We start from the raw sequence: 144,179 nt of genomic DNA on the forward strand, positions 1-144,179 counted from the left end.
TACGATTAATGTGGTTTGGAATTGGTAAAATGTGCCTGGAAAAAAAATATGATCAGATAATCAACGTGCCTAATAATTCTGCACGCACTGTATATTGAAATTCTATTCGTTAAGAAATGTCTTTATGCTAATGAAGTGAGTATATTTTTGTGACAAGAAAGTATTAACAAAGGTGCTGATGAGTGATTCCTGAGAGACAAACTTTTGTCTCATCTCCGTTTCTCCTGTTTATTCAGGACTTTTAATCTGTTGACCTGTTTGGTTCCCCAAACACTGACAATCAGCAGATAAACAGAGGAGTGTTTATCACTGAAACTTCAGCATGAGAAGAAATCATTTTAGGAAAGATTGGGTCATGTCAGACTCTGGAGAAACTCTGTGACAAAGGTTTTGAGATCTTTTATTTTTAATATTTCAGTGTTTTCATTGTTCTTTTGTGTTTTATCTAAGGCTTTAAAGCGTTACATCTTTCTAACGTTTCAATTCAAGTTAATTTTACCTAAAGAAATCCTGATGTTGTTCTTTGACTTGTTTCAACACTCCTTGATCAGGAGCTCCACCCTCTTACAACACTAACCAGGAAGAGGCGGACTTGTTATTTCTCTTTTCTGCCATGCTGACTTTGTCTCGACAAAAGCAATAAAGAATCAGCGATCAGTGGAGTACGAAGAGAAAAACTTCACAGAGGAATTTGAGAAGTTTCTTTCTGAACAAATTTGTTTTCTGATCTTTGTGATTCTCATGGTGATTCATTTTTTAAACCGTCATTCAGAAAGTGAAAGTTCAGATTGCTGGAGCTCAAACAGTGAAAATGGAGTCACTAAATGTCTCTGCAGAAGAACTTTCTTGTCCTGTGTGTTGTGAAATCTTCAAGGCTCCTGTTATTTTATCCTGTAGTCACAGTTTCTGTAAAGAGTGTCTTCAACAGTTCTGGAGAACAAAGGAATCTCAGGAGTGTCCTGTCTGCAGGAAAAGATCCTCAAGAGATCCTCCTACAGTTAATCTTGTGTTAAAAAACTTGTGTGAGTCGTTCCTGAAGGAGAGAAATGAGAGGCGTTCATCAGGGTCTGAGGAGATCTGCAGTTTACACAGTGAGAAACTCAAACTCTTCTGTCTGGAGGACAAACAGCCTGTGTGTTTAGTGTGCAGAGATTCAAAATTCAGACCCATCGGTGAAGTGGTTTCATCATATAAGGTAAGACAAATGTTTCTTGATTCACATGTAAAGAACCATACCGAGTCATAAACACAGATCGTTCCGGTTACTAACGTAACCTCAGTTCCCTGAGATCAGATTCAGTAACTGACGCTTATGAGGAAAACTCACTTTTTCCCTGAATACTGAAGCCTGCTCTGCACCTGCACAGACAAATTACTTTTCAGTCCGCCAAAACGGACAGGACCGACTGGCTATTTAAGTCACACTGAAAGCCATTTTCATCCAAATTTTTCTACTGATGAGCAGCAGCATCGACTTGTGTACAGTTGCACGACAAACTAGACAATACTCATTCCCGTTATCTCAGAGAACCAGAACCGTTAGTAACTGGAACATTCCCTTTCGATACTGTTCACTCGCCTTGCATAAGTAGCTGATACTTATGGGGAACGCAATCCGATAGTGCTGTGCTACTAGCGCAGAACGGAAGAGAGCTTTATGATCTGTTCTCTAAAGGCCGTGGAAAAGCACCTTAGGCACATAGCCTTGTCTTAATCTAAGGAGGACTTTACTGTCATTAGGCCCAAACTCGAGGCAGAATGCATCCACTGAAAGAGCCTGCAGATCACCAACTCGCTTGACCGATGCCAGAGCCGGCTGAAGGGCATCTTTAGCGAGAGAGGCCGAAGGTCGGCCGTTGTGAGGAGCAAAAGATCTTTGTGCGATCAGGCCTTCGATTAGGCCAAAAGCAGCCAAACATTGAGGGAATTCAGGATGCGAACTCCTATTTGTCTCAGGGGGAGAGGGCCGCATCCACGAATATCATAAAAGTGCGCGAAGCAAGAAACAGTCAGAATGGTAGGACTGTAGGATGGTAAGCCACCGCTTCGAACGTGAATCTCAAGAACTGTGATGAGGGGCTATTTATGACTTATACCGTCTTTTTACGTCGCGCTACGGGGGAGAACACTTTGTAAGCATAAAACCATGTCTGCATTTGTGATCGTACTCTATACTGCTCATAACTCGCGTTTGAATAGTCAGTAGCAAATTATTAAAATATGAAAACATACTTACAGGCTGTGTCTGTGAGTCAGAAGCGCCAGACTGTACTAGCAAAGATGGAATTGCCCCACTTTCTAGAATCAGCCTTTCTGCACAGTCGGCCTTGTACTCTCGCAGGTTCTGGAAACAGTCCTCCGAAAAATGCGCAGCACACAGTCGAATATTTTGGTTGTACTTTTCTGGAGCAGTGTTGTAAGTAAAGCTTAACCACTGTTTTCTAATTTTGTTCTCTTTTGGAAAGCCAAACAAAGTAGTTTCACAGCGTCTCCACGACATGCCGGCGCCGGCGGCAACAATAATACAGCGAGAATAAAAGTTACACCTTCTTTCTTTGCGTATACATCTGGGCGGTGTTATGAAACTCTGCGCACACACACTGACGTAGATTTGTGGCGGCGTGTTTGAATGAAGCATTATAGGAAGGTGTGGCTGAGCCTTAACTTTTACAAAGAATATCTCTTTGGGTTTGAGACTTTGAGCTTTGTAACACTGCAGATCTTAAACAGCTGCTTGAGGCTCCTATCTTCTTCTCTTTGGAGACAGCGAGGAGATGATCTTCACACTTGAAGGATTAATATAGTTTTCAGCCCGACTTAAATATGCAGTCGGCCCCGTCAGTTTTGTCTGTAACCAATCAGGCTTCAGTATTCAGTGTTGATCTGATTGAACAGGGCTGCAGTGATCAGGACTGGTTGTGTTTAGTCCAGCTGAACTACATTATAAATGCAATTTCATAGATCTGAGGAATTAGTAACTACGGGGGAAAATACATTTTCACGCCGGCCCAGTTGATATTGGATAACTGTTGTTTCAATAAATAACATTGTCATTTACAAACTGTACTTTGTGTTTACTCAGGTTGCCTTTGTTTTATAGTAGGTTTTAATTTCTGAATCAATTTAATATGAGATGGGGGCAAATACTTTTTCACTGCATTATATGATCATATCACTGTATTGTCTTCTCTTCACTGTAATCTGGAGTTTTAATGTATTTTTGTTAAATTCTAGGAGGAGCTCAATACAGCACTGAAGACCTTACAGGAGAAACTTCAACACAATGAAGAAATGAAAGCAGAGTTTGAGAAAACAGTTCAACACATCAAGGTGAGGAAACAGAAACGAGAGTCATTTTCATTACAGCTGTTGGATCACTATATACAGTTATGATCTGATATAATGGATAACAGTTTATTATTTCTGTAAATGACTAGCAGCAATCTGCTTCTGGGTCCGTTTTATGTCGGGTATCCGAGTTTATCTTGGATATTAATGATGTGTGTCGATTGAGATGATTGAAGTGAATGTGCTTTGATTTCAGTCTCAAGCTGAGCACACAGAGCGTCAGATTAAACAGCAGTTTGAGAAGCTTCATCAGTTTCTCAGAGATGAAGAAGAAGCTACAGTCACTGCACTGAGGGAGGAAGAGGAGCAGAAGAAGCAGAGGATGAAGGAGAAGCTGGAGGAGATGAACACACACATCTCAGCTCTTTCACACACAATCAAAGACATGGAGGAGATGATGAAAGCCAATGACGTCTGCTTTCTGAAGGTCTGATTTCAGATCATTGGTTGATTGATTGATGATTGATTGAGTTCTTGATGATAAATGGTGTGTTTGTTCTGCAGGAGTTTCCAGGCTCAATGGAAAGGTGAGTGATCTGCTCCTGTCTCTGGTCTCTCTGGTTCTGATCCAAAGCCACTGCAGTTCTGACTCCTGAATGTTCTTCCAGAGTCCAGAGCTCACAGCCGGATCCACAGATGGCTTCTGGAGCTTTGATTCATGTGCCACGATACTTGGGCAACCTCCCAGCTAGCAGGGAACGTTCTCAGAACTTTCGCTAACATTCCCTACAAGTTTGGTTAATGTTCTAAAGAAAACATTTGAATGTAATGTTTACCGAACATTTTAAGGATGTTTTCTCATTTAAAAAAATGTTCCTATAACGTTATATGAAAACTAAGATATAACATTTTAACTGCAACATTCAAAAGATGTTTTGGGAATGTTTCTGAAATAACAAGTTGTACTATGATCTCAAAATATCATTGTCCCTATGTTTCATTATAACGAAAGAAGAACGTTCTCTCTGTCACGTTAGGAAAACGTTTTGAGGATATCATTGAGAGATGAGATGTTGAATGTTCTTTAGAAAACGTTATTTTAATGTGACGAGTTAACAAAATTATAACATTTTACTTGCAACATTTTGAGCATATTTTGGGAATGTTGTTAAAGTTAAAGTTTGTACAATGATCTCAATATAACATTGTCCCAATGTTTCATAAAAACAAAAGAGGAACATTCTCTCTGTCACATTAGGAAAATGTTTTGAGGATATCATTGAGAGATGAGATGTTTATTGTTCTTCATAAAACGTTCTTCTAATGTGACGAGTTAACACAATTAGAACATTTTACTTGCAACATTTTGAGCATATTTTGGGAATGTTGCTAAAGTTAAAGTTTGTACAATGATCTCAATATAACATTGTCCCAATGTTTCATGATAACAAAAGAAGAACATTCTACTTGCAACATTTTGAGCATATTTTGGGAATGTTATTAAAGTTAAAGTTTGTACAATGATCTCAATATAACATTGTCCCAATGTTTCATAAAACCAAAAGAAGAACAATTCTCTCTGTCACATTAGGAAAATGTTTTGAGGATATCATTGAGAGATGAGATGTTGAATGTTCTTTATAAAACGTTCTTCTAATGTGACGAGTTAACACAATTAGAACATTTTACTTGCAACATTTTGAGCATATTTTGGGAATGTTGTTAAAGTTAAAGTTTGTACAATGATCTCAAAATAACATTGTCTTAATGTTTTGTCATAACAAAAGAAGAACGTTCTCTCTGTCACATTAGGAAAATGTTTTGAGGATATCATTGAGAGATGAGAGGTTGAATGTTCTTTATAAAACGTTCTTCTAATGTGACGAGTTAACACTATTAGAACATTTTACTTGCAACATTTTGAGCATATTTTGGGAATGTTGTTAAAGTTAAAGTTTGTACAATAATCTCAAAATAACGTTGTCTTAATGTTTTGTCATAACAAAAGAAGAACGTTCTCTCTGTCACATTAGGAAAATGTTTTGAGGATATCATTGAGAGATGAGAGGTTTATTGTTCTTTATAAAACGTTCTTCTAATGTGACGAGTTAACACTATTAGAACATTTTACTTGCAACATTTTGAGCATATTTTGGGAATGTTGTTAAAGTTAAAGTTTGTACAATGATCTCAAAATAACATTGTCTTAATGTTTTGTCATAACAAAAGAAGAACGTTCTCTCTGTCACATTAGGAAAATGTTTTGAGGATATCATTGAGAGATGAGATGTTGAATGTTCTTTATAAAACGTTCTTCTAATGTGACGAGTTAACACAATTAGAACATTTTACTTGCAACATTTTGAGCATATTTTGGGAATGTTGTTAAAGTTAAAGTTTGTACAATGATCTCAAAATAACGTTGTCTTAATGTTTTGTCATAACAAAAGAAGAACGTTCTCTCTGTCACATTTATGTTTTGAGGATATCATTGAGAGATGAGAGGTTTATTGTTCTTTATAAAACGTTCTTCTAATGTGACGAGTTAACACAATTAGAACATTTTACTTGCAACATTTTGAGCATATTTTGGGAATGTTGTTAAAGTTAAAGTTTGGACAATGATCTTTAAATAATATTGTCCCAATGTTTCATGATAACAAAAGAAGAGCATTCTACTTGCAACATTTTGAGGATATTTTGGGAATGTTATTAAAGTTAAAGTTTGTACAATGATCTCAATATAACATTGTCCCAATGTTTCATAAAACCAAAAGAAGAACATTCTCTCTGTCACATTAGGAAAATGTTTTGAGGATATCATTGAGAGATGAGAGGTTGAATGTTCTTTATAAAACGTTCTTCTAATGTGACGAGTTAACACAATTAGAACATTTTACTTGCAACATTTTGAGCATATTTTGGGAATGTTGTTAATGTTAAAGTTTGTACAATGATCTCAATATAACATTGTCCCAATGTTTCATGATAACAAAAGAAGAACATTCTACTTGCAACATTTTGAGCATATTTTGGGAATGTTATTAAAGTTAAAGTTTGTACAATGATCTCAATATAACATTGTCCCAATGTTTCATAAAACCAAAAGAAGAACAATTCTCTCTGTCACATTAGGAAAATGTTTTGAGGATATCATTGAGAGATGAGAGGTTGAATGTTCTTTATAAAACGTTATTTTAATGTGACGAGTTAACACTATTAGAACATTTTACTTGCAACATTTTGAGCATATTTTGGGAATGTTGTTAAAGTTAAAGTTTGTACAATGATCTCAAAATAACGTTGTCTTAATGTTTTGTCATAACAAAAGAAGAACGTTCTCTCTGTCACATTAGGAAAATGTTTTGAGGATATCATTGAGAGATGAGATGTTGAATGTTCTTTATAAAACGTTCTTCTAATGTGACGAGTTAACACTATTAGAACATTTTACTTGCAACATTTTGAGCATATTTTGGGAATGTTGTTAAAGTTAAAGTTTGTACAATAATCTCAAAATAACGTTGTCTTAATGTTTTGTCATAACAAAAGAAGAACGTTCTCTCTGTCACATTTATGTTTTGAGGATATCATTGAGAGATGAGAGGTTGAATGTTCTTTATAAAACGTTCTTGTAATGTGACGAGTTAACACACTTAGAACATTTTAATTGCAACATTTTAAGGATGTTTTGAGGATGTTGTTGAGATAACAGATTATATAATGTTCTCAGTAAAACATTGGCACAATGTTCCATAATAACAGAGGAGGAACATTATCAAATCAACGTTCGTAAAATGTTTTGAGGATATCACTGAGACCTGAGATGATGAGTGTTTTTAAAAAAAATTCTTGTAATGTGACGTGTTAACAACACTAGAACATTTTAAATGTAACATTTAGCAATCAAACTACACAATTATTGTTAAATTGAGCTTGCTGGTCAGACAGCAGGCCAACAGGGTTCACGATGGAACATATGGTGCATTTAAGTCCTCCTGGGAAGTTTGTATTCATGAGGTTTTACAATTTTGTTTAATGTTTTAAATTAATGAAGCCACTGTCAACTTTATCATCACATATTATACTGTTACATATTAGGGCCATTCTACAGAATTGGTGCAAACTGCTGTCCCTCATCCAAAAAACACATTTGAAAAGCATTTAATTATTAAAATCTTAGATGTTTACTAAGATCCTTCAATTATCTATTGAAACCCACAATAATATTTAAGATATCAGTAAGCTTTATATATATAAAATCATAATTTATGGGCTACTTTCAATTAGGATGTGGCTGTCCCAAACCCTAACCCCTAAATTTCAACTTGTGAAAATGATATTGAATAATTTTTTGCAAATTTTTCCATTCTTGTTTTAAAAAAAATATTTTTGTTTTTTTAAAAAAAATGAAGTTAAAAAAAATATTTATTTTATATTTTATTTTTAAATCATGAAACTTTATCTAAAAAAACATGTCCCGCATTTTCATGTCACTACCAAAACAGTGAATGTTGTAGTCCATTGGCTGAGTCTGATTTTAACCACACCCCTACATTTTTGATCAGGAAATATTCCTGTGTCCCTCTCTCTCATGTGCTATATGGTGAGTAGATTGATCCCATCATTTTGAGGTAAATGTGTTCTAAAGTCTAAAAATCTGTGTGTAACTTTAAGGAATGTCACTACCAAACTCATTTTTTCTGCTATTGAGTATTTTTTTTGGGATGTTATTCCATAAAATTTAGTTGTTATATGTGTTCAACTGTTCTGACCAGTGATGGCTAACCATGTGCTGATTAGCATCTTCGAGCTAGGCTCAAAAGTTATCTAAAATTGTCACTACCAAAACAGTCACAACCGAAACATTTTCTTGAAGTTTCGGTTGTGACATTGTTTTGGTAGTGACAAAAGGGAACACATAATCCTTTATTTGGAGGAATAAACTACATTTTAGTACAGTTATGCAAATAATTACTACTGTAGTATGTTTTAGTAGTGTTTTAGTATGCAATATTCTGTTAAAATTCTGTAATGTGATGAGGTTACAATTACTTAAGGTTGCAGTCCATGATACTAGCTTAGGTGTAAGGTTGTTGTCAGTAATGTTAATTTCTATGATTAACTTGGCAAGGAGAATGACATAAAACACCAACATGCCTAAAAAAAATAGAAAAACTACAACAGAGAGACAGAGAGAATACAAACAAAGGTTGAGGGAAGACCCAGTGAAGTACGAGGAATACTTAAGGAAAGAAAATGAAAGAAATAAGAAACGAAGGGAAGAAGGAAAGTTGAAGAGTATCAGTGAATTATCTGACAGGGAGCAAAGACATGTCAGAAAAGCATGGAGGAAAAGACAGAAAAGACACAGGATGATGGTGAAAAGACAAAAAGAGATGGAGACATTTTGCAGGGCTTCCACACCACCTAGCACTTCCAGTGAGGGTGATCAGACACCAGTACACACACACACACACACACACACACACACACACACACACACACACAGTTCAGTGGTTCTGGAGATTTATCTGAATGAGGAAAATTATTCTGAAATTAATGTATTATGTAAACACACACACACACACACACACACACACACACACACACACACACAGAGTTCAGTGGTTCTGGAGATTTATCTGAATGACTCATAAACAAAATGTTGAAAATGTGAAAATAAAACAAAGTGGTTCTGAGTCTACATTGTAAGTTGTTGTTTTTTTAGGAAGAAAAATCTATGAGCATACCTCTTCTCACTTGCACCTCAAGACCAAAGTATAGAATAGCTCGAGGTGTTCTTATAAGATATTTACTGTCAGATGTGTGTCTGCTATATGTACTGACTGCATATGTGCATCATAGTTATTTATTTATATTAACATAAAATGTGGACAGTCTGATTCAGCCATGGCAAACTAATTATTGTGGTCACTACCAAAACATTACTGTCACTACCAAAAATGTGCAGTCACTACCGTAACATGGGATGTTTTGTCAAAAATAAAGTATATTGAATTATCAACTAAGATGTTATGATAGTGTTTGGTTCAATGCATATTAATACTAATGAATCCTTAACTTTGAAATCAGTACGATAAACTTTATGCCTTCTACAAAGAAAGATTGGGTTCAAAATACAACAAATCTCATAAATCACACTTAAAATATTATTAAAATTATAATCTTTATTGATTTAACCAGTAAAAATATTTTTTAAAAATAGAAAAAATATATATTTATAAGGTAGATGTAAACAAAATCTTAATAGGTCATTATAAGCCTTCTTAATAAATTATTTAATATTGTGTTTCGGTAGTGACAAATTTGGGGAGAAGGAAAATATTCCAGCATTTTCTGAAAATACAATATGAGAATTAACTGCACAATTACTAGAAAAGCATACCTTGGATATTATACAATTTGCATACATGCAAAATTTGTGGGAAAAAACAAAAAAATTTCAAGATGTTTCCAACTCTGACTTTGCACCAATTCTGTAGAATGGCCCATTAATGCTATCATATTTTGTGCAGGCATTAGCTTACTTCATTGTCACTGCTGAATACCTAAGTATAGTGGTATCCCACAATGTTTCCCACTGACACACCCCTAACTCTTCAAGATCAGGGTTAAAGAAAATCCTGAGCTTCCTACTCATATTCTCATCATTGTTGTGGCGTTCAACTTGTAAATACGATCTTTATGACATGACTTGAATGCACCAATAGCTCTAGCTTAATTAGGGACAATCCATACAAACACTCTTTGCTAAAATACATTACAGACTGTCACAGTAAGAAGTTATTCGTCCTGTATCAACGCTAAAGGCCTAACCACTGCAGTCAACACCTTGGAGTATCCATGCTGTTAAATAAAAGTCTGTAGACAAGGGTTAGGGTTAGGGTTAACCTTAACCCTTAATTTCTAACCCAGACCCGGTTTCACAGAGTTTAGATTAAGCCAGGATTAGGCCTTAGTGCATTTAATTAGCTTTTAAAAATGTGCCTTAGAAAAAAGAAAAAGAAACATTACTGGTGTGCATCTTGAGACAAAACAATGGCACTGACATATTTTAAGATATGTCAGTGCAAGTTGCTTTCAGGTAAAACAGCTCAAACGTGCATTTTAGTCTGGGACTACAGGCTTAAACCTTGCCTGTGAAACCCGGGGTATATGTTGCAACTTGTATAGAATTATGCCAATGTTACCAAAGTGTTGTGTTGGACAGAGGATTTACCCTAAACCAACAGGTTGTGTAACTGTGCCACACAGGGTGAAAAGCAAGTTGACATTATTAGGCATAAGAGTGTTTCTAAAGGAAAGGTCAATATTTTGTTAAAGTGCAAAAGGATCATTATGGGTCACATGAATGTAACTCTAATGTTACCATGATACCAATCCATTAGTTTTTCATGTAGGTAGGTATACAGAATTGTATATGAATAGCCTACATATGCAATGTTTGCTCTGTTTAATATATAATATGTTTGCTCTTTTAAACTGCTGTTTGGCAGAGCAGTGGTAAATATATGTTGTTATACATGGTATATATTATTTGTGTAATTTATTATTATTATTTATATGTTATTGTAAGTTTTTTTTTTTTTATCATGCACTGCAATGAAGACACCATTTAACCAATTGATTAAATATAACAGCCAGCTTACAAATACAACTAAATAAATAGCCGTGCACATTTTTTTCATATTCTTTCTTTTAAAACATGTCATCTTTTCCTGTAATTGCAATGTTACCACATTATTGGCTGTCTCTTCGAGTTGTTTTGAGCATGATTGGCTATTCAGACTGTCATCCAGGAATCTGGCCAATTGCAGCTATGCGCGCCTTTTACTGGTCAAGTTTGAAGTTTGAATATTCGTCTGTTAGAGTGAGTGTGTGTGTGTATGTGCGCGCTGCTGCTGCTCGGGAGGATCTTCAGTACTAGCCTCCTTCGGTTCTGTGGCTTTTACATTGTTTAAAACATGGATTATTTTGCATCGTACTGTTACATTTTTATTTTGAGCGAGTTGCGGGATGTAAATGGACAACGAATTTTAACAACGTAGCCTACGTGTAACGGACATATTGCAATCTGCGGAAGGTAAATAACTTTATTTTATATAAAAATACATTCTGCTACATCAAAATATAGTGTGTTAAATTGAGAAGCTAATTTTAAATGCGACTAGAGCAATATCGATATTATGTCAATGTTTCAGGCTGCATGTGTAACGTTAGGCTAAATATTGTCAGCTAAGTTAGTTTTTGATAAAAATAAATATAAATAAACCTCAGCATAGTCTGAGCTTTACAATGAGTGAACTGAGGACATTGTGTCTTTATACAGAGAGGAACTCGAACCACACTATGAAAACTAGGCTTTTGAATGATCGCGGGATATCGGCCTAAAGTTACCGTCAAAATGATGAGTCATCATCATAATATGTTTTTGAGCTGGTGAGTAAAAATTTGCAAGCTTTTTATGTCTCTTTTAGTAAGTAAATACAAATAGCTAATAATAATGCTGTATGTGTGTGTTTCCCATTATCCAGGAATTTTGGGAATAAATTATCCAGCCACATGATCTTCAGTTGCGGTGAGTATTGTCATAGTAAAATACACGTGAAATAGAGGCAGAACATGTAAACTCTGCTCAAAGGCACACTGGTCCAAACCCTCCAGTCAAAATTGTACCTGTCTTCTTGATATGAGTTTACGGGCCTAGCTGACCCAAACATAAATGTCCTTTCAAAATGAAATTATTTTCAAACCTGTATGACTTCTGTGAAACACAAGAATGTTGGGAATAAAACAACATTGGAACCCATTTTATGGAAACAAATGTTCCCAATGTTTCATGATAACAAAAGAAGAACATTCTACTTGCAACATTTTGAGCATATTTTGGGAATGTTATTAAAGTTAAAGTTGTACAATGATCTCAATATAACATTGTCCCAATGTTTCATGATAACAAAAGAAGAACATTCTCTCTGTCACGTTAGGGAAATGTTTTGAGGATATCATTGAGAGATGAGATGTTGAATGTTCTTCATAAAACGTTCTTCTAATGTGACAAGTTAACACAATTAGAACATTTTACTTGCAACATTTTGAAAAAATAAAATAAAATAAACCTCAGCATAGGAGCTTTACAATGAGGGAACTGAGAACATTGTGTCTTTATACATAACATAAATGTCCTTTCAAAATGAAATTATTTTCAAACCTGTATGACTTACTTCTATGAAACACAAGAATGTTGGGAATTAAACAACATTGGAACCCATTTTATGAAAAAAACAAAACAAAACAGTGAAGTCATTTCTCAAGATATCTTAATTAAGGTTATACAAAATAAATTCATACAGTTTTGGAACAACATGGAGTACCGGTAAATAACGAGAGAGAGTCTATTTTTTGGATGAGCTGTTCTTTTTAGGACATGTTCCCAGGGTCCTTTGCTAAATTAACCATGGTTTTTATTATAGTAAAGTGTAGAAACAATATTTTTATGGTGGATTGATTACAATAATTTATTACCATTTAGTTAGTGTAGCAAAACCATGGTTAATGTTAGTAAGGGTTCTCCAGATTTATATAGCCTAACACTTAAGGAAAACATAAAAAATGGTCCTATGTCACCCAGATCAATAGTCTGTTAACACACATTAACACACTTTTTACATTTTCTTAAGATCAAGCATTGGACCAATGTTTACGGAGCAGAACAGGCACCAACAGAGAAACAAGTCCATCACTAGTAAGTATCCACTGCATTTTATAAAACCGTAGTCAATTTTAAACGCACAATGCACTCCAAAATAAAAATGATCTATTTTTTTCTCCTTCGTGCCAGATTTATATCTGTCCCAGATTTATATCTGACTTTCTTTCCACAGAGATTTTTAGAAAAATTATCATTAAAGAGAATCATATAAAGAGAAATGTGGGAGGAGCTTGAATTTATTGCCTAGCCCTGTTTGTTTGAACCGCGAGAGCCGTCAAAGCTTATGCTACTCCTATGTCATGCACCGACAAGAGCCTTTTATAGTCAACACGTCGGACGCAAGCAACTTGCAGTTTTGCCCCCACCAACAACGCATAGTATTGCATACAACGGTGCGTCGCGTATCAAAAACTGGGACGACACATTTTTCTACTCATAGACGCATATGGCGGCCGAAGTGTAGTGATGCGTAGCCTTGCAGGCGCATATGCGTATCGATGCGTTGACTAACTCTTTGGGCGTAATTTGACTTGCATATGGCTGTCTGCTGGAAGCTAGTTATTTAAGTCGATAAAATTATAAATATGGTAGGGCTGGGGGAATTAACACGTTAATCTTCGCGATTAATTTGAGATGCTTAACGAGTTTATAAAAAAAATGCAATTAACGCAGCACTTTTTTTGCCTCATTTTAATGACTTCCTGTTGCGGAAAAGGCTGCAAAATATACCGTCCCGCCCCTCCGTGTTTGGCGATCAGGTTTTATGGTGCGTTCAAGTCATCTCGTATAGATCGTATTTACGAGTTGAACGCACTTGAACGCCACCACAATGTCGTAAATACCAGTGGGGAGCTCGGGATTTTCTCTAAGCTGCGATCTTTACGAGTTGGGGGCGTGTCAGTGATTAACATGGCGGAATACACAATACGTAAAGGTATTTAGCTGTGATATTGTCAGGCTTTTCTATTAACAGCTAATCGCCAACACAGAATATGATAGTATTATAATATAACAATGCAACATGTAACGATGTGTTGGCAGTGGCTTCATAAATTAATTAAAAACATAAAAATACAAAGTACACCTGATGCACATTTCTTTGTTCTTCATTTTCTAGAACAAGAGTTTAAGAACCTTACTGTATTTTTGTGTAATTAATTAAGAGAAAGTACTCCGCCATTTTGCTCCGACGAAAGTGACTTGAACGCACATGCCGTTATAAGCACGACTTCCCACCTCGTACGTACGAACTTCCCAGGAGGACTTGAACGCACCATTATTCTCGCGCAGCTTTCATGACCGGGTCTTTTCCGCTCCGCGCTCTCCATTCCGTGTGTGTGTGTCGGCGCACTGACACACACACACAACACTGAGCAAACATTGAGCTCTTTGCTCAATGTTCTGCTCCGTGTTTGCGCTGCGCGTTCTGCTCTGTCGTTAACGGCCCAAACGCTCCAATCATGTACCGATCACGCACTGGAAAAGCAAAGTCAAATAAAGTGAAATTTCTCAGTAGTAGACTTCTGTGAAATAGCCCTACTGAGCTGGTATAGTCATGCTGACAACAATGGTAAAATTACCTGCTCTGATCACATGCTCTTGTAATAATAGCTTTGTAGGACTATGTTTTATTTTGATAATTAGAAAAAAATATATAATAATAAATTGTTAAATTTATTATGTTGATTGATTATTGAAAATAATAATACATTGATATATTGATGTTTAATATTATTTTAATACAAGGCTATTTTCTGTTCCTTTTTTTCCTTTTTGTTGTTTAATTAGGTTATTCTAAGTTTAAATATTGATGATTACAAGCTTGGGGGAAATGGAATTAATTGCATGTAATTACAGCAAATTGTGTAAATAATCAGTTACTTTTTTTAATCGATTCCCAGCCCTAAAATATAAAATATGGATATGTTTCTTACACAAACGCATCACTTCGCTTCACCTTTCGCCTTTATTAACCTGCCAGAGCCGTGTGGAGTACTTTTATCATGGATGGATGCATTTTTATGGACTTGTCAAAAAAATCCCACAGGGAGCTACAGAATAAGAAATCTTTGAAGTCCACTTTTTTACTGTCTGTTTCCATCAGTAAAATTACAGTTGTTTTTTTCTCTCAGAATTGTGAGGCAAGAACACACAATTGCAAGAAAATATCAGAATTGTGAGCTGTCTTTTTTACTCCCCTCAGAATTCACCCTTCGAGGGAGTTTGATTGACAGGTATTTTTTACATTTTTATTTTACCAAAAATATTTTTTTCTAAAAAAATTACACAAATTAAACGTTGAGACTTTGTTTCAACTTTCATATCAAAAGTCACCTGCTCTGTCTTGTCTCTGCGTTTAAACGTTTCAGCGTTTTTTTTTTTCATTGCGTGACAACATGATGTGTGGCGTGAGAGCGCCATGGCTTGTTGGACATAGCAACAGTAACTAAAGGGGGCGGGTCTTTGCAAATTGCATTAACCATGGCTGCCTGTTAATTATCACTGGACTACTTCGCTCTCGCATCTCCCAAAAGTAATTTTTTGTTTTGTTTTCTTGATTCCATTTGAATGGTTTAATTAAATTGCTATAACCAATTATTTAAAATGTAATGATTTAAGCAAAACGTTCTTCAAAGGTTAAACCAAACTTTTATTTGACGGATTGCCGTGTAGACCTTTGAGTTTCTCTGTGTTTTATGATATGATGATAGTTTTTCTCAAATGAAGCTAAAATGCTGCTGAAGTGACTCTCAGAGCGGCTGTATTGATGAAGTGCATTAATGTTCTCATATAGAAACGACAGCAAAAAAAAATAAGCCAGAATTGCTTTTTTTTCTCAGGTTTTACTAATTTATCCTGTGATTCTGACTTTCAAACGGCCAATTGCGAGTTTATATCTCGCACTTCTGAGAAAAAAAAGTTTGAATTGTGATTCGCAATTACCTTTTTTAAAAATTGTATTCCATGGCGGAAACAAGCTTTCATATGCACAGACAGTAGCTCACATTTAACATGCAGATTGTGCGCACACAGAAACCTACTGGAGCACAAAAAGTTAGTGTCAACACTGTCCTGTGATTTCTCAATAAGAAACAGAAGTTATAGCATATTTTTCTTTCTGCTTTTGAAGTAACTAAAACTTACAGCTTAGCTAATAGCAAAGAGACGATTCACAGGTATGATTAAATCACACTAGAAATTGTTCTATCTCAAATGCAGTACTACTTTATCTGTATCTGATTTAAAACAAGCAGAAATCTGTAAGAAATGTAACAATCCATAGACAATATAACTGATGAAAATGAGCTGTTACATCAGAGCAAAAGCATCGTGGGCAGTGCTGTGACATGCTGCAGCTGTGCTCAAGGCTACCTGAGTTCGAGGTTCACACTTCTCAAGCCAAGTTTGTAGTTTGTTAAAATAATTTAGCCTCTAGTTGTGTTATTGAAGGGATACTCCACTTTTTTTGGAAATAGGCTCATTTTACAACTCCCCCAGAGTTAAACAGTTGAGTTTTACCGTTTTCGAATCCATTCAGCCGAGTTTCTGATATTTGGAAGAATATCAGTATTGAGACAGTTTCTGGTCTCATTGACTTCCATAGTAGGAAAAAATATATACTATGGAAGTCAATGAGACCAGAAACTGTCTGGTTACTGACATTCTTCTAAATATCAGAAACTCGGCTGAATGGATTAAAAAACGGTAAAACTCAACTGTTTAACTCTGGGGGAGTTATAAAATGAGCCTATTTCCAAAAAAAGTGGAGTATCCCTTTAACATGTATATAATGGATTAAGTATATGTTTTAAATTACAGAAACAAAATAGATACTCATAAGGTATCATATTTATACTTTTAAATAAACTAATCTAATTTTCTGATTAATAATTAGGCTGGCTAATTTTGAAAGTTTTCAAAGTCAATATTGCTTGTGATCTTAATATGTAATATGTATTTGTATTATTTTTGTTTACACTGTTGCATGATCTTCTTTTATAGGCTATGAGGAAAAACTCTACCATGCACACAGAGAATGGAGCTCAATTCTGCTAACTGGGATAGCAGCTGAAAAAGAAGAAGAGAAGAACAGTAGAACACCTATTAATGCAGATGACTTTATTCTTTTTCTGCAAGAACCAAGACAACCAAAGACTGATGATGAGCGCTCTGAGCAAACAGCAGTCAAGACGTGTGATTGCACATTGGACTTTACTGAGTTCTTCATTTAATGTTGGGCATCTACTGTACGCAGAACTTCTAATCATTTATGTGAATGCCATTCATAAACCTGTTGGATTTTTGTTTTATTTTAGAGATTAATAAAATTTTATGTTTTAACAATGTTATAGCTAAGCATTTTTTATGTTTAAGAGAACATTTTGGGAACAAAAATAAAACTTCCCACTAAAAAATTTATAAGAATGTTAAGTAGTATTTTTAAGAGTATTTTTAGAGAATGTTATCCTAACTTTTAGAAGAACGTTCTAAGAATAAAAATAAAACTTCCTGCTAAAAACTTTATAAGAATAAAGGGATAATGTTCTAAAAATGTTATGATTAAACATTTATAGAAGGTCATCATCACAAAACATTTTTAGAGTGTTCTTAGAGAATGTTATCCTACCTTTTAGGAGAAATAATGTTCTAACAATATTATTATTAAACATTTTTATAATGTTGTAAAAAAAAATGTTATATGAACTTTTAAAAGAACATTCTGGGAACAAAAATAAAAACACCCCCTGAACACTTTCTAAGAACGTTAGAGAATAATGTTGTAAGAATGGTACACCTAAACATTTTAATAATGTTTTTAAATAATGTTATCCGAACATTTAAAAGAACATTCTGGGAACAAAAATAAAACTATCCGCTTACAACATTATAAGAACGTTAGAGAATAATGTTATAAGAATGTTATTACTAAACATTTTAATAATGTTTTTAGAAAATGTTCTCTAAACATTTAAAAAAACATTCTGGGAACACAAATAAAACTACCCGCTGAAAACGTTCTATGAACATTAGAGAATAATGTTATAAGAACGTTATTACTAAACATTTTAATAATGTTTTTAAAAAAATGTTATCCGAACATTTATAAGAACATTCTGGGAACAAAAATAAAACTACACGCTAAAAACATTATAAGAACGTCAGAGAATAATGTTATAAAAATGTTACTACTAAACATTTTAATAATGTTTTTAGAAAATGTTCTCTAAACATTTAAAAAAACATTCTGGGAACACAAATAAAACTACCCGCTGAAAACGTTCTGAGAAAATTAGAGAATAATGTTAAAAGAATGTTACTACTAAACATTTTAATAATGTTTTTAAAGAATGTTCTCCAAACTTTTAAAAGAACATTCTGAGAACAAAACTAAAACTAGCCGCTGAAAACATTTATAGAACAATACATGCTAATGTTCTTAGAACATTTTTAGAACAAAAAATTTCTAGCTGGGCTGCCGTTCAGAGTCTGGAAGAAGATGCAGGACATCGTCCAAAACAGTGAGTCTGACAGCAGGAGATCTGAGCTGGACATGATGGATGGGTGGAGAGTTAGAGGTTCTTCATGACAGAGATAGATAGATAGATAGATAGATAGATAGATAGATAGATAGATAGCATTGTGCTACTAATTCTAACCATCTAACAAACACCAAACTGTTCTAATACAATTACCATGTTGCTTGCATGTTTTAGCAAGATGCTAACATAATGCTAGCATTATTAACATGTTGTTAGCATTGTGCTAACATGATTAGCATGCTTCTGTGTTTTAGTTAGCATTTTTCATGTTTTAAAACTTAACTAATTGCTATTAGCATGTAGCTATTCACTGCTAGCATTTGTAGCAAGTTCTGTTTGCTAGCATTAGTCAAAGGAGCCAACCACCATGTCTCTATGATGTTCTGGTGCAGAGATATAGGTCTTGCTGAACAGTTGCTAGGGTACTCTGTTTAGTTGCTAGGGAGTGGCTTGGCAGCTCCAAATGATGTTACTTCAAAGGCTGCTTACCAGTATGAATGATATAAACCAACCGCAACTCCTCTATGACATTCAAATTACAAAATATCCCTCTTTGGATTTGGGTTGCTAGGGTGCTCGACAATGGTTGCTAGGGCATGGCTAGGAAGTGTTGAAGGTGATTCGTGTTTTGTAAGTCAAACACAACAGACAGTCATAATAAACTAATTTAAAACAAAACACAGACTGTAAGAGCCAACAAAATGAAGATGATCAGATGCTGAAGATCAGACACACACTTACAGTTCTTCATCTACAGCATAAATCTCAACAGATCTCAGTGATTTATTGTTATTTAACTTTCCCAAAGTATCAGTTTCTCTTGATGGACACAAATGTCTGAATCTCATATTTAATGTTTGTAGTTGATGCCGTTAAACGCTGATGATAAAAACGAGTGTGAAACTAATAACAGCACTGACAGTGATCAGAGGAAAATGTGTTTGATCAACAGGACGAGTGTCATAATTCATAATAATCTGTGTTGGGTTCACTCTTGATCATTATATGAAGATCAGAATAAAAGCATCTGTTGATTGTGTCTCATCAGCTCCTGTGATTCTGGATCCAAACACTGCAGATCCACGTCTCGTCCTGTCTGATGATCTGACCAGTGTGAGATGGAGCTGGAATTTGAGATTTGACGATTATTTCTGTGTTCTGGGTTCAGAGGGTTTAAACTCAGGAACACACTGCTGGGATGTGGAGGTTAAAGAGAGTTCAGACTGGACTCTTGGAGTAACTACAGCATCAAACCAGAGGAAGGGAGATGATTTCTTCGACACTGATGTCTGGAGTGTGGAGTATGATCAGGACGAAGATGATGATGAAGAGGACGGACTGTATTTTAGTTCTGGTTTTCGTGTTGAACAGAAGCTTGATCGTGTGAGAGTGAATCTGGACTATGACGGAGGAACTGTGTCGTTCTCTGATCCTGTAACTAACACACATCTACACACATTCACAACCACCTTCACTCACACACTCTTTCCATTCTTCCGGTGTTCTTCTGGCTCTCTGAGGATCTTACCGGTCAATAGTCAGTAAACGTCACTCCTGTAGATCTGGATCTTCCTGCTTTCATCATGTTTCCAATATTTAATCCACATCACATGAGTAAGAGTGCTGTTGATCTGAATATCAGTACGGTGGCTGTGATTGGGCCGTGATGATCACATGACTGATATCCAGCACTACAGCAACACTCAGACCAATAAACAAGAAGTTTTCATTTATATTCCACTTCACACAATTAGACCGATTAGAGACCGTTTTAGCATTCATGTTTTCAGGATAATTGACATTTACCCGATTATTTCAGTCAATGTGTGTTTATTAATTTCTAACTTTTTTGCATTATAATTATATATAGTTATTATATATCATATTTTTTTCTTGTATTACATCAAATCACTGAAGCAGTAAATTCTGCACATTCTCAGTGTTTGTTCAACATGAGTCTAAATGAATAATTATTTCAGTTATAGAGGAGAAATGATCATTTGTTAAATGGAATAAATGATGTAAAAGGTTCTTGCTGATAATCTTGTGTTTTAAATAAATAAATAATATGTGATTATGTGTTTTAATGCTCAGAGTGAAAGATTAAATGTTTGGGATGATAATTAGGGTTTAAGTCGTGGAAACAATACTTTACAGACGTAACATGTTTATTTGACCTTTCTTTCTGCCTTTATTGGAAACTCCTTCAGTCTTCCTTCGTTTGACAGACGCACATCTGTAGTTTTGACGAGCGGCAGAGATTTTCAAGACGTTGTTTTCCTCATGCATTTGAAACAACGTTATTATATATTATTAAATTGTATACAATTATTTTTATGATTTTTTTGTACTTCATTATAAAGACTATTTAGATCAATACTTGATCCAGCAATATTCAGAAACGGGTGCAGCTATTAGGCTATTTTTATGTTGAACTTAAATTAAATTAATATTATGAACCTTTTTAACGGTGCTTTAACAGAATCAACAAATACAGCTTCTGTCATGTGACACCATATTTATTTGCTTTAAAACCCTCTTTCTCAACAAAAAGTGTTTCCAAACTAGTTTTTCGCAACATTTGAAGTTAAATGGAAAAAGATTTGATGAACGATAATCAAAAAATTATCGATTTATCATTTCCATGTCGGTAAACATTTTGATGCACTAAACCTTTTTTTTTGCAAACAATCTTTTCTGGAAACATAAATCTAATATTCGATGTAAATCCACTTTGACACTTTAGTTGACTTACCAGATACAATAATTATTCCATCTATGTATTTTTTCTAACATATTGTCTTAAATTAGCTATATGGCAGTTTGTTTTGTGAAGTATTTCTGTATTCCAGTATTATAATTTCTAAAAAATATTACATGATTTATTTATTACAGTGTTTACTTGGTCATGGGCCATTGAAACCACAGTTGATATTGTTGTGTAATCACATCAAATTAAATGAGAGCACACAGAGTAGCGAACAGGTCTCTTTACTTTTCATTCTCCATAAGCACAACAACCTCTTCCTCTTCACCTTCCTACTTTCATATCTAGAACAATATCCCCATCTAGTGGACATTTATCAATTAGCAACGTAATAAGAGAACACAACATCTCCCCCTGACTTAATTTGTTTCCATCTGCAGTTACAATGAACATTGCTAAACAATATATTCAGTTGTTTTGTTTTCTTACCGGATTTCTTTACTTATATTAGAGAACACAGAACAATGTCTAACAATGTCTCTTGACAAAACACATATAGCATGAATAGTTACATGAACATCCTTTCAGTTCAAAACCACAACTTTCCTGAACTAAACTTCTGGGTTTTCCTTTTCCTTCTTTTCCCATTACTTTCTTCTTTGCCTACTATGGCAGTTTAAGTTACATAGTCCTTCAGCCATACTGGCTTCCTTCTACAACGTCCCTCCAATTGGTTGTTACCACTTCCAGGTGATGCAGTAGGAGTTGACTGTTCAGAGTGTTCAGGAACCTGAGTAAATTCTGTGTGCAATGGTGCCAAATGAGATACATCCCAAGTTCGTCCATCACTCAGTTCAAAACTATGTGTCCCCTTCTTTCTAACAATCTGCATAGGGTTGCTGAATTTTGATTTCCCTTTTCTCACATGCACAGGTTTTCTCACCCGTACAAAGTCGCCTTCCTTGAGCCCCGGAGTCTTTGCTTTGCGCTTTGTATCCAGGTATGCTTTCATTTTCCTCTGGTTTCGCATCACGTTTGTTTTCAGCTTTTTTATAGCAGGATTCACATTGCACTTTGGAAAAATTGTCAATTTTGTTCTCATTTTCCTTACAAACATCAGCTCAAAAGGAGAAATTCCTGTTGTGGCGTGAGGTGTGGCTCGGTAAGTTTGCAGAAAATCTGCAATGAACGATGTCCAAGGGGCTCTCTCCCTTTCTGCAGTCAGAATAGCCTCCTTCAGTACCTTATTCCAGCGCTCCACAGCTCCATTTCCTTCCGGGTGATATATAGAAGTACGGATGTGCTTTACATCTCTTTCTTGTAGAAATAGTTTGAACTCCGTTGACAGGAACTGAGGCCCATTGACAGTAACAATCTCCAGAGGATTCCCTTTTTGGCTGAACACTGACCTCAGAAAACAATAATGGTAGATGCAGTCACATGAGGTGCAAAAGCTTCCTCTGGCCATTTTGAATGGTAGTCAATCAGTGTGATAGCGTATCTACAACTAACAGGACCAATGTCGAAAGGACCCACCACGTCAATGCCCAGTTTCTGCCACAGACCTACTGGATAGTCAACTGGGGTAAGTGGTGCATGTGTGGTTCTAGCAGTTTTATCATTGAGTTGGCAGGTGACGCAGGTTGCAATTGTGGACTGTACCTGCGAATCAATCTTAGGCCACCAGTATAGCTCCCTAAGCCGTTGCTTGGTTCTCACAATGCCTTGATGGCCATCATGAGCGAGGGTGACCAGACGTGAACGTAAACTAAGTGGCACAATCAGTCTGTGTGGTCCTCTTAGCACATACGAGTGCAAAATAGACAGTTCATCTCGTATTGGAAAGTACCTGGACATGTCAGGATGTAGGGCTTTAGATGTAGCGGGCCAGCCATACTCAATGTATTGATGAAGTTTGGCAAGCTCAGGACATGAGGAGCTTTCAGCAGCAAACTCGGCCACAGGAACAGCTGACAGGAGTGTAGTGATAGCAGCAACAGTTTCGGGTTCAGAATCAAAGTCAGAATTAATTTAATTTGGCAATGGAAGACGCGAAAGGCAATCCGCTACCTGGTTGTCAACCCCCCATCTGTACTGCATAGTATAGTTAAAGCAGAGCAGTCTGGCAGACCATCGTGCTGCTCTCAGTACAGCTCGTCCCATACCTTTAGTAGTCAAAAGGGTGGTTAGGGCTTGGCGATCTGATCTTAATTTGAAGTGTTTGCCCCACAGGTATGTTCTCCAACGCTCAATGACCCAGACACAAGCAAGGGCTTCTTTTTCAACAACAGAATATTTCCTTTCTGCCGATGTCAAGGTTCTGGATGCGAAAGCCACGGTCCTTTCTGACTTATCTGGATGAAGCCGAGTCAGGATGCCACCTATGCCGTAGTCTGAGGCCTCTGTTGTAACAATTGTGGGCAAAGCAGGATCAAATAAAGCCAATGCAGAGCTCTGTGTAATCAGATCTTTTACTTCCTGGAAACTTTTGTGTGCTTCATTAGTTTAGAAAATTTGAATTTCCTCTAACGACATCTCTCATAGGCTCCACAACAGCTGCGTAGTTAGGAATGAATTTAGCATACCAAGCGGTGAGGCCTAGAAATGATCTTAGTGTGGGCGCATCCGAAGGTGGTGGAGCATTACGTATTGCTTCCAAGTGGCTGTGATCTGGCATCAGTCCCTCTTTGGAGATGGTATGTCCCAGAAATGTGAGCTTCTCCTGGTGACATGTACATTTCTTCTCAGTTAGATGCAGACCTGCTTCTTGTAGTTTGTGCAGCACTATTTTTAGGTGAGCATCATGGCTAGTAACAGAGTCACCAAACACAATTATGTTATCCGGATAACACTGGACGCCTGTAACACCCCTGAGAATAGTAGACATCAGTTTTTGAAACGCTGCTGGGGCTGATGCTAATCCGTAGCAATCTCGCCTAAAACGAAACAAACCATCATGTGTTATAAAAGCAGTGAGGTCCCTAATGTCCTCATGTAGTGGTACCTGATAGTAAGCATTTGCCAGGTCGATTGTAGAAAACATCACAGCACCTCTCAACTGTGAAAAGAGTTCTTCAGTGTGTGGAATGGGGTAGCTGTCCACAACGATTGCTTTGTTGGGTTCCCTAAGATCCACACACATTCTGATGTCTCCATATTTCTTTTGAATAACTACGATGGGCGAAACCCAAGGCGAAGCATCCACTCTTTCAATAATATCCGCTGCTAGTAGGCGGTTCAGCTCTGCAGACACAGCATCCCTTACAGAAAAAGGTAGTCTGCGTAGCTTCTGTTGCACAGGAATGACATTTTCATGCATTTTCACTTTGTGTACATAGTTCTTTGCACAGCCAAAGGATGGCGTATCAGTAGACTTGTAGTCAAGACCGCCTAAACCGAGACCAAGACACTACCAAGACCAGAGGGTATCGAGACCAAGACAAGACCAAGACCAAGACAGAATAAGTCAAGACCAAGACCAAGTCGAGACCAAGACCGAGACCAAGTCGAGACCGGAGGAATAACAAAACAGACTAGTGTTGAAGCTAAGCTATAACTTGTATGAATTCAAGAACAGCAGCATACTAGGGTTCAGCCGCAGTTGGCAGAACAATACAGAAACAGACCATGTCGTGTGTGACTGTGAGCTCACTGTAAATGTTTTTGCAGACTGGGTGAGATCAACTATGTGAGCAATTATTGCATGACGGCTGTTACTGCACTATTAGAGGATTGAGACTCCCTTAACTTATTGTGTACTGTTGAAGACTGACGTGACACTGACTGGTTCATCTGACAAAACATCAAACACCTCCAACACCATCTTGCTCCTCCAACAAGTGTCTAAAGAATGAGAAATATTTAACCAATTGAAATTATACTTAATGTGTAGATGAAATCGTAACAGCAAATTAAAGATGCACAATTATAAACTTGGATTAGGCCTAATGTTTAGTTAACACAACATAGATATGCAGATGATATTTTAAAGATCATTTATTTAGTCTAACACCATCTTAAATACAATATACTGTAATCAAACAACACACACACACACACACACACACACATACACACAGAGATATCAAAGACACAAATTCATCTAAGCAAATGCTATCTCTATCTGTCTAAATGTCTATCTCTGCCGATTTCGGAGTCTCAGGGTGTATTCACACCTGCCTTGTTTGGTTCGATTGAATCGAACTCTAGTTCGTTTTCCCCCTTGGTGCGGATCTTTTGGGCAGGTGTGAATACAGCAATCGAACTCGGGTGCGGACCAAACAATCGAACCGAGACCCAGCTGAAGAGGTGGTCTCGGTACGATTCCAAACGAACTCTGGTACGGTTCGTTTACGGTGTGAACATGAACCGACCCAACTACAGAAAACTGCGTCTTTTTATTTGACTGCTCTTATGAGGATACTTAACAAAACGGACATTTTGGCATAATGGTGTCTAAAGCGAGCGAGCGAGCAAGAGCGCGCGCACGGCAGAGAGAGAGGGAGCGAGAGACCTTGCGTGTGTGTGTGCGCCAGTGTGCCTCACGAAGCGCATGTAAGGACTCAAGCAATCAATTGTCGGTGCGGGCGGGCTTTTATCTATACCATAAAGTTTCTTTATATTGCGTGTGTAGAGAATAACACCAAATCAGTAAAATAACAAATATTACATTACGAAATATCTCCATGCTGAGCCTGTTTGTGCACTTCCTGCTTTTCCCTGCTTGAGGATTACTGTCCAATGAATGGACGACCTTAGCACACGTGTGGTTTTGTTTACACATTTTGGTTCACTTGCAAAAAGAGCAGTGTGAAAGCGAACCGTACCAAACAAAAAAAATCAACATTCTATTTGGTCCGGACCAAAGCAAGTGAACTATCGGACTTTCCTGGTGTGAATACACCCTCAGACTCCAAACGAATCCATTCTGCAACTTTTAAATACATAATTAAATTTTTAAAAACGAAATTATAGGCTTAAGTGCAGGATCCGAAAGTTTGTCGTTTTGTCGCTATGGTTACACACACAACACACACACACACACAGACCGTTTGGCGGTGCGCTCAAAGTCATCTGTCAGTTGTGCAGTTACCCAAAATCTCCTGAATGAAGCTAAAACCCATCATGTCACTGATATGTGTTTTTTAAACCAAGTGATCAAAGTGCTTGTTGCCGCTGCGATCAGTGGCGCGGATACAGTGTTTTCTCGTGTGGCTCGCGCACACACCGCACTGTCATCAATCGGGCGCGCGCTTCAATCCGTTCCGTTGCGGATAATAATGTTGCATTATCGAACGCTGTGTCGTCGTGGATATTGTAGTATTGTATTTCTAAATCCCCCGACCACTATGTCGGTCTGAGACATCGAGACCTAGACAAGACCGAGAGATCCGAGACCAAGACAAGACCAAGACCAAAGACCGTCGAGGCCGTGACAAGACCGAGACCACGTAAAAGTGGTCTCGAGACCGGTCTCGAGACCAAGACCGGTCTCGAGACATACATCACTACGTATCAGTATTGAACACTAGTTGCACTGACTGTTTGGGGGTGAGTACTCTATTTCCTGGAATATATTATTAAGTCCATGCCCATAAGTGCGTTTCCACTTTTCACAATATAGAATGTGGCAGGTACTGAATGTTCACCATGTCGCGCAGACGTCTTAATACATCCCAGCACTGGAAGGTCATCTTTTGAATATGTGACAAGACGCACATCTGACTGTTCCAAGGGTAGTTCAGAGAAGTATTGCTTATATATATGCTCTGGAAGCAAAGATAATGATGATCCAGTATCAACAATTAGTTCTTGCGCCGTAGTACCAGAAAATGTGCCCATTTCAATGTCACACACAATTTTGTTTGCAGCAGCAAATGTGTTAGTCATGTACAAAACAGTCAGTTCAGGGACTTCGATTTCTCTGATGTCCTGTCTTCATCCAGAGCGGCACACTTTTACAAAATGTCCCATTTTACCACACAACTTACATGTCTTATTTAAAGCAGGGCACTGCTTGGAATTTGGCAAATGGCAGCTGGAATCACAGCGATAAAATTTCTGTGCAGAATGGCTCTGGGTTTTACCTTGTGTGGTTCTACGCATGGTCGTTTATTTATTTTTTGACATATAGCCGTTGAACTGGTAAGTCGGCAGGTTTTGCAAATTCACTCGCATTAGCCATGGCATTTTCCACTTGAACGGCCACTTGTACTGCTCTGTCTAACGTCAAATCCGCTTCAAGTAGTAAGCGTTCACGAATTCGACTGCTGTGCACTTTCTCCACAATTTGTTCTCTTAGCATTTCATCTTCTTTGTCACCAAATGCACATAATGACACCATATCACGAAGCGCGGCTACTTACTGAAGTATATTTTCGTCATGCCTTTGCTCCCTTTGACGAACTTTATGTCGCTCAGCAATGACATTAACTTTCGGTACAAAATGCGTTCTGAGAGCCGTAAGAGCAGATGCATAGGTCGTACTGGTATTAGGAAGAGTGTAGAAAATTCTCTGTGCTTCTGTGCCCAGGCAGTGAAGCAGTGTAGCACGCTTACGAGTATCAGGCCAGTCATCTCCCTCAGCATGAATCGCCAACAAGTAGTTCTCAAACATTTGTGTCCACATCCCAAACGGAACTGCAGGCTCACCAGGACATTTTAAGTATGTAGGAGGACGATGAACTGCCATCCTTGTCGCCAATTTGTTGTGTAATCACATCAAAATAAATGAGAGTACCCCAAGTAGCGAACAGGGGCCCGTTCTTCGTACGTTGCTTAAAACATCCAAGATCAAATTACACATCCAAGATGATATCATCGTGCTAAACATGATCTGGCTAATTAGGTTCTTCGAACACACTTGCCGGATATGATTAGTATCGCTGGATTGAGTTATCTGAGATAACTGCGCGTTCATGCGCTGGTTAAAAGGGTATATGTATTGATAGTAGAAACATTGATCAGCAACGCTGCTATTGGCTGCTCAGCGTGGCCAAAGAGCGTGCTCAGTTTTTCTCCTCAGCAGAGCAAGAACTAATAGTCGAAGTTTATTCTGAATTTTAATGTTTAATCAAAACGCCAGGGAACACCTCAAAGTCTGCAAAAGCCAGGAGAGAGGACTGGCAAAAAGTAGCAGACAATTTAAATCCATTAGAAGTGGCCATGTTAGATGTTTTTATCACTTATTAGCCTATATTTTTGTATTTTAATAATTGCATAATTACTTTGTTCATTCATTGTAATGTCAGTCACCACACTAGAACATGGGAACAAATAAAATTGAAGTACACAAATATTCTACATAATGGTAATTTTTAGTTATATTATAGTCTCTTTTATAAAAGGCACTGTTAAATAAATGGTTGTCTGTTGTTGGAAAGTTTTCTTTCATCGACGCAAAACCAGGAGACAGTTGGGATCACGTTCAAACAAAGTTATTCTTTATTGAGGACTTCGTGTTGACGTGGCTGCAGGAATCCAACATTATCTAAAGTATGTAACTGTACATGGTGTCTTATATGCATTTTAGGAGGAGGGACTTTTGAAGATGGAGACAAATTCAAACAAAGCATGTAACAGGTTTAGGAAACACCCTAGTCTGAGAGCACTACCAGTCCAATTGAATCAGCATAGCCAGGAACTCCGGTTCCAAGGGCCATCCCAGAGCCATTAAAGAAAAAAGGTGAAAGTCTCCCCTACAGCTAATCCAATCAACCTAACGATTCAACGTCTAGGCTGAAAGGTGAGAATCTCAGTGATCTGATTCATTTAAAATACAATAGAGAAAACAGGACTGGCAGGAAAGGAGACTCTTGCTGGAGACTCAATAATCATCTGAAATCAGTCTACTAAACTTTATCAGTTTGTATTGGAATCTAAATTAAAACCTTAAATGCTAAAATCAGTATTCTTCACCATGATGTTATGTAAGGAAGCATATCTGAAATAGATTCTTAAATTTGTAACCCTTCACTGTTTATAAAAGCAACCAAGAAAAAGGCTGAGAAAAAAGAAAGAAAAGATCTGAACTTAATGCCTTAATTAAAAAAATTAGGAAAAATCCCACCTTTAAGGACACCAATTGTCTTTGTGAATGAATTATATATCGTAAATAAATAAATGTTCTTCCTTAAAAAACAGGGTGCATAAGTCTGGACACCCCTATGTTAAATCCCCATACAGGCAGGCCAACCAGAATGAGACTTTTACCGCCGCCGTTCCCGCGGGATGTGTATTTGCTGCCTTTTACCGCTGAGTGGCGCTGTAATCACAGACTTTGAAAAGTGTCAGTTTATTCTCTTTATGACGTAATCTGCCGCGGCAGTAATCTGAGCTGAGGTCAACTTTTACTGTCTTTGGTTAGCGTGCAGAAAAAGTAAACTATGGATGGTGTTACACGCCGACACGGCTCCAGGACATATTGTGCTGTTTGCGGTTGCAACAACTCGTGGCGATTGCTGGATGTTTGGTCGGAAGGAGAATGTTTCGACCATCAACCATCTACAAGGCGCCAATGTGGATGTGCTCCCCCGTATGCGTTGTATGAGAAACCAAAATGTTGAATCTCGGAAGTGGCTAGCGGCTTTGAAGTTGAAGAATCCGCCCAAAAGACTGTTTTTTTGTTCTTATCACTTCATTGATAAAAAGCCCACAGAGGAAAACCCTTTCCCGGAACTTTTGGTTGGGATACGAGCGACCTCCCCAGCAAAAGAGACGTCAACTCGACAGAAACACAAGTGACACGCAATCGGATGGTAAGTGTATCTTGATATTTTTCTGGTTAGCTAAAGTTTGCAGCAACAGTTCGTTGATATATGTGTCTCTGTCCTGTGTTAGTAGGGTGGTAACACTTTAGAATACTGTATCTTACTTACTGCATAACTAATTAGGAATTATTGAGGAACTAATAGATAATTATTTATTAACACTTAAGTCACTACTGTTAACTACTAAGGAAGATGTGTTAACTAATTAGTATGTAATAGAATTGTATGATTGTGTTAAGTTTCAGTTAGTTAATCAATAACTAATGAAGTATGTCATAACTCTTGAAGAACTATTATTAATTATCTATTAATTAATGTGCAAGAAAAATAACTAAGAAGTAACTACTAATGAACAGTCATACACAGTGGTTACTACAATAAACCGTTTTATTTTAGCAGTGGAGTGGTGGATGAAGTACACAAATCAAGTACTTGAGTAAAAGTACAGATAACCCAATACAATATTACTCCAGTAAAATGATAAACTATTGGCCTATTCATTTTCAAAATTACTTTAGTAAAAGTACAAAGGTAATTACTTGAAAAGTAAAAAGCACTGATCAATGTTTTTTATTTTATTTTCTAGCCAGTTTTAGTCATTCTTCAGCACTAATAAGAAAGATAAGTGCAGACATTTACTAGGCTATATATTGATCTGCAAATAAGCACATTTTTTATTTAATTAGCAAAATGTATCATAATGTATGATAACTTATCTATTTTACACAGGTTTAGATAATACCGTTAATAATGTGTTTTTTTACAGTAAGTTTGATTTGAGTCAGAAGTATTTGGTAATTCTGTATTAATTACTAATGAGTTCCCTATATTCTCACTTTAGAATACTGTTCCAGGTTCCAAGTAATTCCTGAAGAATTATCTAATAATTATTTGTTAATTACCAATTAATTTCCTTATATGTTCACTTTAGAATACTGTTTCAGGTTATAAGTAGCCTAATTCCTGGATAATTATTTGATAATTATTTATTAATTACTAATGAGTTCCCTATATTCTCACTTTAGAATACTGTTCCAGGTTTTAAGTAATTCCTGCAGAATTAATTGATAATTATTTATGAATTACTAATAAGTTCCCTATATTTTCAGTTTCCCTCAGTCATTGCCTCAAACATGAATTTACTCAATGGCATTATATGCTGAGGAAAACAGACACACACAGTACTGTATATAAAATATAAAAACAGGTTAGTTTTGTATGACTGTTCATTAGTAGTTACTTCTTAGTTATTTTTCTTGAACCTTAATTAGTAGATAATTAGTAGTAGTTCTTCAAGAGTTATGACAGAATTCATTATTTATTGATTAACTAACTGTTACTTAACACAATCATAAAAATATATTACATACTGATTAGTTAACACATCTTCCTTAGTAGTTAACAGTAGTGAAGAAGTAGTTAATGAATAATTACCTATTAGTTCTTCAATAATTACTTATTAGTTATGCAGTAAGTAAGATACAGTATTCTAAAGTGTTACCAGTAGGGTATATACATTTATAGTTGATGCTGTTTGTCTTTTAGAAGTGTGCATCGAGCCGAAGTTTAAAGATGCTGCAACACAATGGGAGGACCTAACAAAAACTGACCACAGCTACGCGGCAAAGTTGGACCACGTGAACAAATCGACGCAGACTGGGGGTCAGACTGTGGCTGATGATATGCTCCTGGATGATGATACCTCGCTGCTGTACACAGGACTGCGTCTGGTATATTTTTTTACTTTGGTGAAAACGATGTTGCCATTTAGTAAACCATCATGTAGTATTCCTGTTGTTGACCAAATACTGATGACCCTCATGAAACTGAAACTGAACCTTGTGTTAGGGGATGTGGCAAAGCGCTTTAAAGTGTCTAAAGGTGAAGTAAGTAAGGTGATTGCTCACTGGATTGATACATTGGGTGAGCAGCTTGAACCCATGGTTGCCTGGCTGCCAAGAAGTGTTATTCGTGCTAACATGCCACCATCCTTTAAAAAGAACCACCCCCAGACCACTTGCATCATCGATTGTGCTGAAACGGCTATTCAGAGAGCTACAAACCTTAACTGTAGGAGTGCCACTTTCAGTCATTACAAGGGAACCAGTACTGCCAAATATCTTGTTGCTGTGTCACCTCATGGGCTGATAATGTTTATATCAGAGGCCTATGCTGGTAAAAGCAGTGATAAGTTCATCACTATAAACAGTGGGTTTCTGGAGGCCCTAAGGCCTGGTGATGAGGTAATGGCTGACAGGGGTTTCACGATTCGAGATGTACTACATGAAAGGAAGGTGAAATTCCTGCCTTTACCTACAAGCGTGGTCAATAGAGCTGGTAAGTCCCGCCCCTTCCGCTAACCCCACTGGACCTCTAGGTTGAAAAATCGTCAATGCAAGTGAATGGGAGAACATATGTTGTCTGTTAATTTTTTATATAATTTTTCGTGTAAAGAATGCTACAATTTAGCGGGTAGAAGTTTGATACGGTTAGACTTTGTGTGAGAGCACTTTGTGGACTACAACTCTTCGCTGCTTTCGACGCGTTTGAAACGTCACCACCACTCGCACACGGACACTAGCTCACGGATCCCGCTAAACATGGCTGTGTCTTTGGTGCACTTCACTGCCTTCTTTCAGGGAGAGGACAAAATCGGTGAGGTTGGCGAAAACCACGGGTAAGTCAACTTTATGGGGTGACGTCACATAGGCGACATGTAGTCTTTCTCGTTATGTCTTTTACACAACTGCTAGCTGAAGAATCATACCATATACTGTCAAACTCGTAACATGAAAAGTTATATAAAAATTCACAGACAACATATGTTCACATTCATGGCACAATTCAAACGGGACCAGAAAATAATTATTTTCTCCCATTCACTTGCATTGACGATTTTTCAACCTAGAGGTCCACTTGGGGTTTTACGGATGGGCGGGACTTACCAGCTCTATTGACCAATGAGGAGGTAACGCGCACTAGACGAGTGGCCAATGTCCGTATACATGTAGAGAGGGCAATCCAAAGACTTAAAGTCTTCAAAATTCTGTCCAAAACTGTCCCCATCTCCATGACCCGAGGTTGGACAAGATTCTTATCATATGTGCTGCTTTAGCAAACATGAGGTCCAGACTCATCCGACTGCCACATGAGGTGTAAGTCCCTATGAAAAGTAAAACCTGGGTTACCTGCAGTTGTTTTTTTTATTTTTTTTTAAATTGTACATGTTCCTTTTTTTTTATTTTATATATATATATATATATATATATATATATATATATATATATATATATATATATATATATATATATATATATATATAAATAAAAATGTATTGTTATTGTTCCCTTTCTGGTGTTGTGATTATTGATAAGACAAAACAGAGTTTTAACTAAGAAAAACTTGTGTGAGTGCTATTCTTTTTCTTGTATTGTAAATATTGACACATGACAATAAACAATTAGATTTTTGAGAAGAAATGAATTAATTGTTATTGATCCTATTCCATAACAAAGGGACAATTTCATTAACTCCTAATGGCTGATTTTTTTTTTTTTGAATTAAATAAAAACAAAGTAAATACAGGAAAAAATCTCAAAATATTACAAAAAGAAAAAGACTGGAATAAAATAAAATATGAAATAAAATTAATAAATAAAGATAAATGATAAGTGACTGATATAAAAATAAATAAATAAAAAAATAAAAAAAAAATAAATCAGTTTGATAAAAATAAATAAAAGCTAGAAAGGATTTGTCACAAATTTGTGACAACAGGGGACAAGGGGTTAAAAAAGGAATGACTAATCACCCCAGTACACATAAGCAGGTCATGCTGATTTTACAACATTCATGTATCTGAAGCACAACTCCAGCCTTCCATCATCGAAGTCATCGACAACTTTTGGCAACATGTGGGTGAAATAGAAGGAGTGTAGCCTTGAGATACGTCCCTCAACAAAGGTTTGGTCGTAGGGCACGTTGAGCTGTAGACATTCAGTGTTACTCCAAATCACCAACAAGGCTTGCCGTAGCCCTGTGCAGTGCATGCCCAGTTGCACCTGCATGCAGTGTTTGGAATAACGCCGTTTAAAAGAACGGCGTTAGGTAACGACGTTATTTTTTCAGTTACGGGGTAATCTAACTAATTACTTTTCCCGTCGTTACAACGCCGTTAACATTACTGGACGTTAAATGCGGTGCGTTACTATGCATTGATTGAATAAACAGTGTAATCCGACCGCAGTTGCACCCCTGGCTCGCAGCCTCGCACAGCTAGTAAGGAGGTGGGTTAATAACGAGATAAGCGATTATGATTGGCTAAGGCAGAGTCATGTGTTTCATGGTAGCCAGTGTTCAGAGCCAGTGTTTTTACACACATGCCAGCACACGCGCCACACACACACACACACACCAGCTAAACAGAGATTCGATCGGTGCATACATTTACACGGAGAATACACGGTATAAAAATAAATAAAAACTCACGTGCAAATTAATTAATTTAATGCGGAACTACTGTTAGATACGCGAAAGAGAGAGAGAGAGAGAGAGAGAGAGAGAGGCGCGATCGAAAAGTCGCAAAGTGTTTACTTGTGTGTGTGTGTGTGTGTGTGTGAGGCGCGGACGCGATCGAACAGTGGAAACATAAAAACATTCCGTAATTTTGTTTATACAGGACTTTGAAACTGCAAAGTGTGTAACGCTTGGACCGGATAAATTAACTCGAGAGAAATCGAGGGAAGAAAGCTGAGCTTGAAGGCGGAAAAGGCTGTATCACGCACATTTAATGATAAGTGCACAGGCAATGCAATCCTCTCATACACGAGAGCTACTCTTTCTTAGCGTCACAAAACTTAGTCAACAAATAAAATATACAGGAAAAGGGTAGAGCACGTCTAGCATAGTACACGTCATGAGTGACGTAACCATCTCTTAAAGGGCACACTGCACTATAATGTGATAAACATGAATACACAGTAACGATCGTTACAAGTGTTTTCAAATTCTTTGACATATAGCAACTTTTTTTTTAACAGTAACGCAAATAGTTACTTTCCCTGGTAACGAGTTACTTTTATTATAGAGTAATTCAGTTACTAACTCAGTTACTTTTTGGAACAAGTAGTGAGTAACTATAACTAATTACTTTTTTAAAGTAACGTTCCCAACACTGCCTGCATGTAATATCCCTTTGGCCCATTGAAGGACAGATGGAAGTCCCCTGTGGGCATGCGTTTGATCTCACAGCAAGTGCTCCAGTAAGGGACTGGTTTTTGACTAAGACAGGGCACTTGATCTCCAGTAGTGTGTCTCTGTTCATGACACCATCCGGACTCGCAGCAAGCCATGGCTCACTTGGGCAAACCACCAAACCTTTCACATCGACGTCATGACCTTGGTCTTGCAGGTATTGCCTGGCGTGCTCTTCACCCTCTGCTCCTTGCCGGGTTGCCGCTTTACCATGAAAGGTAGGATGGAGGTGTTCAGACAAGAATTTGTCTGGTGCTGTGGTAGCCCGAACTGGCACATTCTTGGCTGTGCTTGCTGTTATCCGTACCCGTCGCATGTCATGCCACAGTTGTTCCCTGCTCTGTTCTTTTGTGTGCTGCTCAATGTACATAAATTGGGTTGTGGTCATGTCAATGTATGTGGTGCAGAATGCCCTACATTTCTCACATTCAAGTTGTGTGTTGTGATCACCATGATGTAGGGGCAGTGGAGCTTTTGATGTCTCGGCAGACTGAGCAGGGAGGCTGGTGTTAAAAGTGAGCTGCATTAGTCCACTGCCAGGTGCAGTAAAAAGTGCCGCTATTGGTGTGGAGAGACAGTAATTTTGCCATTCTTCCAGTGTCTTATGGACTTTTACCTTGCGACTAGGTGTAGAGACTATGCTGGAGGAGGATGCCTGTGATGCTGGTTGGTATAGATTATTTCTGCTGTGTCTTCGGAAAGACACATCTCTGATTTTTTGCTGCCCAGTATTGCTTTTTATAAGCCCTGTCTTCCCTTGCCTCACAGCATTTTCTACCTGCAGACAGATAGAAACAAAATCACACACTTTTTAAATAATGGTTTGAGCATCACAGCACAATTGACTTCTTTTAGAGACAACATTTTGTAAATCAAAATAACAAGGGTATGATGAAGGTAGAGCGTTTTTGTTACTTTTCAAAACAATTAATGAGCTGGGCCTGCAGCCATCAACATCAATGTTTAATAAAGGTGTGGATGGGCGAAGAGCTGCTTATGGCAAGGATATGGTTAAAAGGAAAGCCCCCTTAGACAATAAACAAAACAACCAATAAAACAGAGAGAGATCACACTATTTATACTGGGGAACATGCATCAGTAAAAAAAAGTCTAGTGATGCCTGTGCTTGTTTACATACTAAATATTAACAACAAACCACAGCCTCATGCCAAACGTCAGATCAAGTGAATGAGAGTATATGGTTACACGTTTGCACAATAAACTGCATCCAAGTTTGTTTTTTGTCGCTAAATGAACCAGGGTTTTCATCATCCTGCGATTGATCACTTGTACAGCAATCTGGTTTATCAGCCATCCTCCTTGATACCATTAACATTGCTATCAATAAACTCTTTTGTCACCTAGCACCGAATTAATTAAAGCACTGTCAAACACCCCCGCATTCTGCGCTCACTGTAAACACATTGCTGTTGTCTTAAAAGTAACTCTAAAAGTAAAAGTAACTTGCAATGTATGCAAAATGTCTCTCTTCCTATCAGCGCCGATCAACAAGCATTTAAAATGCTAGGCAGGCAGGCTAGAGGGGATTACTTTTTATTTTTATTTTTATTACTCTTCGTGTTCTGTTATAGATTAACACACGGATACATACAAACATCTTAATACAAGCATAAGATGGGCTAACGTACCTTCCAAAGCACGGCGCCTGCATGGCTACAGGAACGTCCAGGTCCGGCGATACAGGTACAGCCTGCAGTCTCCACATCTCCCGTCTTGGTAACCAAAACCCAGGCGTTATGCGCTGAATTGTTAACGGACTGGCTTGGTTGAACATCGGCCTTTAGGTAAATTAAACTGCCCATATCGTGTAAAATTACACAGCCCACTTTGTCGGAATGGAGGTACTGAAACGCCTCTGAGCTTTTCAGGTTATTAATTGCATTCCCATCCACCGCCATGGAATCAATAAAAAAAGAAAAGATCTTGGATGTTGTGATGCTGGGCCATGTCGACATGTTGTCCGCCCATGATGTTACTGTCACGGTTCATGAATCGGCTGTCTCATTACTGATGTGTGTGTGTTGTGTGTGTGGGTGTGGTTACTCATTGTGGTGATTATTGTTGCCAGCTGTATTCAATCCCCGTTCCCTTTATATGTGCAGTAATTCCCATCTCATGTTGTCAGATCGTTTGTGGCTTCCCTGGTGTCGTGTCCTGTTCCCGTGTGTGGCTCTCATCTCCTCGTGTGGATTCCTGTCTTCGTGGATTTGCTTCGTTGTGTGTTCACGCGTCTGGATTGTTTATTGTTCCTGGTTCCTGAGCACGCCGTTCACCGCACACCATCACCGGGTTGCCCATTGAAGTCCCTGCGTCATTCCCACATCTGAGTGTTGTTCCCGACCTGTGTTTTCTGACCTTTGAATAAACATTCTTTTACTTGCGATTGTATCCGTCTCTGTACTGTTACAGAACGATCTGACCAAACAATGGATACAGCAAGTTCGGGCAGATTGAATGAGTTCATCACGCATAGCGTCACAAGAATGGATCAACAAGGAGAAGAGATCGCGAACACAGGTCGCGCGGTTCAGACACTCGTGACGCAGGTGTCCGAGCTCACCCAACAGCTACAACTTCTCCGTGTTCCCACTGCGCCGCCCACACCGCCCGTTCAACCCCCCCCGCCTCTACAAGAGAATCAGCCGGAGCCTCGTCTGCCCACGCCAGAGAAATACTCAGGTGAGCCCGAGTATTGTAGGGCTTTTCTCACTGCTTGTTCTTTGCACTTTGCATTGCAGCCACGGACCTTTTGCACCGAACAGTCTAAAGTGGCGTTCGTGTTGACACTACTGTCGGGGAAGGCGGCTCTCTGGGGAACGGCGGTGTGGGAAAACCAAAACATCTGCTGCGCCTCGTTCCAGGCACTCTCCTTGGAGATGAGAAGAGTATTCGATCGAGCGGTGGCGGGTAAGGAGGCAGCCAGATTACTCGCTGATCTACGCCAAGGAAATGGCTCGGTGTCGGACTATTCCATCCAGTTCCGCACCCTGGCTGCAGAGTGCCAATGGAACGAGGAGGCGCAGTGGGACATGTTCCTGCATGGGTTGGCTGACCGCGTTCAGAGAGAGATTTACATCCTGGACCTTCCCAAGACCCTGGATGGCCTGGTGGATCTTGCGCTGAGGGTCGATGCTCGTCTTGATCGTGTGACTTCTCGTGCACAGCAGAGTCGACTCCAGCACCATCCTGAGGATCTACGGGCCAGCGGCGGGAACGCGGTCAGCCCAGTTCCAGATCATGAACCCATGCAGGTAGGGAGAGCTCGGCTTTCCCGGGAGGAGAGGGAGAGGCGGAGATCCCAGGGACTCTGCCTTTACTGTGGCAAGGCTGGCCACTTCCTTTTTTGCTGCCCGGTAAAAGAGCAAGCCCGATAGTAAGTATGAGGCTACTATCGGGTGGGATCTCCGCCGAGAAGACCTCATCACCATCATCGACCCTTCTCCCGGTAAGACTGAAATGGGCAACTTCCACGCATCGCACTCAAGCACTGCTGGATTCGGGAGCAGAGGGTAATTTTATGGACTTCGGACTTGCACTCAAACTCCAGATCCCTATCACTCCCCTTTCCCACAAGATCTCCATCAACGCACTCAATGGACAAGAACTTCCTGAAATCTCCCACACTACTGATCTACTTAAACTTATTACTTCTGGCAATCACACCGAGAACATTTCCTTTTTACTCATGGATTCACCACTAGCACCAGTGGTTTTAGGGCACCCGTGGCTCACTCAACACAACCCCCATATCGACTGGCACAATAATTCTGTTTCCTCTTGGAGTAACCATTGTCATGAGTCATGTTTGGTGTCTGCCTGTTCGTCTGTGTCTGGTTCTGTGTTTCAGAGTGAGGCAGCGGATTTGTCTAACGTGCCCGCGGAGTACCTCGACCTGAAGGAGGTGTTCAGTAAGTCTCGTGCTGCTTCTCTTCCTCCGCATCGTTCCTATGACTGTGCGATAGATCTACTGCCAGGTAAATCTCCGCCTAAAGGCAAACTCTACTCTCTTTCTGTTCCCGAGAGGGAGGCCATGGAGAAATATATTTCTGATTCTTTAGCCTCTGGGTTCATCCAGCCTTTCTCTTCTCCTGCGGGGGCGGGGTTCTTTTTCGTTGGGAAGAAGGATGGCTCTCTGCGACCTTGTATTGATTACCGAGAGCTGAACAACATCACGGTAAAGAATTCTTATCCTTTGCCGTTGATGTCTTCGGCTTTCGAGAGGTTGCAGGGAGCATCCATTTTCACGAAACTGGACTTGCGTAATGCATATCATTTGGTTCGTATCAGGAAGGGGGATGAATGGAAAACTGCTTTTAACACCCCCAGGGGGCACTTTGAATACTTGGTTATGCCCTTCGGGCTTTCCAACTCCCCAGCGGTTTTCCAAGCACTCGTCAATGATGTGTTGAGAGACATGGTCGATCAGTTCATATATGTTTACCTGGATGACATATTGATTTTTTCTTCGTCTCTCCAGGAACACGTTCAACACGTCAGACGAGTGCTCCAGAGACTGTTAGAGAATGGGCTTTTTGTCAAGGCGGAGAAATGCGCGTTTCATGCACAGTCTGTTCCTTTTCTAGGGTACATCATCTCTTCTGAGGGAGTGCGCATGGATCCTGACAAGATTAAGACTGTGGTAGATTGGCCAAGTCCAGATTCCCGTAAGGCCCTACAGCGGTTTCTGGGGTTCGCCAATTTTTATCGGCGTTTCATTCGCAATTACAGCCATCTAGTCGCACCTCTGACTGCCTTGACCTCCCCCCGAACGACGTTCAGGTGGTCGAACACTGCCGAGGCAGTGTTCGTCAAACTCAAAGGTCGTTTTGTTTCGGCCCCCATTCTCGTCACCCCTGATCCCACACGTCAGTTCGTGGTGGAGGTCGACGCGTCAGAGGTGGGAGTAGGAGCAGTGCTTTCTCAACACGCTTCCTCAGACGACAAGATGCATCCCTGCGCGTTTTATTCTCATTGACTATCGCCTGCCGAACGCAATTATGACATTGGTAACAGAGAGTTGTTGGCAGTCAAGTTAGCGTTGGAGGAGTGGCGTCATTGGTTAGAGGGGTCAGGGGTCCCCTTTATCGTTTGGACCGATCACAAGAACCTTGAATATATTAGATCTGCTAAAAGACTCAACTCCAGGCAGGCTCGGTGGGCACTTTTTTTCGGACGTTTTGACTTTGTTCTCTCGTACCGCCCGGGTTCCAAGAACATCAAACCCGACTCTTTATCTCGTATTTTTGATCCTTCCGAACGCCCGGTGACTCCCGAGTGCATTTTACCTGAGAAAGTAGTTATCTCCACACTCGTATGGGAGGTCGAGTCGAAGGTCAAGACGGCCTTAGAAGGGGTCACGCCTCCGCCCGGCTGCCCACCGAATCGTTTGTTTGTTCCGGAGGGGTTACGGTCCGACGTTATTCGATGGGGTCATTGCTCCAACGTGGCTTGTCATCCAGGAGTGACTCGCACCAGTTTTTTAGTTAAGCAACGATTCTGGTGGCCATTAATGGCTCGCGACGTTCACGATTTTGTTTTGGCTTGTTCTGTCTGTGCCACTGGTAAGACATCCAACCGACCTCCGGATGGGTTACTTCGACCGCTGTCTGTCCCTTCGAGACCCTGGTCCCACATCGCACTAGATTTTGTTACCGCCCTCCCGCCCTCCAAGGGCATGACAGTTGTTTTAACCGTAGTGGACCGGTTCTCGAAGGCGGCACATTTCATCCCCTTGCCCAAATTACCTTCAGCCAAGGAGACAGCGGTCACGGTCATTGATCATGTCTTTCGGTTACATGGCCTCCCGACGGACGTGGTCTCTGACAGGGGTTCCCAATTTGTGTCCAAATTCTGGAAGGAGTTCTGTAAATTATTGGGGGCTACGGTCAGTTTGTCTTCAGGTTATCATCCCCAGACCAATGGCCAGTCTGAGCGGGCCAACCAGGATCTGGAGAGAACGTTGCGATGTTTGGTAGCCAAGAATCCTTCGTCCTGGAGCCAACAACTTTCTATGGTGGAGTACGCCCATAACTCGTTACCAGTGTCATCTACGGGCCTCTCTCCGTTTAAGTGTAGTTTAGGTTACCAGCCACCAATTTTTCCGAGTCTGGAATCCGAAGTCGCGGTCCCCTCTGCTCACGCCTTCGTCCAGAGGTGTCGCCGCACTTGGACTAGAGCCCGTGAGACTCTTCTCCAAGCGGGGGGGCGCATGAAGGCCAAGGCCGATCGCCACCGGTCAAAGCCTCCCGTATACGTCGTGGGTCAAAAAGTGTGGCTTTCTACCAGAAATATTCCTCTCCGCTCCGTTTCTAACAAGTTAGCTCCCAAATTTATCGGCCCGTTTCCTGTCACCAAGATTATTAGTCCGGTGACAGTCCGACTCAAACTTCCTCCAGCGTACAGGAGAATTCACCCCGCCTTTCATGTGTCTAGAATTAAGCCCGTGTTTTATTCTCACATTAATCCGCCAGTCCCAGTTCCCCCCCCGCCGCGACTCGTAGATGGGGAGCTTACTTATTCGGTACGTCGTATTCTGGACTCGAGACGGAGGGGACGCGGATTTCAGTACTTGGTGGACTGGGAGGGTTACGGTCCGGAGGAGAGAAGTTGGGTACCTGCTAGAGACATCCTGGATCACTCCCTTATCGATGATTACAATCGACAGGTAGGGTTATCCGGGAACGCCAGGAGGCGTTCCTAAGGGAGGGGGTACTGTCACGGTTCATGAATCGGCTGTCTCATTACTGATGTGTGTGTGTGTGGGTGTGGTTACTCATTGTGGTGATTATTGTTGCCAGCTGTATTCAATCCCCGTTCCCTTTATATGTGCAGTAATTCCCATCTCATGTTGTCAGATTGTTTGTGGCTTCCCTGGTGTCGTGTCCTGTTCCCGTGTGTGGCTCTCATCTCCTCGTGTGGATTCCTGTCTTCGTGGATTTGCTTCGTTGTGTGTTCACGCGTCTGGATTGTTTATTGTTCCTGGTTCCTGAGCACGCCGTTCACCGCACACCATCACCGGGTTGCCCATTGAAGTCCCTGCGTCATTCCCACATCTGAGTGTTGTTCCCGACCTGTGTTTTCTGACCTTTGAATAAACATTCTTTTACTTGCGATTGTATCCGTCTCTGTACTGTTACAGTTACCTTACTTGGATGCGGAATGGTCAAAACACCATTTTTAACAAGATTTTCGGTCGAATGTTGCCATTCCAAAGCCATTTTTACACCACTACTCAGCCTGCGCCGGAAGTTCTTGGCAGAAACAGGAAGTAAACCGGAAGTGCCCGGGAAACTTGTCTATAGAAGAACACTCATTAGTATGTTTAAATGATGAAAAATCAACAAGAATGGATATAGTTAAAGGCGGCTTGTCATGTTTAGATCTCACAGTAACACCAGCTGCATTAGCAGGTAAGTGCATTTGGAGCGTACAAGAGGATAATTTGGGCAGTGATCACTGGCCTGTAGTCTGTGAGATTCAGAGTGCATACAAAAGCAAAGTGTCAGCCAGTGTGCAAGGTGGGGATTTAAACAGGCAAGGTGGGGGGAGTTTTGTGAGTTGTGTGAAGAAAATTTCAAAAATATGAAGCTGGAAGGGAATATTGAGGAGAGATATAAAAAAGTAGTAAATGGAATTATTTTAGCAGCGAACCTATCTATACCATTAATAAGAGGAAATGGGAAAAGAAAGAAAAATGTTCCATGGTGGTCTGAAAAGAATAAGGCATCCCGGGTTTTAAAAAGGTTAATAACTCAAGATACAGTAATAGATTATCAGAAAAAAAGGGCAGCTGCAAGAAGGGTAATTAAAAGTGCAAAGAGAAAAGCATGGCAGGAGTTCTGTAACACAATTGGGAGAGAGACTGGAATGCATGTGGTATGGAGAATGATAAGGAAAATGAATGGTATTAATACTCATAAACAAATTCCTCTCCTCAGAGGGAGGCATGGCAGGTTTGAGCAGCGAGACGTGGAACGTGGGAGAAATACGTAGATGCTTGGGTAGAGCAAGACTGAAGGACACAGGAGTTATCTGACGTAAGATCTTGTAAGGACCCATGAATCTCGGACTGAGTTTTTTGCTAGGGAGGTTGAGACGGAGATTGCGAGTGGATAACCATACCCATTGACCTGTCTGATATTCTGGGTTGGGACGGCGATGATGGTCAGCCAGACTTTTGCCACGATTGACAGCTTGTTGGAGGTGCGTGTGTGCTAGATTCCAGGTCTCCTCGCTTCGATTAAGCCAATCACTCACGGCGGGGACATTGGTGGGCTCACCGGACCAAGGAAACAGGGGTGGCTGAAAACCGAGGACACACTGAAATGGAGTCAAGTCCGTGGATTGCATCTGGATGGAATTTTGTGCATATTCAGCCCACATAAGGTACCGGCTCCAGTCCTTCTGATGGAGTTGACAATAGGATCGGAGGAAGCGAGAGATCTCTTGGTTGAGACGTTCGACCTGTCCGTTGGCCTGAGGATGGTAGCCAGAGGTGAGACTCATGTTGACTTGGAGCATTTGGAAAAAGGCAGACCAGACACGGGACGTGAACTGAGGACCTCTGTCCGAGACAATGTCTTCGGGCAAACCATAAAATCGAAAGACCAGATTACAAAGATGTTCAGCGGTCTGCAGGGCCGTGGGAAGTTTACTGAGAGGTATGAGGTGGCAGGCCTTGGAGAAGCGGTCGATGACAGTGAGGATAGTGGTGTGTCTGTCTGATGATGGTAGATACGTAATAAAATCGATGGCGATATGAGACCATGGTCGCTGTGGTAAGGGCAGTGGCTGAAGTAAACCAGCGGGCATGAGACGGGAAGATTTCTGAATATTGCAGGTTTGGCACAGCTGAACGAACCGGTTGGCATCCCGGGACAGAGTGGACCACCAGAAGTGATTCTGAAGAAGATGGATAGTAGCAGTAATACCTGGATGCCCGGAGCTGGGCAGGGCATGAACGTGTTCTAGCACCTTTTCACAGAGGGGCTCAGGTACATAGAGTTTTCCAGGAGGACATTCAGGAGGGATCTTGGTGTCATCATTGGCCAGCTTGAGTTCAGTCTCGATATCCCACTGTACGGGCCCGATGACTAAATCTGGACTGAGGATGGTTTCTGGATCTTTGATGGTTGTCTCTGAAGCAAACTGACGAGACAAGGAATCCGCCTTGGTATTCTTGGAGCCCGGGCGAAAGGTAACTGTGAACTGGAAGCGTGAGAAGAACAAGGACCACCTGGCTTGACGGGGGTTCAGTCTCTTTGCCGTGCGAAGGTACTCCAAGTTCTTGTGATCAGTAAGGACGATGAAGGGATGTGTGGAACCTTCTAGCCAATGCCTCCATTCCTCAAAAGCTGCCTTCATGGCCAGTAACTCACGATCGCCCACATCATAATTACTCTCCGCAGAACCGAGCTTCCTGGAATAATACACACAGGGGTACAACTTGGGAGGAGATCCCTGACGTTGAGACAGTACTGCACCCAGTCCGGTACTAGAATCATCCACTTCGACGACAAAAGGTAGCTCTGGATCAGGATGTCGCAGGATGTGAGCTGAAGTAAAATCCTGCTTGAGACGGCTGAAGGTCTTAGTGGGCTCTTCACTCCAAGGTAGATGAAACGTGCCCTTGCGAACCAGTGCCGTCAGGGGTGCCGCTACCGTACTGAATCCTCTGATGAAGCGGCGATTAAAAATCGCAAACCCAAGGAAGCGCTGCAGCTCTTTAAGCGTAGAAGGTCTGGGCCATTCCACCACTGCCTTTACCTTGCCATCATCCATGGCCACGCCTCCTGGACTAATGATGTAGCCCAAGAACGAGGTAGAGGTCTGGTGAAAGTCACACTTCTCAATCTTTGCGTATAGCTGGTGTTGGATGAGCCTCTGAAGCACCGCTCGGACGTGCTGGACATGGTCTTCTAGGGTATTAGAGTAAATCAGGATGTCGTCTATGTAGACAATGACGTGGCGATGGAGCATGTCCCGGAACACATCATTAATGAATGATTGAAACACAGCTGGACTGTTGGAAAGGCCGAAAGGCATGACCAGATATTCGTAGTGCCCAGTACACGTAGAAAAGGCAGTCTTCCACTCATCCCCTTCGCGGATACGGACAAGGTTGTAGGCACTACGCAGATCCAGCTTGGTGTAATATCTTGCTTTCCGGAGCAGTTCCAGGGCAGCTGGTACCAGGGGTAGTGGATAGCGAAACTTGACGGTACAATCGTTGAGCGCTCTGTAGTCAATACATGGACGGAGTCCTCCATCCTTCTTCTGGATGAAAAAGAACCTGGCAGATGCAGGAGATGTGGAGGGACGGATGAAACCCTTGGCGAGCTCTTCCTCGATGTATTTCTGCATGGCTTCGGTCTCGGGCTGAGACAGAGGAAAGACACGCCCCTTAGGCGGTGTAGCGTCAGGTAAGAAGTAGATGGCGCAGTCGTAAGAGCGATGAGGTGGTAATTTTGTGGCTTTTGCTTTGCTGAAGGCTTCCGCCAAGTCGTGGTACACGGAGGGTAGGCATTTCAACACAGTGTCATCAGGGTGTTCTTGAATGCTTCGTAGAGTAAGCGGTTGGACAGTAGACAGGCAATCGGAAAAACAGCTCTCTCCCCAGCTGACGATCTGGCCGGAGGTCCATTGCAAAAGTGGGTCATGCTTGCGGAGCCAGGGCAACCCCAGAATGACAGGAGTGTGAGGATCTTGAAGAATGTAGAACTGAATTAATTCTCTGTGCAGCAGACCGGTCCGCATGTTTAACTCTTGAGAGAGATGAGTGACGAGAGAGATGAGTGACAACAACCTCGACAGAAAGGGGAGAAGTGCATGGAATTAGAGAAATCATGTGAAGTTCAGCAAATTCTTGTGACATAAAATTCCCAGCAGCGCCTGAGTCCAACAGAGCTGATGTGAAAACGGATTTGCCATTGACAGTAAATTCAATGGGAACAGTTACACATGATTTAGACAATCAAGAGTTAAACTCACCGCAGCATTATCTTTGTTAGTTGGCTATCTGTGATATGATAAGAGTTAACTTGCATTGGTTCACTTGAATCAATAGGCATGGGACTGTAACGTGACACAGGAACACTGTGAGAGGGGGTGGAGCGAATACCAGCGCGGCGTGAGCGCATCAGGTTATCAATTTGAATGGCGAGTTGAGCAAACTGGTTGAAATTCCTTCCCTCATCGCGGCATGCCAGCTCTGCCTGAAACTCGTGATTAAGTCCGCGCCGGAAAACCACCTTAAGAGAACTATCAGTCCAGTTAGTCTGCGCGGCAAGAGTACGAAATTGTAGTGCATACTCAGCAGCTGTGGTCCGTCCTTGCGTGAGTTCCAGAAGAAGATCCTCCGCTCCCTTTCCTCCTTTGGAGTGTTCGAAGACGGCCCGGAATTCCTGAAGAAATTCATTGTATGAGCGAAATGCAGAGCCATCCGTTCTCCATACGGCCGTTATCCAGTCCAGTGCGCGGCCAGTAAGCAGGGAGGAGACGAAGGAGATCTTGCTGGCGTCCGAAGCATGCGGTGAAGGCTGTTGGCTCAGAAACAGAGAACATTGAAGGATGAATCCCTTATATTTACCTGGATCCCCGTCAAACTTCTCCGGTAATGCAAGTCGAAGGTTTGCGGTGGTCTGAAGCACAGACATGAGCGCGGAAGACGGAGAAGCCGCTTCAGACGAGGAATCCGAGGATGGGGTACGTAGAGTTTGCATAGCTTTTACCAGTTCCTCCGTTACAGAAGTTAATCGGGAAAGCTGATGGTGATGCGTGGCCAGTTGCGAGGCTTGAGCGTTGATCGCTGCGGATAATGCCGTCATAGTTGCTGGATCCTCGTGTGGCGAAGTATTCTGTAACGAATCAGTAGGCAGAGGCAGATCCATATGCAACAACGTTTAATAACAGAGGCAGGGAAAACAGTAAACTTAGGAATTCTTGAGTGGTGCACTGAGCGAAGAGTAAGACCAAGGCTGGAAGTAGAGGGCAGGTGGCGAGAAAACAGTATCCAGGGACAGGCAAGAGGTCGGGGCAGGCGGCTGGTAACCAGTAGGGACAGGCAAGAGGTCGAGGCAGGCGGCTGAGAAACAAGGTCAGAGTCAGGCAATGGGTCGAGAGGCAGGCTGCAGACAATCAGAGAGGGAAAACGTTAGCGAGGGTCAGTAACACAGGAAGGTTAGGAACTCAGAAACGGCTCGGACATGCACACGTAGAGAGGCAATACTTCGCAAAGGAGCACTCTGTTAATGAGGCAGATAAAGGCTGAGCAATGAGAACTGATACAGAACAGGTGAAAGGCAAGAATGTACAAATGATGCACACTAATTAGAAGTATGTACTGCACTAGAACTCGGGAGAGGAAGCTCATGACTGAGAGATGGGGAAACCCGGGAGACTGGACTCCGTAACACCCGGAATCACCCAAACATGCTAAAAAGGTTTAATTATATTCATGAATCTTGAGCCATATTTCCCTGATACTTTATGCTAGAAACAAACTGAGCACACCTTTCAAAAGAGTGGAAGATAAGCTTTCATCTGATGCCTTGTTTGTACATGTAATTAGAATGTAACAGTTAACAATGCCTCTTAATTCATAGGTAGGCAAAAAAAAGGAAAAAAATATTGAACATTCCATTTGTAATCGGTAGCATTCTTTTCCCTTTGTTGTTGTTAAAATAAACAAATTACCATGTGAAGTTAACTTTTACAAGAGGAAATCATATTTGATCATTTTCACTAACCAGACAGTCCTCATGGCCCAGAACACATTTAGAGGGAATTCAATTTCAAGCCTATAATAGCCTGTCAATTCAAACAAGATCCAAGAAAGAAGTTTACCATTAACTGATGTTAACTGTATACTGCTCTGTTTCTGTATGTACAGTATATCGTTTGCCTATTTATACAATATCTATTATTTGTATCGCAATGTGTTTCTAATATTCTTTCACAAGTGGGATAGCTTTATTTATTCTATCGAAATAAAAAAAAGGATTTGAGGATTTTGGGTTAGGCTGGTTACTGTTAAATCCAGGTGTTTGGAGTGTGAGACAAAAGTTCCTGACAACTGAATGTTGAAAGACTAAAACACACAGGAGTCATGTGTGGAGTAAGTTTAAAAGTATTTACTGATTAAAACTGTTACATTAAGTAGCAATTTGTACCAAAAAAAAAAAACCATTAATGAAACAGACAAACAGATTACAATTCAGGGTGATAACTAATTTCTGTAATAATGTTTATACAATTTGTTTAGCTGTTTTCAGAGTCACTGCTGCTGTCGCTGCTCTCTAGTTTTTCAGCATGCTGTATCCTTCTACATTTGGTTGCCAACCCCTGGCAACGGCATCCTATGTAGCATGGAGCAGTTCTTCTGACAACCTTTAACCAGAGATGGGAACAAATACATCAAAAAGTATATATATATTATATAAGCATATATTTGTATTATATTACACAAAAACTAGTAAACGCTGCTGTGAGGGTGTTTCTAATAGCGCGGCTGTGACAAACTTGACAACTTTCTCTCTTCCGACTGCCATTAACAATTTTTTTACTCTTTTTTAAAGTTGTGAAAACGCTGTTGTGGTGTTTAGCCCATGAAAATTAGTCCATGATTTACTCAACCTGACGTCATCCTAGGTGTATATGACTTTCTTCTTTCAGAAGAATACAATCAGAGTTATATTAAGAAGTGTCCTGGCTCTTCCAAGCTTTATAATGACAGTCAATGGGTATATTTTTCATCAAAGTGCCTCTATCCATCATAAAAGTGCATCTATCCATGATAAAAATGCATCTATCCATCATAAGTGCGTCTATCCATCATAAAAGTGCATCTATCCATGATAAAAGTGCATCTATCCATGATAAAAGTGCATCTATCCATCATAAAAGTGCATCTATCCATCATAAAAGTGCATTTATCCATGATAAAAGTGCATTTATCATCATAAAAGTGCATCAATCCATGATAAAAGTGCATTTATCCATCATAAAAGTGCATCTATCCATGATAAAAGTGCATCTATCCATCATAAAAGTGCATCTATCATCATAAAAGTGCATTTATCCATGATAAAAGTGCATCTATCCATCATAAAAGTGCATTTATCCATGATAAAAGTGAATTTTTCCATGATAAAAGTGCATCTATCCATGATAAACGTGCATCTATCTATCATAAAAGTGCATCTATCCATCATAAAAGTGCATCTATCCATGATAAAAGTGCATCTATCCATGATAGAAGTGCATCTATCCATCATAAAAGTGCATTTATCCATGATAAAAGTGCATCTATCCATCATAAAAGTGCATCTATCCATCATAAAAGTGCATCTATCCATGATAAAAGTGCATCTATCCATGATAAAAGTGCATTTATCCATGATAAAAGTGCATCTATCCATCATAAAAGTGCATCTATCCATCATAAAAGGGCATTTATCCATGATAAAAGTGCATCTATCTATCATAAAAGTGCATTTATCCATGATAAAAGTGCATTCATCCATGATAAAAGTGCATCTATCCATGATAAAAGTGCATCTATCTATCATAAAAGTGCATTTATCCATGATAAAAGTGCATTCATCCATGATAAAAGTGCATCTATCCATCATAAAAGTGCATTTATCCATGATAAAAGTACATTTATCCATGATAAAAGTGCATCTATCATGATAAAAGTGCATCTATCCATCATAAAAGTCCATCTATCCATCATAAAAGTGCATCTATCATCATAAAAGTGCATTTATCCATGATAAAAGTGCATCTATCTATCATAAAAGTGCATCTATCATGATAAAAGTGCATCTATCTATCATAAAAGTGCATCTATCCATCATAAAAGTGCATTTATCCATGATAAAAGTGCATCTATCCATCATAAAAGTCCATCTATCCATCATAAAAGTGCATCTATCCATGATAAAAGTGCATCTATCCATCATAAAAGTGCATCTATCCATCATAAAAGTGCATTTATCCATGATAAAAGTGCATCTATCCATCATAAAAGTGCATCTAACCATGATAAAAGTGCATCTTTCCATCATAAAAGTGCATCTATCCATCATAAAAGTGCATTTATCCATGATAAAAGTGCATCTATCCATCATAAAAGTGCATCTGACCATGATAAAAGTGCATCTAACCATGATAAAAGTGCATCTATCCATCATAAAAGTGCATCTATCCATCATAAAAGTGAATCTGTCCATCATAAAAGTGCATCTGTCATCATAAAAGTGCATCTGTCCATCATAAAAGTGCATCTGTCCATCACTTCTTAATATAACTCTGATTGTATTCTTCTGAAAGAAGAAAGTCATATACACCTAGGATGACGTCAGGTTGAGTAAATCATGGACTAATTTTCATGGGCTAAACGCCACAACAGCGTTTTCACAACTTTAAAAAAGAGTAAAAAAATAGTTAATGGCAGTCGGAAGAGAGAAAGTTGTCAAGTTTTTCACAGCCGCGCTATTAGAAACACCCTCGCAGCAGCGTTAAATAGTTTTTGTGTAATATAATACAAATATAGTGTTATATATGCGTAATTATTATGACAGTATGTGGCAACATGTACGTTAAAAGCTAAAAATCTTCTGCACTAAACAATGATATTGCAATATTCTAGACTCTTACATGTATCTAACGCCACACTTACACTACAGAAGACTGTAAAAAAATATATTTTTGTATTTTCAAATTACAAATTACTTGTATTTTAATTAAATACTTTTTTCACAGCAGTATTTTGTATTTTATTTAAATACATTTGATGAGTAAGTATTTGTTATTTGTAATTAAATACTTTTTGATGTATTTGTTCCCATCTCTGGTTAAAGGTTGTCAGAAGAACTGCTCCATGCTACACAGGATGCCGTTGCCAGGGGTTGGCAACCAAATGTAGAAGGATACAGCATGCTGAAAAACTAGAGAGCAGCGACAGCAGCAGTGACTCTGAAAACAGCTAAACAAATTGTATAAACATTATTACAGAAATTAGTTATCACCCTGAATTGTAATCTGTTTGTCTGTTTCATTAATCGTTTTTTTTTATTTTTATTTTTTTATACAAATTGCTACTTAATGTAACAGTTTTAATCAGTAAATACTTTTAAACTTACTCCACACATGACTCCTGTGTGTTTTAGTCTTTCAACATTCAGTTGTCAGGACCTTTTGTCTCACACTCCAAACTCCAAACACCTGGATTGAACAGTAACCAGCCTAACCCAAAATCCTCAAATCCTTTTTTTTATTTCGATAGAATAAATAAAGCTATCCCACTTGTGAAAGAATATTAGAAACAGATTGCGATACAAATAATAGATATTGTATAAATAGGCAAACGATATACTGTACATAAAGAAACAGAGCAGTATACAGTTAACATCAGTTAATGGTAAACTTCTTTCTTGGATCTTGTTTGAATTGACATAGTAATCGATTGTCGAGTTCACGCGCTTGATCATAGGTAACTAAACCTATGCGCGTGAACTCGACAATCGATTACTGTGGACTTCGACCGAAAACAGGATGTAAATACAGGTATAAGCGCTGGCTGAATAAACATAATTTTTATTCATATCTTTCACATCTACTGCAGTCAGATTCACACGCTCTGAAGGAATCACTCACATTGGCTGTGCACTTGTAATGACACATCAAGGATGTTAAGACGCTAAAAGCAGGTTTAAAACTTGCCTTATTGAAGTCAACAGGGTGCAAATTTTAAAAAGCGGATAACATGATGTAGGCAACACCGATTTTTGTCGTTGTTCTCTGTACTGACAGCGCTCCAAATTTACCAAAAAATTAGCTCAATGTTAAAATTGACCGGATTTCTCCTTTAAGAGGCATTGTTAACTGTTACATTCTAATTACATGTACAATCAAGGCATCATATGAAAGCATATGTTCCACTCTTTTGAAAGGTGTGCTCAGTTTGTTTCTAGCATAAAGTATCAGGGAGATATGGCTCAGGATTCATATAATTAAACCGTTTTAGCATGTTTGGGTGATTCCGGTAGTTAAAGCAGAATTTGAGGTAGCATTGTTTTGAACCTAATTACAAGTTTCCAGCAGCTAGTTAACCGGGTTGTCCACCCCCAGGTTGTGATCCTCAGACATCATAGATTTCATTTTTATATGGCAGCCTTTTACAGCAGCCCATGTCTGCTAAACCCCCTTTGCCCCCTGGGTAATTTGTCTATGGTAGGCTACAGATAATGCAGTTATCAAATGATTATGTCAGGTTAATTTACTATCAGAATACATCACTTTATTTTCAATACTAGTTAAATTGAGTAGTGGACGTTCACTCAATATGATCTTAAAGGTGCATTGCGCAAGTCTCTGAGTTTTTGCAGAACTATGCCCCCTCTGGAGACAAGCGAAACTGCAACCAGAGGTGTGCACACTCATTCCGTCCCGAATCCCACTTATTTATTTTACTATACAGGATTATAGAGGCAATCGCAGTGATCAGAGAATCATCGGGCAATTGTTTAAGCATGTATGGGTTAGAAAAACGGGTATTTTTAACATGAAATGTTGCGCATTGCACCTTTAAAGCAACATTGTTTAATTAATTAATTAATAGATACTCAGCGTCAATAGGGTATTTCAGTGAGGACCACTACATTTCTGTTTTCAAATTTTCTTATGAGGGCAATAGGCTAACGTGTGATATCTAAAACAGTGATTACATATACTGGTTAATGTGTACTACCTAAATATTCTACATGTATTAGTTCATTAATTAGTTCATTAACATTTATAGAATTTAGTCATTTATTTGTAATAAACACTTTAACTGTGCGTTCACACCACACCAACGCGAATAGCACGTCAAATTCGCGTCTACCGCGTCTAGTTGGACGCTTGAACTTTTTTGAATCCATTCCAGTTTGAGGACCTGTTGTCCCGCATCGGAGCGAGGATGACCCTCCAGGACACCAACTACAGGCGCTATCCCAGCTGCGGAGCGCCTGTCTATCTATCTTCGGTTAGTAAATGTATATGAAATTTTAAATACAGTATATTAAATATATGCTAATATACGTTATGCTATCAATGTTTTTCAAACTGTGGTACGGATACCACTGTTGGTGCTCTTTCTAGTGATATTCGGTTAATTGCTATAACCTAAAAATTTAAATATGCGGCAGTGGCTCAGTGGCTCATGTAGGTTGTCTACAAACTGGAAGGTTGGTGGTTCAATCCCCGGTTCCACCTGACCAAGTGTTGAGGTGTCCATGAGCAAGACACCTAACCCCAGCTGCTCCTGACAAGCTGGATGGTGTCTTGCATGGCTGACGCCGTCGGTGTATGAATGAGTGAGTGAATGGGTAAAGTGCTATGGTGGCCATAGGTCTGTGAAAGCGCTATATAAATGCAGACCATTTAAATATTCTCTTGGCAGACGTGATACTATCATGTCTCTCTGTAAGTAATACATAGTACTCTTTCTAGTGATACTCAGTTAACTGCTATTACCTAAAAAATAAAATATTCTCTTGACAGACGTGATACTGTCATGTCTCTATCTGTAAGCAATATGTAGTGCTTTTTTATTGGTTATTGGCACACTAGTGATTTTAATACACCATATACCCTTTTGTTTTTGGAGATTCAAAACTTTGTAAAATTGCTAGCAAACAAACAAATATGGTGCATTTAAGTAAAACAGACTGGTTATTGTATATAGTTGAATATGTAACTACAAGTGTACTTGTAATAATATTTATAACAATGTTTTCTAGGTTTCTTGCCACTGGGGACTCATTTAGGACCATAGCATCCAGCTACAGGGTTGGTGTCTCCACAGTGTGCCAGATTGTCCTCCAAGTAGTGACTGCCATCTGGGACTGCCTTGTGGAGGACTACATGGCTGTGCCCACCACCGATGACTGGAGGTCCATTGCAGAGGGATTCCAGGAGCGGTGGAACTTTCCTCTGTGCTGTGGAGGGGTGGGTGGGAAGCATGTGGTGATCAAAGCACTCCCCAACTCTGGATCCCAGTTCCAGAATTACAAGGGAACCTTCTCCATCGTTCTCCTTGCAGTTGTGGAAGCGAAGTATCGCTTCTGGGTGATCAATGTTGGGGGATACGGCAGGACCAGCGACAGTGGGATTCTGGCGAACTCCGCCTTCGGACAGTGTGAAGTGTGGGCTGGCACACTTCATCTGCCTCCTGACCACCATCTACCTGGTGCAAAAGACAGAGGACCCCAGCCCCATGTCTTCGTAGCTGATGAGGTTACCGCTGCGGAGGAACCTCATGCGGCCCTTCCCTGGACGCCCCCTTCCTCCAGAGAGGTGTGTCTTAAATTACCGCCTCTCCAGAGCCAGGCTGGTGGTGGAGAACGCCTTTGGCATCCTCTCCTCACAGTGGAGGATGTACCGCCGCCTCATCGAGGTCCACCCTGAAGTTGCGGAGAAGTGTGTGAAGGTGACGTGTGTCACCTTTACAGAAGAAAGAGGTGTCAGCTGCCATCTGGGATGCCCTGCTACCTGAGTACCTGCCTGCACCATGCATGGAGGACTGGCGTGCCATTGCAGAAGTGTTCAGCCATCGCTGGAACTTCCCCAACTGTCTTGGTTTGGTGGATGGGAAGCACGTCGTCATCCAGGCCCCAGACAACTCCGGCTCCCTATACTTTAAAGGGATAGTTCACTTTGAAATTAAATTTTGGTATGTTTTAGCTTACCTGAAGGGCATCCAAGATGTAGGTGTCTTTTTTTCCGCAGTAGTTTCAATTTTGATATTTTTAGGTCAAACCGTTCTTGTCTGTCAGTCATATAATGCAGGTCTATGGTCACTGTCTCAAAGAGCATGCACAAGTCCAAATTAAAACAATTCCCCATCGTCCAAATGAAACAATTCCCCATCGTAAGTACACTTTGATGGCCTAAGACACGAAACGAGCGGTTTGTGTGAGAAAACGAACCGTATTTATATAGTTTTTGCCTCTTGAACAAAACCGCGTCCAACTGATCTGACGGCGCGGGCGGGTATAGATATATACACTGATGTCGCCTTGGCTAATGAACTGCAATAGCGAAGGCGACATCTAGTGCTAGTGTTTCTATACCCGCACGCGGGCGGATATAGATATAGAAACACTAGATGTCGCCTTCGCTATTGCAGTTCATTAGCCAAGGCGACATCAGTGTATATATCTATACCCGCCCGCGCCGTCAGATCAGTTGGACGCGGCTTTCAAAGTGAACTATCCCTTTAACTACAAGGGCGCATATTCCATCGTGCTGGTGGCAGTGGTCGATGCCGACTACCTCTTCAGGGTAGTTGACGTTGGTGGATATGGCAGGACGAATGACGGTGGATCCCTCTACAACTCTGCCTTTGGTGAGGGCCTCCGAGATGGCACCCTGGACCTCCCTGAATCTGCGGTCATCCCTGGGTCTGAGCATCGTGGTGCAATGCCATTAGTGTTTGTAGGAGATGAGGCATTTCCCCTCCGCCGGAACCTCATGCGCCCTTTCCCTGGCCCCCATGTCCCTGGAGAGCAGAGGGTGTACAACTACCGCCTCAGTCGTGCCAGGCTTGTAGTTGAGTGTGCTTTTGGCATTCTGTCTTCACAGTGGAGAATGTACAGAAGAGTGATGGCTGTCAGCCCCACTACTGCTGAGACGTGTGTCAGAGCCACTTGCGTTCTCCACAACTACCTGCGTGTCATGACCCTGAGGAGAAGGCACAGGGGAGGTAGTTACCGTAGGCCTGGTGATGGTAGTTGTCTCCGGGGAGTTTCCAGGATGTCTGCTAACAACGCCACACAGGAGGCCTTGAGAGTGAGAGGCAACTTCGCCTCTTATTTCAGCGAAGAGGGCGCTGTTCCTTGGCAGGTCCAGCCATAAAATGACCCAGCAGCTGTATAACACAGTGGCTCTTTTAAGAACCACCCACATTGTCCTTTAAACCAAAGTAGCACAAGCATTATACATACATTGCTCTTTAAAAGCAAAGGCCCATAAGTATAACACATGGAAATGTAAAGCATATATGTGATGCACCTGACTTCCCCCTTCACACAGCATTTTCACCCCACTGTTATCAAAAACACAGAGCCCTTTCAGCCTGAACAACCACACTAAATAAACTTCACAGGGATATTACACTACTAGACACCTCCCCTGACCCTTTGTGACAACTCACCTGTTCTAACTCAACCTTGTCATTAAACTCTTCATTCTGTGTATATATAATACATATATCGTCAGTTATCTTTTTTCATAAAAAAACATTATTTGTTGTTTGTTTAGTTAATAAGCATTAGTTATTAATGGTTATTTATTATTAGATAAATAACCATTTATGTACTAATAAATGGTAGATTCAGTTAATAAATCTAGGTAACTAAAGATTTAGTTTAGTTATTAACTAAAAATCAGAATCAGATTTTAGTTTAGTTATTTATTAACTAAATAAAATAAAGTTAATTTTATGGTTTAGTTATTAGTTGTACCTCTGAAGTTGTCACAGTCATCGTCTGCACCACTTTGTCTTCGTCTGCACTACACTTCCCAGAATCCCTCGTGTCTTCACACCTGAACTCACTCCCTCAATTACCCACCTGTTCATCGTCTTCATCATCCGTGTTACCTGTGTTCACCTCATCATTGTTGATTTGTGTCTGTATTTAGTTTCCCTCTGTTCAGTTAGTCCTTGTCTGTTCTAATGTCTAGTCTTAGTTATGTCCGAGTCATGTTGTATTTGGTGTGAGTATATCCTACCTGCCTGTTTGTTACATGTTATATTTGTAAGTAGTGATGGGCAGATCGAGGCTTCGTGAAACAATGAAACAGTTAAAGCAAATGTGCCATATTGTGTCGAGGCTTCGAAACAATCTGACACCCGTCTCAACGGTGACACCTAGTGGTCACTTGCAGGTGTTGATCTGAAACAACCTTGACAATGAGCCATTAAAAATGTTTTTTTTTTTTTTATTATTGTATTTTTTTAATATGTGAAGCTTGTAACCTGTAGGCTCCTCACTGTGCATGTTATTTTGGTCATGAAAAATAAATATTAATAAAAGAAATCAAGCCACAATGTCTCACTTTTTTTTATAGATTTTTATTCAAAAATATGAATTTCTCTGCTGTGGAAGGACTTAGCCTACTACTTTTTTTTTACAGATAATTTCTCCAGCCTTTGAAAAAATCCTCTCACAAGGGACACTTGTTGCTGGCATGCAAAGATATTTTTTTAGCAAGGACATACAAGGACATACAAATGAGGAAAGATTACTGCTCTCTCTTTCCAGTAAGTTAGGGGATTATGAGTTCTGGGCAAAAACGCATTGTTGAGGTATTTTTTCACTTCCACTATGGCATCAGCTGTAGCATTGTGTATCATCTGGTTTCACGATTACGATTATCAAAAAGTTCCAATAAACTTTCATGTGTTGATGTTGATGATGATGATGATGGGCCTGATGTTGACATTTGTGGCTCGGAATGAAAATGAAAACAGCAGTTAGTAACAAATCCTAAAATGACTGCATATATGAAGTATAAATTACATGAATCATAGTATATTATATTCACAATGAAGCTGTTTTTAACATGATTGGCAGTTGTGATTGGGACGTTAGGTTGTAGGGCTTAGGTTGACACAGGCCTATGGACTTTCTAAAAAGTGTCCCAACAGTTTGTAATTATATTTCAATTATAATTATATTTCAAACAATGCATACCTTGCTTAGATGGCCCAGTGTCAGTAGCAGGCCTAGGTGCAGGGGGAATGCCATCCTCTGCACCCTGCAAAATGGCAGGATGAGTGCTCCTCAAATGACGCATCATGGATGATGTATTGTTGCAATAGGCTATAGCTGCCGATCACAATACACACATCTCACTTTATTTGGGGTTTCTAAACGGAAATGCTCCCACACCACAGATGTACGGCACAGAGTTTCCGCTAGAAAAAAATGGTGCCGGTCATTTTGATGATATGCCGGTCATATATCGCCTCTTAATTAGTCAAGTTGAGGAAAACTGGAGGAAGGCTATGTAACTTAAAAAATGACATAATCAGGCCGAATGCAACATGTTTATTAGCCTAACTTTCAAATAAAAAAACGGGAAAAAAACATGAACGTCCGATTGGCGTCAATCAACGCCAATTGTTTTTACTATGGTTTCACATTCATAGTTTAACAAACCATTCCCCCTTCCCCACATAGAATATCTGAAGCCTATTGTTTTTACTCAAGCGAACTTCCCAGTGTCTCTCCACAACCTGCAATGCGCATAAGCCGCGTAACCTTGTTCTCCGCAAGGCGACTTTGCTGCTTCGTCTTGATCCGATTCTGCAGCGAGAACCCCCTCTCTGCAGGAACACTCGAGACCCATTTTCTACTATGGTTTTGTACGTTTCTTCATTCGGATCTATTTGCGATCCATTTCATTCTAAACAAACAACGCAGTTTATATGGTTCGTCCTTGTTTCATTATTCATTAAGATAATAATTAACTAGATGTACTGCATGGCGGTACAAAATATGACCGCCGCTCAGGCCTGCACTGGCTTTCCACAAAAATAAATGACGTGGAGCAATTTGGCTGTATTGCGTGTTTATACCTAAAAAAGTAGAAGTATGTATGCGTGCGTACATGTGTGTGCGCGTGTGTGTTTGTGTGTGTGTGTCTGTGCATGTCTGTCTGTGTGTGTGTGTGTATGTGTGTGTATTTGTGTATGTGTGTGTCTGTGTGTTTGTGTGTGTCTGTGCGTGTATGTATGCGTGCGTACATGTGTGTGCGCGTGTGTGTTTGTGTGTGTGTGTCTGTGCATGTGGATTTGTATGTGTGTGTATGGGTGTGTGTCTGTGCGTGTGGATGTCAGTGTGTGTGCATGCTTGCGTTTATTTGTATTCCTGCATGTGTGTGTGTGACAGTTAGGGTTGCCAACTTCAGAAAAGGAAAATGCCTGCAGTCTGGAAAATGTCCACTGGCCTGCAGTCAGCGCAAACCAGCTCTCAGTCTGTGTCCCAGCCTAGCAGTCTGCAGTCAGCACAAGCCCATTACCAGTCTGTGGACCAGCCCACTGGCCTGCAGTCAGCGCAAACCAGCTCTCAGTCTGTGGATAAATCTGGCATGTAACAACCCGCCCAAGCCAGCTCACAGTCTGTGGACCAGCCCACTGGCCTGCAGTTAGCGCAAACTAGCTCTCAGTCTGTGTCCCAGATCAGCGGCCTGCAGTCAGCACAATTCCGTTACCAGTCTATGTCCCAGCCCAGTAGTCTGCAGTCAGCACAAGTCTGTTACCAGTCTGTGTCCCAGTCCAGCATTCTGCAGTCAGCACAATCCCGTTACCAGTCTGTGGACTAGCCCAGCATTCTGCAGTCAGCACAATCCCGTTACCAGTCTGTGTCCCGGCCCATCAGTCTGCAGTCAGCACAAGTCCGTTACCAGTCTGTGGACCAGATCAGTGGCCTGCAGTCAGCACAAGCCTGTTACCAGTCTGTGGACCAGCCCAGTGGCCTGCAGTCAGCATAAACCAGCTTTTAGTCTGTATCCCAGCCCAGCAGTTTGTAGTCAGCACAATCCCGTTACCAGTCTATGGACCAGCCCAGTGGCCTGCAGTCAGCACAAGCCCGTGACCAGTCTGTGTCCTGGCAGTCTCGTTTCCCGGTCATTCCTAAGGTTTGAAACCTAAGGTTTCACTCTGTATGTGGTGCTTTAATCCCCCATGCCCTTATAAGGATCCAGGATCTTACTAAAACGTGGTGAAAAGTTATGGTAGGACAACAGTAAAATGCACTGACTATAAATGTAATTCGAATGTAACATATTGTGTTTGTACTTAAAAAATATATATCCTTTACAAAAAAATAAATTAAAAATAAATTAAAAAAAATTTAAAAAAATTAAAATAAAGTTGCCCTCCGAAGAGGGGGGGTGGAGGTGGGGAAAAAAAAAAGAAAAAAAAAGAAAAAAAAGAAAAGGAAAATGCAGGACAATCGTGGTTATTTATAGGAAAATGAGGGACACTCAAAATATTTGTACTGTATCACACAGTGTACGTCATTTCAGTGTCTACAGTTAAGTTTGTGTTTAAAAGGTTATCAGACATAAACACATTTGTATTACTTAACCTATTTATGTATTTAATTCTAAAAATAATTTTAATGTCATACATGAAAAAAGTCACATTACAAACAAACCATAGTTCAAAATAACAGCATTTATCTAAAATAGAAAGCTTTTTTAACATTATACACTAGGCTTACAGTTCAAAAGTTTGGGGTTAGTAAGATTATTTTTTGGGAAAAAAAATAAAGAAAGTAATTGCCTACTTTTATTCAGCAAGGATGCATTACATTAATCAAAAGTGACAGTTAAGATAATGTTACAAAAGCTTTCTATGTACTTTCTAAAAGCTTTAAAACATTAATAATAATCAGAAATGTTTTTTGAGCATATTATTCCCTCAGGTAGATTACATGTTTTCTTGCGTGGCTGGATGTTACCTCATGAACAATAATCACGTTGTTTGCATTCGCCAAAATTGATTAGCCGAAATCAAAACGTGGACAGTGAAAGGAAATTACCATTAGCGCGAGACGAGTCCGGCTTGAAGCGGAAGCGACCAGACGGCAGAGGATGTTCGCAAATCAAACAATGATTTGTCTCAAAACAGTGATTAAAAAAAGCTGTGATTGGATGATGACAGGTGTCGGTGATCATTCTCAAGTGTCGTGGTCAGCACTGCTGCTGTTGCTGTTGTATCAGTCAGTGGTTTATCAGCTTGTCAAAAAACGGGACACGGGAGGTCACGCACGGGACAAATAAATTAGGCCCAAAATACGGGACGTCCCGCCTAATTCGGGACAGTTGGCAACCTTAGTGACAGTATCATCCTAAACCAGCAACCCTTCGCTCAACACCACCATCTACAGGCCGATGAGTGTACAGTCACTAAATATGCACATAAATTAATTTATTTTATACCCCCCCATGGATGAAATTCTACGAAACTCAGCATACCCCCAGAGGATGTCAAGTTAATCATACACATGAAATATGGTGCAGTTCTGAACATCTCAACTGAAGATAGGGGCGATTAAAGCAGAATAATATTGCATTTTCATTTTTTATGGGAGGGGCGCAAATCACAAATGAGTGATTATGGGCTAGGTTGATGTGGGCCCTTAAGACCAACATACCATCAAAATTTCTTCATCCTCGGTGCCACGGTTCAGGTAGTTATTTAGGAAAAACTGCATTTTTTGGGTTTGGGGGGGCCCAGCGCGGGGGGGAAGTGGCCTCCGGGGACCAAACGAAATTTTTCCGTAAAAGTCTAGTGGGGCTACATGCCCACCAAATTTCATGTTCCCCGGTGTTTCGGTGTCCCTGGTATCGTTGACGAAAAAATTCAGTAGATGATGAAAAAAAAAAAAAAAAAAACTTTGACAATCGATTATGGGCTAGGCTGATGTGGGCCCTTAAGACCAACATACCATAAAAATTTCTTCATCCTCGGTGCCACGGTTCAGGTAGTTATTTAGGAAAAACTGCATTTTTTGGGTTTGGGGGGGCCCAGCGCGGGGGGGGGGGGGGGGAGTGGCCCCCGGGGACCAAACGAAATTTTTCCGTAAAAGTCTAGTGGGGCTACATGCCCACCAAATTTCATGTTCCCCGGTGTTTCGGTGTCCCTGGTATCGTTGACGAAAAATTCAGTAGATGACGAAAAAAAAAAAAAAAAAAACTTTGACAATCCCTATATGACCGCTTTCGCTAGCTACGCTAGCGGCGGTCATGATAAATGCGCGCATAATTATCAGTGAACTTGATAAATGTTGCAGATATGTTTTGCTATGCATGCACAAACAAATGCCTTTCAACTTATGTGTGCAAAATTCTGAATAAAAAGAATGTGCAGCAATTTGTACAAATAGAGAGTCTAGGTCTACTATACGTGTTGTAGCCATTAAATAAGCTCATTTAGTTTAATATTTGTTAAAATATTATAATGTTATTTTTTAATTGATGTTGAATATGAAAAGTGAACCGCACGAGTAGGATAGGATGCGCAATATCGAGAGACATGGAGCGGGTCAGACATGATTTTGACCACTTAATTAAGTTTGGTTTTGTAGAAAGACTTTTTTGAAGTGAACTTCGTTTTGTATAAATTGTATCTTAATTTTAATATTTTTTATCAACCAATTGCCTGTATTTAATAAATAAGCAGCAAATATAGCAGACGATAGGCCTAATCATGCAGGCGCCCGCGCGGTCACTTGCATTGCTCGTGAACGGGAGCGCATCTCATCCTAATTTAACGAAACTCAGCGTAGGCCTCACAGACATGAAATATATCTTAACCCTCTGGGGTCTGGGGTGTTTTTGGGGTCCTTGAGATGTTCTGACATGCCCTGACATTTGTGCTTTTTTCAGTTGCTTATAAACATATCAATGGCAAAAAAAAATTACACTCTATTTAGCACAAACAGGACTACCATAATATGTGAGCCACATGTATGTACATGTTTTTATTTTTGAGAGAATAATGTTTATGCATGGTTATTGAAAAAACTAAAAATGAAAGTTTCTGAAATAAGGCCAATACTAAATATGTGTCAATAAGACTTTTGACTAATGGATGTCGCCGCGAGTTTTTTCTTCAAAATGATGTGAAAATAATCCTGCCTAATCATTCACATAAAACGATTCATTGATTTAAGTTTTGTGAAACACTTTTAGTTTGGAAGAAATATGTGGAAGGGGCGTAAAAGATATGTAGTAGTTCACACCTGATGAGACAATGCCCCTGCATACTTAATGAGCCATTCATTCAGGTGTGTCACCTATAGCTAACTTAAATATACAGATGTGGCCTTTAAAAATGCGCGTCTCAGAGAGAAGAATGCCACGAGCACTTCCGAAATTCTGCAGGATCCTACAGAAGGGGGATTAGGTGTTGGACGCAGGAATTACTAAAAACTGTAGATGGCAGTCATGTTTCATGTAGGCCATACTAGGCGCGTTTCCATTACAGATTTGTGCAAAACTTTTGAGATTTTTTTTTTTTTAATAGGCCTATCGATAAAAAACTATTGCGAAATGAAGGCGTTTCCATTAACCACTGTTATGCGACTACAGCGTCATTTTTTCCTTTCGCGATAAGTCATTCCAAAAATCATGGCAACGGACGTTGGTAAGTTTATATAGCCTTTATCACAAGCCGCGTTTCCATTAGGCCTACCCTTCAAATTGCGCAAATTGAAATTGCGAATTGAAAATAAGCTTAATGGAAACACGTCAATTTCGCAAAAACTCCCATTTATCACAAAAAAGTGTTTACGATCGCATGAGGTGGTTTTTCAGGCAATTCGAAAAAGGAATATTTCGCAAAACTGCAATGGAAACAGTTTTTGCGCATTTACAGTCACCTTACTTAGAAGACGCGGCGTGTTTGAAGTCCATGTATAGCTACACAAATAATAATAATTTTATATTATTTTATTATAACATTTAATAGGCTATATTTAGAAGACGCTTTTGTGCAAAAAAGGAACAAAGCTGAGCGTGGAGCACGCACTGCATGGCACGGAGGCGCGGGCGCGAACACTTGCATTTTCCTATCAACAGTGGAAACAACTTAAAATACTCTATCATTTCTGGTCATACAGAAAATAATAATACATTATTCTCAACTACTTTTATTTGTGTAAACTCACAATAACAAGAAAACGCTGTGCTTTTGTAAAATAAAAGAAACAATCAGACGCACTTTCATGATCTCACTGGAGCGCGAGAACTGAAACAAAATATAGCCTATGTAGGCTAAAGCTTGAAATGTCCACTTTAAAATGAACAAATTCGAATCGAAAGCTAATACCTTCTGATTATGTAATGCGTATGAAAGGTGTATTTCTCTCTAAAAGCGCATCTACTTAACAGCGGAGATGGAGATGTGATTTTAGCCGACACTTAGAAAACAATAGTTTATTAATAATATTAATGGCTCTTCTCATTCAGCACTGCGGGAAAGACATCAATTCCAGTTTCTAATTTGGCCTTAGAAAACCAGTAAAATCGACATGTTTTCCATATTAATTTGTGAATATTTTAAATGTTTAATAAAGGGGCAAAAAGTCATAAACAAAAATCTGAAAATTCGTCGATATTTACTTTTTTGCGCAGCAGCTGGTGTAGCCAGTTCAAATTAAAATTTTGGTGTTCAACTTTGCGTTTTAAAAAGACAACAACCGTTCATTTTTCGTTTTTCAATTAGGGGTTAAAAAAGGAAAAACAAATGGACACAAAAGTAGCATGGATCGTTTGGACAGAATACGAGACAGAATTCTTTATTAAATTAATAAAAGAAACAATAATTAGCCTATAGGAATACTGGATTCTAAATCTCAAAGAAATGCCACAATCAAATCCTCGGAGCAGAAATGACTCCTAATATGTGTCGTTCGGGGGTCTTTCCCTGCGATTAATGCTTGGATAACACGCCACGTCTCCTTCCATTAATAATAATAATAATGTCTAATGCGGTGGCTGTGATATTATAACCAACGTCCGTTGCCGTGATTTTTGGAATGACTTATCGCGAGAGAAAAAAGGACGTTTTAGTCGCATAACATCGGTTAATGGAAACGCCGTCATTTCACAATAGTTTTTTTTATCGATATTTAGTTAATAGCGCAAAACATTTGCGCAAATCTGTAATGGAAACGCTGCTATAGCCACGTACCGCACTAGACATTATTATTATTAATGGAATGAAACGTATGCTTGTTATCCAAGCATTAATGGCAAGGAAAGACCCTTACTTACAGCACATATGATGTGTTTCTGGGTGTTTCTCACTCATTTCTGCTCAAACTGAGTCTTATAACACAATAATTCGCGAAGACCTTTGAAGAGACCGAGAGCATTTGCGCAATATCATTAACTAGTTTATCTAATTTTACATTTAGTTCCTTTTTGCATCTGAACGTTTTTAATAGCTTTAACATGGTTGTAATGCGCTTTTCTGCATTACTGTACAGTACTTTTTATATTATCATGTTTCCCTTTACATGGTATGAAACTAAGCATAAGTGCAAGCAAACAGCAGAGTTTCCAATGATCAATAAAACAGCATGTGTTGGAAATAAATTTAATTCATCCATAATAATAATGTCAGTCGGTTATATCAACATATGTCAAATTAAGTTACGCGATATCAACTTTTTATAAGTTATAAACATTAATTTGAAATAACTTAAAGCGTATGTATAGTAGATTTGCTTAAATAGCATTTAAACAAAGGAACTGCAAGGGATTAAAACCCCACCCACACGCTGGTGAAAACTGGAAAAACCGGTTTTCTTTTGATTCCCTGAGAGGAGATCGATTAGCATTGGGGGTTGGCAAAGAATTGGCAGACTGGGGGGTGGGTGGTTTGTAATTTCTTGACTCTGTGGCAGCTAAAACAAGCAGCTAAAACAAAGACTGTGAAAATAATTACATTTTGAATTAACTTCCTTCATGTCATTTTATTTATACATTGTAAAATATATATTTTTGAATTTGTAAGTAAAGTTAGCATTAAATATGTTTTACAAACAATTGGTTTACAAACTCTTGGAGGTTTGGTTACCATCATTCAGAAGAGTGGTGCTTGTTTAGACTTGTGTTTTACGTGATTAAATCAGGAAGATTATATTGGTTTCTTTTCAGTGTAGGACAGTTTGTTAACAAAATGCAAAAATATATATTTATAAACATCGCTAAAACAAAGAGTGAATAAGAATAAAAAAGTAATAAAGTTAAAGCTGCTGATAATTTTGTTTAAATTTACTAGCATTTTCTGAGTGAAAATTGTTTCCTAGCTTTTATTTAAGTAAATCCTACTTCAATTTTTAACATAAAAAATTTAACTCCTACATAAAAAAAATTTGGATCTCATTGAAATGTAAAAAAAAATATTATGCTGTACCAGGACAGTGCTGCTTTAATTAATAAAGTAAACCTATATGAGTTTAGTGAATCAGGTCAAAAGATTGTGAAAAATCACGATTATGTTAAAACACAACTAACACCCATCAGATTTAAGTTTTTAGATTTCGGGTTTTTTTTTCGGTTTTAATTGGTTGTGAATGGTGGTTAAGTGAACTATACTGTAGGCCTACTTGAGTAGACAGATTTCTAAAAGACATTTAAATTGCTAGTTTTATCTTATTTGTCATTGCTCTTTATTTACTTAATGTTGTTATGTTATGGATGAGTTAAATTTATTTACAGCACATGCTGTTTTATTGATCATTGGAAACTCTGCTGTTTGCTTGCACTTATGCTTAGTACCATGGGCATCAGTTTGGTTTGAAATGTGCTGGGGACAGAGACGCATTCGAAAGTGCATTTTCAGAAGTTCTGGGTACAATGACGCATTCATTTTTTTTTCTCTCTTTCGCGCAGGTTATGTTTTGAAAGACGATGTCCTGTAGCTCAGGCACGGCCCCACTTTTCAACAGGCCCACCCAAAACTTAAAAAAAAAAAAAAAAAAACTTTACTATATTCTAATTTTGTCAATAATTATATAAAAAAAGCCAATAAGCTCATAATTTGTGCTAAAATAGTGTTTAGTTTTAAAAACCATTTTAAAAAGCTGGTTATATTTTGATGTTTCTGCGCAAGTTCAGCAGACAGTGAGGTTCGGGTTTGTTCCAATCAGAGCTCGTGAGTGGAGAGCGCATTTCTGAATATTCCGCTCCACTCGTTCATTCCGCAGGGTCGCTCGCTCAACACAGATGTCCTGTTGCCTGGTTCGAAAATATGTGTCATTTGTGGACAAATCGCCGCTTTATATTAATTTAATTACTTATATAGCCTACAGGATAATGAGCGTTTACGTAGCCGCACTCAAGCGCACGACCGTACACATAAAGCTTGCCACTAAGAACCGGTAAAAGTAATGATTATGAATGTGTCTAAATATGTCTAAATAGGCTGTGAATGTGCATTATACGCTGAGTTTCGGTTAATTTATGAGACGAACTCCAGTTCACTCGCCGGTGCCTCCATGTCGTGATTCTGCTATATTTACTTCTTATTTATTAAATCCAGGCAATTGGTTCATGAAACATTGATTAAAATTAAGATATAATTAATACAAAACGAAATTCAATTTAAAGAAAGGTAGCTGTTCTGTTTGAGGTCTCTGTGAAAGTTTTAAAGCAGTCTTTTAGTGCCGCTTTCAGAGCTCTCACGTCCGTAACCGAGATCTGACACGTTGTTTTTTCCCTCATAAATGCAGACACGAAAAATAAAATAAAATGAATATTATAATGTTTTTTTGTTGGGTCAGACAATGATTACCAAATTTCTCTCTCATATTGCTCCTCATAACCACTGAAAACGGTAAAAAAAAATCGAACCAAAAGTCAAATTAATATGGACGGAAGTTAAAAGTGGTGGGTACAAAATGACTCATGACGAAATATGGTGCGTACGCGTACCCACCGTCCCCACCGAAATCGATGCCTATGCTAGTACAATATCTTTGCTTCTGACAAGTTTCTGTAATAAATCTGTAAATCAATCACAAAACGTGTTGACGTGTTGGCGAATAAAATTTTAAATTGTCAATTTAAAAAAAGCAGAAACGTGTAGCCTATAAAAACCGCTTCAGTTACAGTTAACAATATCTGAACTGTGCTCTTTTGCATACTTATAATTTTCTCATGCACTTTGTCTTGTATTTTTGCAATAGATTAATTGATCTGGCCATATGTGACCAGACTAACATAATTTCTCTGTCATTTCTCTGTCTTTTTATCTCTTTAAAATATTGCTACTTTTAGAAAAAAATGACATAATTATGAATCAAATTATTATGAACAAACAATGAAACTGTGTCAAAATTCGACAACACGATAATTCAAAATTCAAGGCCATATAACGCACATCTCAGGTTAAATTAATTATATAAAAAACAGGGAACATTTTGTAAAAGCAAAACCGAACAAAATGCGTAATTAAAATAATTGTATTATGTTTTACCAAATTTTTAATACCACTTCCCCATAATGTTGTAATTAATTTTTAAAACAACATCTGTCAAACTGTCAATAAGATACCTCTTATCTGGTCATTTTTTAATTTATTTTAGAAGTCATACTGTAACTGTTGATCACCCTTTATATGGATTTTGTGAATATGAATATTTAAAAGATTTACAAACTAATTCTGAGACTAACGTGGAAAAATCTTTATGCTTAATGCATTAAGGCAGTTCAATTAAAATATTTATTATGACCGCCGCTAGCGTAGCTAGCGAAAGCGGTCATATAGGGATTGTCAAAGTTTTTTTTTTTTTTTTTTCGTCATCTACTGAATTTTTCGTCAACGATACCAGGGACACCGAAACACCGGGGAACATGAAATTTGGTGGGCATGTAGCCCCACTAGACTTTTACGGAAAAATTTCGTTTGGTCCCCGGAGGCCACTTCCCCCCCGCGCTGGGCCCCCCCAAACCCAAAAAATGCAGTTTTTCCTAAATAACTACCTGAACCGTGGCACCGAGGATGAAGAAATTTTGATGGTATGTTGGTCTTAAAGGAGAAGTTCACTTTTAAAATGAAAATTCTGTCATCATATACTCACCCTCATGTTGTTTCAAACCTGTATGAATTTCTTTCTTCTGCTGAACAGAAAGGAAGATATTTAGAAGATTCTCAGTAACCAGACAGTTTTTGGGTCCCAATGACTTCCATAGTATTTTTTTTCCTACTATGGAAGTCATTGGGACCCAAAAACTGTCTGGTTACTGATAATCTTCTAAATATCTTCTTTTCTGTTCATCAGAAGAAAGAAATTCATATAGGTTTGAAACAACATGAGGGTGAGTAAATGATGACAGAATTTTCATTTTAAAAGTGAACTTCTCCTTTAAGGGCCCACATCAACCTAGCCCATAATCACTCATTTGTGATTTGCACCCCTCCCATAAAAAATGAAAATGCAATATTATTCTGCTTTAATCGCCCCTATCTTCAGTTGAAATGTTCAGAACTGCACCATATTTCATGTGTATGATTAACTTGACATCCTCTGGGGGTATGCTAAGTTTCGTAGAATTTCATCCATGGGGGGTATAAAATAAATTCATTTATGTGCACATTTAGTGACTGTACACTCATCGGCCTGTAGATGGTGGTGTTGAGCGAAGGGTTGCTGGTTTAGGATGATACTGTCACTAAGGTTGCCAACTGTCCCGAATTAGGCGGGACGTCCCGTATTTTGGGCCTAATTTATTTGTCCCGTGCGTGACCTCCCGTGTCCCGTTTTTTGACAAGCTGATAAACCACTGACTGATACAACAGCAACAGCAGCAGTGCTGACCACGACACTTGAGAATGATCACCGACACCTGTCATCATCCAATCACAGCTTTTTTTAATCACTGTTTTGAGACAAATCATTGTTTGATTTGCGAACATCCTCTGCCGTCTGGTCGCTTCCGCTTCAAGCCGGACTCGTCTCGCGCTAATGGTAATTTCCTTTCACTGTCCACGTTTTGATTTCGGCTAATCAATTTTGGCGAATGCAAACAACGTGATTATTGTTCATGAGGTAACATCCAGCCACGCAAGAAAACATGTAATCTACATGAGGGAATAATATGCTCAAAAAACATTTCTGATTATTATTAATGTTTTAAAGCTTTTAGAAAGTACATATAAAGCTTTTGTAACATTATCTTAACTGTCACTTTTGATTAATGTAATGCATCCTTGCTGAATAAAACTAGGCAATTACTTTATTTTTTTCCCCAAAAAATAATCTTACTAACCCCAAACTTTTGAACTGTAAGCCTAGTGTATAATGTTAAAAAAGCTTTCTATTTTAGATAAATGCTGTTATTTTGAACTATGGTTTGTTTGTAATGTGACTTTTTTCATGTATGACATTAAAATTATTTTTAGAATTAAATACATAAATAGGTTAAGCAATACAAATGTGTTTATGTCTGATAACATTTTAAACACAAACTTAACTGCAGACACTGAAATGATGTACACTGTGTGATACAGTACAAATATTTTGAGTGTCCCTCATTTTCCTATAAATAACCACGATTGTCCCGCATTTTCCTTTTCTGAAGTTGGCAACCCTAACTGTCACACACACACATGCAGGAATACAAACAAACGCAAAGCATGCACACACGCACAGACACACACACACACAGACACACACATACACAAACACACACACATACACACACACACACACACACACACACACACACACACACACACAGACAGACATGCACATACTACTACTTTTTTTAGGTATATACATAAACACGCAATACAGCCAAATTGCTCCACGTCATTTATTTTTGTGGAAAGCCAGTGCAGGCCTGAGCGGCGGTCATATTTTGTACCGCCATGCGGTACATCTAGTTAAAAATGTAATGGCAATCAGATGCGCCCAAAATATAAATGGAACGCGTTGTGCTGCAACATTACCTCACAATAAATATCTGCACAAGAACAATCACACAAGAAATATCTGCACAAGAACAATCACACAAGAAATATCTGCACGAATTAAGAATCTGGGTAAGTCGCATTATTTAAGCCTTTCATTATGTTAGGATGATTTTGTGTATATATATATATAAAAAATACTGCTGGGTTTTTACAGGCAGAGTCACGTGTATTATGCTCACACTAAATTCTCTGTTGCACTTATATAAATGCGCATTGCACGCACAATCATCTTAATAGTTGTACAAAAAAGTTATGCGCTGGCAAGAACGTCACTTTGCTGTTTTAATAAAAGCAATGTTAAATATTCTACATGCACTCATCTCCTGGAAACCACAGCAATGACAAAGCATATATAAAAATTCGTAAACGTTGTCCATTACCCCTTTGAGTGTTTTAAGAGAAGTGTGTTGTTTTTTATGCGACACCTGGTGGATATTCTGTGAAGCGAAACACATTGAGGGAATTTGTAAGTAGCGCCCCCCGAAAGCACTTGCAGAATTCTGCGAGACTCAGCGAGACGAATTGCCGAATGCCGCGGGAGAAAACGCGCGTTTTTAAAGGCCACATCTGTACAAGCTTCATAAAAATGATCATTCTAGAAAAAAATTTCAGATGGCATTTAGAGGCTTTTGCATCTGAACTCTTCATATACACACACACACACACACACACATATACATATATATATATATATATATATATATATATATATGTGACCGGGGATTTAGATTTACCACCAGGAACACATAAGGGGGGTTCTATTTACTTTAAGTTTATTCATGTGATGTGAAAATAAAGAAAAATGACTTATTTTCCAATGTTGTGTATCAATTTAATTGACAAGGAATAATTTGGTTTAAATGATCACAAAGAAACATAAAATAAAATAAACAAAATTCAATAACAGGTTCTCAGAGCTGGTGATAAAATTTAAACCACCTCACTGCTCTTCATTACTCAGGGTGCAATATTCTCTGTGATACACGGTATGCTTGAGTATCACAGTCCACTGGTGTATAACGAATACAATACTCTCTCTCTTAACCACGGCAATATACAACCATTTTACAATGCTAAAATAAAATCTAAAATAAGAGGGAAATGCAACAATTCTAAACCTTTACAATACGGCAGTGGGAATACTGTTCAAAGAAAACAAAACAACATAAGTACATTTTTATATTACCCACTTATTTATCACTTGAGAGAAATTAGAGAAAATAACACTCACATAATAATGTGAGCTTTTACACACCAACACTTTCACTTCACGAAGGGCTGAAATCTCCAACACTATGGTGCACACTGAAAATAATCACATTAAATTATAATTACATGAAAAACACCTGAAACAAATGGAAAAGATGAAGTATATCACATTTGGCATAACGCCAAATAACATGGCCTAGACCGCATGGAGTGACGTCATATCATCGTGGACATTTTACACAACGTAACTTCCCAAACATGACAGTTCTCCGAATCAACACAAAATATACATCCACAGATGGTATTAAACAACAATATATTTGCAAAACATTGTATTTACCCATGGATGACTCAAATTGTCGACAACATCTTGAGAATGTGCGTCTCTCTTGCACTGCCCGCTGTACATCTCACCAACAAAATATACTACGGATGCCGTGAGGCAAGAGCGCAAACGCGTTTTCGTGCGCAACACACAAAGCGCCACCCGCTGATGACTCCAAAGAAATACAGGTAGTCTGTTTTTATATTTAAACATGGAAAATAATAATTAAATAAAAGACTTTAACATAAGGTAGAAAAACAAACTTTAAAGGCATTTACCACCCGGTTACATCCTCCCCTGCTACAAGTCAGCGTCCTCGATGACTCCCTTAATCACCCATTTCGGCATTCATAGCACCCTGTAATGCCTTTTCAAACAATGCAGTACCAATACTGGCCAATACTTGAGACACCATATCCGTGCTGACGTTCACTGCATGACAAGCGGACCTGGGTGCATGAAAAGGATTAGTATGAATACCCGCAGTTGCTCGCTTGCTTCTGCGCACAGCTGGAACTGGCAATTCTCTCTGAACTGGGTTACGCACTTCATCAGTCTCTTGCTCCTTCGATTGGACACGCTCAACTGGAGTTTCTGCATTCAGGACCACACCGTCAAACTCTGCAGGGTCTCCATCCGTATCCGCTGATACTTGTACCTGGCCACCTCGAGAGCTGTCACCTCTCAACCCTGAAGTACCCAGTGCCTCTGAGCACATTGAAGGGTGTGCAGCCACTCTCACAAAGGGTTGCTCCTCTACTACCACAAAATCTGGCTCAGAAGTCTCGTTCACATCCAACACGACAGGCAGTGCATCGGGCTCAGACTTCTTACTTCTAGGCCTAGGAGTGGGTACGGCACCTGGACGCAACTCCGACCTGTGAACCCTTTTTGAGGGCCCTCCTTCCAAAGGCTCAACAGTGCAAGTTGTGCCAACTATTTCCACTACTCGGTAAATGACCGGGCTCCAGGCGTCTTGAATCTTGTTCCTGCCTGGAAGCCGCTGGCGCAGATAAACCAAATCACCCACACTGACCTGGGGACAAAATGTCTTTTCATTCAGCCGAGTCACTCTCTCTAGGGCTTTCTCCTCCGAGTACTCCTTTGCTTTCTCATGAGCATATCTCAGCCTCTCTCGATGGACAGACAACCAGTCCTGTTTCCTCTCTGAGACCTCCTCGCTACCCAACAATGCATCAATGGGCAGATGTGGTTGTACCCCAAAAAGTAAATAATACGGGGAAAACCCTGTAGTAGCATGCGGAGTAACATTATAAGCATGGACTAACTCTGGCAAGTACTCAGGCCAACGCCGTTTACGTTCTGGTGGTAATGTACGTAGCAGATTGTGAAGTGTTCGGTTGTACCGTTCACACTGGGCATTTCCCTGCGGCCTATAAGGAGTGGTTCGGGTCTTCTTTACACCATAGAGTCTGCACAGCTCAGCAATTACCTCGCTCTCGAAATTACGACCTTGGTCGGAGTGCAACCTCTCAGGAACTCCGTACTTCATAAACCACTCTTTCAACAAGGTTTTTGCTGTGGTATCCGCCTTTTGGTCTCTAGTGGGAAACGCCTGTGTGAACTTTGTGAAAACGTCGGTAACGACCAAAACATTTTCACGCCCATCAGAGGCAGGCTCTAGGACTGTAAAGTCCACCGCAATCACTTCCAGGGGTCTGGAAGCCAAGAATGCTCTCATAGGGGCACGGACTTTGGGCTGAGGCATCTTGGTAAGGATACAACGCTGGCACTTCTTTACCCATTCCTCCACATCCTCATACATACCCGACCAAAAACATCTCTGCTTCAACAACCCCAAGGTCCGCTCAATACCCTGGTGCCCCATATCGTTGTGCACGGTCTGCAGCACCCTGTTCCTCAAACAACCCGGCAACAACAGTTGCCAGAAGCACTCCTCAGAAGGGCCGTCTACCACTCGATACAGCAACCCATTTCGTTCTCTTATGAGGCTCCACTGCTTCAGAAGGCATTTCACAGACCTGGACAGAGACTTTCTTTCCAGATGAACTGGTCTCTTTTTCCTGTCCCAAAACTCTCTAAATTCCCCCAGAACAGGGTCGCTTTTCTGAAACTCAATCAGCTGTTCCCTAGTGTAACCGGGAAGCGTATGAGTGTTACCTTGAAGACTAGTGACCGCTTCTCCAGCCTCCAACACACGGATTTGCCTTAACCTACAGCACTCAAGTCCCTTCAGAGCGAGTTCAGGTTCCAAGGCTGTACCTCGACTAAAAACACTGCAAATCGCTACACACTCATCCCAATCAACGTCAGGATCAGTTTCAGGCTCCCCTGCAAACTCCTGCCTAGACAAAGCATCAGCTGCTGCGTTACTCTTTCCTGGCCTGTATTTCACCTCAAAGTTGAAGACAGACAGCTGAGCTACCCATCTCTGCTCGATCGCTCCTAACTTCGCAGTTTGCAAGTGACAAAGCGGATTGTTATCTGTAATCACCTCAAACCAAGACCCAAGTAAATAGCCACGAAACTTCTCGACTACAGCCCACTTAAGGGCCAGTAGCTCGAGCTTCATGCTACTGTAATTGCGATCGTTTCTCTCTGCGTTACGCAACCTCCTGCTTGCGTATGCAATGACCCGCTTCTTGTCATCCTGCATCTGGTAAAGAATGGCCCCTAAGCCATTCTGGCTCGCATCAGTCTCGAGTATGAAAGGGCAAGTGAAGTCTGCAAAACCAAGCACAGGTGCCGTTGTTAACTTCCACTTCAACTGACTGAATGCATGATCACACTCATTAGACCAACCAGACCTAAAGTGACGACCACTCTTTGCACACCTGCCTTCACGCAAACATACATTTACCAGATCATGTAAGGGTCCAGCTATCTTCGAGAAGCCCTCAATAAACTTCCTATAATAGCTGCAGAACCCTAAAAATGACCTCAGCTCCTTGACCGTTTCTGGGGTCTTCCAATTACTGACTGCAACAACCTTGTCTGGGTCAGGAGAAATCCCTTGTGCCGAGACCTGGTGGCCAAGAAATCGCACAGAGTCTTGGAGAAAACGGCACTTCCCCAACTTGACTTTTAAACCGGTGTCTGACAACCGTTTCAGCACCATCTCTAGTCTTTCCAGGTGTTCCTCAAAGGTCTGTGAAAACAGCAAAATGTCATCCAGGTATACAATCAACACCTGAAAGATTAGATCGCTCATAACAGACTGCATGAGCCGCTGAAAGGTAGATGGTCCATTGCAGACCCCAAACGGCATTCTCCGGTACTCAAATAAACCAAAAGGTGTGGTGAACGCCGTCTTGGCCCTATCCCGGTCACTCACCGCAATCTGATGATACCCAGAAGCCAAGTCTACTGTTGAAAAGAACTTCGCTCCCCTGAGGGCATCGAAGCTCTCATCAATTCTGGGTAGTGGAAATGCGTCACGCCTCGTCTTGGCGTTGAGCTTTCGATAATCTACGCACAACCGTAGCGACCCATCAGTTTTGCGCACAAGTACCACAGGCGAGGCGTAAGCACTCCCACTCTCCTGAATTACACCCTTTTTCAGCAACTTGCTGATGTGCTCTCTGACCTCCTGGTACTGATTTGGTGGAATTCGCCGGTATGGCTGATTCACTGGTACGTCATCAGTCAGATGTATCTCATGCTGAACCTTATCTGTATAACCCAAATCATCATCCTCCAGGGCAAACACGCTTGAATACTTGCCCAGCACAGCTTTCAACTGAACCTGCTGTTCAAGTGTGCCTCCCATGTCAATGTGATCTAAGACTGACTGGGCGTAAGGCTCAGAACCATGACCTTCACCCATAGTGACCTGTTCTGTGTCTGCGGAAATTCGCTGGAACCTCACTTCACAGGACGAACCCACACTATAACCATCGACTGGAGACAACATACCGAGACGGGCCCTAGGCTGAAGCCAAAGATCTTCCTGAGACAAGTTAAGTACTCTCACTGGACACACGGGTAACTCTGATGTAATCAAGGTAGGTACTACAACTAAACCTCCTGGTAAGACCATATTTGCTGGTTCTACCAACCACGCTGAACCATCCTTTTTACTGGTTTCCATCCCCTTAATCAGGACAGTAGCTGCCGACCAAGCAGGCACATGAGCAGGAGTCTTACCCACAACCCTTGCAAATGAAACTCGCTCAACTAACTCAACTGATTGTGCCTGCTGGAAAACTGCCCTCCAGTCCGAATCCAGCCTACCACCCAGCGTGGTGTCAAACTCAGCATGAAAAATCTGTCGGCACTTACTGATGATGTTCATTCCGATGAGCACGGCCACCGACGACGGACTAGGCGTTTCTTTAACGACCAAGAAACCACATTCAGGCAGGGCCATCCCCATCACTTCCACATCCAGCTCCATGTAACCCAAATAGGGAATGTCTAAACCGTTGGCTGCTGTGATCTTTAGCCAACCTGAGGTAGACAACACATCACGATCATCCCCAAATAGATGCTCTCGGAAGAACCCCTCAGTAATAGTACTGACCTGACTACCAGTGTCTAACAAGCATGACACTGGCACACCCTTGATTTTCAAGTCCACCATCGGGCACGTTCCAACAGCCCGTTCAAAGAACCTGTCCCGACTAGTTCCCATAGGTGGTGAACCAGATACTACCCCTTGTGCTGCCTGACAGCCTGCAACAGAAGGACCTTGTTTTTCTTGCCCTTCAGTTGTCCTGCCAGCACTCTTGGGTCTCCCACCCCGTCTCAAGGTGCAATGTCTAGCAATATGCCCAACCCCGTTGCATCTGAAACAGATAGGTTCTCCCTCTTCTGTAAACCTGGGAGGCGGCTTAGATACGGGTACATAATTCTGCGGAACAGACACTGAACGCTGCACAGTCAACTCCTTGACTGCCTTGGTGAGCTCGGAAATAGTCTGCTCTTGCTCACTTATTCGCTTGTCCTGCCGGGAAATCACCTGTAAAATATCATTCAACAGAGTAGAAGTTTGTTTCTCTGACCCGACAGAAGTATCACCCGGTTGACCAAGCAATTCTGAATGGACTGGTCGACTATTTGCTACTCTGGTCGGCCTGCTTTCCTCCATGGACCAAAGAACAGCCTCGTTGCGAACCTCAAGCAGGGTCAAGTGGGGCTTATCTCTAATTAGTTTACGCAGCTCTCGCCTTAACGCAGCATCTCGCACACCCTCCACAAACTGATCACGCAAAATTCCCTCCTCGTTTGCCAAGCCACCTGGGGATTGCTTTGCTGCAGAGCTTAAAAGGCGCGAGAGCGCATGAGAGTAATTTCGCAGATCTTCCCCATCCAATTGTTTGCGGTTGTAAAACGTTTGCAACAATTGAGTCCCGCTACGCCGTTCCCCAAACGCCTCCCGCAGGAAAGTAAACAAATCACTGGCCTGTCTGGACTGGTTTCCAACACATAACCGCACCTCTTCCAGTGCAGGCCCTCTCAAAAGAGAGATGATAAAGTCAAGCTGTTCATCTTGTGTCTGGTCTCTGGCCCGTAGGACCCTTTCCACTTCCTCAATAAACTCCTCTACAGACCGTCCATCTTTGTTATACTCCCCGCTAAAAGGTTGAACCTGGCGTTCACGAGGAACATAAATGTAGGAGCGGGTCGAATTACCTCCCCCAACAGCCCTACTGGCCAGAGTATCGTTCCTCCAGTCACTTAACTCTTGAATCTGACCCTTTAACTGCTCTATAACGTCATTTCCGACCGCCCCTACGACAGGGACGTGCATCTCCTCTTCCGGCATTTCTTCAGAGTCAGACATTTTTTGACACAAGTATGAAGAGTAAGAATTAACTCAACCCCGTTCAAGATAAATGTTTCTGGCGCAAACTTCAGCTTTTGCTGTCCTCTTTAGTAGCTCGAACACCCCCTCGTGCTGGTGCACAGTTTCTGGATGCGGCCGTGAGATCCTGGGGGCTAACACGTCGACAACAGGAACCCCATCGAGCTGGACCAGTCTCCTCAGCAGCCGTCACACCTGGAAACACACTGGAAACACGATCATTCCAGCTCTGGCCATCTCGTCCGCAACCGCGATCCTCCACACTCCAGATGTCCGCAGCCTCTGAAAAATATTCACCACTGCCGTATTGCCTAACCCAACTATACTGCTTGATAAAAAAACTAACCAGATCGAATAAACAACCCCACTCCTGGTACCAAAATGTGTGACCGGGGATTTAGATTTACCACCAGGAACACATAAGGGGGGTTCTATTTACTTTAAGTTTATTCATGTGATGTGAAAATAAAGAAAAATGACTTATTTTCCAATGTTGTGTATCAATTTAATTGACAAGGAATAATTTGGTTTAAATGATCACAAAGAAACATAAAATAAAATAAACAAAATTCAATAACAGGTTCTCAGAGCTGGTGATAAAATTTAAACCACCTCACTGCTCTTCATTACTCAGGGTGCAATATTCTCTGTGATACACGGTATGCTTGAGTATCACAGTCCACTGGTGTATAACGAATACAATACTCTCTCTCTTAACCACGGCAATATACAACCATTTTACAATGCTAAAATAAAATCTAAAATAAGAGGGAAATGCAACAATTCTAAACCTTTACAATACGGCAGTGGGAATACTGTTCAAAGAAAACAAAACAACATAAGTACATTTTTATATTACCCACTTATTTATCACTTGAGAGAAATTAGAGAAAATAACACTCACATAATAATGTGAGCTTTTACACACCAACACTTTCACTTCACGAAGGGCTGAAATCTCCAACACTATGGTGCACACTGAAAATAATCACATTAAATTATAATTACATGAAAAACACCTGAAACAAATGGAAAAGATGAAGTATATCACATTTGGCATAACGCCAAATAACATGGCCTAGACCGCATGGAGTGACGTCATATCATCGTGGACATTTTACACAACGTAACTTCCCAAACATGACAGTTCTCCGAATCAACACAAAATATACATCCACAGATGGTATTAAACAACAATATATTTGCAAAACATTGTATTTACCCATGGATGACTCAAATTGTCGACAACATCTTGAGAATGTGCGTCTCTCTTGCACTGCCCGCTGTACATCTCACCAACAAAATATACTACGGATGCCGTGAGGCAAGAGCGCAAACGCGTTTTCGTGCGCAACACACAAAGCGCCACCCGCTGATGACTCCAAAGAAATACAGGTAGTCTGTTTTTATATTTAAACATGGAAAATAATAATTAAATAAAAGACTTTAACATAAGGTAGAAAAACAAACTTTAAAGGCATTTACCACCCGGTTACATCTATATATATTACACACTACCAAATTGGTTCACAGTTGGAAGCATCGCAATTTGTTTTTATTTTTCCACAAATTGTGCTTGCAAATTGTATAATATCCAAGGTAAACATGTCTAGTAATTGTGCAATTAATTCTCATACTGTATTTTCAGTTTTGGAATATTTATCCTCTCCCCAAATTTGTCACTAATAAAACACAATACAAATTATTTAAAGAAAAAAATTATATTTACCTTTTAATAGTTTGTTTACATCTACCTTGTATATATATTTTTTTTATTAAAAAGGTTACAATTACAACAACAATTCAAGTGTAATCTTACAGTATATTCTACAGTAAAAACTGTACCCAAATCTAGTCAACAAAATGTTGTCTTTCATATTTCGCCTGACTGTAACGTTGTTTTTATGAAATATTAGGGCATATAAATGTTAATTTGCAGTTTAATACGTTGCTTATACAAATAGCCTACATTTTATTTCAACATATTTCAGTCGATTTTTACTCATCTCAGTATAGCAATACAGTTTTCTAAAACATCAGCATTCATTCACACACGCAATTTAAATGTAAACTCTTTTTGCAAGCTGTGGTAAACAGCGCGCATCTCTGCCGTTCATTCATTCATAAACAGAAACCCGATTCACGTGTGAAGGAAAAAAAACTTACTAGCCTATAGTATTCCTCAGCTCAGTCGGATCCTTGCTCCTCGAAATACCCGCACTTCTGAGGGACATTTTCCATTATTATTATTCCTAACAGCGCTGCGAGACGGTGTAAACAAGTAATGATCTGAATAAACTTGTGTTTTCTCGAGCTGATATGGGGGCGTTCACAGGTTTGCGTGGATTGCCTCAGACATTTGCGTTTGAATAGCACGCGCTCTCCGGGGCAGAGTCACATTATTTTTGAATGAGCTCTAATGAGCTTGACTGGAATCGCTCTCTTTTAATACAGATTTCACAAGATGAGAATATTTGTTTTTTATATAAATTACTTCATTTAAAAGAAGAGAACAACACAACACTTTGTTTTTATTGTGAGTATACACAAAAATAATACACATTTAACAGAATCGATTGATGTATGAAACTTGTTTGTAATATCAAAGTCAACAGATGAAAAATGATGTTTTTAACTGATAAGAAAAAAAGCGAGATGGTATCGCCGGCGATACCGCCGACCCCAGGGGGTTAAGAAAGCTTGAAATGTCTTTTTAACAATTTAAAACGAAAAGAAATAGGCTATTCTCTGATTATGTAATCCATGATGTGCATTTCTCTCTATAGGCGCGTTCATAAGGAGATGGCGATCGTCAACTTCATCTTTACAGCTGTTGTTGCTGTTAATAAACTAAAAATAATAGGCCTATAATTGTATTAAACAATAAATGAAATGAAATTGTAATTGTATTAAAAAAGCAACAAAAAAAAATCCTTTTTAAAATAAAAATTCAGGTAGGTTACTGAGTCACTGTCCTCAGTGCCCAGAAAAGCGCTGAAACGGAGATGAAGGGGAACCCGTTTTGATTTTATTTTTTTATTTTTTGGCTTATTTTCACAATACAGATTGTATCAAAGCAGCTTCACAGTATTAAATTAAAATAATACATCAATGTTTGTTTCTAGTGAAAAACGTCCACGTTTGGTAATGCTGATCAATAGTATTGTTGATTGATTAATTCAATTAAATATCCCCAAATATCCCCAACTGAGCAAGCCAAAGGCAACAGTGGCAAGGAACCGAAAAACTCCATCAGGTGACCTAATGGAGAAAAAAAAAAGCTTGGGAGAACCCAGGCTCAGTCGGGGGCCAGTTCTCCTCTGGCGTTTTTGAACTAGAGATATGTACCTAGATATGTATCAAGATATAATCTATCTATGTATCTATATAATCCATACTCTATCTATGTATTTAGATATGTACCTAGATATGTATCTAGATATAATCTATCTATGTGTCTATCTATAATCTATCTGTATTTATATATGTATCTATAATCTATCTATCTATTAATCTAGCTGTCTATATACTGTATATATTTATATCTATGGAAATCTATCTATTAATGTGTCACTATATGTATACTCTGTCTGTCTCTAGCCTATCAGTCAATGTGTTGTGTAAATTTAAATGTAAGCCTAAATAGCCTATAACTAATCAAATCGCACTATGTCACTATATCATAAAAAATCCGCTATCTCAAAATCACAAAAACCCACGAGGTCAATATGCATTGATTTCACTTTTATACAGATGTGCGATTGTGTGGTCTGTTCCCGACCGTGTCAATCAAAAGCTGATTCGGCGGATTTGGCTGATTCAGCTGATGAAACACTTAGTGAAACAATTCGAGGCTTCGTTTGGCCATAGTCACGTGACATGGGTGTTTTGAATCAAGCTTCGGATCAGTGTTTCGAAACATCTGCGCTTCGGGGTCTTGCAAAGCTTCAGAACGACGTGTCAGCCATCCCTATTTGTAAGTAAAACATTGCATTGGAGCTTTCTGCCTTCATCGTCTTTTTCAACCTACACCACACCCTGACAGTAGAACGGACCACCTAAAATGAACATGGAGGACTGTTTATCACAAAACGGTCACTCGCTGGAGGATTATGTGGAGTTTTATCTCCACCTCTATCAAGACGTGAGCTGGGACGAAGATTTTCATAGACAGCAGTTCTGGAGCGGGATGGACGATCTACTCGCCCAGATGCTGCTGTTGGGAGATCTTCACCTGCCATTTGTCGAGTTCACCGACCGCACCGTATGGATATGTGGATCCTCCCTCACTGTGGGAGTCGTCGAGAGCCCAGAGTACCATCCTGCCGTAACCACCTGTCCAGAGCCTCCTGTTTCCATCCCCATCGAAAGTCCTGAAGAGGTAGACTTGATTGACTTTTCTCAGAGCCTTTGCCTCACGTCTTGTCCACCCAGCCATTGTCTCCGGACAAGATGGCTGCCGCTGAGCCTGCACTTTATGTCAGTCCCGCCGAGCCTGCACTTCACGTCAGTCCCACCGAGCCTGCACTTCACGTCAGTCCCGCCGAGCCTGAGAATGTTAACGGCATACCCACTGAGCTCCCTTCGCCGCTGGTCCCGTCCAGCCCAGAGCATCCTTCGCCGCTGATCCCGTCCAGCACAGCGACTTTTCCGCCGCTGGTCCCGTCCAGTCCTGAGCCTGTCTCCATCCCAGAATACGTCGCCTGATCCGCCGTGGCCGACCACTCTGCCTGCTCCGCCATGGCCGCCCGAAGGGTCAGCTCCGCCCTGGCCGCCTGCACAGCCTGCTCTGCCCTGGAGGCTTCCTGCCCCAGATAAACCACACACTGGTCAGCCATCAGGGCAATCATCTTCATTTATATAGCGCTTTTAACAATGTAGATTGTTTCAAAGCAGCTTTACAGAGATAAACGTATAATTTAAGGTAACAGAGATTGTTTTGGATTTATAGCGGTTCTTTAATAAAGTTATTTTCCAGCTAAAGTTAGTTTTGATTGATTCGCTTCCGTCGCAACAATCATTTGTTATTAAATTAGAGGCCGCTAAGACGACTCCATTCTCTACACAAACTTTAAACGCGAACCTGTGAGAAACGCTGATGGCGGTCACATGCGCATTAAGAATTGGTTCTATAGTTATATGCATTTTTGCAGTAGGATATTTAGAACAGAGGACCTACGAGAGACTTCCCCCCGTCTCTATATGCTCTACTTCTATTGGATAGTCACGTCGCATTCAACGTAATTAATTTGCATAAAGATGGGCATCGGCCAAGGGGGTAATAAGGGGGTAATCCATCACCCGGAAAGCATACCTTCCTTGGGGGCCACCATTGATTAGCGGACCCCCACCTGCTGTTAGCATTCCATTGACTCCCGTTCATTTTGGCGTCACTTTGACAGTGAATAACTTTACATCTGAGGTGTTTAAAGACTCCACTTGTCCATTATTTCTAAAGAAACACGACAATGTATAAAAGGCTACATTAGCAGTTTTTGTAAAAAAAACGATTGCGTCATAACCACGCGCCTCTCTGTTGCACAGTAGAGAGATTACCGTATAGACAGGAGGAGAAGCTCACAGTCAGTCAGGGGGACGTGGAGGCATAAAGTCAAGGGAGAAGCCCATAGAGCAGGGGTCGGCAATAGGCGGCCCGTGGGCCAAAACTGGCCCGCCAGCAATATTTTCTGGCCTGCCGGATTATTTTGGAAGTTTTTTTTTTTTTTTTATCAGCCTATTTTTATTTTACAATAACGGTTTACAAATAGGCCCCGCGTATCATTCGTTCAATCGTTTTTTTTCAAATTAAAACCAAAAATAAAAAAATGAAAAACAACTTGTTTTTCCATTATTTATTTCCTGAACTAAAATGAAAAAACTAATAACGACTCGTTTTCCGATTTTCTGATTGTGCGTTCAGATCAAAAATAGAAAAAATGAATAACACGTTTAGATGAATTTTAATGTTGAATTTTAATTTAACACCTAGCAGATATACCAATTAAATCATTTTAAATAGATCAAGTACTATTGTGGTAACAGATACAGCCATTTATTAAGGGTGTGAATAGCAATCATGCTCTCCTGTAAGTCTCGTTCGCTTACAGTCCGACTTTTTAACTTTTTTTCATTATTATTTATTCGGGTATTACCTGATAAAAAATATTTGCACTATGCTGCACAAAACTCTTCCAATACTTGAGAAAAGCCGTGGCCGCACACCTACATCTGACAATTTGGGGTTCAAACACGCGCCGCTGCACACCACAAAAATACTGTTCGATAGAACTGCTTACCACAGTTATCTGCATGCTTTCTGCGATGAAGTTCCACATTTGCGGCTATCCAACATGAAAATGCAGCAAGGCCTTTCACAATATTTTCTTCAGATAACTCCAAATTTCTCCCACATGCTGGACTTGATTTTTGATGACTATTGTCGACAACTTTACAATCTCCACTAGCTATTCTTTTCTTCAACTCCTCAGCATCCATCTCGACAAGTGCAGATCGCACACGCGGTTATGATGGATTTTTAAAAGTGAAAGTAACCTAGGTAACGTTATAGATCGTGGGATGGTATGGTGCGTGGCCACAAATAAACTGATTTGGATTTTAAATTATTTTATAAACTTGAAATACAGGTATATTTTTGTAGCTGTGTTCCTAAAAATATGCATATATTTTTACGTTTGAATGTGATTGTTTTAAACCCGTGTTTCCCCCGTGTCCGACCCGACCCGCAGCTGTATTCGACACAGTTGGATATTTTTCACCCGTTTGAGCAAAATTTGCGGGTGACCCGGCGGGTACCCGAACCCGTGCAGGACTCTACTTTAAAGTATAAGTAGCGGTCAGAACTCTGGTGTACAGTTTGGACGGAGCGGGCGGTCTGACTGACAGCCCACATGTTTTGACAGCGCATCCGCACTTCATTCTGACCACCTGTAGCCTACACCTAGCTCTGAGGAGCTGTTTGGTATACTGAAACCATTGTCAGTCAACAACATTCTTTTTTTTGCAAGGATGTTTGAAATAGTTTGGCAGAAAATAGCCTTCTTCATTTGTCAGTAGGGCAATATGGTTTTTATTTATGTTGCTTGAGTGATTTGATATTTATTTGTTATTTATATTTCATTATTTTTTTCTGTGCCATTTTTTCTCTGCTGACAGTAGGCTACAATGTTAAATAGCCTAATATTTATATTGACACAAACACAATTTTTGTATAGCATTTATAATTGTTATAGGCTACTTAATCTCTCTCTTTCCGTTAGAGACATTTGAATGTGAGATTCTGGAAATGAGATCTAAATTCTGCGGACCGTCAGGTCAGGATATAAAGCGGGTGAATACAGAGTGTATTTTAAGCGGTTTAATTTGTGTAGCTCCGTGTAGCTGGCCCACCACCTACTGGCTAAAAAAAATATTGGCCCGCGGCCAAAGTTATTTGCCGACCCCTGCCATAGAGAGTCATAAAGCTGATCCTGCTCCTTGCTCATGGACAGCTCCTACTCACGCTCTCTGTCTCTGCAAGTTTCGGAAGGGATTGATTCAGATTTCTCTTGGCACAGCTACTAGAAGACAGACAGGTTACTCACGTCACATCTACGTCATCAAGCTCAGTTTGAGTCTGCTCAGTATCTCAGCCATCAGGAAGCGAGTGCTGCTAATTGACTTCACTTTTCTCCGTTGAAGTCTATGGGGTTGCTGTGTCCATTTCCTTTACTGTCTATGGCATCCACCAGCTTTTTGACGCGCAGCATTTTTCCAAATGAAGCACCGCCTACATGGAATGCTTTGCGGGCACGTCAAAGTCGCTTGACGTCACCCATAGGAATAAAGTGGAGTGTGGAGCGACAGAAGTGTCGCACGGACAAGTGGATCTGTACCGTAACGGTTGAGATACTAACAGACTTTTTCGAAGACACTAAACCATTTATATAAAGTAAATATTCACTGGAAGTGAGTCATTTACATGAAAGAAAGTCTCAGAAACATTTGTATGTATTATTTGTGTAATTTTATGGACTAAACTTACCTTAAAGTAGTTAAAACAACAGTGAGAGATTGAGTTTCACTGATTGTCACGATACAGATCCACTTTTGCAACATGACTGTCGCGTAGTGTCGCGATGCCTCCCCACAATTGTACATTGATGGGCGTTCCGCTATGGGCGTGGTTTTGACCGAGCGGGAAATTTTGCGTATTTAAAACCTGCAAGAGACTTCCCCCCGTCTCCATATGCTCTACTTCTATTGGATAGTCGCGTCGCATTCAACGGAATTCATTTGCATAAAGATGGGCATCGGCCAGCTGTTAGATGCGCAGCATTTTTCCAAATGAAGCGCCGCCTTCCCGGAATGCTTTGCGGGCGCGTCGCTTGACGTCACCCATGAGCTACCGCCTTGTTTCCATGGTAACGTCCTCCGCTCCTGTTCAAATGCAAGGCAAGGCAAGGCAAGTTTATTTATATAGCACATTTCATACACAATGGCAATTCAAAGTGCTTTACATAGAAGAAATTAAAATAATAAAAAGAAATAAGAATAATTAAAACAGTTTAGAAAAATAAAATGAAATACAGTACAGTACAAACAGTCGGACAAACATTGGCACAGTGCTCATTCAGTAAATGCACAGCTAAACAGAAGTGTTTTGAGTCTGGATTTGAAAGTGACTGTAGGAGCACATCTGATCTCCTCTGGAAGCTGGTTCCAGCATAATAGCTAAAGCGGACTCGCCATGTTTAGAGTGAACCCTTGGTATTTCTAGCTGATATGATCCTAATGATCTGAGTGATCTGTTGGGTTTATATTCAGTGAGCATATCTGCAATGTATTGAGGTCCTAGGCCATTGAATGATTTATATACCAGTAATAATACTTTAAAATCAATCCTAAATCTAACTGGGAGCCAGTGTAAAGACCTGAGGACTGGTGTGATGTGTTCATATTTTCTGGTTCTGCTCTGCGTTCTGTATGAGCTGCAACTGTCTTGTGGTGTTTTTGGGAAGGCCAGTGTGGAGTCCATTACAGTAATCCACCCTGCTAGTGATGAAAGCATGTACAAGTTTCTCTAAGTCTTGTCTGGAAACAAAGCATCTAATTCTTGCAATATTTTTCAGATGATAGTATGCTGATTTAGTTATTGCTTTGACATGACTACTGAAACTAAGGTCTGACTCTAGTGTCACCCCGAGATTCTTGACTTGACTTTTAGTTGTTTGACCCCTAGAGTGAAGGTATGCATCCACCTTGAGAACTTCATCTTTGTTTCCAAATGCAATGACTTCAGCTTGAATGTTCAGCGCACCCCCATTAAAACACGTAGAAGTAACGCAGCATTTACATAAATTTAGAATTGATGGAGTGAATTATTTGATAATCAGCTAAAACATCCTGAAACTTGATACATTTTTAAGTGGATAGTAGGACTGTGGCCATCGCAAACTGTAAATGGAATGAGAATATGAAAGCATTGAAAATGTAAAACAATGTTTGAAGTCATTTATATATATAATAGGCTACATTATAATATAATATATACCTTTAGAAATGGTAAATGTGGTGTAGAAATAAAATTGCAAAAACTACATGATAATTATGAACATATTTTCTCATATACACAAATTCACAGATGTAACACGAGGAACATGTTAATATATTTACAGTTATTAATAGGCTATTTAGGTGCTGTTGTTTATTGGGGTCTATGATGTTTAATGTTTTTTATGGATGCATTATAGGCATATTTAATGTTGTAATTGTTAACAAATGTTCAGAAATAGGTGTAATAATATACAGCACAAGCGTTTTCAACGAGATATAAACCACTAGGGAGCGCTTTTTGTTGGATTTATGACAAATCATGTAGGTATTTATATGGTTTGCGAACGTATAGGTGCTTACAAATAATGTATTTCTGGGATGTGCAGTAACTTTGAAACGATTTCTACAATCTATTTCTTCATTTGCTACAATAGACTATAATTGTATTTATGCTATATTAGGGTTATATGTGGTCCAAAACAGACGCGCGTCTTAAGGTAAATAAACAAAACCAAATTTTCAACGTCTATTTTTGGGCTAAATTTGGACCAAATCAGACGGACCAAACAAAGCCAAATTTTCAACGTCTATTTTTGGGCTAAATGAAGGCTATGATGTGCCGACTTGATTTAGCCCAAAAAACAACGTCTTAATGACGTCTTGTGCTGGGTGGGTAGATTTTGTTAATTTTACCTAAAGAAATCCTGATGTTGAACACATCTTGATCAGAAGCTCCACCTTCTTACAACACTAACCAGGAAGACACTGACATGTTATTTCTCTTTTCTGTCATACTGACTTTGACAAAAGCAATAAAGAATCAGCGATCAGTGGAGTACGAAGGGAAAAACTTTACAGAAGAATTTGAGAAGTTTGTTTCTGAACAAGTTTGTTTCTGATCTTTGTGATTCTCATGGTGATTTATTTTTGAAACAGTCGTTCAGAAAGTGAAAGTAAAGTTTAGTTTGCTGGATCTCAAACAGTGAAAATGGCTTCACTAAATGTACCTGTAGAAAAACTTTCTTGTCCTGTGTGTCATGAAATCTTCAAGGCTCCTGTTATTTTATCCTGTAGTCACAGTTTCTGTAAAGAGTGTCTTCAACAGTTCTGGAGAACCAAGGAATCTCAGGAGTGTCCTGTCTGCTGGAAAAGATCCTCAAGAGATCCTCCTCCAGTTAATCTTGCGTTAAAAAACTTGTGTGAGTCGTTCCTGGAGGAGAGAAATGAGAGGCGTTCATCAGGGTCTGAGGGTCAGGCTCACCCCGCCCCTCTGTTCTGTGCGTACACCGTTTAAAATAATAATACAAAAACCATAACGCGTTGTTCATTATAAACATGGGATTATGAATTATATTGAGAATGTCGTACATAGAAAACATGCCATAATGTACCCTGAGTGTAAAAATAGCCACATTCATCGTGAAGCGTGCAAGCTATTTGCAAAGATTAATATAAAGATTAATATAAAGGTCAATAAAACGTTACACTCACTTGTTCTTCTGGAGGTTCAGCAGGAACACGAATAGTTGGTACTGATCCTTTTTTTCTGGAGCAGCTTCTTAGCAAATCCAGCTTTATACTGACCCTCGTTTGTAAAGCAGTCTCGAGTCTGGTGAAATGATTCGCGCAAACATGACAGCATTGACGTTGATCGTGGGGAATATTCCCTTCGAAAACAAACTCAGCCACTGCGTCTTCAGCTGTACGGATTTAGAAACATCATCTGTTCGTTATTACACCCAAGAACAGAACACCACAATCGTTAGATGCCATTCTGCTCAGCACTCCAGCTATCAACAATGAACGCGCCGTATTGTGACGTCACAATATCGAACAGCTTGATTTGAGACAGGAGGAAACATATAAGAAGATATGGATGGATGGATGGATGGATTTTTATCATTTTATGATGGTTGTGTACAGGCACTGCCAACACACATTTCAGTACAATCAACTTGCATGTACCATTATATGACCCCTTTAAGAGTTGCAAACTTGTAGACTTTTTTTTCTCTTCCACAAACACAACACAACAGTTACACCTTCTCAAATTCTTCATTGCATGTGGACAAATCCTATTCTACAAATCACAAATTAAGAAACTCGTACGCTGACATTTTTGCTACAGTTGCTGCAGTGAATATGGCGCAAAACGCATTATCACACCTGCATCAGAAAATGTGAAGTCACAGAGAAGTTCAAAAATACAAATACAGTTTTTTGCTTTCAAGTGACAAGTTTCGTGCACTTGTCATGGGAAATGTGGAGCAGTATATACTGTATACACACACACACACAGACACACACACACACCAGAGATGGGGGACTCGAGTCAGACTCGAGTCGCAAATTTAAGGACTTGAGACTTGCTTGACTAAATTAAAAAAATGACTCGACTTGACTTTGACTTGAGATCCAATGACTCGAGACTTGACTTGATTTGAACTGTATGACTCGAGAATGACTTGATATACATTTTTATATAAATCATTGCAACATCAATTGATGAACAAAATGAAAGCAACGGAACCATTGACGCCAGTCATCAGATTCTGCGCGATTGCGTGACGCTGCACAAGCCCAGAAAAAACATACATCGCAGCGAGCGCGCTAAATACAAAAACATCTCCCAGCATCGTTTCTTTTTGGATATAAACACTAGAAATTTACCATATTCATACAAGAAGATTTGCTGTAGTACGCATAATAACTGGCAAGGGATATCGGACGACCATCACAACCTCGAACAGTCGAACTTCATTCACCACGTCTAAAAGTAAGCTATGGCTTGTTTAACCTAGCCTGGTAATACCATACTCTACTACTTCGCTTTGCTTCGTAGACAGAGTCTGGCATGGCATAATTGAAAAGCGTTTTCTTTCTCGCTGGCGGGGGCGCTTGTCTGAAGTTTAAAATCATTGGTTACCCATAAGCCAATCACATAACGTTTGGTTATGGCGTGTGTTATGCGCATGCTCAGCCACATCTAACTTCCACTGTAAACACATGTATGATGCGAGCAAAATACCGGAGTGAACATGGCTGTGGACGACTTTTGCAGATTATGTGAAGTTAATCTACACATCCACGGTACAATCAGCGTCTACGTCACGGCTCTCAGCCCGCCCTCTGTTCGTTGATTGGCCGGCTGTTTTGAGACCGGAGGAAAACGGGGAAAACGGTCGCTATCTCAGACTGAGTACAGAAGCAAAATGAAATTGAGGGAAAGTATGAAGTCTGACGTAATCAGGCTATGTTTAACCTGTTTGTTATAGTTAATTTTACTGTCTTTAAATCTAGAGAGAATATTGGTCAAAACAGCATTCCTCTTTATACACAATTATGTTTTCAAATGTAGCTTAATGTTGTCAATTTTCAAATGATAATTAATGATGGCATACGTTTTGTATAACATTTGCCACATTTCTTTCAAATCATGCTTTAAAGCCAAATATGTTGTTCTTTCCAATGACAAAAAACAACATAGAAAACTGTTAATGTTTTGTCGTGTTTTATGTTTCTCTTAAAGCAGGGTTAGATGTTATCAGGGGGTTGGGGGCAAAATGCACCCTTATTAATATGCACCCAAAATTAAAAATGTGGTGGAAAAATTGCCCTACTATGAGTTATTGTTATAATTATAACTTAAGATATTAAAAAATATTTCCAGAATATTGGCGCGATTGCAAATGTGATAATGATTTTATAAAACAGTTCAGTAAACAAAGAGTGAATATTGTGATGTGACATTTTAGAAATAATATTTCAAATATTCTGTTTTTGCTCTATTTCTCCCATGACAATAGTTCAAAACAAGCCAAAGAGTTATGCTTATTTGTGATTCAGTGACCTAGTTGCTTAGTTCCAGAACGAATCTGCCGTTTTGAACAAATCAGTTGAATGAATGCTTCTACGACTTAAGACAGTGATTTGGCGCCACCTATTGGCGGTTTTAACTTCATAATTAAAAATATATAAAGGGGATGCCAGTTTGAAGAATGCCATTTGGTGGCATAGGAACCATTATACTTGAATTGTGAATTGTTTAATACCTTTTAATGGTCTTCTGCAATGTTTGAGGCATATTTATTTTTTCACGCTTTAATGTTGGCCTAATTTCAGTTACATTTACATTTTAGGCTATGTAGTTTGAATTATTTTATTTTTTATTGTAGTAACCACTCAGCTGTATGTGGAAATGCATATTTAAAAAAATGTTGCAAATAAAACCATAGTCTACAACTTCTGTAGTTTTAACTTATTTTAATATATAAATTCAGTGAAATCATCAAACGTTTGTATGACTTGCCAGTGACTTGTGACCCAAGCTACGACTTGACTTGACTTGCTTGACATAAAGCAGTGACTTGACTTGACTTGCTTTTCACAAAATTGACTTGGACTTGCTTGAGACTCGAAGGTTAAGACTTGAGACTTGCTTGTGACTTGCACATATGTGACTTACTTCCACCTCTGACACACACACACACACACACACTCACACACACACACACACACACACACACACACACACACACACACACACACGCACACACACACATATACTACAAAATTGGTTCACAGTTGGAAACATCTTGCAAATTGTATAATATCCAAGGTAAACATTTCTAGTAATTGTGTAGATAATTCTCATACTGTATTTTCAGAAAGTTTTGGAATTTGGAATATCCTCTGATAAATTTGTCACTAATAAAACACAATAAAAATAATTTAAAGAGACGGCTTAATGAACCTTTTAAGATTTTGTTTCCATCTACCTTGTACATATATTCTTTGCTATTTTATTAAAGGTCCCGTTCTACGTGATCCCATGTTTCAAATTTTAGTTAGTGTGTAATGTTGTTGTTAGAGTATAAATAATATCTGTAAAATTATGAAGCTCAAAGTTCAATGCCAAGCGAGATATTTTATTTAACAGAAGTTGACTACAAAAAACGGCTCGATTGGACTACACCCCTCTACTACCTGCATTAGTGACATCACCAGAACCGTGTTTAGACTAAGCTCCACCCACAGGAACACAGGCGTATTGATGGCGAAATGTCAACAGACATGGTTGATGTTTATCTATAATCGGATACCGCAAAAGTTTAATTCGAAGTTGTTAGTGTGCTCTGTCCATTTCACCACGGACTGTTTTTGTAACCTGGGATAATATCAAGCAGGCTTCTCTCAGCGTTTCATACTGACGAAGGAGGCAATTTCAACTATATTCCAGCAAGCGGTAAGTAGTGATTTAATATGGAAGTAGCGATCACTCTTCACATCGTTTCTCTTAGTAGGATGAAAATAATCTTACTTAAACTGTGATTAATATACACAAAGCGATCAAAGAACAGTCCCTTTCCAATCGCCCAAGCTGTCAATCAATCACACAGCGCGAGTTTATCTGGACACTTGCCAAAACTCGTTATGAAGTCAATGACGCTGTTACACTGCACAACGAAGCTCTTACTGTATTTATATACCTCATGTTTGCATTGGTGAAATCATTAGTGAGAGTGCAGAAACTGCGTTGCAATGATAAGATCTTTTTTCACGCGATCAACAGGCTGTCATCTGCTCAATGCCAGAGACAATTTATATGCTCATCATCACTGCAACCTTTTATGTGATGGGAATAGATCTAAATACTTAAAAAAATTCTCACGATTCGTTAATCCAGATAGCTGTAATAGTAAAAACGTATAATAGCTGTAATAGTAAAAGTTTTCCAGATAGTCCCACATGTAATGCCAGATATTTCATATGCAAGCATGTCAGCCAATCACAGCAGTGGGCGTTTACACTGAAGTCTCACAGCAGACACGCCCCTTCAAACAGAGTGTTCAAACCAGGGAATGAAATCAGGCTAGGAAATATGCCTTTTATTTCTAAATTATAACAATTTTTGATCTAAAAAACATACTAACATTATAAGGGCACCCCTGGAAACATTATAAAATAATAAAAATAATCCATGGAATGGGACCTTTAAAAAGGTTACAATTACAACAACATTTAAATTTTTACAATATTTCAAGTGCAATCTTTCTTTGTAAAAACTAAAGTATACATTTTATCATACATATTTCAAAGTTAACTATTTATATATAAAGACACTATTGCATATCGCAATTAGAACAAATCACTTAAGAATAAAGAACTTACAGATGCACAATCCTCAGCTGGATCCTTTGCTCCTCGAAGTGAAAATAAACCGGCACTTCTGAGGTAAATTTCCCAAGATTATTATTACGATAGTATTATTCCTCACAGCGTCGTAAAGTACATGAGTCTGATTAATCTTGGTGTGTTTTATCCAGGTGATGTGGGCGTTGACACCTTTGCGCCTGCTGAGCCGTGCCTACTCACACAACATGCACACACATAGCGAGGGCGAGTCAGTTAAACCATGAACCGTGACAGTACCCCTCCTCCTAGGAGCGCCTCCTGGCGCTCCCAGGGGAACTTACCCCTTGATTGTAATCATCAATAAGGGAGTGATCTAGGATGTCCCTAGGAGGAACCCAACTTCTCTCCTCCGGACCGTAACCCTCCCAGTCCACCAAGTACTGAAATCCGCGTCACCTCCTTCTCGAGTCCAAAATACAACGAACCGAATAAGTTGGTTCCCCATCTACAAGACGTGGCGATGGGGGAACCGGGGCAGGCAGATTAATGTGGGAATGAAACACGGGATTTAATTTAGACATGAAAAACGTAATTAATTCTCCTGTACGCAGGAGGGAGTTTGAGGCGGACTGCCACTGGGCTAAGGATTTTAGTGACAGGGAAAGGGACGATAAATTTGGGAGCCAGTTTATTACTAACGGAGCGAAGAGGAATGTTCTTGGAAGAAAGCCACACTTTTTGACCAATGACGTATACGGGAGGCTTCAGGCAGTGGCGCTCAGCCTGAGCCTTGGTGCATGCCCCCACTTGGAGAAGAGTCTCACAGGCTCTTCTCCAAGTGTGACGACACCTCTGGACGAAAGCGTGAGCAGAGGGGACCGCGAATTCGGATTCCAGACTAGGAAAAATAGGTGGCTGGTAACCTAGACTACACTGAAACGGAGATAGGCCTGTGGACGATACTGGTAATGAGTTATGAGCGTACTGAACCCAAGAGATTTGCTGGCTCCAGGAGGAAGGATTCTGAGACACCAGACATTGTAAATGTCTTGGCTGGCTCGCTCAGCTTGACCGTTAGTCTGGGGATGGAACCCAGATAACAGAATAACACTTGTGCCCAGTAACCAACAAAACTCTCTCCAAAATTTGGATATAAACTGGGGCCCCCTGTTGGAAACCACGTCTGTCTGGAGGCCATGAATGTGAAAGACATGATCTATGACAGTAACCGCTGTCTCCTTAGCTGAGGGTAATTCCGCCTTCGAGAACCGGTCCACTACAGTCAAAATTACTGTATTTCTCAGGAGTAGATGCGCGTTCGGAGCGATCAAAAATACGAGACAACACCGTTCCGGTGGAGGTCAAGGCGGTCAGAGGAGCGGCTAGTTGGCTGAGATTATAAATAAATTGTTGGTAAAAATTGGCGAATCCCAGGAACCTCTGCAGGGCCTTATGGGAATCTAGAATTGGCCAATCTACCACAGCCTTAACCTTGTCAGGATCCATGCACACTCCCTTGGACGAGACGATGTACCCCAAAAACGGAACTGACTGTGCATGAAACGCGCACTTCTCCGCCTTGACAAAAAGCCCATTCTCGAGCAACCTCTGGAGCACTCGCCTGACTTGTTGAACGTGTTCCTGGAGAGAAAAAGAAAATATCAATAGGTCATCCAGGTAGACATATATGAACTGGTCGACCATGTCTCTCAACACGTCGTTGACGAGTGCTTGGAAAACAGCGGGGGAGTTGGACAGGCCGAAAGGCATAACCAAATATTCAAAATGCCTCCTGGGGGTATTAAATGCCGTTTTCCACTCATCCTCCCTTCTTATGCAGACCAAATGATAAGCGTTGTGCAAGTCCAGTTTCGTGAAAAGAGACGCTCCCTGCAACTGCTCGAAGGCTGAAGACATCAGTGGCAAAGGATAAGTATTCTTTACCGTGATGTTATTCAGCCCTTGATAGTCAATGCATGGTTGCAGAGAGCCATCCTTCTTCCCCACGAAAAAGAACCCCGTGCCCGCAGGAGATGAAGAAGGACGAATAATCCCGGCTGCCAGAGAATCAGAAATATATTTCTCCATGACCTCCCTTTCTGGAACAGAAAGCGAATATAATTTGCCCTTAAGCGGAGACGTACCTGGCAGTAAATCTATGGCACAGTCATAGGGATGGGATGGTGCGGAGGGAGAGAAACAGCCCGGGACTTACTGAACACTTCCCTCAGGTTGAAATACTCCTGTGGCACGTTTGACAGGTTCACAGGTTCCTCCTGCAACACAGAACGAGAGACAGACAAACAGGCAGACACGAGACATGAGGCATAACAATGAACACTCCAGGCAGAGACAGAGTTCTGACTCCACTCTATCTTGGGCTTGTGCTTAAACAGCCACGAGTGCCCAGAACAATGGGAACCAGAGGTGATTTGGTGAGCAGGAAGGAGTTTTTTCAGTGTGGTTGCCTGAGCTAGTGAGGGTGAGGAGACCAGAGGAGTGAGTGATACCCGGAAGTTCTTGAACATTTAGTGCGTTGACGAAGATGATGTGTTACAGGGATGTGATGGGGATTTGAAGTTGTCGAGCCAAAGAACAGTCCATCAGATTGCCCTCAGCTCCCGAATCCACCAGTGCCTGACAGCTGTGGAAACGGTCTGCCCATTGCAGTCTTACTGGGAGGAGAGTGGTAGACCATCAGATTGCCTTCAGCTCCCGAATCCACCAGTGCCTGACAGCTGTGGAAACGGTCTGCCCATTGCAGTCTTACTGGGAGGAGAGTGGTAGACCATCAGATTGCCCTCAGCTCCCGAATCCACCAGTGCCTGACAGCTGTGGAAACGGTCTGCCCATTGCAGTCTTACTGGGAGGAGAGTGGTAGACGAGGATTTGGTCATGGATAGTCCACCCGACAGTAACCTCCGTCCTACTGCCGGGCTTGGTCTTTTAATGGACAGGCCGCAAGAAAGTGTCCGGCCTTGCCGCAGTACAGGCAAAGTCCCCTCGCTCTCCAACATTCCCTCTCCACCCGGGAAAGCCGAGCTCGACCTACCTGCATGGGTTCTGGATCGATCGGTGGGCTGACCGTGTTCTCACTCATGAAACTGGAATACTCAGGGAATTTGTGCACCAGAGCCTGGTGTGATCGGTTCTCTCTTTGCTGTAGATGCGTATCCACAGGCAAGGCCAGTTTGATAAGTCTGTCGAGACTCTTGGGTAGTTCCAGTGTATAGATCTCTCACTGAACACGGTCAGCCAACCCATGCAGGAATATGTCCCACTGCGCCTCCTCGTTCCATTTGCACTCGGCCACTAGAGTCCAGAATTCGATAGAATAATAAGAGATGGTTCTGCTGTCCTGACGAAGGTCGGTGAGTTTGCGGGCCGCCTTGCGACGAACATCCATCTTATCTCATCCCTGAGTGCATGGAACGTGGAACAGCAGGGATGTTGGTTCTCCCACACCGCCATTCCCCACAGACCCGCGCGACCAGAGAGCAAGGTCATCACCAATGCCACTTTAGACTGCTCAGAAGCGAAGGTCACAGGCTGGAGAGAGAAGAAGATGGAACACTTGGTCAAAAAGGTTCTGCAGAGGTTCGGCTCGCTGGAATATCTCTCTGGTATAGGAATGCGCAGCTCCTGCTGGTTGATGTTGGGTGGATCTTGGGGAACGGGCAGTGGGGGTGGCGCAGTGGGAGCTCTAAGTTGTTGAAGCTGAGAGGTGAGCTCGGACACCTGCGTTACCAGGGGCAAATACAAAATACTTTTTCACGGCATTATATGATCACATCACTGTATTGTCTTCTCTTCACTGTAATCTGATGTTTTATTTTTTTGTTCAATTCTAGGAGGAGCTCAATACAGCACTGAAGTCCTTACAGAAGAAATGTAAACGCAATAAAAAAATGAAAGGAGAGTTTGAGAAAACAGTTCAACACATCAAGGTGAGGAAACAGAAACAAGAGTCATTTTCATTGCAGCTGTTGGATCCCTATATTCAGTTATGATTTGATATAATGTATTCCAGTTTATTATTTCTGTAAATGACTAGCAGCAATCTGCTTCTGGGTCCGTTTTATGTCGGGTATCCGAGTTTATCTTGGATATTAATGATGTGTGTCGATTGAGATGATTAAAGTGAATGTGATCTGATTTCAGTCTCAAGCTGAGCACACAGAGTGTCTGATTAAACAGCAGTTTGAGAAGCTTCATCAGTTTCTCAGAGATGAAGAAGAAGCTACAGTCACTGCACTGAGGGAGGAAGAGGAGCAGAAGAAGCAGAGGATGAAGGAGAAGCTGGAGGAGATGAACACACACATCTCAGCTCTTTCACACAAAATCAAAGACATGGAGGAGATGATGAAAGCCAATGACGTCTGCTTTATGAAGGTCTGATTTCAGATCATTGGTTGGTTGATTGATTGATTGATTGATGATTGATTGAGTTCTTGATGATAAATGGTGTGTTTGTTCTGCAGGAGTTTCCAGTCTCAATGGAAAGGTGAGTGATCTGCTCCTGTCTCTGGTCTCTCTGGTTCTGATCCAAAGCCACTGCAGTTCTGACTCCTGAATGTTCTTCCAGAGTCCAGAGCTCACAGCCGGATCCACAGAAGGCTTCTGGAGCTTTGATTCATGTGCCACCATACTTGGGCAACCTGCCGTTCAGAGTCTGGAAGAAGATGCAGGACATCGTCCAAAACAGTGAGTCTGACAGCAGGAGATCTGAGCTGGACATGATGGATGGGTGGAGAGTTAGAGGCTCTTCATGACATAGATAGATAGATAGATAGATAGATAGATAGATAGATAGATAGATAGTGTAACGCAAAACACATGATCAGATTGCATGGGATGAAAATTACTCTTTTCCTCCCGTGATCAACCCCCTTTCTATCTGTGGGACTTGATTAAATTACTGGAATCCCCATTCACAAACACCCACTATTGTCGGAGACTCAGACGTTCAGGACGTGCAAGACTGTTTGGCGCCTACTATGTGAGTAAATCATTGATCGCCGATCTGGAAACACAGATCTCTTCTTCCTGAATCAACAAAAAACATTTTGTTTTACTGCTCTGCGGGGATCTGCGACGGCGCGTTGTCGGGCGATCTCGCAACCCCCCCCCCCTTCTTGACAACTGATTAACACTTCAAGACAATAAAACAGTGTCCGACCAGATGTCAAAACATGTGGTCACTGCTAATCTCGTCAATTCAAGGAAGCGCACACACATATACTGATCCCCCTGAGGGGGGAGGACGCGAGTTCACCCAGCGAACTCACCACGCGTTCGAACTGCAAGTGACCCCACACACGCAAAAACACAGAGACATTCTCATCCCTGGACATAGTGCCCAAAAATCACCCTTTGCCAATGTATTTTGAAATGTATTTGTGTTGTGTTTCATGGTCCTTATATGGAAGACCATTATAACTAAGTTTTATGGTATAATCAAAAAGTGAAATGCTTATTATATTGAAGAATCATGTAACTCTTTGTTATTAACTGCTATAATCACGATCCGTGGTATCGTCGTGTTCAGGAAGAACCAACGGTGTTGAATTCTTAACTCAACGTATAAAATTATGCATTCTTTCATTAATACCAGTTTTATAACTGTTTATGAACGAGTTTATCCCGTCAGCATATAGTCGGAAGAGGCGTGGGCCTTTGCAAAACGTAAGGAGGTGGCCACAATCGTCCTTCCAGACGATTGGGTCAAGCACTTGAGAAGGCGTGACTTTAGCTCCTTCAAAACACGGCGCCATATCTCTCGATCCTTGCAGTTCGCCAGAGAGAGAGAGACCCGCCTCCTTCTTCCAAGAAACCTTCATTTGCTTTTTATTTCGTTTTATTCTAAGTTTTTCTTTTCTTGATACTCTACTTCAGTTTGATAATTTCCTTAAAACTCAACGAAACCAACTTAAGACTAAAATCATCTTTGGTTAAGTTTGCTCACGCCCTGAGTTACCATCGCAACAACTCCGCAGCTGACCACGTGTTTCCAGGCTCCTTTGTCCACACAGACGCACACACGAGGGCCATTGGCAAAATACGTAAAGTATATTTCTAAATTCGCAATCCAAAGAAATGCTGTTCCAAGTTTGTCTAAGAATTACTAGAAGCTTTGGGGTCTTGTTGTGAAGGAACGTGTTAAACTGTTTTGCCTTGCTTTCTTTCTCCGACTCTCTCTTTCACTCTTTTACACACACACACTTACACTCTCACACACACACGCACGCCCTCTCCCACACGTGCTCTCTCTCACACACATTCTCCTACACACTCTCACCATTTTACACACACACTTAAATTACTCTAACTCTCTCTCTCACTCTCTTTCTCTCTCTCTCTCTTTCTCTCTCTCATAACCTTGTTTTATTTCTTATTACGATCGTGTCATATTGTTTGTTTGTTTGTTATGCATATTTACTCCTGCGTGTGTTGATTAGTACATGTAATCTTTAGCTTGTTTTATATTAAATTCCATAATCTTTTGAATTAAGTCTGTCTCATCTTGTTCCATTACTAAAGTCCCTGAAAGTGTATTTAAGTTACAGCTCTACCTTGATTTTACTATTAAAATGTGACCCTGCCTGTGAAAACCCAGCTAAAGTCATTTTTTGGTGAATCAGTGGTTTTTTTACATAAAATCATCCTACACAATGTAAAGAACATTCTTTGAAAATATAACCTTGATATCTTTAAAATTGACTGATTAAGGCCATGTCAAAAATTTGTTAAAATTCGGCCTCAGAAAATCATATTATTGAGAAATTACAATTTAAAGATAAGTTATTTTTTAAAACTGCAACACATTTGATCCATAGTTATCCTGCATATGTGACTTATAACACATTAAAGCTGAGATTCTCCCCTTTTTAGTGATATATGACACATCAGTGGAAAAATTCTTAAAGTTTTGTAAAACAGATCTATTTATTATGATGTACATGTCCAAAAAGCTAAAAGCATAAAAACATTGAAACGAATGGGGGTATCACAAGAGCTTGATCGTTGCAACAATTACCATGTCAATTCAGTGGAATGATTTGTATAACTTTATTAGTAAAATGAAATATCAGTGAAATGTCAATAATATATCAATTAAATAACATACCATTTCTCATTCTCTGAAATTATCATTCTCTTATTGGCCCACGGTGTAACATTGAGTAAATCTGGAGTAAAAAATAAATAAATAAATACAATTTCAAGGGACAGTTTACCCAAAAACTACAATTCTGTCATCATTTACTCACCCTGATGTTGTTCCAAACCTGTATGAGTTTCTTTCTTCTGCTGAACAAAAAATAAGATATTTTAAAGAATGTTTGTAACCAGACAGTTGACAGCACCCATTGCCTGTCTGGTTACCAACATTCTTTAAAATATCTTATTTTTTGTTAAACAGAAGCAAGAAACTTATACAGGATTGGAATAACATGAGGGTGAGTATGAGTATGAGTAAATCATTTTTGGGTGAACTATCCCTTTAACAGGTCAGTCTCAAACTTTGTACACATTCTAAAATTGTCTAGATGCAAAATAAAATCCTGAGTGACAGCAACTCTCCCTCCTTGAAAAATAAAGAACACTTTTCCCCATTGAAATACTTGCAGTTGCAAGAGAAACTGATTTTCAGTTTCACATCTGGACTTCCAGCATTCGAAGCAAATTCTTCTTGCTGGTGTTCCCTCTTCATGTTCGCCAGACAAATAGCTTGGGGTTCAATCACCAAAACTGGCTTGTCCTCCTCATCATGTTGGTCACTGCCTGAAAAAGCAAAGATCATTTTTTTTCAATTCAAAGCAAGATACCTAAAAACATGATTGTATAACATGCAAGAATGGGAAGTGGGTTTAATTCCACATTAAAAATGGATAATGAAGCATTTTATATGAAAATATCAGAAAATATTTTTCAGTTTAGTCAGACTGGATCTGAATAATTGAGGGGAGGGCATAGGAACAAGAAACAGCCTATAGGTGGTAAGCAGACTTCAATTCAGGGTGTAATGAAACAAATAAACATCATGCCATAAACTGACTTAATCCCAATCAACAAATGTAATAAACATTTAAATCCAATCTATTTTTGCATCACAGATATGTGTTAGCATTACATTGGCTGGACACTGACAGTATACATTTACATATTTATCATTCAAAAAATAATAACAAACACTTACCGTCAAATTCCTTGTCAGTTTCGTCAAAGAATGTGTCCTGTTCACTTCATCATCACAATCATCCTCCAGAAAATAATCCGCAATAAAACCGGTTAAATCATAATTTGGGGCAATTCCACCGAGATTAATATCAAGCTAGCTGTTTAAACAAGCAGCTATTTTCCGTTCCTGCTCATACTTCGGTGTCGCCGGCGAAGCCATGGCCATGTCAGATGTCAAAACAACGCGTTACCATCATCCAGCAAATAACACGTAGCAGGCCAAAAATGTATTTAAAATAAGTTTAATATTATTGGCAGAATACTAAGCTACAAAACAAATAAGCAGTTCTTAAAATATTGGCTATGAGAAGAAAAAATCACCACAGACATCTAAACCCGCGGCTTAAATATCTCTCTTTTTTTGCATTGTGTTGACCTGATTACCGGCGCTCGCGGATTGATATTAAAGTCTGTTTTTACTCTTTCTAATAGAAAATACACAGAAAAGAAGTTCCTGAACCGAATGATATACGAATCAGCAGTGTTGTTGCGCGAAATAAACCCAGAGACGACTGAAATCAATGTTTAGGAAGCCCACGTCCGTTTTTTTTTTTTTTTTTTTTTTCGCAAAAGTATAACGTAGTGTCAATAAAATTATTCATTTCAGAATTTATCATGTTATAAATGAAAATGTAAGTATTGCATCTCAAAACCATTGGCATAATCTATCATTTACAGCAATAAACACGCATGGACTATTTTTGTCATTTTTATGGCTATGACTACTTTGACGCTCGTTAACTCATAATTCGATTCTGCGACTTTAGCCGGGGTTTCACAGGCGGGGTCACAAATATCTAAGTGGTCTAAAACCCGAAGATAATCATTCCTTGTGGCCACAGGAAAGGGTTATTTGTCGGTGTTAAAGACGATAGGTTTCTGTTCAGAAATTATACATACTGGTCGCTGGACGGACAGTTTGTATGATAAATGAACATTAACTTCTACCTAAATTTCCCCTAAATTCAAATATAATTTTATCTACCTATATCAGTAGTTACTACGAGTAATCGTGTTAATTATTGATATAAGTTGAGGTTTGACCTATTCCCTATTTGGAATAATTTAATTTGTGTAAACAGCATATGCATATTCATATCTCATGAATATTACCTCTCATTTGAGCTAATAAATTCCCTAAAATAGAGGCATTGTTGTTACAATAGATAGATAGATAGATAGATAGATAGATAGATAGATAGATAGATAGATAGATAGATAGATGTGAGTGGTGTTTGCAGTGGCTAAACTTGGAGCCAGGCAGATGCTAACACAATTAGCATTTTGTTAACATGATGCTAACACATTTATCATGTTGTTAACACAATTAGCATGTTCTTAGCATGATGCTAACATGATTAGCATTTTGCAAACATGCTTTCAATGAAATGCTAACAAGATTAGCATGTTGCTAGCATGATGCTAACACAATCACCATGTTGCTTGCATGTTTTAGCAAGATGCTAATATGATTAACATAATGCTAGTATGGTTAACATGTTGTTAACATGGTGTTAACATGATTAGCATGCTATTACTGAGTTTTAGTTAACATTTTTGACATGTTTCAACACTTAGTTAATCGCTATTAGCATGTAGCTATTCTGCTTGCATATGAAGTATGATGGAAGGACTATTTGCTAGCATTAGTCAAAGGAGCCAACCACCATGTCTCTTCGATGTTCTGGTGCAGAGATATAGGTCTTGCTGAACAGTTGCTAGGGTACTCTGTTTAGTTGCTAGGGTGTGGCTTGGCAGCTGCCAATGATGTTACTTCAAAGGCTGCTTGCCAGTATGAATGATATAAACCAACCACAACTCCTCTATGACATTCAGATTAGAAGATATCCCTCTTTGGATTTGGGTTGCTAGGGTGCTCGACAATGGTTGCTAGGCCATGACTAGGAAGTGTTGAAGGTGATTCATGATTGTAAGTCAAACACAGCAGACAGTCATAATAAACTAATTTAAAACAAAACACAGACTATAAGAGCCAATAAAATGAAGATGATCAGATGCTGAAGATCAGACACACACTTACAGTTCTTCATCTACAGCATAAATCTCAACAGATCTCATTGATTTATTGTTATTTATTAACTTTCCCAAAGTATCAGTTTCTCTTGATGGACACAAATGTCTGAATCTCATATTTAATGTTTGTAGTTGATGCCGTTAAACGCTGATGATAAAAACGAGTGTGAAACTAATAACAGCACTGACAGTGATCAGAGGAAAATGTGTTTGATCAACAGGACGAGTGTCATAATTCATAATAATCTGTGTTGGGTTCACTCTTGATCATTATATGAAGATCAGAATAAAAGCATCTGTTGATTGTGTCTCATCAGCTCCTGTGATTCTGGATCCAAACACTGCGAATTCACGTCTCGTCCTGTCTGATGATCTGACCAGTGTGAGAAACAGCGAGAACTATCAAACTCTTCCTGATAATCCAGAGAGATTTGACCGGTGTCTCTGTGTTCTGGGTTCAGAGGGCTTTAACTCAGGAACACACTGCTGGGATGTGGAGGTTAAACAGAGTTTATGGTGGAGACTTGGAGTAACTACAGCATCAATCCAGAGGAAGGGAAGTGTTTTCTTCAATACTGATGTCTGGAGTGTGGAGTATAATCCGGGCAGACTATCTTTAGCTTCTAGTTTTCCTGTTCAACAGAAGCTTGATCGTGTGAGAGTGAATCTGGACTATGACGGAGGAACGGTGTCGTTCTCTGATCCTGTAACTAACACACATCTACACACATTCACAACCACCTTCACTCACACACTCTTTCCATTCTTCTGTTGTTGTGACTCTCTGAGGATCTTACCGGTCAATAGTCAGTAGACGTCACTCCTGTAGATCTGGATCTTCCTGCTTTCATATTTTTTTCTTGTATTACATCAAATCACTGAAGCAGTAAATTCTGCACATTCTCGGTGTTTGTTCAACATAAGACTAAATGAATAATTATTTCAGTTATAGAGGTGAAATGATCATTTGTTCATTGGAATAAATGGATGTAAAAGGTTCTTGCTGAGAATCTTGTGTTTTAAATAAATAATATGTGATTATGTGATTTAATGCTTAGAATGAAAGATTAAATGTTTGGGATGATAATTAGGGTTTAAGTCATGGAAACAATACTTTACAGACGTAACATGTTTATTTTACCTTTCTTTCTGCCTTTATTGGAAAGTCCTTCAGTCTTCCTTCGTTTGACAGACGCACATTTGTAGTTTTGACGAGCAGCAGAGATTTACAAGGCGCTGTTTTCCTCATCCATTTGAAACATGTTATTATATATTATTAAATTGTATAAAAAAAGTGTCATGATTTTTTGTACTTCATTATAAAGACCATTTAGATCAATACTTGATCCAGCAATATTCAGAAACGGGTGCAGCTATTAGGCTATTTTTCTGCTTAACATTTATTAGATTATGAAAAAACAGACAAAATTACAAAAATAAGGAAGAATGATGTTTGAGAGGTAACATGTATTATTCTTACCAATAGTGATAAAATAATTTAATATACTGTAACAGTTCCAGAGTGTGTTCACTATTACTGGCTGTCTATAGCTGTTTTGTAATTATCTTCCTGGTCACCAGGGGGCAATGCCCTCAGGTAAGGGGGTTAGAATACCCATATAAAGAAGAATTAGTGATCTAGCTAAAAAGGCCATGGGTGCTTCTCAATATCCCTCTTGGTCTCCTCTCTCCTCTGTCCTCCATCCTATGACCCTGAAACCGATCGAGCTCAGCCATCTTGAAGGACATCTCAATTCTTTAAATGCACCGCGAGGAGTCGAGCATCGAGGAGTTAGGAGGCTTCCTGAGGAGTCATGAGCGAGGATAACAAGGTGTATCCTATGCGGAAGAGTTTTATCGACTAAAACGTGACGCACGTCTAAATTCTCCTCCCCCTTCACATTGGTCACAATCATTTTAATTTATACTTTACCTTTGCAGTTTATATAAACCACACATCTCACATATTTCAACAGGGTATCTTGCTTTATTATTATTTATTATGAATTTCTTAAATAAACAAACTTCAACAACATAAGGGCAGATCCTTTGAGCGCTGCTGATGACGCGATGAAGTGACGCTTGAGTGATCAAGTATTCCAATGTATAAAAAAAAGTTACATTTGATTCCTCCGTCCTCGCGTCTTTTCCTTGCAGCCTTCCCTCGCATCCTACAGGGGGCGGAGCAGAGACGCGAGGAAAGGAAGCGAGGAGAGGAAACGAGGATGCACAAATAAGAAATGAGAAGCACCCCATGTGGTGGCTTGATTTGGAGAGGACTCACTCTTTTTACATAAGAGGGGTTTTGAGTTAAGGCTCAATGTTTATGCCTCTTTTGGCTACTATTTGAGGAACAGTGTGTTTGCAATACTCAATGTAGGCCATATTTCCTCAATTGTGTTGTTTGGTGTTACCCGGAATCCTTGTGTTCAATATGAACTTAACCCCAGCATCAAATCTTCTTCGTTTGGATTTCTTTGGTGGATTTTTTTTTTTTTTCTCCAACCTGGCCCAGAGGACTACAAGTTTTGCCTGAGTGAGTGATGAGTAGGGCTGGGTACCGAGTTTCGATACTTTTTAGGTACCGATCGAATTGCCTCGATACTGTCGAGTATCGAAAAATGACATGTTGTTTGGTACCAGATTTCGATACCTAAGGGGGTTAACTCGTCAACGTCAGTGCTCAAACAAATACATATGAAATGCACAACGACACACATAAAGTCGCTCACGCACATACATGTGTAGAGTTTGCGTAACTCTACACACACGAGAAGCGCGCGCACACACAAACTCTCCACGCGCATACTTGAGACGCGAGCACACACACAAACTCTCCGCGTACATATTCATGAGACGCGAGCACACACACACACACACACACATAATACCTTAAAGATGTGGAAAAGTCGATCAAAAGTGTGGCTACATTTCTCCAGGCTCAACAGCGCGCGATGCAGTATTTGCGGTAAAATAATTGCTGCAAAGACCGGTACCGCGACAGATATGATGAAGACCTTGACAGTGCACGGCCACGGAGTAAACATAAGAGCAGAAAGTGGCTCCGTCTTCGACTGGTAAATGAAGAGATACCTTGTTGATCACTCTGACAGTGTTTATATTGCAATAATGACCTACTGAGTGTACACAGCCGTTCAAAAAATGTGTTGGTTAGTCAGAAATTTTTTTTTCAGTAAGGATGCATTAAAGTTATTAAAAGTGACATTAAAACGTGTAATGTTACAAAATATTTCGTTTTTAAATAAATGCTGTTCTTTTGACATTTTTATTCATCAAAGAATCATGAAAAAATGTTATCATGGTTTCCAAAATATTAAGCAGCAAACTGTTTTCATATTTCTGAAGGATCATGTGACACTGAAGTAATGATTTTGAAAATTCAGCTTTGACATCACAGGAATAAACTACATTTTGAAATATATTCAAATAAGATTTTATTTCACGATATTACAAGTTTTACTGTATTTTTTATTAAAAAAAAAAAATCAGCTTTGGTGAGCATGAGCTCTTTATAAAACATTTTTTGTTCCTTTGTGCACTGGCTAAGGAGCATGAGTCAAACTGAAAAAATAAAACCAAAATTTTCTGAGGTAATGTGTTATGTAATCTTGTTAAAATGGATTTTATAAAATTGGTATCGAAAAAAGTATCGTTAGGAACCGGTATCGAAACTGAGGTATCGAAAATGGCACCGGATCGAAAGATTTTGAACGATACCCAGCCCTAGTGATGAGACTGTGGTCGCAACCAGTGTTGGGAACGTTAAATTAAAAAAGTAATTAGTTATAGTTACTCACTACTTGTTTAAAAAAGTAACTGAGTTAGTAACTGAATTACTCTATAATAAAAGTAACTCGTTACCAGGGAAAGTAACTATTTGCGTTACTGTTAAAAAAAAAAAATTGCTATGTCAAAGAATTTGGATTTTTTGAGCAGTTTTCACAAGTCAGTTGAAATGAGTAGAACAGACAGGTGTTTGTGCATAACTTTCGATATTTATTGCACGTCGACAGATATAACATTATATATGTTTTATATAATTAGTTTATTAATTAAATTAATAAAAAGACAAAAAGACCTTGAGATATGTTTGGTAATTGTACTTGAATGAATTGAAAATTAATTTGCTAAATTTCAGATTAAAATATTTGTTTTCCTTAAAATTTTAATTAGCAGTAACTTAAACACTTTGCAGTTTGGATGTCCTGTATAAACAAAATTACGGATTATGTTTCCACTGTTCGATCGCGTCCGCGCCTCACACACACACACGCACACAAATGTAAACACTTTGCGACTATTCGATCGCGCCCAAGCCTCTCTTTCTGTTTCTCTCTCTCACACACACACACACACACACACACACACAAATGTAAACACTTTGCAACTTTTCGATCGCGCCCGCCAACTTTTCAGTCAGGATTGCTCCTGACTCGCCATCTCTGCTGCTTCATCGAATCTCTGTTTAGCTGGTGTGTGTGTGTGGCGCGTGTGCTGGCATGTGTGTAAAAACACTGGCTCTGATTGGCTACCATGAAACACATGACACTGCCTTAGCCAATCATAATCGCTTACCTTGTTATTAACCCACCTCCTCACTAGCTGTGCGAGCCAGGGGTGCGTTCGCAATAAACAATTTATTCAATCAATGCATAGTAACGCACCGCATTTAACGTCCAGTAATGTTAACGGCGTTGTAACGACAGGAAAAGTAATTAGTTAGATTACCCCGTTACTGAAAAAATAACGTCGTTACCTAACGCCGTTCTTTTAAACGGCGTTATTCCAAACACTGGTCGCAACTGGTCTAATTTTGAACTGAACTTTTGTGCACTAACAATTGGACTGATCATCGCTGGATGGCAGGTTCATTATTTCCATTACACACATATTATCCATATTATCCTTTTATGGTTTTGTGTTTACCTTGTATGGACTGAACTACTGTTGAAGGTCTCATTGGACCAGGTTTTGGGTGATTGTAAGCTATTATTGCTTTATGGTGTTGTGATATATTATTTTGATATGTATTCATTTTGAGCTGGTGGTTGGCAATTATATTTGGATGTGATTCCCCCCTTATTTTTTTTTTGGGTTTCATTTTTGTCTTTGATATTAGATGAGTTGTCACACAAAATGGCGCCCGAACAGGGACCTTCCAAAGGCAACCAGTTCATTTGAAATAATCTTGATTTATTTGTTTGTGTGTACTGGGTATTGTACAAACAATTGTATTTTTTTTATATATACTTAACCGTTTATAGTTGAGCAGTAATACCTTGTACTTTTTCAGTCATTCATGTTGCTTTAATACCAATTTGTATTTTTTTATATATAGTAGTTTACTCATAACCTTCCAAAATGGATGCTGATCCTGCCGAGACAGTGGGTGAGGGCCCAATAGAACCAGATTATGGTTCAGATGCTTTCACTCTGCGTCGTGAACCCCTGCAAGATATCATACAGTCGCTCAGTAGTCTCTATTTGGATCCTGTGTTGGAGGGTGAAGAGGGAGAAGAGCTAACTGTGCAGAGACTGAGCTTCACGTCACTTCTGCCGATCCAGAGTTTGAGTTTCACGTCACGTCAGCCGATTCAGAGACTGAGCTTCACGTCACTTCTGCCGGTCCAGAGACTGAGCTTCACGTCACGTCAGCCGATCCAGAGACTGAGCTTCACGTCACTTCTGCCGGTCCAGAGACTGAGCTTCACGTCACTTCTGCCGATCCAGAGACTGAGCTTCACGTCATGTCAGCCGATCCAGAGACTGAGCTTCACGTCACGTCCGCCCGACAAGAGTCTCGTCCCGCCGAGACTGAATCTGTTCCTGAGCCTGAATCTGTTCCTCTTCCTCTTTCTACGCCTGTGTCTTCGGACAAGATGGCCGAATCCACGCCTATGTCTTCGGACAAGATGGCCGACTCCACGCCTGTGTCTACAGACAAGATAGCCGACTCCACGCCAGTGTCTCCGGACAAGATGGCCGCCGCCGAGCCAGTGTCTCCGGACAAGATGGCCGACTCCGTGCCTGTGTCTTCGGACAAGATGGCCGACTCCGCGCCTGTGTCTTCGGACAAGATGGCCGACTCCGCGCCTGTGTCTTCGGACAAGATGGCCGACTCCGCACCTGTGTCTTCGGACAAGATGGCCGACTCCACGCCTGTGTCCTCGGACAAGATGGCCGACTCCACGCCTGTGTCTTCGGACAAGATGGCCACCGCATCCTCTGAGCCTGTGTCTGTTCCTGAGCCTGTGTCTGTTCCTGAGCCTGAGCCTGTGTCTGTTCCTGAGCCGGTTCCTGAGCCTGAGCCTGTTCCTGAGCCGGTGTCTGTTCCTGTTCCTGAGTCGGTGTCTGTTCCTGTGCCCTGGCCGTCCGAAGTGTCGTTTCTGCCCTGGTCGCCCGAAGTGTCTTCTCTGCCCTGGCCGCCCGAAGGGTCATCTCCTCCCTGGCCTCCCAAAGGGTCATCGCCGCCCGAGGGGTCTTCTCCGCCGTGGCCGCCCGAGGGGTCTTCTCCGCCGTGGCCGCCCAAGGGGTCTTCTCCGCCGTGGCCGCCCAAGGGGTCTTCTCTGCCGTGGCCGCCCAAGGGTTCTTCACCGCCGTGGCCGCCCGAAGGCTCTTCACCACCGTGGCCGCCCGAAGGCTCTTCACCGCCGTGGCCGCCCGAAGGCTCTTCACCGCCGTGGCCGCCCGAAGGGTCTTCACCGCCCTGGTCGCCCGAAGGGTCTTCACCGCCCTGGTCGCCTGCACTGCCTGCTTCACCCTGGCCTGCCATCTTGCCACAGTCTCCAGGTCCTCTTCCGCTCCACGGGCCTGGCCCTCCATCCCGCCCCCGGGTCCGCCTCCGCTCCACCTCCCTCCTGGACAAGTTTAGAGCGTCTGGAAGCCGCTCCTTTGAGGGGGGGCTATGTAACGGTCACCAGCTGGAGTGCCCTTGAAAGCCACCAGAGGGCACTCCACACCAGACTATCATGATTCACTCACAACTACATTTCCCATAATTCACTGTCTGGACTCATCATCCCTGATTATCACATTGACCTGTGTCTCATTATATTGTTTAGTTCAACCTATATAAGCCTGGTTCACCTCATTATTCCCTTATCTTATTATTAAATTTTTGTTTTCTATCATTCGGTTACTTCTGAATCAATTTTTGGTATTCAGTCTATCTTTTTTTACTCATATTATATAACCGTTATGAAAAATTTGTTTAAGGTTCGAGTTTATTACTTTAGGGGTCCCAACTGGCTCTGTAAAGCTGCAGGAGCTGGGACAAATTAAGAAAAAGAAGAAAGACAATGCAGAAAGGGAAGTATGACTACTTGGGTTAAGTTTTGATGAATGGAACAGGGAAGAAGAGATGGGGAGGGAAGTATTCACTTGACTTTGTTTATTTTGTGTTCTGTGCATTCATGCTATGTGTATTCATCTTACATTGGGCTGTTTCTGTACAGAAGATCCTATTTGCTGTTTGCTGCTTGCTCCTTGAGACTGATCTGACAATCTTACCACGGGATGCTGAATCATGGCTAGTGTAACCAAGGGGGGTGCCGCTGGCGGACGGGCTGTGAGGATTAGCTCGCTAAACACTGTTGGGCTAAACGCTGCAATCAAATGCACAAAAGTTATGACGCATATCAAAAACCTAAATGCAGACATAATGTTTCTTCAGGAGATGCATTTATGCAACTCTGACCATAGAAAATTAAATAGACCTTGGATTGACCAAACTTTTCACTCACAATTCAATGTAAAATCAAGAGGCACGGCTATATTAATCCGAAAAAATGTCCATTTCACCTCAGATAAAATAATGACGGATTCAAACGGTCGCTATGTTATTGTTACCGGCACGTTATATGAGAAGCAGGTAATCCTGGTATCCGTCTATGCTCCCAATTGGGACGACCATAACTTTGTCAGTTCATTGTTTGCTATCATTCCAAATTTAGATTCTCACCTTCTGATAATGGGAGGAGACATGAATTGTGTGATTGATGCAACATTGGATAGGTCTAGTTTACGATCAACCTCAGTCATGAAAATGTCCCAGGCTTTTTCCTCATTTATGAGTCAATATGGATTAGTAGACCCATGGCGATTTTCACATCCTTCAGTCAGACAATATTCTTTTTTCTCTCACGCACATCGCTCATTCTCGCGCATAGACTATTTTTTGATAGATAAAAAGCGTATTCCAGCGATCGTTGCGACTCAATACCTACCCATAACAGTGTCGGATCATGCCACGGTAGTCTTGGACCTTCATTTTAGTATGAAGCCGAAGGGATTCAGACACTGGAGACTAGACCCTCTCTTGCTGGCAGATTCCAACTTTTGCAAACATATTTCTGAATCGATCGTTTTTTTTCTGTGAAACTAATAAGAATGATGAAACCTCCCCGTCCATATTGTGGGACACTCTCAAAGCTTACATAAGGGGTAAAATTATCTCCTTCACGTCACATATGAATAAATTGCGCAGATCTCGGCAGAAGGAGCTGGAGGAAGCTATTGCAGATATAGATAACATATTATCGTCCGCAAATTCACCAGATTTATTTAAAGAAAGAATAAGACTCCAAACTGAACTTGATCTCCTTCTTACTTCTGAGGCTGAACAGCTTCTTCTTTGCTCTCGGGGGTTGGTATACGAACATGGGGACAAAGCTGGACGCCTTTTGGCTCATCAGCTGAAGGCAAAAGCAGCATCAAATCAAATTATTCAGATAACTGATGAGCCAGGCTCGATAACCTTTAATCCGGACAGAATAAATGACACTTTTAGATCATTCTTTTCTCAACTATATACATCAGAGTCTCTCACAGATGAAAACCAACTAAATAACTTTTTTGAAAAATTGGATTTACCTAAAGTGTCACCCGAGGACAATCTAAGACTAGACGCTGCTCTCACTCTCTCCGAAATTAAAGAAGCGATGCATTCAATGAGCAGTGGCAAATCCCCAGGCCCCGACGGATACCCGGTCGAGTTCTATAAAAAATTCTCTGATCAGTTAGCTCCACTATTACTTGAAATGTTTAACTACTCATTTAATCGTGGCACCCTGCCGCCCACTCTTATGCAAGCTTCCACCTCTCTAATTTATAAGAAGGGTAAGGACCCATTGAGTTGCGCTTCTTATCGACCAATATCACTCCTCCCGGTAGATGTTAAAATACTCGCAAAAATCTTAGCCCGAAGATTAGAATCTGTCGTCCCCAAGATTATTTCAGAGGACCAGACGGGATTTATAGGGGGAAGACACTCATACTCCAACATAAGAAGGCTTCTCGGCGTCATCCTATCTCCATCTTCTTCTAATGTCCCAGAGGTAATAATATCTCTTGATGCCGAGAAGGCCTTCGACAGGGTGGAGTGGGCCTATCTCCTCTTTTCCCTAAAACAGTTTGGTTTTAATACTAACTTAATTTCATGGATCAGATTACTCTACTCATCTCCCTGTGCCTCAGTGTGCACAAATAACCAACGTTCCACTCTGTTCCCACTTTTTCGGGGAACACGACAGGGTTGCCCGCTATCCCCGTTATTATTTGCGCTAGCGATTGAACCATTATCAACTGCTCTAAAAATGGAGGAAGGACTTGGGGGGATTGAAAGGTGGGGCATAAAACATCAAGTTTCGTTATATGCAGATGATCTGCTTCTTTATGTAAGTAACCCTTCGGCAAGCATCCCACGTATCCTGACTTTGTTGAATTCTTTTGGTCGTCTGTCGGGATACAAGTTAAATATCTCTAAAAGCGAATACTTTCCAATCAACCAGTTAGTTGTAGCCATATTACCATCCACTATACCCTTTAAAATAGCCAACACAGGATTTAAATATCTTGGCATTACTGTTACACAATCCTTGCAAACAATGCAAGAGAAAAATCTTACTTCATTAACAACGACGGTCAAGTCCGATTTACAAAGATGGAATTTCCTTCCATTGTCCTTGGCCGGTAGGATACAAATTATAAAAATGAATGTTTTACCAAGATATTTGTATGTTTTTCAGTGTCTCCCCATCTTCCTTTCCAAATCCTTTTTTATAGCTATAAACAATATTATCTCATCATTTATCTGGGCCGGTAAATGTCCAAGGGCAAGCCGTACACTGCTTTGTAGGCATATATCGGCTGGGGGACTGGGGCTACCCAATCTAATTGGCAACTATTGGGCAGCCAACATGCATAAGATAATATCTTGGTTTGCTTCTCCTCAACCCAGTTGGTGCCAGAGTGCGTCAGCCTCCTGCTCCTCGTCGCTGTTAGCTTTAACATGTAACACCTTGCCCTTCTCCCCATCAAGCTTCACCTCTAATCCGGTTGTAGTTGGAACCCTAAAAATTTGGACACAAATTGGACGCCACTTCGGATGACTCACCCCCCCTCTAGCAACTCCTATTTGCAACAATCACCTGTTCATTCCAGCAAAGACGGACTCACGATTCTCAGTTTTAGAAAATAAAGGGCTGCGTAGCCTGGGATGGTCGTTGATGGTGTATTCGCGAGCTTCAACCAATTAATTTCTACCTTTAATCTACATAAATCAGACTTTTTTCGTTACTTTCAGTTGCGAGACTTTGCTAAAACACACGCCACGTCATTCCCACAGACACCAACACCCAGCGGGATCGACCTGGCTCTTAAGGCTAAAACCCTGTCAAAGGGCCATATTTCCTTTTTTTATAATTTATTGTCCACAAACAGTGAATCTATTTTACATAAGACCAAGATTAACTTGGAGTCAGAACTTCAATTGAACCTCTCTGACAATTTTTGGGAGGGAGCCATGGGGGTTATTAACTCGTCATCCAGCTGCGCTAGACTGTCACTAATACAATTTAAAGTTTTCCACAGATTACACTATAGCAAGGACAAACTATCAAAACTCTATCCAGACAAATTTGATGAGAATTGTAGTAGATGCTCGCAGGCCCCATGCAACCTTACCCACATGTTTTGGGCATGTCCCAAGTTGTCTGAATTCTGGCGACTATTCTTTAAAACAATTTCAGATATATTAGGTATAAATTTAACTCCAACACAACATATCGCTATTTTTGGCAAGCCCCCAGACGACCTCCGTACCACAACCACTCAAAATAACGTAATTGCCTTCGCCTCTCTTATTGCTCGCAAGAGAATTTTGTTATTGTGGAAGTCTCCGCAACCACCTTTAATTAAAGTCTGGCTACATTACATTTTAGGCCTTTTGAAACTGGAGAAAATCAAATTCTCACTTCGGGGGTCAACTAGAAAGTTCTATACTCAGTGGAGACCACTACTTGACTATCTAGATCAGCTGCCAGCTCGGGAAGTCTCTTTGTAGAGTCCCACTGTATGGTTATACATGTACAATTCCTACTATTTTGGTCCGCCAGCGGCAAATAGCCCCTCCCCTTCATGACTTGTTCACTACATTGTAACAGATAACTTGCTTAGATGTCAGAGGAGTAAGCGGCAATTGTTTAATATTTACTTTGTACAGTTAATGAGTAGCACTGGCAACTTACATTGATATTTTAAATTATTACTGTGTAGACCAGGTGTACTGTAAATGTATGTATGAGTACACAAAGGTTTTTTTTTTTTTTATTATTTATTTATTTTTATTTATTTTTTTTCCTTTAAATGTATAATTGGATTATGGGAGGGGAATGTTGTTCTGTTTAAAAAAGAAAAAAGAAAGGCATTGTATTGCTGTATGCACTTTATGTTTGTTTCTTGCATTTAATAAATAAAGGTCATTAAAAAAAAGAAAGCTCCTATACTTAGACCTCCAGATTTCAGTCGGCCCTTCAGAGTGCAAACAGATGCCAGTAACGTTGGTTTGGGAGCAGTATTAACACAAGAAACTGATCAAGGGGAAAATGTAGTAGCGTATGCTTCCAAGCTGCTGCAGAGTGCTGAGAAGTCATACTCCACAGCTGAGAAAGAGTGTCTTGCTGTGGTATGGGCTGTGGAGAAATGGCGAGAGTACCTCGAAGGAAGACACTTTGATGTGCTTACAGACCATTCTGCACTCACATGGGTTTTTAATCATCCAAGACCCACATCTCGGTTAACAAGATGGGCCATTCTGCTCCAAAGCTTCGATTTTACGGTAAAGTACCGTAGAGGGCAGTGCAATGTTATCCCTGACACGCTGTCACGAGGAATGGAAGAAGAAATCCCTGGGACAATTGCTCTCTCTCAGGTGGTCAGTGCCCCATGTAACTTACCTTTGAACTGGGAGGACATCGAGCGTGGGCAGAAAGAGGATGTTTCTCTTCAGCATCTCTGGGATGAAGCCAAAATTGATGTTGCAAATCCAAATCGAATTCGTTATGTCATTCAAAATGATTGTCGAGTTCACACGCATAGGTTTAGTTACCTATGATCACGCGCGTGAACTCGACAGTCGATTACTATGGACTTCGACCGAAAACAGGATGTAAATACAGGTGAGCGCTGGCTGAATTACCATAATTTTTATCCATATCTTTCACATCTACTGCAGTCAGATTGACCCGCGTTCACTCTGAAGGAATCACTCACATGGCTGTGCACTTGTAATGACACATCAAGGATGTTAAGAGGCTAAAAGCAGGTTTAAAACTTGCCCTATTGAAGTCAACAGGGTGCAAATTTTAAAAAGAGGATAACACGATGTAGGCAACACCGATTTTTGTCGTTGTTCTCTGTATTGACAGCGCTCCAAATTTACAAAAAAATGAGCTCAATGTTAAAATTGACCGGAGTTCTCCTTTAACTCAAAACCCCTCTTAAGTAAAAAGAGTGAGTCCTCTCCAAATCAAACCATCACATGGCCTTTTTAGTTAGATCACTCATTCTTCTTTATATGGGTATTCTAACCCCCTTACCTGAGGGCGTTGCCCCCTGGTAACCAGGAAGATAATTACAAAACAGCTACAGACAGCCAGTAATAGTGAACACACTCTGAAACTGCTGAACTTTGGAAATTCAATTTTGATGGGAGCACTAAAGTGAATTTCCAAAGTTCAGCAGTCAGGAAGGAGAAGATCCGATAGCCTACCTAGAGAAGTGTGATGAGTATCTGGCTATTCACCCTCTAAGTAGTACAGAGATATTATCCATATTATCCTTTTATGGTTTTGTGTTTACCTTGTATGGACTGAACTACTGTTGAAGGTCTCATTGGACCAGGTTTTGGGTGATTGTAAGCTATTATTGCTTTATGGTGTTGTGATATATTATTTTGATATATATTCATTTTGAGCTGGTGGTTGGCAATTATATTTGGATGTGATTCCCCCCTTATTTTTTTTTGTTTCATTTTTGTCTTTGATATTAGATGAGTTGTCACAATACAATTTAATTATATGAATATTATGAACCTTTTTAACGGTGCTTTAACAGGATCAACAAATACAGCTTCTGTCATGTGACACCATATTTATTTGCATTAAAACCCTTTTTCTCAAAAAAAAAGTGTTTCCAAACTAGTTTTTCGCAACATTTGAAGTTAAATGGAAAAAGATTCGATGATCGATAATCAAAAAATTATCGATAATTGTCATTTCCATGTCGGTAAACATTTTGATGCACTAAACCTGTTTTTGCAAACAATCTTTACTGGAAACATAAATCTAATATTCGATGTAAATCCACTTTGACACTTTAGTTGACTCACCAGATAATAAGCACAATAATTATTCCATCTATGTATTTTTTTCTAACATATTGTCTTAAATTAGCTATATGGCAGTTTGTTCTGTGAAGTATTTCTGCATTCCAGTATTATAATTTCTAAAAAATATTACAAGATTTATTTATCACAGTGTTTACTTGGTCATGGGCCATTGAAACCACAGTTGATGTTGTGTAATCACATCAAAATAAATGAGAGCACACCGAGTAGCGAACAGGTCTCTTTACTTTTCATTCTCCATAAGCACAACAACCTTTTCCTCTTCACCTTATACATTCATATCTAGAACAATATCCCCATCTAGTGGACATTTATCAATTAGCAACGTAATAAGAGAACACAACATCTCCCCCTGACTTAATTTGTTTCCATCTGCAGTTACAATGAACATTGCTAAACAATATATTCAGTCGTTTTGTTTTCTTACCAGATTTCTTTACTTATATTAGAGAACACAGAACAATGTCTAACAATGTCTCTTGACAAAACGCATATAGCATGAATAGTTACATGAACATCCTTTCAGTTCAAACCACAACTTTCCTGAACTAAACTTCTGGGTTTTCCTTTTACTTCTTTTCCCATTAATTTCTTCTTTTCCTACTATGGCAGTTTAAGTTACATAGTCCTTCAACCATACTGGCTTCCTTCTACAACGTCCCTCCAATTGGATGTTACCACTTCCAGGTGATGCAGTATGAGTTGATTGTTCAGAGTGTTCAGGAACCTGAGTAAATTCTGTGTGCAATGGTGCCAAATGAGATACGTCCCAAGTTCATCCATCACTCAGTTCAAAACTATGTGTCCCCTTTCCTTCTAACGATCTGCATAGGGTTGCTGAATTTTGATTTCCCTTTTCTCACATGCACAGGTTCTCTCACTCATACAAAGTCGCCTTCCTTGAGCCCTGGAGTCTTTGCATTGCGTTTTGTATCCAGGTATGATTTCATTTTCCTCTGGTTTCACATCACATTTGTTTTCAGCTTTTTTATAGCAGGATTCACATTGCACTTTGGAAAAATTGTCAACTTGGTTCTCATTTTCCTTTCAAACATCAGCTCAAAAGGAGACATTCCTGTCGTGGCGTGAGGTGTGGCTCTGTAAGTTTGCAAAAAATCCGCAATGAGCGATGTCCAAGGGGCTCTCTCCCTTTCTGCAGTCAGAATAGCCTCCTTCAGTACCTTATTCCAGCGCTCCACAGCTCCATTTCCTTCTGGGTGATATATAGAAGTACGGATGTGCTTTACATCTCTTTCTTGTAGAAATAGTTTGAACTCTGTTGACAGGAACTGAGGGAACAATGGACAACTGAGGGGACAGGAACAATCTCCAGAGGATTCCCTTTTTGGCTGAACACTGACCTCAGAGAACAATTAATGGTAGATGCAGTCACATGAGGTGCAAAAGCTTCCTCTGGCCATTTTGAATGGTAATTAATCAATGTGATACCGTATCTACAACTAACAGGACCAATTTTGAAAGGACCCACCATGTCAATGCCCAGTTTCTGCCACAGACCTACTGGATAGTCAGCTGGGGTAAGTGGTAAATGTGTGGTTCTAGCAGTTTTATCATTGAGTTGGCAGGTGACGCAGGTTGCAATTGTGGACTGTACCTGCGAATCCACCTTAGGTCACCAGTATAGCTCCCTAAGCCGTTGCTTGGTTCTCACAATGCCTTGATGGCCATCATAAGTGAGGATGACCAGACGTGAACGTAAACTAAGTGGCACAATCAGTCTGTGTGGTCCTCTTAGCACATACGAGTCCAAAATAGACAGTTTGTCTCGTATTGGAAAGTACCTGGACATGTCAGGATGTAGGGCCATACTCAATGTATTGACTAAGTGTCAGGTCCGGGATTCGAACCCAGATTGTGTTGCTTGTAACCCAAGGTCTTAACCACTGTTCTATGGGACAGTGTGGACTCAATTGGCAGATAATTGAGGCAGATCACAAGAGGCAGGTTAGAAGGGAAAAAATAGTCTTTACTAGTATTCTTCCAGAGCCAACACAAAGGATCCAGCATAAGAGCTGGGTTGAGCAAGGTACAAAATCCACACTGGATGATGCAGGCAAAAGAGTCCAAAACATAAAAGGTCTGACAAAAAGTCCTTCAGGGTAGACTAAACAGGAAAACACAAAAGCATGGGCTAGGCAAGAGACCTTCAAGACTGAGCTAAGATACAAGCAAATGCTAGTCTTTAAATATACACAGGTTAACATTAACTAGCTAGGCACAGGTGATTTCATTGAACCAATAATGAGCAGAGAATTAGGAGGAAGATGTGGAAGGCCTTGTGCTCTCAGTTTCCCTCTGCTGGACAGACCGTGGTGTGACACTAAGTTTGGCAAGCTCAGGACATGAGGAGATTTCAGCAGCAAACTCGGCCACAGGAACAGCTGTCAGGATTGTAGTGATAGCAGCAACAGTTTCGGGTTCAGAATCAGAGTCAGAATTAATTTCATTTCGCAATGGAAGACGCGAAAGGCAATCCTCTACCTGGTTGTCAACCCCCCGTCTGTACTGCATAGTATAGTTAAAGCAGAGCAGTCTGGCAGACCATCGTCCTACTCTCAGTCCAGCTCGTCCAATACCTTTAGTAGTTAATAGGGTGGTTAGGGCTTGGTGATCTGATCTTAATGTGAAGTGTTTGCCCCACAGGTATGTTCTCCAACACTCAATGACCCAGACACAAGCAAGGGCTTCTTTTTCAACAACAGAATATTTCCTTTCTGCCGATGTCAAGGTTCTGGATGCGAAAGCCACAGTCCTTTCTGACTTATCTGGATGAAGCTGAGTCAGGATGCCACCTATGCAGGGGCGGATTAAGGTGGTCAGGGGCCCCTAGGCTGCTCTTTGTGTGAGGCCCCCCCTAAAAATTTATTTAGTGCCATACATGGTCCACACGCAACTACGGTGAACTGTCATACACACATTGAGAGAGCCAACACTACAGCGTTTCCTTTACATTCCTTCAAGTGGTGGCCAATTCACATCTACCCAATCACCTGCTTGTTTTTTTTGTTTTTTTTTATGTTTCTTATGGGCCAATTAGGGTCTTTTTTGCAGGCACGGCATTATTGGTGGGCCTGACGGGCCTAGGCCCACCCACTTTTCAACAGGCCCACCCAAAACTTTTCTTAAAAAAAACAAACAAAAAAAAACAACCTTTTAATATATTCTAAAATCGTCAATAAGCTCATAATTTGTGCTAAAATAGTCTAAATGTTTAGTTTTAAGAACAATTTTAAAAACCTGGTTATGTCTATTTTGATGATTCTGCAAGTTCAGCAGACAGTGAGGTTCGGGTTTGTTCCGATCAGAGCTCGTGAGCGGAGAGCGCATTTCTGAATATTCCGCTCCGCTCGTTCATTCTGCTCAGGATCGCTCGCTCAACCCAGAATGGCCTGAGCCTGGTTCGAAAATATGTGGAATAAGGGCTGCCTCCGACTAAAGTTTTTTCTAGTCGACTAGTAGTTGTTCATTTAAGCCATTCGTGGACAAATCGACCCTTTATATTAATTTAATTACAGGCTATATACCCTATGAGCGTTTACATATGAGCCGCATTCAAGCGCACGACCGCACGCATAAAGCTTGCCACAAAGAACTGGTAAAAGTAATGATTATGAATGTGTCTAAAATAGCAAGGAGACATTTAATTATTTATTAATATACTGGTGTTTTCTGTGTCGCTGCAAAGATGAAATTGACGATGCGGACTCGCCATGAACGCCAGAGAGAAATGCACATTTCAGGGAGAGCGATCGCGGATAGGTCAGTCCTATGCACCGAAACTTTTTACAATGCAACAAAATATTTAAAGAGCATCAAGCTATTAAAATCTATATTATGTATACGCACAGATAATATAACAGTATAGGCCTATTAGTCAGTAATTTTTATTAGGTTAAACAGTGATTGGATAAGGTTTTTAATTTAACGTTTTTAATTTAAGGCCCACCCACAATTGGTCTGGCCCATCCAAAACTGGAATCCTGGCGCCATGCCTTTGCGCTTAAGTAAATTTAAAATAAAATAAAAATTGTCTGGCCAATCCGAGGCCCCTGCACACGTGGGGCCCCTAGGCTGCAGCCTAGGCAAGCCTGTGCATTAATCCGCGCCAGCACCTATGCCGTAGTCTGAGGCATCTGTTGTAACAATTGTTGGAAAAGCAGGATCAAATAAAGCCAATGCAGAGCTCTGTGCAATCAGTTATTTTACTTCCTGGAAACTTTTGTGTGCTTCATTAGTCCATGCAAAACTAGAATTTCCTCTAAGGACATCTCTCATAGGCTCAACAACAGCTGCGTATAGGAAAGAATTTAGCATACCAAGCAGTGAGGCCTAGAAATGAAATGCATTACGTATTGCTTCCAAGTGGCTGTGATCTGGCATCATTCCCATTTTGGAGATGGTATGTCCCAGAAATGTGAGCTTCTCCTGGCGAAATGTACATTTCTTCTCATTTAGATGCAGACCTGCTTCTTGTAGTTTGTGCAGCACTTTTTTTTTAGGTGAGCATCATGGCTAGTAACAGAGTCACCAAACACGATTTTGTTATCCAGATAACACTGGACTCCTGTAACACCCCTGAGAATAGTAGACATCAGTTTTTAAAACGCCACTGGGGCTGATGCTAATCCGTAGCAAACTGGCTTGAAACGAAACAAACCATCATGTGTTATAAAAGCAGTGAGGTCCCTAATGTCCTCATGTAGTCCTCAACTGTGAAAAGAGATCTTCAGTGTGTGGAATGGGGTAGCTGTCCACAATGATTGCTTTGTTGGGTTCCCTAAGATCTACACACATTCTGATGTCTCCAGATTTCTTTTGAGTAACTACGATGGGCAAAACCCAAGGCGAAGCATCCACTCTTTCAATAATATCCGCTGCTAGTAGGCGGTTCAGCTCTGCAGACACAGCATCCCTTACAGAGAAAGGTAGTCTGCATAGCTTCTGTTGCACAGGAATGAAGTTTTCATGCATTTTCACTTTGTGTACATAGTTCTTTGCACAGCCAAAGGATGGCGTATCAGTATGGAACACTGTTTGGGGGGTGAGTACTCTATTTCCTGGAATATATTAAGTTCATGCCCATAAGTGCGTTTCCACTTTTCACAATATAATACATCCCAGCACTGGAAGGTCATTTTTTGAATATGTGACAAGGAGCACATCTGACTGTTCCAAGGGTAGTTCAGAGAAGTATTGCTTATATATGCTCTGGAAGCAAAGATACGGATGATCCAGTATCAACAATTAGTTCTTGCGTCGTAGTACCAGAAAATGTGCCCATTTCAATGTCACACACAATTTTGTTTGCAGCAGCAAATGTGTTAGTCATGTACAAAACAGTCAGTTCAGGGACTTCGATTTCTCTGATGTCCTGTCTTCGTCCAGAGCGGCACACTTTTGCAAAATGTCCCATTTTACCACACAACTTACATGTCCTATGTAAAGCAGGGCACTGCTTGGAATTTGCCAAATGACAGCTGGAATCACAGCGATAACATTTCCGTGCTGAATGGCTCTGGGTTTTACCTTGTGTGGTTCTACGCATGGTCGTTTCTTTTTTTCTGACATATAGCCGTTGAACTGGTAAGTCAGCAGGTTTGGCAAATTCACTCGCATTAGCCATGGCATTTTCCACTTGAACAGCCACTTGTACTGCTCTGTCTAACGTCAAATCCGCTTCAAGTAGTAAGCGTTCACGAATTCGACTGCTGTGCACTTTCTCCACAATTTGATCTCTCAGCATTTCATCTTCTTTGTCACCAAATGCACATAATGACACCATATCACGAAGCGCGGCCACATACTGAAGTATATTTTTGTCATGCCTTTGCTCCCTTTGACGAAATTTATGTCGCTCAGCAATGACATTAACTTTTGTAAAATGCGTTCTGAGAGCCGTAAGAGCAGATGGATAGGTCGTACCGGTATTAGGAAGAGTGTAGAAAATTCTCTGTGTTTCTGTGCCCAGGCAGTGAAGCAGTGTAGCTCCCAACTTTTTTGAACCGGAGTACACAGACAAATAACTTAGATAGATGACGTGAAGCGTGACCTTTCCAGCGTGATGACGTAATGTGTGGCGCGTTGCAGACCAGCACAAGACAAACAATTGTGGTTACAACGTATATAAATTTGTATTTTTTTTAGAAAATGACCAATCGTTTCGCTAGATAAGGCCATATTCCTCAGCTGGGATCGGGCAGAGCCCTTTAAAAAGTAATGATTTTATGAACTTCTTCACTTATAAGATTGATAATATCAGGGACAAAATTATAACTATGCAACCGTCTACTACAGTATCGCATCAGGCAGTGCATTGTAGTCTCCCTGAGGAAAAATTTGATTCATTCGTTGCTATAGGAGAGGAAGAATTTACTAAACTCATTAAATCATCTAAATCGACAACATGTATGTTAGACCCTATACCAACTAAGCTACTGAAAGAGATGCTTCCAGAGGTCCTAGATCAGGGGTGGGCAAACTACGGCCCGCGGGCCACATACGGCCCGTTAGGCTGTTTAATCCGGCCCGTCGAGTATTTAAAAAATTGTCTTAAGATCGCATTAATTTTGCCTTTTTCTTGCAATACTTTGCGTTATATATAAATTGCGTTGCATATATTTGACAATCGGAATATCAGATATTTCATGCCATAGCTAACAAATGTAAAAAAGGAAAAATGACATAAAAGCAGATCATCATTCATTCAGCGCTGTTGTGGCTGCGGTGTGTCACGTAACAAGCTAGACGCGTCACCATGGAAACCAAACAGACAGCAACTTAAGCGCAAAGACTTGGTGCACGTTAATGTTTTTTCCTTTTTTTGAAAACTCACAGAGAAAAAAAATGTTTGGTAACCGCTTGCACACGTTTAGTTTTTCCTTTGATTTTTCTGCTATTTAGTTTTGCTACTCTGGATTTGTGGATGTATCCTCCTGACTGATTCCGTTTACAAAACCTTTATCGCCCGGCTTTCGACTACGCTCCCCTGACGTCTGCCATGTACAGAACCCGGTTTTGTTCATTAAATGTTCTGATCTGCATTTGCTTTTTATTTTATTATACTTAAAATAAATTTGTATATTCGTTTATTTCGTTTTTTTTCCAAATTTTCGTTTTTTAAAAATTAACCTCAAAACATAACATGCTAAATGGGGGATATCTAGCATAAAAAAAATGTATTGTCAGAATGTCGTCTCTCAGTTTCTCAATTTCGCGCAGACGTTGCCACAACGTAAATGTGTTTGCCCAGCCCGATCTCATGAAAGTGCGAATACCACGAATTGTATTTGTAGTTCTTATGAAACGCAGTTTTCGCGTGCATATGATACGCACTTAAAGGGATAGTTCGCCCAAAAATGAAAATTCGGTCATCATTTACTCACCCTCAAGTTGTTTCAAACTTGTATGAATTTCTTTTTTCTGCTGAACACAAAAGAAGATATTTTGAAAAATCTCGGGTAAACCAAACAGTTGATGGACTCCATTGACTTCCATAGTATTTTTTTTCCTACTATGGAAGTCAATGGGGTCCATCAACTGTTTGGTTACCGACATTTTTCAAAATATCTTCTTTTGTGTTCAGCAGAAAAAAGAAATTCATACAGGTTTGAAACAACTTGAGGGTGAGTAAATGATGACAGAATTTTCATTTTTGGGTGAACTATCCCTTTAATGGCGTGTAATAGGCATGCACTCCGCACCCCTAATCCTAACCAAAGGGTTTACAGTGCGCAGCATATGCACGCAAAAAAAAATATTTTTGGCGTATAAATGGCACGAGAAATAAAATTCGTGGTATAGATACGCACTTTAATGAGATCGTGTTTCATAATCTGCTACTGGGCCGGCCCTCTGTCAAATTTTTAAACCCAGTGTGGCCCTTGAGCCAAAAAGTTTGCCCACCCCTGTCCTAGATCCTCTTCTTAATATCATTAATTCATCTTTGTCTCTAGGATACGTACCAAAAAAAAAGCTGGCTATGATTAAACCGCTTGTTAAAAAAACGCAACTTGATCCTACAGAATTAGTCAATTACAGGCCGATCTCGAATCTACCTTTTCTGTCAAAGATATTAGAAAAGGCAGTATCCTCACAACTGTGTCCCTTTCTTGAAAGAAATAATATCTGCGAGGATTTCCAGTCCGGATTTAGACCGTAACATAGTACCGAGACTGCTCTCGTTAGAGTCACAAATGATTTGCTCTTATCATCCGATCGTGGTTGTATCTCGCTATTAGTGTTACTTGATCTTAGTGCTGCATTTGACACTATCGACCACAACATTCTTTTAAATAGATTAGAACATTATGTTGGCATTCATCATAGCTGTCCATCGTTTCCGATGATGACACTTGCTTCGGGGTTGGGGAGGGGGTCAACGACATTGCCGTTGGTGCCACTTCTCGTGGGCGTTGAGGCCGATCCTTGAGCCGCACACTCGTCCGCAGGTGGAGCAGGGGAAACCAAAGGACAGAGGAGCCCCGGCTGCCCTCTGGTGTCTTTGTCTGCGTCTCTCGGCTCTCCGCTATTGGTCTTTGTCGTGGATTTGTGAAACTATTCGGGCACAGGTAACCTGCCAGGCTGATCTGTCCTGTGCCAGAGCTTCAAGCTGCATGGGATTGATGTTGGAATACTTTAAAAGACCTTTGGTGTAATCCTTATAGCGCTTCTTTTGTCCACCAGCTGCTCGTTTGGCGCCTTGTAGTTGGCCATAGAGGACTTGGCGAGGCAAGCGGTGGTCTGGCATACGGATGGCATGCCCTATCCATCGTAGGTGTTTCTTAGCCACAGCGGCTTCCATGCAGATAGAATTGGTGCTCTGTAGGATTTCCGCATGTTGGACTCAGTCCATCCAGGAGAGGCCGAGGATCTTCTGGAGGCAGCGGATGTGGAAGGATTGCAAGAGTGGGATGTGTTGGCTGTATGGAGTCCATGTTTCCACCCCATAAAGCAGGGTGGAGACACACACAGCATTATAAACAGCAACCTTGGTGCTGACCCTCAGGTTTCGGTTTTCAAAAACCCTACTACGAAGGCGACCGAATGATGAAGAGGCTTTTTTGATACGGGTGTGTATTTCCATATCAAGGGAGCAGCAAGAGGACAGAGTTGAACCGAGATAGGTGAACTGATCTACATTTTTAAGTGGGATGCCGTTTATATGGAAGCTGGGGGGTGGAGAGGTTTGAGAGAAGATTTGGGAAATAACTTCAGTTTTTTTAATGTTAACCTGAAGACCAAAGGATTGGTAGAGACTGGCTATTGTGTTGAGGGCGTGCTGCATGGATTCAGGACTATGTGCTAGAATCGCGCAGTCATCAGCATATTGTAGTTCAGCTATGCAGCAGGATTTGGTCTTTGTGTAGGCCTGCAACCTCCGGATGTTAAAGAGGCTTCCATCAAGGCGGTATTCAAGAAGAACACCATCCTTATGTCCTAAGGCACAATGAAAAAGGTGAGTGACGGCAGAGAGAAGGAGGTTGAAAAGGACTGGAGCCAAGACACAGCCCTGCCTTACCCCAACATTTACATTAAAGAACTCTGACTGAAGTTCTCCTGTGGTGACTCTGGCTTGCATCCCATTGTGCAGCTGCTGTAGAATGGTGAGGAACTTGGGTGGTACCCCAAGTTTGGAAAGTTGTTTCCAGAGCATCTCACGGTTGATAGTATCAAATGCATTACTGAGGTCAATGAAGGCTATGTGGAGGTCTGTGCGCTGCTCTCTGCTTTTTTCCAGCAACTGCCTTAAGACAAAAATCATGTCAGTGGTGGATCTAGTCTTCCGGAAGCCACATTGCGTTTCCGGGAGTGCAGCTTCTGAGATGTACTTAACTAGCCTATTGAGCATGATTTTTGCCAGAACTTTCCCTGCGATTGAGAGGAGGGAGATTCCGCGGCTGTTGCCACACACGGCTCTGTTCCCTTTTTGTTTGTAGATAACCACAATATCGGCATCCTTCCAGTCTTGTGGGAGGGTCTCACATTCCCAGATGTGACAGATGAGGAGGTGCAGGCGGCGTGTAAGGAGGTACCCTCCATGTTTGAAGACCTCTGCCGGAATGCCATCAGGTCCAGTACTTTTATTGTTTTTAAGACTCGCAATGGCTTGGCGTGTCTCCAGGAACTGAGGGGGATTATTTAGGAGTGTGACTGGTGATAGGCCGGGGATGTTATCCAGGATAGAAATGTCAACAGGGTTATTGAGGTTGAGGAGAGTCTCAAAATGGTTTGCCCAGCGGATGAGGATCTCATGACGGTCCTTGAGAAGAGTCGAGCCATCAGCTGAACGAACTGGAGCAATCGCTCTCTTCCTGGGGCCGTAGAGAGTTTTGATGGCATCATAGAAGCCCTGCGAGTTGTTGCAGTCTGCCATGCGCTGTATCTCTTCTGCCTTCTTCACCCAACAAGTGTCCTCCATGATTCGGAGGGCACGCTGGGTTGCAGATCTCGCTGCATTAAAGGTGGCTTTCAAGGTAGGAGATCCAGGGCAGGACAGGAGAGCTTTATGGGCATCATGTTTTATTTTGAGGAGTGTCTGTATTTCAGCCGAATTGCTGTCAAACCAGTCCTGGTGATGTTTCCTCGACTGGCCCAATGCCTCTGAAGCTGCACTGTGGATGGCTTGGTGCAGCACTGGCCAGTCGGCTGATTCCTCCGGGATCTTTTTGAGGTTATCAGCGAAGAGCTGTCGAAAGAGGTCTCGTGAGGTGGGGCTACTGAATGCTGAGCAGTTGATTTTTTGTTTTGGAGCTGTCCTCTGACCACGGGGTCTAATACTCATGAGGAGTTTGGATCTGACCATGCGGTGGTCAGTCCAACACTCTGCTCCGCGCATGACTCGAGTGGAGAGGACATCTTTCCGGTCATTTTGACTGACTATTACGTAATCAAGAAGGTGCCAATGTTTTGAGCGTGGGTGCTGCCAGGTGGTTTTGAATCTGTTCTTCATCTGAAATATGGTGTTGGTGATGACCAGTTGGTGTTCTGCACAGAGAGAAAGGAGCCGGAGGCCGTTGTCGTTCATCTTCCCAACTCCGTGCCGGCCAATTACCTTATCCCATACCAGGTACTCTATGCCCACTCTGGCATTAAAATCTCCCATGAGGATGAGTTTGTCTGTGGCTGGTGTTTTTCTTATGGCAGAGTCGAGGGCAAGGTAAAAGTCCTCTTTGATATTAGACTCGGCAGCGAGCGTTGGTGCATAGGCACTAATGAGGGTGGCAAAGCATCCTTTTGCAAGGGGGATGCGCCAGGTCATCAGCCTCTCATTGATGCCGACAGGGGATTCAGGGATAAGCTGCAGCAGTTTGGACTTCACTGCAAAACCAACTCCATGGGTCCGGCGAGTGCCTTCGGGGACCCCTTTCCAGAAGAAACTGTACCCTGCACCAACCTCCGTCAGGGAGTCCTCTCCATGAAGTCTGGTCTCACTGAGGGCTGCAACGTCGATGTTGTACCTTGCTAGCTCTAGGGCCACAAGTGCTGTTCTACGATGAGGCTTGTCAGGTGTCTCAGCCAGGTCCAACAAGGTGCGGACATTCCATGAAGCAATACTCAGGTGTCTATTTCTTTCTTTCGTTTTTCGACCGCTTGGTGGGATGCTCCGGCGGTTGCGGTATACCGCCCAGAGTGTATGGGGCAGACATTTTTTGAACCACCTTTTCCAGGTCCTTCCCCATCTCAGGGGTGAGCAGCGTGGAACTGCTCAGTCGCAATAGAAGCTGCCGAGGCAATGTGCTGCTCCATCCCACAATTGCAACGACCATCACTCCATTGCTGCCCGTGTGCATGGTTTGGCTAGGCACTCCTAGCCACATCCTTGGCCTGTGCCTGCCACCATTCCACATCGCCACGGGACTTTTTGGGGGCGGGGGGGGGGGGGGGGGGGTAAAGGTGGGGGGAGCAAGGGGGAAGCAAGAAGCTTGCACATAGGTAAGGATTAAGGTGAAGGTGCAGGTGTGCATTCCACACTCCCACCATCTTGGCTCCTTCCAGAAGGACCTCCGGTGGCATGAGAGAACCCATGATGACCTTCGTCTGAAAGGAGTTGCAGGGGGCTGCCGGTAGCCCGGTCTGCTGGGTTCCGCCTGTGCCTGTCCCCAAAGGCAGATTTGTCGTCAGGGTTTACTCCCCTAGCCACTGTACCCCTCCGGGTTTACCCACTTGGCAGTGGGGCTGCCTTCTTCAGACTTTGCCGCCATTATGGTGGTTCTCTTACATCCACCATTTCCGGCGACTCCATCGTTGAGGCGTTTGGGATCACTCTTAGTCTGGCCTCTACCCTTTGACCTGTTCGGCATGGGTGGCCCTACCAGGAGTACAAGACTCCCGCCGACATAGCTCTAGGGGTCACGGAGACACGCAAAGTGCCCCACCACGATAAGGTAGTGATCCGTCGAGACACTGCATCTTAGTGCTGCATTTGACACTATCGACCACAACATTCTTTTAAATAGATTAGAACATTATGTTGGCATTACGGGAAATGCACTAGCATGGTTTAAATCATACTTATCTGACCGTTATCAGTTTGTAGCAGTAAATGATGAGATGTCTCATCGATCACAAGTTCAGTATGGCGTACCACAAGGCTCAGTACTAGGACCGCTGCTGTTCACTCTGTACATGATACCATTAGGAGATATCATTAGGAAACATGGCATTAGCTTTCACTGTTATGCCGACGATACTCAGCTCTATTTATTTAAAACCTAACGAAACTTATCAATTCACAAAATTAACGGAATGCATAGCTGATATAAAAAATTGGATGACTCGTAATTTCCTACTTCTAAATTCTGAAAAAACAGAGTTTCTAATTATTTGACAAAAAACTTCCTCACGTAATAACCTAGAATACTGAACTCGATGGCTGCTCTGTTAAGTCTTCGTCGTCGGTTAGGAACCTGGGTGTGCTCTTTGATACCAATCTTTCATTTGAAAATTACGTGCCTAGTATCTGTAAAACTGCATTTTTCCATCTTAAAAATATATCTAAATTACGCCATATGCTCTCATTGACAAATGCGGAACAATTAGTTCATGCATTCATGACCTCAAGGCTAGATTATTGTAATGCTCTACTGGGTGGTTGCCCTGCACGCTTAATAAACAAACTACAGCTGGTTCAAAACGCAGCAGCTCGAGTTCTTACCAGAACCAGGAAGTATGACCATATTAGCCCAGTTCTGTCAAAACTGCATTGGCTCCCTATTAAACATCGCATCAATTTTAAAATATTGCTGATTACTTACAAAGCACTGAATGGTTTAGCTCCGCAGTACTTGAGCGAGCTCTTAATGCATTATAGTCCGTCATGTCTATTGCGATCTCAAAATTCCGGCCAGTTAATAATACCTAGAATATCAAAATCGACTGCTGGCGGTAGATCCTTTTCCTATTTAGCACCAAAACTCTGGAACAGTCTTCCTACCATTGTCCGGGAAGCAGACACACTCTGTCAGTTCAAAGCCAGATTAAAGACACATCTCTTTGACCTAGCATTCACATAATACATTATAGACTTCTATAATTTAATGTTCGGCTGCATAGATTAGGTCAGTCGGAACCGGGAACACTTCCCATAAATCCTGATGTACTCGTTACATCATGAGAAGAATGGCATCTACGCTAATTTTAGTGTCTGTGTTTATCCCGAGGTTTTCCTGCAGTCTGCCGGATCCAGGCCATATCCAGATCTGACGAAGGACCTTCGTCTGGACCGATGACGATGCAGTGCTGAAGTGCCAACTAGTCTCTCCCTATGGAGGATCCCTCTACCACTCTACAGATAAGGCGTTGTCGGGAAAATTCGTTTCGCGTTCCTACCCCAAAGCAACAAAATAAAATAAAATTCTTTATCAAAATCTATAAGGAAAGACAAGTACTTTTTTTAGGCTTGGCTTGTAGGGAATTACAAACCTGCGTATATTCAAACGCACATAAATAGAACCCATTCTTAATGCGCATGTGAATGCCATCAGCGTTTCTCACAGGTTCGCGTTTAAAGTCTGTGTAGAGAGAATGGTGTCGTCTTAGCGGCCCCTAATTTAATAACAAATGATCGTTGCGACGGAAGCAAATCAATCAAAACTAACTTTAGATGGAAAATAACTTAACTCTGCTATAAAGCCAAAACAATCTCTGTTACCTTAAATTATACGCTTATCTCTGTAAAGCTGCTTTGAAACAATCTACATTGTTAAAAGCGCTATATAAAATTCTGTAGAGAATTTTGAGATCGCAATAGACGTGACGGACTATAATGCATTAAGAGCTCGCTCAAGTACTGCGGAGCTAAACCATTCAGTGCTTTGTAAGTAATCAGCAATATTTTAAAATTTATGCGTATTATGCGTAAATCTCATTTTATTTGTAACAGAAATAATTTGTACATTTTCTTTATAAAGATATTATATATAGACTATATTTAACCTGTTGTAAAGCTTTGTTGTATGAGTACCACATTTAAGGGAACATAAAAACAGATTAATTTCAAATAAGACATTTCTTCTGGTACATTAAAGAGTATAAAACACAGTTGCAATGTTTTTTGTTTTTTTCTTCTTCTCTTGAATACAAGAAATGGAAGCTTTAGCTAAGTTCTGCCAGGAAGACTCAATCACTACGTCACTTATTACCTTCACCTCTATCCAATCACGTCTTTATACTTTCTGTATAAAAGATAGGTACTTACACATGTTTGAGTTCGCAGATGCCGACGCGACAACTGTCATGATTCTGCCTTCTTGTCTCTGATTTTCCCTGGTCTTGAGGCAGGATCATGACAGGCCCATGTTTTGTGTGTAAGCACATGGCCATTTGTTTGGCTGTGTGCTTGCGTTGTCTCGTGGCTCGCCGAAACCGACCGCAAAACAGCCTTAGCAGCTGAATCAGCCGCTGCTCGCTCTGCAGCCCTCATGACTGCAGACTCTGGAACAGCGCTTGCAGAAGCTGGCTCTGGAAAAGCGCTTGCAGAAGCTGGCTCTGGAACAGCTGGCTCTGGAACAGTGCTTGCCATGGCGGGCTCAGGAACAGCGCTTGCCGAGGCGGGCTCAGGAACAGCGCATGCCGTGGCGGGCTCAGGAACAGCGCTTGCCGTGGCGGGCTCAGGAACAGTGCTTGCCGTGGCGGGCTCAGGAACAGCGCTTGCCGTGGCGGGCTCAGGAACAGCGCTTGCCGTGGCGGGCTCAGGAACAGCGCTTGGGACAGCCTGAGATGACGAGCGAGAGGCTCCCCTTCTCCTCTTCTTTCTCCTTGGTCGCGAAGCCGAATCCGTAGCTGGACTAGCGACCAGTTGGAGATGTTCAGCTGGAACCGCAACAGGAGCAGGGATGGCGTTCTCGAGCAGCGCTGACTCAGTCGAGGAAGACTCAGATGGGGAATCCCAGGAAACTCGTCTCCCTCGTTTACCATGGAGAACAATGGGAACAGAAGAGGCCTCAGGAGAAGTGGAACCAGCCTTATCACCATGGGCAACGACAGCCAGGACGCGACCCTCTGAGATCACAGGAAGCGAAGCGGAAGAAGACCTTGTAGAACCTCCTCGATCACCTCCTCTACTGCGGCCTCCACGGATCCCGCGAAACACGACCAACCGGGTCCCTTCAAAGGATTGTCGCTTGGCAGGAAAGGACATACTGTCTGCTGGGTTCAATATTGGCCGGTTCATTGAACAGATCTCACATTGATTAACAATGAACCGGCACAGGACAGCAAACACAAGGGGATTAAATAGGGAGAAACTAATGAGGGAAACAGGTGACGGCGATGATACAATAATGATAATAAGATGAGATAACAAGGGGGCGGGGTTACATGACGAGACAACGCAAGCACACAGCCAAACAAATGGCCATGTGCTTACACACAAAACATGGGCCTGTCATGATCCTGCCTCAAGACCAGGGAAAATCAGAGACAAGAAGGCAGAATCATGACAACAACAACCTCCACCCTCCCCACCACCACCAGGATGGTCCTGTCCATACCTTCTAAGGGGGTCGGCTGCGCCCCTGCCTTCTTCTTCAGGCAGGAGATGCAGATCCCCTACCCTCGGATTACGAGCTATGGACGGGGCCTACGCCAAAGAACTTTACAATGCTTGCCGGGCTTTCAATAAATATATGCTTTGTTACATCACTTTATCTCCCGAGTCTTTCTGGTAGAACAATGGTAATAGTGAAAATAAATGGCATATAAATTAAACTCAAGATACTCTTAAGAGCACAAACTGAAAACATTCTCTGCAGGCGTTGTTTTAAATGAACAAACCATAAACTTCACCAATAGAAAAGTAATTATGAAACAAGAAATAACCAAAACTACTTAATCCAAGTTTAGGTATGTTGTGAATGACATATTAGGATGAGTCTTCAAAGAAGAAGGTGCTGAAATGCCTGCTGGGTTGTAGGGGAGATGGGGAACTGGATGATTAGAGCATCTGGGTTGGTTGTGCAAACTCTCTGGTTGCCTCAAACCAGCCATCACCTCAGATGCATGAGCATGCCTTCCTGCAGCATTAGCACAACGCTCAAAACATTGAACAGCTTGAGAGATAACAGTGGCAGTTGACTGAATGACTTGCTGATCTCACTCTGCTTGCTCACGCTGCTGATCGAGAAAATCATGAAAAATGCCTTTCACCTCAGCCAACCGCTTCCTTCTTGGAGCATGCTGATGACTCCGCCTCCATCTTGATGCATTGGGTGGTGGTGGGGCAGAATCCTGTTGTACAGTTTCATCAGGCTGGTCCAGGGAGGGTTGACTCCGTATTTGAATCAGTCACTGGTCCACTATCAGAGGGGGTGAGTGAATAATTTGGTGGATGATCTAGACAATCCAAAAACTTGAGTTAGTTTTCAAGATTTGAAACAATATAAACACCTTATTTATTTTACTTATTTTTTTCCTTGAGCATTCACAGCTCCACAAGACAATCATGTCATTCACATTCATCACAATCTAAATACAGCATACTCATTAAGGAGTAGGGCTGCAACTAACGATTATTTTGATAATCGATTAATCGGTCGATTATTTTTAATCAAGCATTTACAGTATTTACACGTGCACATAGGAAATATTCAGTTATTAATGAACATACAGCAATCTCAGAATTCAAAATTCTCTAAATCATTAACAGTGCTTGAAGCCGCAGCAGTTCACAACACCCAGCCCTCGAGACAGGCAGAGTCCAAGGAGTCCATGATGGAACAGTTCATAAGCTCAGTACCAATATGTAGATGTGTGAAAATGTCCAAATGTGTGTGAAAATGTGTCTGAGGGTGTGTGCGCAGGTGTATCAACTTAGCAGCTGCAGCGCCTCCTACCACATCGGTAGATGCATGCACTCCGAATCATCAGTTTTGGGCCTAGTGGCTCGCCATCAATGCACAGAACCTGGCCTGTACAAAACAGGACCAATTAATACATCACTCTGGTTCCAAGCATCACAACTATATCACCATAATCATAATATCATAAAGTCATCATATTATCAATCATAATCTCAGTTCATTCGTTTCATCATGTACATGATTCAATATAAATACTGCATTTAGCAATATAACAATCAGCAAGAGTACTCTTATAAATAGACAATATCAATAATATCTTCAAAATACATTTCAGAATCAAAGAGTAGTTGACAACATAATTCAACAACAATATTAAGATTAAGGTTAATTATTAATGCATTGCTCATTTAAATAGGCACAAAATATACATGTAGTCAGACTCGGTTTGATTAAAGTATAGCCAGCACCAGCACCGGCTAACAGATCCAAATACACTTACAATACACTATTACTAACATATAACCAGTGTTGGGGAAGTTACTTTTAAAAAGTAGTGTTTGCTCGTTACTTGTTACTTTTTAAAAAAGTAATCCGTTACTTTACTTAGTTACCCCGTTTGGAAAGTAACTTTTTACGTTACTCGTTACTTTTACGTTACTTTTATGTTGCTTGACTTTGGGCAGAACCCAATATCTGTTCCTAAATATGTAGACATAAAGTTATACAATGGAGGACATAACAGGTAGTTATTTTGTAGGGCTGGGTAAAAAATATCGATTTCTCGATTTTAATCGATTCTCATTTTTACGAAACAATATCGATTCTTAAATCCCAAGAATCGATTAGTCATCCTGTTTTCAGTTGATGAATTTAAGGAAGATTGTTGCTCGCATCCCTTTCAATAAATCGCAATAATCTTTGTGCTTTGTTATTATTGATATGAAACAAAGTATCAGATTTCAAACTACGTCCATTTTCTTACGAAATTCAAAAACATAATTACCGCTTTGGCGCTGTGGCGTGAGATCACTCTGGCTCACCTCGAGAGAAGCAGCAGCGCGGAGCACACACGATCTTCTCTTCCGCCTTAATAACACCAGTTACAGCGCGAAATAAACATGAATGAGCGTCTGAAAGTGTGTTAAAAGATAGAGTACCACTTATCGAAGTCCGTATCATGTCACATGGAATCGCTCAATCAGTGTTTCAACCGTGGAAAGACGTTAGTAAACAATGTCGTGTAACGTCATTTACCTCAGAAAAACCATATCCAGTGACCATAAACTCGTTAGTCAGCTAGAAAAATTAACTCTAGAGAGGAGCATTTTGTTAAATATATGCACCATATTACATATTCATTATAATTTTTAGTGTTCTTCAATATTTAATACATGTTTGAATAAATCTGGAAAGTTTTTTATGACAGCCATCATTTAAATTTGTATATAATTCCATATAACTTTATTATTATAAAAATAAATAAAAGTGTATTTTAAGTGTTTGTATACAAATCAGTTAATTTTTACCTTCAATATTATAGTAGGCTAATGAAGCCTATATGCTACAACTGACTCCCATAGTTAAGAGATTTGTTTTCCTTGAGAAAATTTGCCATGTATTGTACCCGATATCCAAAATAATCGATATTGAATCGAATCGTAATCGAAATCGAATCGAATTGCAAGCTTGTGAATCGAAATCGAATCGAATTGTGAAATTTGTGTCAATACCCAGCCCTATTATTTTGTGCTCTTTATTATAAAAAATAGTATCAATTTCGAAAGAAAAAAGTCCTTCTCATTGGCGCTGCTGTGTGCGGCAACTTTTATTCTCAGCCGGCTCTTCATCATGGGGTAGAGTGCACACTCCGCGATGAGCAGCGCGCCCGCGCCACTTCTCTCCGCTCCGCTCCCCCTATCCACCGAACTTTAAATTTCGGCAACAGCCAATAAAGCTTCCCTGCTCTCTAACACCGGTGCGAATCGCATCTTGATAGCATAGGACAAAATTATATAAGACATAAGCTTAGTTTTCAGACATACGACTCACTCTATCAAGGGAGTAGGAGAAAAAAAAAGAGATTTTGAGAGAAAAAAATATATTTTGTTTAAAAGTACACATATTCAAACTTTCTATATATTTCTCAGGTCTGTGAGACAAGTAGCTTATCTGAGTTTCGGTTCATTTACAGTATGGAGACGAGCTCCAGTTCACCCGCTGGTGCCGTCATGATTATTTTGCATGCCATATTTACTTATTTATTAAATTCAAGCAATTAATTGGTTGGTAAAACATTGATTAAAATTAAGATACAATTAATACAAAACGAAATTCGTTTTAAAGAAAGTCTTTCCACAAAAACAAACGTAATAAAGTGGTCTATCTAAATCATGTCTGCCCACTCCATTTATCTCCCGATATATTGCACAAAATTATGATCTTACTCATGCTTTTCACTTTTCATATAATCAACATAGATTAAATTATTTATTTATTTTATTTAAACATAAATATGAAACTAAATAGTTTTCTTTAATTTACTTCTTACTAAATTCAGGCAATTGGTTGATAAAACATTGATTAAAATTAAGATACAATTAATACAAAACGAAATTCACTTTAAATACAGGTTTTCTACAAAAACAAACTTAATAAAGTGGTCAAAATCATGTCTCCACACTCCATTTGTCTCCCGATATATTGCGCAAAATTTTTATTTTATTTTATTTAAACATAAATATGAAACTAAATCGTTTTCTTCAGTTCTCAACAGTTCTCTTCTCTCAAGCCCGCAGCTGAGGCAGTGTCGCTGTCAAATATATCCATGGGAAAAGTAACGTTGCGCCGAATTGAAAAAGGAACTACGTTTCGTTACCAAATTTTTAGTAGTAGCGCGTTACACTACCTTTTACCCGAAAAAGTAGTTACGTTACTGTAACGCGTTACACACAACACTGCGTATAACAAACAATGACAACTCACCAGCTCCCATATCATTAAGTCACTCAACAGCAGTCAATTGAAAGGTAGAGGCAATCTAAAAAGGCATTATAGTTAAACCAACAGTTTAGCTTAACAATAAAATGTTTTACAGGGCTAAACGCCTACCTGCAGCAGCTCAACACACCGACTCCCGCACACACACACCAAACAACAGCGCGCGGCCAGAGCCCGTCTACGGAGAGCCTGCCCACTCCCTATTAAGCCCTGTTGTACCAATTTTTGGTTGTAGTACCACCAGAGCTCCACTGGGGGCGATCGCCCATGAGTGCAGAATGAATGGGAGTCAATGGGGCTAGACTTTCACCCGATTGCCGTTGAGAAATCTCAGATCTGATTGTAGATTTTGCAAGTTCAACATGGGTTTTAGGTCGAAAGTTGAATGAACGAGTACTTTTGTCCTTTCGATTTCTTACAGGTTTAGTTGTTGTTGCCCATAACACGCTAGCATTTTGCTAATGAACGCTGATTGGTCAGTGAAGGACTGATTATGACCAGAGATCCTGCTTGATGGCATCGTGGCATCCGAAGCGGGACCAGAAACAAACAAAACAAAAACTCTTCTAGCACATCTATTTACCTGTGTCAGCTGTGTTGTGTATTTACCTGTGTCGGCTGTGTTGTCGATGCCTCGAGAGAAAAGAAAGTGCAGAGCGCGAAAGCACCAGAGTGACTGAAGGACTGCCGTGAAGCAGAATCTCTGGTCGTACATGTGTATGACGTCATTGACACTTTAAAATACTTTTTAAAGCAAATAAGTGACTCAAAAAAATCTAACACACAGAGGTGTGTAATTTATTTGCATCTTCTTTCGAATACAACATTCAAATTACTAGACAAAAAATTATATCCTGAGAAAAGTGGATTTTTATTGGTATAGCGCCATAGACCTCCATTCATTCTGCACTCGTCCTTTGAGCACCCTCAAGTGGAACCAGAGTGGAACTGCAACCAATTCAGAAGCCAGAAGTGTACTGAGAGTGAAACTTCTCACCATATTAGACGTAGGCTGCGTTCCAAACCGCATACTCAATGAGTAGGTACTTAATTTCAATAAGTACTTACTTAACGAGCGCTAAAAGAGTAGGTACTTTATAGCCAGATCTCGTTGAGTATGAATGAGAACCGGACATCTGCTATGTTGACGTTATCATGTGACCTACGACGCGTTATCACACGCGCAACAACTTAAAAGATTTGAACGACACGTTTAATTCATCTATCTGTAAATATCTTGATATTGATTAAACTTGCTCATTTTGTGGTCTTTTTGAAGAAACTGCTGCCCATTTATTTTGTGAATACATTTAGGGTTGATTTAAGTTCTTATATTTAACCCTACTAATGTGACCCACCGTTTTATCCTTAACGATATTATTATTTATTTTTTTTACGAAATCCCAAAATTGTCATCTCTTGAATATGTTGTTAATTTTTTATTTTTTTTATCCACACATTTTCATCCACAAGCAAAAGTGGCTAACTGCTTTATTTTTTCCTCTTTTTCTTGTTGAATTTAACTGTCGTTTCATCCCTCAGGCCTACAAATAACAAAAAAAATGCTTTTTTAAAATGTATTATAATGAATTATTTAAGAAAATATATATTAAGATATTCAACATTGTAGGTTCTTTTTTCCTGTGTAAAAAAATCTCATTATGTATGCAAAACACGTTTGTAATGTCTCCACAAAGGGCAGCTTTTCGAAGATTCGCCTTTGGAGGAAAACTGTTGATTTTATACTCGAAAAATTTAAGTATCATTAATATTAAAAATTAATATTACCTCAAAATGTATTGCATTGCTATCCCACCCCAAAACATACAATAACAACAACGATAAATGCTGACTGTAATGGCTTTCCTATAAGCCCAGGAAAGGTGGTAAGATGTTCTTTTGTTGAGTAGAACTAGTGTAGGTATGTTGTGCTTCAGATGGATACAGCTGTGAAACAGTATGTACAGCTGCAACAGTTGCAAGACCTTTACCAGTAGATTTAGGCTGAGCTTTAGCATGAAATGAAAAGGATGCCTGTCCACTCTGTAGATCTCCAAATAATGGATGGGAAAGAATCTTTACCTGATGCTCCATAAACCTCACCAAATCAGAAAACATGGCCCTGTTGCCGTGACGCTCCTGTAACTCACAAGCAACAGCCCTCCACTTTTCTCGGAATTTGTAAGGTAGCTTCATCACAATGAGTCGAAGGTTAGATGGAACATTAATTTCCTCCATTTGCTGTAAGTCTTCCATTACGTTACAACAGCTTCGCAGAAAAATGGAAAAAGACTCCAAAGCATCAACATCTTCACCCTTTATTACAGGCCAGTGCATGACCTTCTCCATATATGCTGCTGTTATTTTAATTTCACTGCCAAAATGTTCTTTAAGCAGATTCTTTGCTCGATCGTATCCTTGATCAGCTCTCATATTATGACAACTACGGACTAACTCTCTTGGCCGTCCTCTTGTATATTGCTCTAGATAATAAAGGCATTCTTGCTTGTCCCCAGTTTTCTTTTCAATGGCTTGTTCAAAAGCTTTAACAAAGGAGCCATACTGCAATGGATCTCCATCAAACTCCAATATCCTTCGAGGTGGAAGAGAAACCAAAGCTTGCTGTTGCACCAATTGAGCGGCAATGTTAGTTTGCTGTTGTACAACATCGTACAAGGTAGAATTTTGAGTAGAAACCGGAGTAGTAACTTGTGGAGGCAACAAATGTGGCGTCTGAATGTTATCTTTAGGCCTGTAGGAACTTAAATTTTGCTGCTTTGCAGATGAAGATGAAGATTTACAATTCATTGAGGCTGGTGCTAGAGTTTGCATGATTGATCTCTCCTTTGGACGTACAACCAAATTGTCATGTTGAGTATTTCCATTTCTTGGCTGTGAAGACGTCTTTGAGTTAGAGCATTTAATTGAGGAGCATGATTTTACATGTTTCGCGTAATACGCATTCATTGGATCCTCTTCTTTACTCATTCGTTCAACACTTCCTTCACTCATTTGTAGCACAGACAATTTTGCAGTGGCAATTGCTAATTGTGTTTCCATTTCTAATTGTTCCTTTTCTCTCCGCACTTTCTCCTTTTGTCTTTGGAGATCTTCCTCTTTGGCCTCAAGAACATGCATTTTTTTCAAAGCAGCTACAGATTGCAAAAGGGCTGCCTTTTCAGCTTTAGCTTTGAGACGAGCAGATGCAGTGCTTGAAGCCTTTGAAGAACCTGACAAGGAATGGGGTTTAAAGCGAGATCCTTGCTTTGAAGCATTAGATACACTGTCATCAGGATCTACATTTGTGTCTATTAAAGACATTCCATCCTCATATAAAACTCCAGCATCGGATAACCATTGTTTGACATCAGTGATAAACTCATTACTTTCTTTCAATTTGCCAGCAAGCCACTTTTGTTGCTGTTCCCACTGACTTTTAAGCATTGGCATTTTCAGCAATGAATTATGAGTTTCAACAGCATCTTTACACAGTGTTTCATAATTCTGGAAATATTTTTGCACATCAGAAACAGTTTCTTTGGTCACTTTTCCAGAAATGAGATCATTGATCCTTTGTTTAAGTTGATTTGTTTGAGTGAACTTTGATTTACATTGCTTTTGTAAATACTCAATAGACAATGAAACACCTTTGTCAGTCATTTTCCTGACTCTTTTCCCTGTTCCAACAGCACTGTTTCTCTCAGTAACAGCATGACCATGCACTGAATTAATTTCAACAACATCGGCATCATCCGTTTCACTCGTGATTTCATCATCATTCATTTCTCTAATGACACTCATTGCACTCTTACAAGCGTTTCCTTTAAAGCATGTTCAATAAGCCATAAAGCGAAGATAATGATACTGAACAAAGCAAGATCCACTCCAACACAACATACAACAAGCTGAAAGTATTGTTGATTGTAGAAGAACGTAATCAATCAAGCTCAAGCCGCGATTCAAACTTCTTCCTGAATCAGAATCTCATAATGCGATGAATATCGATCAAAGAAGTTCACTCACCGGCGTTTCGTAGAGCTTCTTGAGATTTCTTCACATGTGCCAGCTTAAAACATACATACACCGTTCAGTTCAAGACGATAAGACTCTGCAACCCATCAGGTAAGCGATCCACACTCCAGTAGTAGTCACTCACTCTGCCATGTGCGCAAGTCAACCTTTTTTCCATTCACAGAATTCCTCCGTCCATTCCAATGCACAAGAAACTCAATTTCAAACGATATCTTCTTAGTCCGAGAAGGTTCTTACTTTTTGTAATGGCTTTCCTATAAGCCCAGGAAAGGTGGTAAGATGTTCTTCACGCATAATAAAAACAATGCACACAGCGATATCCGTTTGAACAGTGTTTGTCCATTTAATGCAATGTCTGCTGGCTCAGAGTTTACAATACATCGGTTCTATGGTAAGAACCATATATTCCCGCCACCTGTGTTTGTGATTCAACCCAAAGTAGCTTAAAGGTCCCATGACATGAAATTTTCACTTTCTGTTTTTTTTTAACATTAATATGACTTCCCCTAGCCTGTATATGGTCCCCAAATTTCTAGAAATTTTAATCGGTGTAAATCGAGCTTTTGCTATCTTTCTCTGCCTTTGAGAAAATGGACGCTCAACCGCGCTGATCTTGAATCTCCTCCTTATGACGTTAAAAGGAGGAATGTTACCTCCCCTTTCTCTGCTTTGCCCACCCAGAGAATATTTTCCACCCATGAGAAAATGAGCTAGGAAGTAGGAACGCGCGCGCGCGATTTTAGTTTGTCCACGAGAGATATAATGGCTTTTGAGCGAGCGAAGCATAATAATTGCTCAATAATTGGATGTACAAATGAACACCGAAGGGTTAATACAGAGCTGGGCTTGCTGAACGTCCGAAACTAAAGTCTGGATCATTACCAACTCTCTTTGGCTCAGTTACACACCTCGGACAAATAAGTCAACTAATAATACAAGTTGTTGCTTTACTGTTTATGGTTACCTAGCTTGTTACACGTAGAATGTGGCTGTAACATTAGCTATGCAGTTACTTGCGCTAATGTAAAGTTAGATAGCATCAAGTATGTGTGTGAATACACACACTGTAACGCGAGTGTTGTACACTTCTTTGTTATTTGGATAGCGTTTTCCTGTTGGTTATACGGCGTGCGCGATATCCACATTTCAAGATCGCAGAGCTTGATGTAATTGTAATAAGATAAATTACAGATGTTACAGATCTCTCGTGAAAAGGCAACAGTAGGTTAGCGTTAGCTACATGATAATAACTAAACCATCCGAATAAAGTCCAGACATAATATTTTAAACTAACCATTCGGAAACGTCCTGCTGGAGCCGCTGAGTTGCAACTTCTTCATCCGTTGCTTCTCCATCTGGATCAGATTCTGGGTCAAACTGAAATGCTTGAACGACTGCGTGTCTCCGTGCCATTGCAATATATCCAATGTAAACATGCATGGTCTACCGTTGCCGCAGATGGTCAAGGCCACACCCACCCTCCACCTTACGCCGCCTTTCTCCTCCTCATTATCATTTAAGGCTACAGACACCGAAACGGCCTGTCTGAAGGAAGCTCATTCTGGGACTGGCTTATAGTGGCTATAATTCTGCACCGAGACTGAATTTTTGGAAAGAGATTTCAGATACAGTACTAGGGACCACTAAGGCCTATATTAAAGCCTACAAAAAGTAGCATGTCATGGGACCTTTAAATACCATGTGATGGAACAAGTGCGGCTTTACCCACACCACTGAACCACACCGCCATCTAGTGGTGGAATAATTAAATTACATTTGGCTCCAACACTGACCAATACTTAATTATAATACTTTTTACTGAAAATGATATAATTCAATAAAACAAACAAAATGTAATGTATGTCATATGACAGCTATGCATGATTGAATACACTCTAGATGTGTATATAATGAACATATCTACATTTTCTTTCAAACAATTAAATAAAACATTAATTAAATAATTATATTTTATTTACTGACAA

General features: G+C 40.5%; 1 protein-coding gene and 1 long non-coding RNA gene across 3 annotated transcripts; both read left to right on the forward strand.

The window, feature by feature from the left end:
* Positions 1-571: 571 nt before the first annotated feature.
* Positions 572-105,011, forward strand: LOC308680506 (E3 ubiquitin-protein ligase TRIM35-like; the record flags this gene model as incomplete). Of its 2 annotated transcripts, XM_081348642.1 has the most annotated exons (7): positions 572-1,195; positions 3,235-3,330; positions 3,545-3,775; positions 3,853-3,875; positions 3,957-4,024; positions 18,493-18,543; positions 19,613-20,109. In XM_081348642.1, the coding sequence occupies exons 1-7, from the start codon at positions 812-814 to the stop codon at positions 20,107-20,109; spliced, it is 1,350 nt and encodes a 449-aa protein (XP_081204768.1). In that variant the 5' UTR covers positions 572-811. The 2 variants fall into 2 exon arrangements, with proteins under 2 accessions (XP_081204768.1, XP_081204769.1); XM_081348643.1 differs by lacking the exons at positions 3,235-3,330; positions 3,545-3,775; positions 3,853-3,875; ... (1 more) ...; positions 18,493-18,543; positions 19,613-20,109 and adding exons at positions 97,722-97,817; positions 98,032-98,262; positions 98,352-98,374; positions 98,456-98,574; positions 104,460-105,011 and having other exon boundaries at positions 592-1,195.
* Positions 11,180-17,363, forward strand: LOC308680510. Its single transcript, XR_014028923.1, has 5 exons — positions 11,180-11,395; positions 11,642-11,751; positions 11,847-11,890; positions 12,993-13,057; positions 17,027-17,363. It is a non-coding gene; the product is annotated as an uncharacterized lncRNA (long non-coding RNA).
* Positions 105,012-144,179: the final 39,168 nt, after the last annotated feature.

Source organism: Scardinius erythrophthalmus (assembly GCF_964197995.2).
Source record: "Scardinius erythrophthalmus genome assembly, chromosome: 20".
In the NCBI taxonomy this organism is placed as follows: domain Eukaryota; kingdom Metazoa; phylum Chordata; class Actinopteri; order Cypriniformes; family Leuciscidae; genus Scardinius; species Scardinius erythrophthalmus.